Source organism: Schistocerca serialis, chromosome 5 (genome assembly GCF_023864345.2).
Source record: "Schistocerca serialis cubense isolate TAMUIC-IGC-003099 chromosome 5, iqSchSeri2.2, whole genome shotgun sequence".
NCBI lineage: Eukaryota > Metazoa > Arthropoda > Insecta > Orthoptera > Acrididae > Schistocerca > Schistocerca serialis.
Genome location: NC_064642.1, coordinates 10,740,069 through 10,884,247, shown reverse-complemented (window position 1 = coordinate 10,884,247; position 144,179 = coordinate 10,740,069).

Below are 144,179 nucleotides of genomic sequence, written 5' to 3'. Positions count from 1 at the left end.
GTCTCTCCCCGATGTTATTCAATCTGTATATCGAGCAAGCACTGAAGGAAACAAAAGAAAAATTCGGAGTAGGTATTAAAATCCATGGAGAAGAAATAAAAACTTTGAGGTTCGCCGATGACATTGTAATTCTGTCAGAGACAGCAAAGGACTTGGAAGAGCAGTTGAATGGAATGGATAGTCTCTTGAAAGGAGGGTATAAGATGAACATCAACAAAAGCAAAACGAGGACAATGGAATGTAGTCGAATGAAGTCGGGTGATGCTGAGGGAATTAGATTAGGAAATAAGACACATAAAGTAGTAAAAGAGTTTTGCTATTTTGGGAGTAAAATAACGGATGATGGTCGAAGTAGGGAGGATATAAAATGCAGACTGGCAATGGCAAGGAAAGCGTTTCTGAAGAACAGAAATTTGTTAACATCGAGTATAGATGTAAGTGTCAGGAAGTCATTTCTGAAAGTATTTGTATGGAGTGTAGCCATGTATGGAAGTGAAACATGGACGATAAATAGCTTGGACAAGAAGAGAATAGAAGGTTTTGAAATGTGGTGCTACAGAAGAATGCTGAAGATTAGATGGGTAGATCACATAACTAATGAGGAAGTATTGAATAGGATTGGGGAGAAGAGAAGTTTGTGGCACAACTTGACTAGAAGACGGGATCGGTTGGTAGGACATGTTTTGAGGCATCAAGAGATCACCAATTTATTATTGGAGGGCAGCGTGGAGGGTAAAAATCGTAAAGGGAGACCAAGAGATGAATACACTAAGCAGATACAGAAGGATGTAGGTTGCAGTAGGTACTGGGAGATGAAGAAGCTTGCACAGGATAGAGTAGCATGGAGAGCTGCATCAAACCAGTCTCAGGACTGAAGACCACAACAACAACAACCGTTAATGATTTAAATAGTTTACATTTAGAAAAAATTCTTGCACTCTTTTCGCTATTGTCGCATTTTTCGTATCTTATTCTTGTTATTCCTTTGTAATACGGTACTAGTTTTGAAATACTGATCGTAAATTAGCTCTAATTTGGTGAAACGAGCGTGTTGGCTTGCGACCTTCACCCAAAAAAGAGCAACGATGAATGGACACAACAGACGCCAGTTCACGGTGACGGTGTCTTATTTCAGCACACATGTATTTGGTAGTAATCCAGCCGTAAATGTCTGTAGATAAAACACTCAAATGTTCATTGGTAAAACATATTTCTATTAACATTAGGTAATCTGTTAGATATTAAGATTCTCTGCCCAAGAGTGGTGGCGTTATAATGTTCCAGAAGGATGGGTAACATCGAGAATACCAACCTCAGCAGGAAGGGAGCACTAGGATATTAGGAAGGAAGGCTTGGGAGGGCAGAGTGGAAAGTGAATCTGGTCATCAACGTAGTAGTCTCTCCCCTGGCGGTGGGGAGTGTGGTCGGAGATGAAAAGACAATATTGTGGTTGCTGCGTTAATGCATATTTAATGACACGTGCTGCCTGCCCCGTGGCCCAAGCTACGGCGCTGCATTTTGCGAGCTTGTGTTGCCAGAGATTTACGCGGCAGAAACGTGACATTCACAGTGGGACCCTTTGTTGTTGATCTCGTAAGCCGATTTCATACGAAAATCGACAGTGGTGAAACTAATGAAAAGGAGAAATCGTCTCCCTATTCCTTTTCAGAACGTATCTGTAATCTGTCGACAGATCTGTTTTGTACGAGTGTCCATGAAATCCAGGAAAGAGTAATGACTCACAGATTTATAGCTTTCTCAACATCATTCATTAGCACATGGAGATACAGTTGCAAGTGTCATGCTGATAATGTTAATAAGGAAGGAATAGAATCGATAATTAAAGTGCTAAGAACTGTAATGCAGTTAGGAGTATTTAATTCTTCAGACACAATAAAAGAACCAAGACACTTACTGGTAGGTAAAAACTGTGTGGTGGACGAACAGCCGATCTCGAGACCTTTGTTTTTCGTGAGCAACTTCCCTACCAACTCAGCTACCCTAACACGATTCATGCCCGACCTCACAGCTTTACATCTGGCAGTACTTATTCTCGGTACAAAGTTTTAATCTACCGGGAAGTTTCATATCAGCACACACTCCAGTACAGAATGAATAATTCATTATGGGACATTGTACCGGTTTCTAGTACCATATATGCCCGACAATTGTCTAACTCTTTTTGTCTGTTGTACATGAAAGCCTATCATTAGTACATGTATGGAGAGGTAAACGGCTGAGGAGTATCTAGCCTCAAATGATGAAATATAATATTCCAGTTTTGAGTTGCCGTTGCCATTGAAGGAAAGAACTTCTGGGCGATTTGGCTGAGTTAAAATACTCTTCGATTTCTTATCCGAATATGACGTTTCGACACCTCTCCGAGTGTTTTCTTCAAGGGGCTTCTGATGTCTGCTGATTGTTGAACACTGTCGCGTTGACTTACAAAATGGCTCTGAGCACTATGGGACTCAACTTCTGTGGTCATCAGTCCCCTAGAACTTAGAACTAATTAAACCTAACTAACCTAAGGACATCACACACATCCATGCCCGAGGCAGGATTCGAACCTGCGACCGCAGAGGTCTCGCGATTCCAGACTATAGCGCCTAGAACCGCACGGCCACTCCGGCCGGCGCGTTGACTTACAGCTGGATGTGTTCCTGCCCTGGTGTTCGATAAAGTGAAGTGGGAGAGTATGTTCCGAAAAAAATATCGTATCGTCGATGTGGCTTAATGATGTTTGTTTATATTTTTCTCACCCCCATTGCTGATCGAAATGCTAAGTGTGGAGAGGTAGCTGAAGAAATTCATGAGGACAATGACTAATCACTGAGAATATTTGACCAGAAAAAGATATGATGACTTACAGCTGCTGCTCCGTGATGTTGAAATAATGTTATAACTGTGTCGTCATTTTGCAAAATACAACAGTCGCATTGTATCATCGAACAAAACATTAACGTTATTTAAGTAGGAGTTTTTATAGGTACAAAACAGAAAAACTTTTGCGTGACAGTAGCAGAAACTCTGTAGGAGAAACACAATCACAAGTCTTTGTCAAAAGCCATATCGGTTATTGTGTCCTATAACAAAACATTTTATTTCAAGCAGCCTTCCTTAATGAACTTGGTATTTGGGTATTGGAGGTAATATTACTTCTCAAAAGATCAGCTTGACATTTTCTATCCTTGCTTGGTAAACTAGTGGAAATACTACTCCTTCCATCTTCGTGTTCGAGCTTCGAGGATAACAGGTTTTATCAATCCTGTGACTTGTCTTTTGCATTAATAATTTCCTGTTTATTTTGGTAGCAAAGTGCGAAAACCTGTGTTTTCGTACCGATAAAGCTGATTCTGTATAATTCTTGATCTCTAGTTAATTGGAAGTAGTCAGTTCGTGACGCGACGATCGCTCTTCATAAGCATGCTGTCGTCTTCCCATTTCAACATTTGTAAGTCACTCGTACCGCCTAAGTTTTTAGCATAGTCCTATTGTGGTTATTATTGAAATACAAAACTAGCTTTTTGTATTAACGATTAACAATAACACGATTTCGCGTCACTATACTGACTTGAGTGGCTGAAGGCTCCCTAGGAGCACGGCAGTTATAATGGTCAGAAACGTGCAGTTAGTCCCTGAGTCTGACAGTCCCCAGCAGTCGGTGTACGCGTGTATAATTCTATTGTACAGCATACGGCCCTTGCCCCATCATGTTAATGGAACCGGAAAGATGCCGTCAGCATTGTGTGACTGTAGTGATTTAGAGTCTCCTGAGAATGTGCTGTTCCCATGCCCACACCAGGTGGAGGCTTGGAGGCGTGAACGCGTCAGGGCAGAATCATGCTCCTAATTAAGGAAGCTGACACATTCGAGCCACTGAACATAGTCATAAACAGTACAGCCAGGAATGAACTAAACAATTTCAGGGTAGGTATCAGAGAGTAAGATAGACGTACAAGAGATGTTAAACGAAGAGAGGGTGTAAGTGAGAGGGGAATATGCGAATGAGTCAGGGGTATGAAAGGACGATAGTATTGCTGATAGTCAGGAAATGATATGCTCACCAATAGCTTAAAAACACGGTGTCATCGATGAGGTGTAGTGTAATGCCGATTACCAAGAGCTTATGTAACTGTCATTCAGTTTATAAGATTACCTTAGTTATTCGCAGCAGCATGGTACATTTAGTTACAGATAACTGTGATGACTCGAAATTTTGGTCGAGTCATTCAACAATTTCAAATGTTTCAGGTTAGATACATAACTGTAAAATTTTTAGGAAAGGAACAGGTGGCTGAAGTGTAGAATTTTTTACACTCAGGACAGAGAAAACTCGGCCATTTACCGAGGTCACCGTTAATACCTGGTGTGATACAGAAATTTAATTTCTCCAGGGTTTTCTTTCAGTATTACCTCACTTTTATGTTTTTCTAACCAGTTACGTTTTCTCTATCTGTATACTTATCATTAAATTATACTGCATAAATTAGTATCTTAATATTGCATTATTAGAGTTAAGAAATAAAAATGTAATCAAGTATGAAGGAATTTATTAATATGCGGCCTGATTCAGACAGACACAGTATGGTAAGTTGAAAAGCCGGCCAGGGTGGCCGAGCGCTACATTCTGGAAACGGGCGACCGCTACGGTCGCAAGTTCAAATCCTGCCTCGGGCATGGATGTGTGTGATGTCCTTAGGATAGCTAGGTTTAAGCAGTTCTAAGTTCTAGTGGACTGATAACCTCAGAAATTAAGTCCCATAGTGCTCAGAGTCATTTTTTTTTAAGTTGAAAAAGAGAGAGAGAGGATGATAATTATACGACTGTATGATAAATGTTTCCCTCAAAAGCAATTCTCTTCTTCATATCTCCTCTATGTTACGACAGATAATGAGTCACTGATCTCATTTGTACAAAGACTGCAGTACACGTGAGGTGCCTATTCCCTTCCACCACCATGAGTGGAATGCATAACTCCGAATAAATATTCACCAACAGTAGTAGGGAATTGGGGTTACAAGGACACTTTTGTTATCAAATTGATATCTAAATTAATTAAATTGATCAATTAATCATCCCTGCCACCGGCGACCCCCACTCACCCCTACCCACACCGCCCCCGACAACCCCCACCCCCAAACCCGCCTCCACCTACCTCCCCTGCCTCTAGATGATGACAAATGTTTCCCCAGCTTCACATGTGCTCTAGCTCCATGCTGTTCCTCCCACACCACTCCCCCACACCTCCCTCTCCACCAACCTACCCTACTGGTGGGAATTTCAAATTTAGGCCAGAATTTCGAATTTTGGTGATAATTTCGAATTTTTCCACGAATGTCTTTGTCCCAGCGCTGTACTGTCATCCCCAAATTATCAGTGCCCTTTCCAGGACTCAAAGCCTCGTCCTCCTGGGCGGAAAGCCCAAATGTACCCTCCTAACACAGGCTACCAGAGGCACATGGAACTGACAGGAAACTAAAATTAGCAGTACCCTTTCCGGGACTCAGACCCTCGACCTCCGGGGCAGAAAGCCGAAATATACCCTCATAATTCAATGAAACTACCAGAGGTGCTTGGAACTGACGGGAAAGCCCAGGAGCACCGCCATCCCATGGAAACTGTCCAGATGCGGGAGCAGGAGGTTAGGTAGGTGTACTTTACTTATTATGGTTGGGAAACTGACAGGAAGATCCATCCTAATTACATAATTAATCACAAAGATTGGGCCTAATTACACAACCATGTGCATAGTGCTATACAAGGACAGCATAAAACAGCAATACATTGCAAAACTGACGATAACATACAACTGGTGTTATCCTGCAAGGAAAAAGAATTCGCAATACCACTCGAAAGTGGTGACAGACAAACTCAGACTCTACCCTACACCTACAAGCTGACAGGAAAATGGCTGGGGAGTAGAGTACTATTTTTATTCTTTGTGGTGGGAAATATGTTCAACTGACAGGAGTATAGAAAGTGTATTACCTGTAAGAATACAGTATCAATCTTTGTTTGACATCAGAGTTCGGTACAGATGCCTGCTCTAAAACCACCTACAGCACAGGTAACCGAAGCCAATACACGATACCACAACTGATGGAAAACGTGGTCCCAGTTCTAATTACACTTAGAAATTGTTGTGAAAAAACCAGCACTCATAATGAACGGGTCATAATGCAGCACATGTACTGAGGAAAATCGTCGTCCTAAAAGACTGCAGAGGAGGCGATAGTTGAACGTGCAATCTCCTCGATGTACAGGGCACACCTGCAGAGGTGACCTGACGCAGACTAGACAGGATCCCAATGCATTCAATTTGCCCCTCGTTGTGTGATGGAAGACACTTTTATTTAATGTCAACAACTCTTTCTTGCAATCTGTTTAAAGCATTTCTCAGAAAGACAGGAGCCCATAGGAACAACAAAAAAATTCCGGAGAATGTCCTGCTGGCTGGCTGCACTTGGCTTTCCTCCATCTGGCCGCCACCTTGGGCCAATGCTCCTACGTCAGCGCCGGCCGCGGTGGCCGAGCGGTTCTAGGCGCTCAGTCCGGAACCGCGCGACTGCTACGGTCGCAGGTTCGAATCCTGCCTCGGGCATGGATGTGTGTGATGTCCTTAGGTTGGTTAGGATTAGGTAGTTCTAAGTCCTAGGGGACTGATGACCACAGATGTTAAATCCCATAGCGCTCAGAGCCATTTCAACCATTATGAACCTATGTCAGAAAAATAAAGTGCAACTTGTTCGTCTAAAATATAGGAACAGAGACCCCATGCACGGCCTCTTAGGCAGAGAGCGGCTGTGTGTGGCAGCCTCTCACAGCAGACGCACCCCTCGTGCTGCCCCCTTTGTGCCACTTGTGACATGCGGCATGCCTTGAAGCAGCGGTCCTAGACAACTCAAAAGGGAAATTAAGTAGGATAACACCACGAATCTGGAGGATCCTCCAGATGGCTATTTGAAAGGTCAGCTGTTTGCGAAACAGAAAGCCCCTCCACCTAAGGCAAGCACATCCTCACACCACAGTGCCTTCAGTGGAAACCGCAACGGCAGAATCACTCAGAACTGTGATAAATGGCTGCTATCCCGAACGAGGGAGAGCCAAGTCCTCGTAGGGAACTCGCCCGTCATTCTGCGCTGGACTATTTAACATCAATTCGACTCCTACAACAAACCAACTATTAAAGAAGAAAAACACATTCATTTTAAAAATCAGCAAAAACAAGCTGTAATTCAAGAGAACGTAGCTATTTTTTATACTATGACAGGTCCCCTTTTACCAATGCGATGCTGTGTCATACTAGCGTTTACGAAACAAATAGTGAGAACCTGTCTCGCCCTGTGTAGGTGGGAGATTGAAATTTCGTTAAAAGATATCGCCACAGCGAAAAAAAGTGCTTGTCAAAAGTCATTCCGTGGCACCCTAGCCATCTCTTCCACACAACAGGTGGCACGTCATTGATATCAGTTTGATAGGCTAATCAATGAAATTGACCATGAGAGTCACCTTGTGAGGTGAATAGTTTTTTTTTTTTCAGCAGTTGGATTACACAGGCCGAGTAGGACAACTGGGAATCCATGGAGGGAACACGATGATCTTTTCGATGAACACTATTAATAAATCACATCTGAAGCTGACCACAGAGGGATTCTACGGCCCACAACATACATTTCCCGCAAGGACGACGCATTTAAACACACGATCACAACGCCAATGTTACCATCATGCTGCATAAAATGCAGTCTTGAGTCTATATACACACACACAAGTCGCTGATAGTTTTACGTTTTCCAGTAGAAATGCTGTCTGCGATTTGGAATCAAATCTATCCATTCTACCAGGTACTTGCATTGTATCTTGTACAGACGTCTTTTAATGGTTACAGCCACTGGTGAATCATATTAGTGTCATTCTCGTACCTCGAAATGTGGCACAATTTCCTTTTTCGAACCTATCTGCTAAGGATCCCATACACTGCATGGGGGCTTAATTAAATAAAATGCAAATATTTTTTTTTGTTTTTGGTAGCTGTAAGTCCGATTACGCTGCTTCGTAAACGGTGGGCCCTGACTAGTATTATTACGCTATCTGACTGCATAGAACAACAACACAGAATAAAATGAAAATTTTCGTTAACACAATTAATTAATTAAGTCCCCAGCAACTATAAAACCAACGCAACAACAAGCACAAGAGTAACTGTTCTGTGTGTGGGAGTGTGACTCAACGTACACATCTGGCACGGTTCTTCTTCAACAAGACAAGAAATTTTAAATACCATTTATACTGAAGTAACTAAAAAATAGAAATACTATAATTGCGTAAGGAAAGCAGAATTACACTCTAATACAAGAACACAAGCCAGATGCTTTGTTGACTGAACCTGTAATGACGCATTATTTAGGACACTGAAATAATGAGAAAAAAAAAGAAAAGTAGTTTGTTACCTTATTTATATTGATGAAAATCACTCTAATCCTTACAATATATCTCCACACCGACTCTCTACTACCACATCTCAACAAGACTCTTCAGTATCACATCTCAGCAAGCACTGCCTGCTAGCACATCTCAACAAACACTCCTCACTACGACATCTCAGCACAGACTACCCCGAGTCCTCGACAGGCACTGACTACTACGAGCTCTCCCCAAGCACTGTGGAGGCGGCTGAATAATACTCTTTGGAGCAATCTCTGGCGCTGTGGCTCAGTGTAGCCACCTTTCAACACCAGCGCTGTTTTTTAGACAATCGCTCTGCATCTTGTAACAGCTGTTAAGTTTCTTTCTTGCCCTCCCTGCAGCTCAGTCTATGTGGTCGTCCCAATTTAAGTCTGACCTGTACGGAAGTCGGAGAGCGTTACATCTAAGACCCGCAGCATTCTGTGAGGTAGCAGTAAGAACTGATTTAATGATACTGGAGCGTGGTTGGACCACTTGATGGACAACCGTGTACAGTGTCTAAGGTCAACGCCAAACGAAGCTTTCCCCTGCAACACGAGGTAGCCGGCCGCGGTGGTCTAGCGGTTCTGGCGCTGCATTCCGGAACCGCGGGACTACTACGGTCGCAGGTTCGAATCCTGCCTCGGGCATGGGTGTGTGTGATGTCCTTAGGTTAGTTAGGTTTAAGTAGTTCTAAGTTCTAGGGGACTTATGACCTAAGATGTTGAGTCCCATAGTGCTCAGAGCCATTTGAACCATTTTTTTGAACACGAGGTAGTAGAAGAGACAGTAAGGGCACTTACGTTGGTGTTTCTTGTGGGGAAAATTAGGAAGACTACACATCATACATGACATTGATTAAGGATGAAGATTTTGCTACTGCATTGCGACACATCTCCAAACTACATACGGGTAGTCCGATGGAGATCTGTTTCTCTCAGGGTGCATTTGTGTCTGAGATCTGTTTCTCTCGGGATGCATTTATGTCTATCACCCTCACATATTGGCGATCCTATTAAATATATATGTATTGGTTCATTGGATGAGGTGATTCATGATCGAGGTTGCTTCCACAGACCGGTGTAAAGTTTCATCACCTGCACTGTAGGGTCACCATATGCAACAGACTATCAATCACTTGAGACGGTTCCTTTATTGTTCCATCATAAGCAGTTTAATACATTTTTTTCGGTTGTACTACTCCCAATCAGTGTACATCACCATACTGTGTTTTTCTTTTTTCTACCATGACTTACAGATCCGTGTCAGCTGCTGCTAAACAGACTAACACGTTTCGATCCTCTTGTTCTCACAGAAAACTGAACATCGCGTGGCTTAAACCATACAGCTACCACAACACAGACTGGTAGAAATAAAACACGGGGGCGATTTTTGTCACTGACAAAAATATCGAAGACCTCGCAACATATGGAAACTGGAAGAGTTTGTGGTATTGTAGAGTGCTTCCAACAGCTATTAGAAGGTGATGACCTGTACAGTTAATCTCATCTTTCCATCGACAGGGTAGCGCATGTCTCGGTTGTTGCTTCATTCTGCAGTCATATACATGATTACAGTCCCAGTGTTGCCCATCGCCCACAGGTGCTGTTCACAACACGCATGAGGTAGCACAAATAAGAAGAGGTACTGTTGTCTTAGTGGTGAAAAAAACTTAAAAATAAAAACATATGGAGGGCATCACAGCAAATGAGAATAGGTCGAGTGTGTAGCAACGAGCAAGGCTTCCAAACAACTATATTAAGGTGATGACCTCTACATTTAATCCCATGTTCCACAGCAACAAGTTGCAGATATCCAGCATTCCGACAATATTCCCTCCATCTCAACAGACTAGTGTCAGTCAATCATTATGCGGTAATCAACAGCATACCCAGTGGACGTTTGGGATGCGAAAGACGCAATTAATACCGAGCAATGTGCTTTAATACACACCGCAGTTGATAGCGAGATCAATTTTACCCATAAGTCGGAGAGAGCAATATCTACCACAATCTGCAACCTGTGTAGAAACAAAATGAGCAGAGTCAATGCTATAGGACCGTGTTTTGACCACTTGGTGGAAATGGGAATATGTTGTCGTTGCTCCACCACCCATGTACGATGTGTAAAGTCAGCGCCAACTAAGCCTGCCTCTGCAGCAGAACAGCAGTACGAACAGTCACGGTGATGTTCCTTGTTGGGAAAAATAGGAGGACTCAACATCGAAACAGATCTGCATCCAGAATGAGATTTTCACTCTGCAGCGGAGTGTGCGCTGATATGAAACTTCCTGGCAGATTAAAACTGTGTGCCCGACCGAGACTCGAACTCGTTACCTTTGCCTTTCGCGGGCAAGTGCTCTACCAAGCAGAAGTAAAGCTGTGAGTACCGGGCGTGAGTCGTGCTTCGGTAGCTCAGTTGGTAGAGCACTTGTCCGCGAAAGGCAAAGGTCTCGAGTTCGAGTCTCGGTCGGGCACACAGTTTTAATCTACCAGGAAGTTTCAGGTCGGCATCCCTCAGGATCCATTCACATCACCCCAACATTCTATCATTGTTATTCTATACCACCCAACAGAGAAAAATTACGAACTATAATAGCTACGCTAACTTCATCCGTAGATTTTTACATCTATCTCTTCCGATATATCGAAAACGAATACAGTCCACATGCCGGCATCGAGCATATGCGGCGATCCTATTAAATATGCAAGTGTTGAACCACTGATCGCTTGCACAGACCAGTTTAAAGTTTCATCGCCTGTTTAAGTCGCAGGAGAGGGTCCCTATTTCCTTGTTTGAAACACCGCTTTTTCTTCTGTAACATGCTTTGTGCACTGCCATACATTTGATTTTTTTCTGCCACGACTTCGACGTCTGTGTCAGATTCTAAACTGACATTAAGACGTTGTAGTTCGTTGCCTTCCCCAGAAAACTAGACATCACGTAGTGTAAATCATGTTGGTGGTGCTGATCCTACAACAAACCCACGCAGTGGATGGTTGAAATAAAAGACAGTCACAACATATGGAAACTGGAAGCGTTTTGAGGCATTGTGGGGCGTTTCCTATCTCCTGTCCAAATGTGACTGATGACCTCTCCATTTAAATTCATCATTCAGAGTGACGGGACACCTGGTGCCTCTGCGTTCTGTTTCGACTGATTCCTCATTTGCTGCCATTCACGTTATCACTGTTTCCGTGTTAGCCATCCCCGGAAGGTGTTGCCCCTTGCACCAAGACTCTTTCTTCATCTCAAACATGCGATGTCAGTCAGTCATTATGTGGTAAAGAGTGTACCAGTGGACCGTTGGGATGACAAAGACACCATCAATTACTGTAATCATAGTTGATATTGCGATCAATTTTATTAATTTTATCATAATTTCAACACTGACCAATGATGCGGCAGCATGCTTAGCAGTTTCTGTATCATAACTAATCAGCGCATCCACTGCTTCATGAGACCCATCGCGAATATAAATAGACTATGCCGTACGTCCATTCATTGTCCATTCTTAGATATCTTCATCATCAAAGTATATCAGACAGCAACCTTCATATCTCTAGCACTTCGATCATAGAGTGTAATATATAATCTCTCTCTGTTTGGATTAGAGTCACAGAGCATTCACGCATTCTTCGGATGAAGGTAGAGACCGAAAGATCTCCTCGCATTGTCTTTGACCAACGCTCCGTGCAGCTGACCAGAAGCAGACCGCTACATTCCACGTTTCTTGTAGTAACAGTGGGAACCGAGGTGTAACTACTGTCTCGCACCCATCCAAGAGCACAACATTTCACCAGATGTGCGAATGTCGAGGGGGTTAGCACCCCTTATCGGTGTACAGTAGATTTGAAACTGTTGTGATGATATAACAGACGGTTAAGGACAAGGAAGGGTGGTTTTTATGCATGATGGAGCTCCAGATGGATGGAGTTTGCTGCGTTTTACGTAAATCAACTGCGCAAGCAATTATAAGGTATTGTTCTAGTATCATTACCAAGAGGGTATTGGTAAGAGAGAACAAAAACACTTGCTACACAGTTCTGCACATAAAACACGCTATAAAATCAGATCGTTGCGGTTTCCGACCTATTAGTCGTATGGAATGCAACGCTGTTACTATCCCAATGTGAGAAATATATTTCCAGTGCATGACATACATTCTCCATGCAAGTTTCTCTAAACTAAACTGTGGTGATAAACTGTAAAATGAAAAACTACTTCCTTAAAACATCGATACTTTGTGATACACGTCCAATATAGCTTTCCTGACGCGTATAGCCCCCACTATTTACATCCGATCACGGTTCAGAAACTATACTAGGCTTGCATAAGTCCTATATAAAATGATTGTTAGTAACGGAGAATGCCTCTTACAAAGAAAGGGACAAACACATAGCAGCGGTGTTTGACACGTGCAATTACACGTCATTCCGCCACTAACTCCGTAAACAGGACATCTGTCAAGCACATGTATACACGGGCATTGTAATACCTCACAAACACCTGTCGCTGACTTAGAATCACCGTATCCATGAAATTTAACACTCGATTTTATGCCCAAGATGCGGCAGGGGAATGGAGTACGTCCCGTAAATTCGTCTAGAGGAATGTGTCGAATCAGGATGAAAGTCCCCTAATGACCGAGAGGTTTGCTGTTAAGGATTGCAAGTAGACAGTGCTCTAAGTCATACACAGAACACGCAGTTGTATGCGAGTCGAACGCATGTTATGTCACACAACTGATGCGTCTCGACAGAGCAATGGAAAAAAGTGGTCAAATGTCCCTATCTCCCTACAATTCATCATGAGCCTACCACTAAATCCTATCTCGTTACAACTTCATCTCACGCTATAACTCTATCCACTCACTCTCATTCTTTAACGCATATGCAAGTAAGTTTAGAGGCAGATGGTTCTCGTTTTTCTAGGAATGCATCAAAGACAGCAGTCAACTCGCGCATGTCACTATTACCTCAATACATATACAATAGAATGCTCCCTCGACGAAAAATAGAAGATGGTTTCCTCGGTTCCCGGTGCTTCCATTTCAACGTTTTCCCCTATTCCTCTTGCTGTCATATCCCATGTACAAGAATTGTTCTGCACCAATCAGAAGACATGCAAGTACTCCCTCAATTTCCCCGCATTACGGGATATTTTACCTCAATTTATGCGTATTTTCCGTCATTTTATCAATTCTACATCATTTCCGTCCGTGGGAACATGACATCACATTTAGTTCCGTGATCCAAAATTGCTTCTAAATGTAGTACAGCCTATTGAAAATGCAATATTTTTCTAGTCGCACGGCATGGTATAGCACTGTATACGAATGCAGCCCGGCACCTTCGATCGCGTAGCCTTGGACAGAGCATGTAACTGCAGTGTGCAAAAAAGCATCAGCACCTCTTAATGTCCTACAAAAATATAAAAACTCTTCCCTTTCGATCTGAAAAAGAAATTAGTACAAACGCTTACTCTCCCAATCATTGACTACAGCGGTATTATCCTACAAGGCCTCTCTCAGGAAAATGTGGAATGTGATCAAAATGTCGAACGTCACAGATATATCGGATGCAGGCATTCATGACTAGTTCCAGACGTCGCGAATTTTCCTGAGAGAGGCCTTGTAGGATAATATCGCTGTAGTCAATGATTGGGAGTATAAGCGTTTGTACTAATTTCTTCTTCAGGTCGAAAGGGAAGAGTTTTTTATATTTTTGTAGGACATCAATGGATGCTGATGCTTTTTTTCACACTGCAGTTACGTGCTCTGTCCAATTTAGATTTTCATCTATTATTACTCCCAAACTCTTTGCTGAGGGAGAGAAGTTAATATTTGTTCCATTTAGGATAAGAGATGGTACGGATTCCCGATGTTTTGGGCTAATGAGCTTAGAGTGACCAACAAGTACCACTTGGGTCTTAGATTGGTTTAGTTTGACCATTTTGATAGTGCATCGAGATCAGTATTAAAATTTTCTATAGCTTTCTTAAGATTGCTTGGTTTCGCACTTAGATACAACTGAAAGTCATCAGCATACATATGATATTTGCAATAGGTCAGAACCGATGACACATCATTGACATACAGAGAGAAGAGTATGGGGCCTAATACTGAGCCCAGGGGAACGCCTGACCCTACCTGCCGCAATTGTGATTTTATATTCCCAGACAGGACACGTTGCTCACGAGACGTCATGTATGAGCGAAACCATTGCACTGCACTTGATGAGAAATTTTAGCCCGCTAAGTTTGGCTAGTAAGATGTCGAAGTCGACAGTATCAAATGCTTTGCTGAAATCTAAGAAGCAAATGATAGTCGCTTCTTGTCTGTCCACGGCAAGTTTCAGGTCATCCGTCACCTTAATCAGTGCTGATGTTGTGCTTCGATGTTTACGGAAACCTGATTCGTATTCGTCTAGTAGGGTGTTAGTTGTTAGGTAGTTGGTGAGCTGAAACTTCCTGGCAGATTAAAACTGTGTGCCGGACCGAGACTCGAACTCGGGATCTTTGCCTTTCGCGCGCAAGTGCTCTACCGACTGAGCTACACAAGCACGACTCGCGCCCCGTCCTCACAGCTTTAATCCCGCCAGTACCTCGACTCCTACCTTCCAAATCTGCCAGGAAGTTTCATATCAACGCACACTCCACTGTAGAGTGAAATTTTCATTTTAGTTGGTAAGCTGGTCGTTGACTATATATTGTAAGGCCTTTGATAATGCAGGAAGAAGGCAGATGGGGCGGTAGTCAGAGGGTGCTGTGGCGATGTCCTTTTTAGGCAGTGGCTTAATTTGTCCTAGTTTCCAAGCCTCAGGGAAAACACTTGTGATTAATGAATTGTTGAAAATGTCTGTTATAGAGGGCAGTAGTTGATCAATAATAAGTTTCACCGTCTGGATAGTGATGCCATCATGTCCAGTAGATGCTGATATAATCCGCATTATGGTTTTCTTTACAGTATTGCAAGTGACGTGCTGTAGATAGAATTTTTCTTTGCTACAGTCGTTCATCCCCATGAAGTAATCAATGATTCTCTGTTTCTATTCTTCTGCGGTTCAGTTGTGGTTGCAGGTAATGTGAAGAATCAGTTTAGTTCTTCAGCTGGGACCATGGGATTTTCTGCAACTTTTATTTTGCCTAAACCGAGACTACAGAGATTTTTCCACAGGATAGCTGGTCTACATCTATTGTCAGCTAATGTACGGGCATGTCTGAGCTTAGCGTTTCTCACCGCTTGACTGACTTGTTTCGCTTCTGCTTATATACAGCGTGATGTTCAGGTGTAGGGTGTATCTTGTATGCTCGATGTGCAGCGTCTCAGAGATTCATGAGCTGTTTTAGTTCATCAATTAGCCAAGGTGCAGGTTTCCTTTTTACTTTTCTGGTCTTTATTGGAACGTATTTGTCATATAGTTGAGTAATTTTGTTAGTGAAATCTAGGAGTTTGTCGTTTATGTTCTTGAGAGGAGTAGAGGGCATCCCCCAAACTATTGTTTGTGCCTCAGTTTCGAGTTCAAGCACATTTATGCGTTTGAAGTCTCGGTGTGTAGACAGTTTTAGTTTTTGTCCCCCTTTGAGCCTACGAACTTGTCTTACCCACTATTTTTACCCGACATATAGTTTTTGAGATGTTTAGATGGACCACCCTGTAGAATCGCGTTGGTAAAAGGAGACCAGTCATAGTGTACAAAACTGCTACATTCTCTTGAATTATAGTCTGTTGTCAATTTTAAGATCATTGTGTTCTCCTGTTTAATAGTTGCTTTATTATAGGACTCGAGTTGATGTTACACAGTCCAGCGCAGAACGGCGGGCGAGTTCCCTACAAGGTCGTTTCTCTCCCTCGGTCGGTATAGCGATCAGCTATCACGGTTCCGAGTAATGACAGCGTCGTACTTTCTCCTGAAGACACTGCGGTGTGAGGCTATGCTCACTTTAGGTGGGAGGGGCTTTCTGTTTTGCTAACAACTGAATTTTGAAATAGCCTTCTGGACCGTCCTCCAGATGGGCGGGGTTGCACTACTTAATATCCCTTTTGTGTTGTCTAGGACTGCTGCTTCAGAGTCATGCTACATATCACAAGTGGCACAAAGGGGGCAGCCGTAGAGGTGAGTCAGGTGTGAGCGGTAGACGGATACAGCCGCTCCCTGCCTAGGAGGCAGTGCGTGGGGGCTCTGTCAGTATATCTTAGACGAACAAGTTATACATCAACATCTACATCCGTACTCCGCAAGCCACCTGACGGTGAGTGGCGGAGAGTACCTTGAGTACCTCTATCGGTTCTCCCTTCTATTCCAGTCTCGTATTGTTCGTGAAAAGAAAGATTGTTGGTATGCCTCTGTGTGGGCTCTAATCTCTCTGATTTTTTCCTCACGGTCTCGTCCCGAGATATTCGTTGGAGGGAGCAATATACTGCTTGACTCCTCGGAGAAGGTATGTTCTCGAAACGTCAACAAAAGCTTCGTGTCGTGGAGTCAGCAAGTGTATACGAGTGCGCCTTCTGTTCCGAATGCCCATATCGATGATGTTTCTTGAATGTTTCGCATGCTGACGCTTGTTGATGGCCCAGCTTTGAAACCTGTAGCAATTCGCAGAAGGGTTGCACATTTGTTACGTTGAACGATTCTCTTCAGTCGGCTGTTGGTCCCATTCCTGCAGGATCTTTTCCTGGGGTCAGCAATGTCAAAATTTGGTGTTTTACGAATTGCTGATATTCACGTTACATTCGTGAAATGGTCGTACGGGAAAATCCCCACTTATACACTCCTGGAAATTGAAGTAAGAACACTGTGAATTCATTGTTCCAGCAAGGGGAAACTTTATTGACACATTCCTAGGGTCAGATACATCACATGATCACACTGACAGAACCACAGGCACATAGACACAGGCAACAGAGCATGCACAATGTCTACATCTACATCTACATCTATACTCCGCGAGCCACCTTACGGTGTGTGGCGGAGGGTACTTATTGTACCACTATCTGATCCCCCCTTCCCTGTTCCATTCACGAATTGTGCGTGGGAAGAACGACTGCTTGTAAGTCTCCGTATTTGCTCTAATTTCTCGGATCTTTTCGTTGTGATCATTACGCGAGATATATGTGGGCGGTAGTAATATGTTGCCCATCTCTTCCCGGAATGTGCTCTCTCGTAATTTCGATAATAAACCTCTCCGTATTGCGTAACGCCTTTCTTGAAGTGTCCGCCACTGGAGCTTGTTCAGCATCTCCGTAACGCTCTCGCGCTGACTAAATGTCCCCATGACGAATCGCGCTGCTTTTCGCTGGATCATGTCTATCTCTTCTATTAATCCAACCTGGTAAGGGTCCCATACTGATGAGCAATACTCAAGAATTGGACGAACAAGCGTTTTGTAAGCTACTTCTTTCGTCGATGAGTCACATTTTCTTAGAATTCTTCCTATGAATCTCAACCTGGCGCCTGCTTTTCCCACTATTTGTTTTATGTGATCATTCCACTTCAGATCGCTCCGGATAGTAACTCCTAAGTATTTTACGGTCGTTACCGCTTCCAATGATTTTCCACCTATGGCATAATCGTACTGGAATGGATTTCTGCCCCTATGTATGCGCATTATATTACATTTATCTACGTTTAGGGAAAGCTGCCAGCTGTCGCACCATGCATTAATCCTCTGCAGGTCCTCCTGGAGTACGTACGAGTCTTCTGATGTTGCTACTTTCTTGTAGACAACCGTGTCATCTGCAAATAGCCTCACGGAGCTACCGATGTTGTCAACTAAGTCATTTATGTATATTGTAAACAATAAAGGTCCTATCACGCTTCCCTGCGGTACTCCCGAAATTACCTCTACATCTGCAGATTTTGAACCGTTAAGAATGACATGTTGTGTTCTTTCTTCTAGGAAATCCTGAATCCAATCACAAACCTGGTCCGATATTCCGTAAGCTCGTATTTTTTTCACTAAACGTAAGTGCGGAACCGTATCAAATGCCTTCCTGAAGTCCAGGAATACGGCATCAATCTGCTCGCCAGTGTCTACGGCACTGTGAATTTCTTGGGCAAATAGGGCGAGCTGAGTTTCACATGATCTCTGTTTGCGGAATCCATGTTGGTTATGATGAAGGAGATTTGTATTATCTAAGAACGTCATAATACGAGAACACAAAACATGTTCCATTATTCTACAGCAGATTGACGTAAGCGAAATAGGCCTATAATTATTCGCATCTGATTTATGACCCTTCTTGAAAATGGGAACGACCTGCGCTTTCTTCCAGTCGCTAGGTACTTTACGTTCTTCCAGCGATCTACGATAAATTGCTGATAGAAAGGGGGCAAGTTCTTTAGCATAATCACTGTAGAATCTTAAGGGTATCTCGTCTGGTCCGGATGCTTTTCCGCTACTAAGTGATAGCAGTTGTTTTTCAATTCCGATATCGTTTATTTCAATATTTTCCATTTTGGCGTCCGTGCGACGGCTGAAGTCAGGGACCGTGTTACGATTTTCCGCAGTGAAACAGTTTCGGAACACTGAATTCAGTATTTCTGCCTTTCTTCGGTCGTCCTCTGTTTCGGTGCCATCGTGGTCAACGAGTGACTGAATAGGGGATTTAGATCCGCTTACCGATTTTACATATGACCAAAACTTTTTAGGGTTCTTGTTTAGATTGTTTGCCAATGTTTTATGTTCGAATTCGTTGAATGCTTCTCTCATTGCTCTCTTTACGCTCTTTTTCGCTTCGTTCAGCTTTTCCTTATCAGCTATGATTCGACTACTCTTATACCTATGATGAAGCTTTCTTTGTTTCCGTAGTACCTTTCGTACATGATTGTTATACCACGGTGGATCTTTCCCCTCGCTTTGGACCTTAGTCGGTACGAACTTATCTAAGGCGTACTGGACGATGTATCTGAATTTTTTCCATTTTTGTTCCACATCCTCTTCCTCAGAAATGAACGTTTGATGGTGGTCACTCAGATATTCTGCGATTTGTGCCCTATCACTCTTGTTAAGCAAATATATTTTCCTTCCTTTCTTGGCATTTCTTATTACACTTGTAGTCATTGATGCAACCACTGACTTATGATCACTGATACCCTCTTCTACATTCACGGAGTCGAAAAGTTCCGGTCTATTTGTTGCTATGAGGTCTAAAACGTTAGCTTCACGAGTTGGTTCTCTAACTATCTGCTCGAAGTAATTCTCGGACAAGGCAGTCAGGATAATGTCACAAGAGTCTCTGTCCCTGGCTCCAGTTCTGATTGTGTGACTATCCCATTCTATACCTGGTAGATTGAAGTCTCCCCCTATTACAATAGTATGATCACGAAACTTCTTCACGACGTTCTGCAGGTTCTCTCTGAGGCGCTGAACTACTACGGTTGCTGATGCAGGTGGTCTATAGAAGCATCCGACTATCATATCTGACCCACCTTTGATACTTAACTTAACCCAGATTATTTCACATTCGCATTCGCTAATAACTTCACTGGATATTATTGAATTCTTTACTGCTATAAATACTCCTCCACCATTGGCGTTTATCCTATCCTTGCGGTATATATTCCATTCTGTGTCTAGGATTTCGTTACTGTTCACTTCCGGTTTTAACCAACTTTCCGTTCCTAATACTATATGCGCACTATTTCCTTCAATAAGAGATACTAATTCAGGAACCTTGCCCTGGATACTCCTGCAGTTTACCAATATTACGTTAACTTTTCCTGTTTTTGGTCTCTGAGGACGGACGTTCTTTATCAACGATGATAATGTCCTCTCTGGTAAGCCGTCAGGTATTTTATCGTTTCGCCCAAGGGGGGGTCCCTCTAACACTAGTACAGTGTATATCCACCTTTCGCAGCAATGCAGGCTGCTATTCTCCCATGGAGACGATCGTAGAGATGCTGGATGTAGTCCTGTGGAACGGCTTGCCATGCCATTTCCACCTGGCGCCTCAGTTGGACCAGCGTTCGTGCTGGACGTGCAGACCGCGTGAGACGACGCTTCATCCAGTCCCAAACATGCTCAATGGGGGACAGATCCGGAGATCTTGCTGGCCAGGGTAGTTGACTTACACCTTCTAGAGCACGTTGGGTGGCATGGGATACATGCGGACGTGCATTGTCCTGTTGGAACAGCAAGTTCCCTTGCCGGTCTAGGAATGGTAGAACGATGGGTTCGATGACGGTTTGGATGTACCTTGCACTATTCAGTGTCCCCTCGACGATCACCAGTGGTGTACGGCCAGTGTAGGAGATCGCTCCCCACACCATGATGCCGGGTGTTGGCCCTGTGTGCCTCGGTCGTATGCAGTCCTGATTGTGGCGCTCACCTGCACGGCGCCAAACACGCATACGACCATCATTGGCACCAAGGCAGAAGCGACTCTCATCGCTGAAGACGACACGTCTCCATTCGTCCCTCCATTCACGCCTGTCGCGACACCACTGGAGGCGGGCTGCACGATGTTGGGGCGTGAGCGGAAGACGGCCTAACGGCGTGCGGGACCGTAGCCCAGCTTCATGGAGACTGTTGCGAATGGTCTTCGCCGATACCCCAGGAGCAACAGTGTCCCTAATTTGCTGGGAAGTGGCGGTGCGGTCCCCTACGGCACTGCGTAGGATCCTACGGTCTTGGCGTGCATCCGTGCGTCGCTGCGGTCCGGTCCCAGGTCGACGGGCACGTGCACCTTCCGCCGACCACTGGCGACAACATCGATGTACTGTGGAGACCTCACGCCCCACGTGTTGAGCAATTCGGCGGTACGTCCACCCGGCCTCCCGCATGCCCACTATACGCCCTCGCTCAAAGTCCGTCAACTGCACATACGGTTCACGTCCACGCTGTCGCGGCATGCTACCAGTGTTAAAGACTGCGATGGAGCTCTGTGTGCACGGCAAACTGGCTGACACTGACGGCGGCGGTGCACAAATGCTGCGCAGCTAGCGCCATTCGACGGCCAACACCACGGTTCCTGGTGTGTCCACTGTGCCGTGCGTGTGATCATTGCTTGTACAGCCCTCTCGCAGTGTCCGGAGCAAGTATGGTGGGTCTGACACACCGGTGTCAATGTGTTCTTTTTTCCATTTCCAGGAGTGTAGATATCTCAGAGATGCTGTGTCCCATCGTTCGTGTGCCGACCATGACACCATGTTCAAATTCACTTAAATCTTGATAACCTGCCACTGTATCAGCAGTAAAAACTCTAACAAGTGCGCCAGACACTTGTCTTCTTATGTAGGCGTTGCCGACCGCAGCGCCGTATTCTGCCTGCTTACATATCTTTGTAATTGAATACTCATGCCTATACTAGTTTCTTTGGGACCTCAGTTTATGAGGTACGGTGGAGAGTGGACAGTGTTTCAACTATCTTTCCCGGTGAAGAAGAAGAAGGATGCGTAAAATAACCTCCACTTGGCGATATATTAGGCTGTACTGTCTGTGAAGTTATGAGTAACACAAATAAACTTCATTTTGCGAGAACATCCCACCTTTTGCCCTGGGGCACCAGACGTCAGGTCTAACACAGATATTCTGAGAAACGGGATTTGGTTACAAAACGCGCCAGAAAAAAGTAACTCACCAAATATTAACTAGACGACACATTTGAAAACGGCATACTTTAGTTTCATCGAAATAAACATTAGAATTAATTAAAACTGTAAGTCGATTATTCACAATCATTACCCTTTGAATGAGTGTTGTCAAAATGTGCAAGAAATGTTCTGAAATAAAAGAGTCAGTGTGCAGCTGGTGTGCTGTGCAGTCCAGTGCATTGGTGTTGACACGTAGTAAGAATGTAAGAATGGCGCAGCTACACTGGTTGCTGGCTTCCCCCCCCCCCCCCTCTCTTCACACTTGTATCTCCATTCGCAGCCAAGACGGTGCCGCCACCGTGGCTAAGTCGTTAATTGGCTTTTCTGGATAATAATAGCAATGGAGACCATGTGACAGAGGTATTAAAGTTAGCATATCAACTTCCGTGTCTTTTACGAAGGATTTATCACGTACACGGGAGCAAGATCACAGTGAAGTTAGTACAAAAATGGCAATGGTAGTAACGACAACGGAGTACTGTGCCAGACCGCAGTAAAACGTTAAGGAGTTGACTGTCATCTCCCTCTGTGAGCGAATATAATTTTCTCAGACGTTTCACAGCAGATCAGCAGAGAGTCAGGTTCTCTACGTGGCTAATCGCCCTCTGCTGTTTCTACCTGACAAAATTTCTTAGCCGGTGTTAAGTTAATGCAGAAATACCACTACACTCACAGATGTTTTTGATGGGTTCTGTGGTGAACAGCCTGTGACTAAAACTCAGAGCCATACAGGGGGGCCGCACACTTGTGGCAGAATTACCAAAGATGTGTCCCTCCCTGCTCCCGTGCCCCCCGCGACCCTGTGAACCTACTGCATTTTTCCTATGCAAGTTTAGGGTATTTTAAACTTGCGTAAGTAGGTTTAATATGAAATGAAAAATTATTGAAAAATGTTGCTTCAGTGAACTCTATTCATATAAAATACTGCGATAGAGCAATTATATCTAAGCAGATAAATTACAATTGTATAGAATATGTACCAAACTGGAAATTTTTTATGGCAGCTGCTGCGTATTGCTTTTAGTGGGATGCTTAAAAACAACAGATAGAATGCTTAAGATTAGATGGGTAGATCACGTAACTAATGAGGAAGTATTGAACAGGATTGGGGAGAAGAGAAGTTTGTGGCACAACTTGACTAGAAGAAGGGATCGGTTGGTAGGACATGTTCTGAGGCACCAATGGATCACCAATTTAGTGTTGGAGGGCAGCGTGGAGGGTGAAAATCGTAGAGGGAGACCAACAGATGAATACACTAAGTAGATTCAGAAGGATGAAGGTTGCAGTAGGTACTGGGAGATGAAGAGGCTTGTACAGGATAGAGTAGCATGGAGAGCTGCATCAAACCAGTCTCATGACTGAAGACCACAACAACAACAACAATTTGTTTCTCTTTTTTTTGGGTCATCAGTCTACTGACTGGTTTGATGCGACCCGCCACGAATTCCTTTCCTGTGCTAACCTCTTCATCTCAGAGTAGCACTTGCAACCTACGTCCTCAATTATTTGCTTGACGTATACCAATCTCTGTCTTCCTCTACAGCTTTTGCCCTCTACAGCTCCCTCTAGTACCATGGAAGTCATTCCCTCATGTCTTAGCAGATGTCCTATCATCCTGTCCCTTCTCCTTATCAGTGTTTTCCACATATACCTTTCCTCTCCAATTCTGCGTAGAACCTCCTCATTCCATACCTTATCAGTCCACCTAATTTTCAACATTCGTCTATAGCACCACATCTCAAATGCTTCGATTCTCTTCTGTTCCGGTTTTCCCACAGTCCATGTTTCACTACCGTACAATGCTGTACTCCAGACGTACATCCTCAGAAATTTCTTCCTCAAATTAAGGCCAGTATTTGATTAGTAGACTTCTCTTTGCCAGAAATGCCTTTTTTGCCAGAGCGAGTCTGCTTTTGATCTCCTCCTTGCTCCGTCCGTCATTGGTTATTTTACTGCCTAGGTAGCAGAATTCCTTAACTTCATTGACTTCGTGACCATCAATCCTGATGTTAAGTTTCTCGCTGTTCTCATTTCTACTACTTCTCATTACCTTCGACTTTCTCCGATTTACTCTCAAACCATACTGTGTACTCATTAGACTGTTCATTCCGTTTAGCCGATCATTTAATTCTTCTTCACTTTCACTCAGGATAGCAATGTCATCAGCGAATCGTATCATTGATATCCTTTCATCTTGTATTTTAATTCCACTCCAGAACCTTTCTTTTACTTCCATCATTCCTTCCTCGATGTACAGATTGAAGAGTAGGGGCGAAAGGCTACAGCCTTGTCTTACACCCTTCTTAATACGAGCACTTCGTTCTTGATCGTCCACTCTTATTATTCCCTCTTGGTTGTTGTACATTTTGTATATGACCCGTCTCTCCCTATAGCTTACCCCTACTTTTTTCAGAATCTCGAACAGCTTGCACAATTTTATACTGTCGAACGCTTTTTCCAGGTCGACATGTCCTATGAAGGTGTCTTGATTTTTCTTTAGCCTTGCTTCCATTATTAGCCGTAACGTCAGAATTGCCTCTCTCGTCCCTTTACTTTTCCTAAAGCCAAACTGATCGTCACCTAACGCATTCTCAATTTTCTTTTCCATTCTTCTGTGTATTATTCTTGTAAGTAGTTTCGTTGCATGAGCTGTTAAGCTGATTGTGCGATAATTCTCGCACTTGTCAGCTCTTGCCGTCTTCGGAAGTGTGTGGATGATGCTTTTCCGAAAGGCAGATGGTATGTCGCCACACTCATATATTCTACACACCAACGTGAATAGTCATTTTGTAGCCACTTCCCCCAATGATTTTAGAAATTCTGATGGAATGTTATCTATCCCTTCTGCCTTATTTGACCGTAAGTCCTCCAAAGCTCTTTTAAATTCCGATTCTAATACTGGATCCCGATCTCTTCTAAATCGACTCCTGTTTCTTCTACTATCACATCAGACAAATCTTCACCCTCATAGAGGCTTTCAATGTATTCTTTCCACCTATCTGCTCTCTGCTCTGCATTTAACAGTGGAATTCCCGTTGCACTCTTAATGTTACCACCGTTGCTTTTAATGTCACCAAAGGTTGTTTTGACCTTCCTGTATGCTGAGTCTGTCCTTCCGACAATCGTATCTTTTTCGATGTCTTCACATTTTTCCTGCAGCCATTTCGTCTTAACTTCCCTGCACTTCCTATTTATTTCATTCCTCAGCGACTTGTATTTCTGTATTCCTGATTTTCCAGGAACATGTTTGTACTTCCTCCTTTCATCAATCAACTGAAGTATTTCTTCTGTTACCCATGGTTTCTTTGCAGCTACCTTCTTTGTACCTATGGTTTCCTTCCCAACTTCTGTGATGGCCCTTTTTAGAGATGTCCATTCCTCTTCAACTGTACTGCCTACTGCGCTATTCCTTATTGCTGTATCTACAGCTTTAGAGAACTTCAAACGTATCTCGTCATTCCTTAGTACTTCCGTATCCCACTTCATTGCGTATTGATTCTTCCTGACTAATGTCTTGAACTTCAGCCTACTCTTCATCACTACTATATTGTGATCTGAGTCTATATATGCTCCTGGGTACGCCTTACAATCCAGTATGTGATTTCGGAATTTCTGTCTGACCATGATGTAATCTAATTGAAATCTTCCCGTATCTCCCGGCCTTTTCCAAGTATACCTCCTCCTCTTGTGATTCTTGAACAGGGTATTCGCTATTACTAGCTGAAACTTGTTACAGAACTCAATTAGTCTTTCACCTCTTTCATTCCTTGTCCCAAGCCCTTATTGTCCTGTAACCTTTTCTTCTACTCTTTCCCCTACAACTGCATTCCAGTCGCCCATGACTATTAGATTTTCGTCCCCCTTTACATACTGCATTGCCCTTTCAGTATCCTCATACACTTTCTCTATCTGTTCATCTTCAGCTTGCGACGTCGGCATGTATACCTGAACTATCGTTGTCGGTGTTGGTCTGCTGTCGATTCTGATTAGAACAACCCGGTCACTGAACTGTTCACAGTAACACACCCTCTGCCCTCATAAACTATTAATACTGCAGTAATTGCTACTAGATTAACGGAAAACTGTGTATTATTTACGAGCTCAGTAAATATTCCATTCTAGGAAATGTGTTTTATTACAATTCACTTTGCATTTACTTGTGTTAATTGAAGCAAAGTCATTGGTCCAATTAGTGAAGTCATGTTTAGCAGCTGTGTCGTATTCTATCAACAGGATCCCTAAACTTCACAGTCTGATTTCGCCTACCGGAGGCTTCACGTAGATTTCTTTTATCATCTTTAATTTGCTGAATCAACTTTCAAAGGATGGTGTAGTCACTGGCATCGTCGGAAAAATCCTTATAGTCGTTTGCGAGTTTGGATCAGCATTTTCTAACCGGTGCTTTGGAAAAACCTGCAGCTGGGAGGCTGTGTCAATGGCTTGATCAGGTCTTTCACTTGGAATTTTAACTCGCCGGTTCCGTTACCGAGCTGCGCTGTATCAATATCTCTGCCATATTTGGTACCAAAATGAGCTGCACAATTTTCGCGACGACCAGCACAGCTTTCATCCGAGCATTTTCTGACAGGAAATTATAGATGAAATAATGTGGAAGATATGACATAGTTTCCCATTTCACTTACTACTCTATCAAATACTATGAATTACTTTAGTTCAAGAATCTCGCTTCAGTTCTCTGTCGCCAGAAATCGTCAAATATCGGAAGCCTTCGGTCAGACGACATTCTTGCTTCAGCAAACGCTCTCCGACTTTTTAGTTTCTACAACACATGTACATCTATATGTCTACTATGGGGTTCACAATTAAGTTCCTAGCGGAGGGTTCACCGAGGCACTTTCAGACTACTTCGTTGCCGACCCACTCTCGAGCAGCGCACGGGAAAGACGAGCATCTAAATCTCCTTGTGCGATCTCTGCTTTCTGTCATTTTTATTACGACGTTCATTTCTACCTATGTAGTTTGCCGCCAGCAAAAAATTTTCCCATTCTGATGAGAAAATTATTGACTGATATTTCGTGAAAAGATCTTGTCGCAATGAAAGACGCCTTCATTTTAAGGCCTGCCGCATCTACCCGCACATCATATCCGTGACATTCTGTCCCCTATTTCACAGCAACACAAAACGAGCACAACCTCTTTGAACTTTCTGACGTCCTTCGTCAATCCTCTCTGTTACGGATCCCATACCATGCAGCAATACTGCAGGAGCGAACGGACTAGCGTAATTCATGCAGTCTCTCAAGTAGATTTATAGCATCCTGCAAGACCTATGTATTCTGCCACTAAAACGGTCTTTGGCTTGAGTTCCATGCTGTGTTACCCACGTTATTGTTCCAAAGTGAATACACTGAAGAGGCAAAGAAACAAGTACACGTGGCTAATATCGTGAAGGAGCCCCGCGAACACGCAGAAGTGCCTCAACACTACGTGGCATGGACTCGACTAATGTCTGAAGTAGTGCTGGAGGGAACTGTCGCTGTGAATCCTGCAGGGCTGTCCATAAATCAGTAAGAGTGGAAGTGTTTAGGCTCCGTAGAGTGTTCCTGGAGCCACTCTGTAGCAATTCTGGACGTGTGGGATGTCGCATTGTCCTGCTGGAATTGCCCAAGTCCGTCGGAATGCACAGTGGACATGAATGGATGCAGGTGATGTGACGTGCCACCTGTCAGAGTCGTGTCTAGACGTATCAGGGGTTCCATGTCCGGCCCCGGCAGCTGAGTGGTCAGCGTGACAGACTGTCAATCTTAAGGTCCCGGGTTCGATTCCCGGCTGGGTCGGAGATTTTCTCCGCTCAGGGACTGGGTGTTGTGTTGTCCTAATCATCATCATTTTCATCCCCATCGACACGCAGTTCTCCGAAGTGGCGTCAACTCGAAAGACCTGCGCCAGGCGAACGGTCTACCCGACGGGAGGCCCTAGCCACACGAAAAAAGAAAAGGGGTTCCATACCACTCCAGATGCACACGCCCCACAACATTACAGAGCCTCCACCAGCTTGACATGCAGGGTCCGTACGTTCATAAGGCTGTCTCCATACACGCTCGATACAATTTGAAATGAGACTCGTCCGACGAGGCAGCATGTCTGCAGTCATCAACATTCCAATGTCGGTGTTGATGGACCCGTCTTGCTGTCATCAAGGGTACACGAGTGCGCCTTCGGCTCCGAAAGCCCATATCGATGATGTTTCGTTGAATGGTTCGCATGCTGACACTTGTTGATGGCCCAGCACTGAAATCTTCAGCAGTTATTGCGAGATATTTTTCCGGCCGCAGTGATGTCGAGGTCTGATGATTTACAGGTTTTCTGATATTCACGGTTCACTTGCAAAATGGTCGTACGGGAAAAAATCTCCACCTCATAACTACCTCGGAGATGCTGTGTCCCACCACTCGAACGCCGACTATAACACCGCGTTCAAAATCACTTAAATCCTGATAACCAGCCATTGTAGCAGCAGTAACGGATCTAACAACTGCGTCAGACATTTGTTGTCGTATATAGGTGTTGCCGACCGTAGCGCCTTATTCTGTCTGTTTACATATCTCTGTATTTGAGTACGCGTACCTATACCAGTTTCTTTGGCGTTTCAGTCTGGTGCGTAATTGTATTCTCAAAGTATTTAGATGAGGTGACAGCCTATAAATTTGTGTCATTTATCATGTAACCTAAATTTAGAAGATTCCTTATAATACGGTACTTCACACTTTTGATTATTTAGCGTCAGTTGTCAGTTTTCATAACACAAAGATATTATGTCCAATCATTTTGCTATCGGTTCTGAACTTCTGATGACTTTACTACGTAGAACGTAAATGACAGCATAATCTGTAAACAATGTAAGAGGGTTGGTCTCCAAAATTTTTTCTACGGGTTACGAATTGCAGAGAGCCGATAACACCTTCTTGGGGAATGCCAAAACTTGTCTTTTAAACGAAGAAGTTCTTGCGGATTTTAACCTTTCTGACAAGAAATCACGAATACGATAGCACAACTGAGTCGATATTGCATAGGCAGACAATTCTTATAGAAATGTAGAGATACGAATACAATTTGAGATCCCTGTGGATAGCACTGCTTACTGCATGTGAATAAAGAGCTAGTTGCGTTTCACAAAAACGATATTTTCTAAACTCATGCTGAATGTATATTAACAGATCTTTTCATTCGAGTGAGTGCATAATGTACGAATTTAGTACACTTGACAAATTCGTACTTTAAATCGATGTCAGTGATATAGGTCTGAAATTCAGTGCATTACTTGTATTTACTTTCTTGTGTGTTTTGGTTTGACCGGTGCTACTTCCCCGTCTGTAAGTACGGATCTTTAGTTGAACGAGTGGTGGTACAAAATTGTTATAGTATGGAGGTATTACATCATAATTCTGTGAAAGAAACCCAACTGGTATGCAGTCTGGACCGGAAGACTTGCCTTTACTATGTTACTTGAGTTTCTTCGATATCCGAGGATATCTGCTTGTAAGTTACGTATATTGGCAGCTGTTCTTGATTAGAAATGTGCAATATTCGTTCCATCTTCTTTGGTGAAGGATTGGCTCAAATGGCTCTGACCACTACGGGACTTAACTTCTGAGGTTATAAGTCCCCTAGAACATAGAACTACTTAAACCTAACTAACCTAAGGACATCACACACACCGATGCCCGAGGCGGGATTCGAACCTGCGACCGTAGCGGTCGCGCGGTTCCAGACTGTAGCACCTAGAACCACTCGGCCACCCAGGCCGGCGGTGAAGGATTATTGGAATATCGTATTTTGTAGCTCCGCAATATTGCCACTAGCTATCGCAGAATGAATGTATTGATTGTGTTTTGCCGCTGGTGTACTTAACATCTCTTTGGATTTTTTTGCTATATTTCGAAGCCGAAGTAACCGCCAAGAACTCCATTGTCGAATATAAAGAAGCTGGGTAGGCGACACCTGCGTGAACCAAGAACGATGTTGCCGCAGATACAGCGTCAGTAAAAGACTTTGTTCGGTAGTTGTTTCGTTATCATGCTACATGGACGAATTATCACAATGAAAACAAGCAATCCTGTCGGAGGAACATCCGCAGCTCAGCGTTATACCAGAGGTTGAAATTACCGTTACAGCTCTAAGGTTCTTTTGTTTAGAACACGATCGGTTTCTGGTTTTATACGGTCATAATTAGGTGTCGTACTGAAAACAGAAAGAGACGGGAGACATTTTTTACACGTAGCGATAAAGATGAAAAACAAAAAAAAAAGAAAAAAGATCCCATAAAAAAATTAAAACTCGTCAGTCGGGTTAGGGGCTTTAAAACCTAAGTCAGTGCCAAAGTGACACCAGACAGTACTACAGACGACTACCTGGGTAAGAAATATGCAAAGAATACCAGGACACTTACACTTGGTTGTGTGTCTCCGAGCAATGTCGCCAGCTCCCACTCAGTTTTACTACAGTTCTTTACTGCTCTGTTCAACATGTTTCTTCATCGTGCATAATGCACTTTCAACGGTTTTCATGTAACTCAAGACCTGAGTCGAAACAAGGCCGAGGGAGTAGACAACATTCCATTGGAGCTACTGATGGCCTCGGGAGAGCCAGTCATGACAAAACTCTACCATCTGGTGAGCACGATGTATGAGACAGGCGAAATACCCTCAGACTTCAAGAAGAATATAATTCCAATCCCAAAGAAAGCAGGTGTTGACAGATGTGAAAATTACCGAACTATCAGTTTAATAAGTCACAGCTGCAAAATACTAGCGCGAATTCTTTACAGACGAATGGAAAAACTGGTAGAAGCCGACCTCGGGGAAGATCAGTTTGGATTCCGTAGAAATGTTAGAACACGTGAGGCAATACTGACCTTACGACTTATCTTAGAAGAAAGATTAAGAAAAGGCAAACCTACGTTTCTAGCATTTGTAGACTTAGAGAAAGCTTTTGACAATGTTAACTGGAATACTCTCTTTCAAATTCTGAAGGTGGCAGGGGTAAAATACGGGGAGCGAAAGGCTATTTACAATTTGTACAGAAACCAGATGGCAGTTATAAGAGTCGAGGGGCATGAAAGGGAAGCAGTGGTTGGGAATGGAGTGAGACAGGGTTGTAGCCTCTCCCCGATGTTATTCAATCTGTATATTGAGCAAGCAGTAAAGGAAACAAAAGAAAAATTCGGAGTAGGTATTAAAATTCATGGAGAAGAAGTAAAAACTTTGAGGTTCGCCGATGGCATTGTAATTCTGTTAGAGACAGCAAAGGACTTGGAAGAGCAGTTGAACGGAATGGACAGTGTCTTGAAAGGAGGATATAAGATGAACATCAACAAAAGCAAAACGAGGATAATGGAATGTAGTCAAATTAAGTCAGGTGATGCTAAGGGAATTAGATTAGGAAATGAGACACTTGAAGTAGTAAAGGAGTCATGCTATTTAGGGAGTAAAATAACCGATGATGGTCGAAGTAGAGAGGATATAAAATGTAGACTGGCAATGGCAAGGAAAGCGTTTCTCAAGAAGAGAAATTTGTTAACATCGAGTATAGATTGAAGTGTCAGGAAGTCGTTTCTGAAAGTATTTGTATGGAGTGTAGCCAGGTATGGAAGTGAAACATGGACGATAACTAGTTTGGACAAGAAGAGAATAGAAGCTTTCGAAATGTGGTGCTACAGAAGAATGCTGAAGATAAAGTGGGTAGATCATGCAACTTATGAGGAGGTATTGAATAGGATTGGGGAGAAGAGAAGTTTGTGGCACAACTTGACTAGAAGAAGGGATCGGTTGGTAGGACATGTTTTGAGGCATCAAGGGATCACAAATTTAGCATTGGAGGGCACCGTGAAGAGTAAAAATCGTAGAGGGAGACCAAGAGATGAATACACTAAGCAGATTCAGAAGGATGTAGGTTGCAGTAGGTACTGGGAGATGAAGAAGCTTGCACAGGATAGAGTAGCATGGGGAGCTGCATCAAACCAGGCTCAGGACCGAAGACCACAACAACAACAATGTAACTTTCTTTATCATGTTTCATCTGCTTCATTTTTCATTTTAAGAGTAAATCACTAATTCACATTGCGAAACGGCGGGCTAGCGGTCCCGCGTTCTTCTTCCCGTCAACAGACGGTAGTACTTTTGCCACTCTGGTTCACCACTTTGCTTCTTCCTTCGCCTACGCTGGTCCATGCTCCGCACTCGCTGGTAGCACACCGCGCCCTGTACCCTTCCACCGCTGCGCTCAAAGTCTCAGCACCAAGTGTACGTGTCCTGGTATCCTTAGCGTATTTCTTTATACAGGCTGTAGTCCGTAGTACTGTCTGGTGTCACTTTGGCACTGACTTAGGTTTTACAGCACCTAGTCAGAGCCGTGGTTCTTAATTTTTTATGGAATCTTCGTTTTCTTGTTTTTCATGTTTATTGCTGCGCGTAAAAATTATCTCCCATCTCTTGGTATTTTTCAGTACGACACCTGAAGACGGGCGTGTAACAGCCCGAAATCGGTCGTGTTCTATGTAAAAGAACGTTGCAACTGTAGCGGAATTTTAAACCTCTGTTACAGTGACAACAGCGTGCGTTCGCAGGCGCGGGTCGAGGGCAGGTCTTTTTCTCGGAGGCAGAAGACTGAAGACAAGAATATGAGGGAGGTGTAGGAGAATTCTCGTACCAACCAGTTTAAATCCTGAACTGTTCCTCCTTTTCTACCTTTTATCAGTCAGGTTTTGCGCCCCGCCCAGTCCCTGGGCTCTTGGGCCTACCCTCGCCACGCCCTATGTACTGCCCGCTGAAACTGCAGAGGACTCTTATAATGCTCCGCTGTGTTTTCACGTGCATACCGGACGACGGCCGACACCTGTGCCCGGAGCGCCAATTAAGGCGGGTATTAATAACAGAGAGCGTGCCGGCGCGGCCCCAGCGCTGCTGACGTCACGCGCTATGGATTGCGCTCCCCTGGCACAGTAGCCGGCGTGGGCCGCGCCGCTCCCATTGTGCCGTAGCGGCGGCCGACAACTGTTTGCTCTGCGGAACAATGGCCCGCCCGCTCCATTGTTGCATCCCGCACCGAGTGACGGATCCCCTTCACGTCCACTACCCTATTAATCAGATCGGCTCCGGTTATGCTATGATTACTCAAACTGATGGTGCGCGAGTTATGGGCAATTTTTCCACTGGATTTGTTCTGTATACGCTGCTGCCTCCACCCAGTCACGCGTAGATTTTTCAGTAAATTTTTAATAATTCTAGTGACAATCCAGTCTCCTATTAACAAAAAGTGCATTGCAAAGTATTATTTAACATTGCTAGAATATGGAATGTGTGTATAAAATTTTCATTGCTGGTTACTCCACAAATGGCGCTCTTATGCGCACTAGAAGCGCCTGTTGTAAAAATAGGAGCTAAGTCCCTGCTGCATCTAATGGGTACACACCACTGCACTACGACTATCATCCATCCCGATATATCGGGACCTTCACGGTTATGGAGTTTCTTTTCCCGACGTCCCGACAAGACCCAGTTTTGTCCCGATTTTGATCAATACTGTTACAAGCTTGGAACAAATACTGAAGTAACGCCATCTGTTAGCGCCAACATTTAAATGCAACCTCAGTTAATTTTATTTATGTCAACAAGTTTATGTTGGCTAGTTCGTCTCACATACGGCGTTGCATTAATCGACACTCAAAAGATGTCCAAATCAAATGAAGACCGCCAGTTTTATTGTCATGCAAACCAAGACGAATTTGAAAGAGTGAAAAAAGGATGACAAAAATGCTTCAAATGGCTCTGAGCACTATGGGACTTAACATCTGGGGTCACCAGTCCCGTAGAACTTAGAACTACTTAAACCTAACTAACCTAAGGACATTACACACATCTATGCCCGAGGCAGGATTGGAACCTGCGACCGTAGCGGTCGCGCGGTTCCCGACTGAAGCGCCTAGAACCGCTTGGCCACGCCGGGCGGCGAAACAAGGATGACCCTGATCAAGAAGTAATTAATTTGATTTCGAAATCTTAGGATGACCCAATGGCTTTCTATAATATAGCATTTGATTACTCACAGTAATGGGCCACTTCACGTAGTAAATTTCAAGTAACTGAGTCGTTGACGCTATCTCAAACCCCAGACTGGGTGATGTTGCCCACCACGAATTCCTCTCATGTGCCAACTGTGTGGATGATGCTTTTCCGAAAGTCAGATGGTATGTCGCCAGACTCATATATTCTACACACCAACGTGAATAGTCGTTTTGTAGCCACTTCCCCCAATGATTTTAGAAATTCTGATGGAATGTTATCTATCCCTTCTGCCTTATTTGACCGTAAGTCTACTGACTGGTTTGATGCGGCCCGCCACGAATTCCTTTCCTGTGCTAACCTCTTCATCTCAGGGTAGCACTTGCAACCTACGTCCTCAATTACTTGCTGGATGCATTCCGGTCACTGTCTTCCTCTACATTTTTCGCCCTCTACAGCTCCCTCTAGTATCAGGGAAGTCATTCCCTCATGTCTTAATACATGTCTTCTCATCCCGTCATTTCTCGTTTTCACTGTTTTCCACATATTCGTTTCCTCCCCGATTCTCTGCAGAACTTCCTAATTCCTTAGCCTATCAGTCCACCTAATTCTCAACATTCGTCTGTAACACCATATCTCAAACTCTTCGATTCTCATCTGCTCCGGTTTTCTCACAATCCATGTTTCACTACTATACAGTGCCGGGCTCCAAACGTACATTCTCAGAAATTTCTTCCTCAAATTAAGGTCTATATCTGATACTAGTAGACTTCTCTTGTCCAGGAATGCCCTTTTGGACAGTGCTGGACTGCTTTTAATGTGCTTCTGCTCCATCCGTCATTGGTTATTTTACATTCTAGGTTGTAGAGTTCCTGCTTCTTGGCCATCAGTCCTGATGTGAAGTTAATCGCTTTTGGCATTTCTGTTACTTCTCATTACTTTGGCCTTATTCGATTTACGCTTTATACATATTCTGTACTTAGTAGACTGTTCATTCCATTCAGTAGATCATGTAATTCTTCATCACTTTTATTCAAGAGCGCAAGGTCAGCAGCGAATTGTATCGCTGGTATCTTTTTACCTTGAATTTTAACCTTTCTTGTATTTCCAAGATTGCTTCTTCGATATACAGATTGAACAATATGTGCAAAGGACTACATTCCTGTCTCACACCCTTCTTCATCCGAGCACTTTATTCTTGCTTGTCCACTCTTATTTTTCCCCCTTGGCTCTTGTACATATTGTATATTACGCGTCTCACCCTAGAGCTTATTCCTGTTTCTCTCAGAATTTTGAACATCATGCACCATTTTAGATTGTCGCACGCGTTTTTCAGGTCGATAATCTCGTGGACATGTCTAGATAATCTTTTGTCTTGCTTCCATTAACAAACGCAACGCCAGAATTGCAGCAGTGGTGCCTTTACCTTTCCTAAAGCTAACTTGATCGTCATGAAAAATATCCTCAGTTTTCTTTTCCATTCTTCTGATTATTATTCGTGTCAGCAACTTGGATGCATTAACTGTTAAGCTGATTGTCCGATAATTCTTGTGCTTGTCAGTTCTTGCAGTCTTCGGAAATGAGTGGATGATATTTTTCCGAAAGTCAGATGGTATGTCGCCAGACTCATGCGCTCTCTACACACCAACTTGACTAGTCGTTTTGTTGCCATTTCCGTCCAATCATTTTAGAAATTCTGACGGAATGTTGTCATTCCTTCTGCCTTATTTGATCGTAAGTCTTCCAAACCTCTCTTAAATTCTGATTCTAATACTGTATTCCCCATCTCTTGTAAATCAACTCCTGTTTCGTCTTCTACATCATCAGATAAATCTTCCCCATCATAGAGGCCTTCGATGTCTTGTCTTCACCTATCCGATGTTTCCTGTGCAATTATCAGTGCAATTCCCGTTGGACTCTTGGTGTTACGATCCTTGCTTTTAATTTTATCGAAGGTTGTTTAGAAAATCCTACATAGTGAGTCAAATTGTAATGCCGGAAATGCATATCCCCTTATTTCCATCTATTGTACTATAATTTTTTTTCCTTTATTTGTTATCTGAAGATATGACATTTCTGTGTCTTTGTATATTGTAATTGTTTTACTATTTATGCATTTATGTTGATGTATAATTGGTTTGTTTTGTAAATACTGTTTGTATTTTTAGGCTGGGTCTTGCCTATGGAAAACTATGCTATCGAACGATTACATCGATAGGTCGTGTGAAGAATCAAAGTGTGTAGGATCTTTGGTAGTGTTAACGCTGCCGCGTGCAGCGTGAGCAGAGGGGGGTCTGGCTGGAGTAGTGCAGTGGAGCAGGTGTGTTGTGTGACGCTCCCGCGAGTTGCGTTGCTTTCGGGGTTTGGCAGCATGTATTTGCGCTCGACTTGCTATGATAGATTCTGAGACGGTGTCGCGGACGGGAAGCATTAGCTGGCGCACATCAAGAGCCCGTTTCGCCTGGTGACTGTGTCGAGAAGAAGGCGCGCCAACATCCAGCTTCTGCAACAGCGCCGGCCGAAAATGAGTGACTGTCGCCACCTCCTCAACCGACGACTTCAAATCTTCAATCAACCAACAAGGAAGACTGGAAGCATTTAAGGATTTAGAACTGTATGGCAGATCTCAGCTTTTAAAATTGTTGCATCACAAAATTACAGCAACTTAGCATGAACCTTTGTTGCTCATTGTCCCAATTGCATTACCAAACAGGGTCCCTCCTTTCCCGGAATGAACCCGAGTGTCGTTGAAATTCAAACGCCAGCATTAAAGTAATAGCATTCGATTTCACTGCTTTAATTTCAAAGTTCAGTTAAGGTATTCATAGCTGGCTACAATATTTAGATTACACAAGCACAAATTAAGAGTGCGAGTTTTGTTACCGTATTTTAGCTTACCTGTGACTACAGCTCAGCTTGGTACGTACTAAATTTTACTATTGTTAATTGTTCAGAAACAATTAATTCAAGTTCAGAGTTAAATCTCTTATTTCTAAATTGCGTAGATTCAAGTAGCTTTTGAAATGATTGTTGAGGTAGCCCAAGACTAGCCTTATTTTATTGAATTTCGTAGTGCTTCAGAAACAAAAATTCACTATTAACTTCAGTCACTAAATTAACTTTTCAATTTTCCGGTTTTATTAATTCTTTTGATAAATTAAGTCAGAGTGTAGCGAAATTTATTACTTCTGACAAACATTCAGTTTTCACACAACACGTGTCAACCTTCTGTTGCCACGGTTTTAGTGCTAATTATATGTGCATTAATCCTTCATTTTCAGTTATTATAGTAGTTGTCCATAGGACTGGCGACCGTAATTTTCCCCAAATCTCAAATATCTAATTAACGCCAATTAATTGTTAACGTAACGATCGCTCATACACTTTCTTTATTAATTTTACCCTTTTCTCAAAATTAATTCCCACCAATTTCATTTGCATTATTCCTTTCATTTAGATGTAACCCTTTCCTCCCTCTGTACCGGCAAATTAACTGTAATTAAGGTCGATAAGTGAGGGGGAGGTTACGAAACCTTCCGACAATCACTTCTTTTTCGATTTCTTCACGTTTTTCATGCAGCCGTTTTGCCTCAGTTTCCCTTTACTTTCCTTTTATTTCATTCTTCAGTGACTGGTATTTCTATATTCCTGAAGTTCCCACGACATTTTCGTACTTCCTATTTTCATCGATCAACTGAAATATTTCTTGTTACCCATAGCTTCTTCGCAGTTACCTTCTTTGAACCTACGTTTTACTTTGCAACTTCTGTGATTGTTCGTTTTAGAGATAGCCATTCCTCTTCAACTGCACTTCCTTCTGAGATATTCTTAATTGCTGTATGTATAGCGTTAGAGGACTTCAGGCGTATCTCACCATTCCTTAGTGCTTCCGTATCCCATTTCTTTGCTTATTGATTCTTCCTGCCTACTCTTCATCATCTTCTGAGTCTATACCCGCTCCTGGGTATGCATTATAATCGAGGATCTGATTTCGGTATCTTCTGTCTGACCGTGATGTAATCTAACTGAAATTTTCCTGTATCATCCGCCCTCTTCCAAACATACCTTCTGATTCTTGAACAGAGCATTCGCTATTACTATATGAAAGTTATTACAGAACTATATTAGTCTTTCCACTCTCTCACTCCTTGCCCCAAGCCCACACTGTCCTGTAATCTTTCTTCTACTCCTTCCCCTACACCTATATTCAAGTCCGCAATGACTATTAAATTTTCAAATCCGTTTGTGTGCTGTGTATCCTCATATAGTTTCTCTGTCTGTTCATCATCAACTTGCGACGTCGCCGTGTATACCTGAACTATCACTGTCGGTGTTGGTTTGCTGTCGATTCTGACAATTACAACCCTGTCACGGAACTGTTGATAGTAACACACTCTCTGTCCAACCTTCCTATGCATAATGAATCCTTCTCCCGTCATAAATTAAGGATAAATTAAGGATAATGATGGTCATAAATTAATGATAATTGCAGAATGTGGTGCCACACAACGTGGCACTACACAAAATTGGCGCTAATAGCATAGGCACATAGGGAACACAAACGACACAGAAAGTCCGCGGTATTGTTGATAAGTTGAGAAAACCATCCCGAAACACATGTGCTACAAAACGCCACTGTTTCCTGCGCATGTACCCCGACATCAATATGGGACCAATATGACCACGCACACTTACACAGCCCGCAGAACGGGTTGGCATGCTCTAGATCACGTGGTGGAGTGCTGCTGGGATATAGCCACCCATTCTTTCACCAGTCCCTGTCGGAGCTCCTGAAGTGTCGTAGGGGTTTGAAGACGTGCAGCGATACGTCGACCGAGAGCATCCCAGACGTGCTCGGTGGGGTTTAGGTCTGGAGAACAGGCAGGCCACTCCATTCGCCTCATATCTTCTGTTTCAAGGTACTCCTCCACGACGGCAGATCGGTGGGGCCGTGCGTTATCATCCACCAGGAGGAAGGTGGGACCCACTGCACCCCTGAAAAGGCGGAGATACTGGTGCAAAATGGTGTCCGTCCCGATACACCGGACCTGTTACAATTCCCCTGTTAAAGACATGCAAGGGTGTACATGCACCAATCATTATTCCACACCTCACCATCAAAGCACGACCTTTCAAGGACACTAAAGGGTTGGTATCTGATTCTTGGTTCACGCTAAATGAAAATCCGGCGATAATCACTGTTCAGACTATACCTGGACTCGTCCGTGAACACAACATGGGACCATTGTTCCAATGACCATGTACTGTGTTCTTGACACCAGGCTTTATGGGGTCTCCTGTGACCAGGGGCAGTGGAATGCACCTTGCAGGTTTCCGGGCGAATAAACAATATTTGTTCAGTCGTCTGTAGACTGTGTATCTGGAGACAACTGTTTCAGTGGCTGCGGTAAGGTTCCGAGCAAGGCTACCTCCAGTACTCCGTGGCCGTCGGCGGGCACTGATGGGCCGGCCGAAGTGGCCGTGCGGTTAAAGGCGCTGCAGTCTGAAACCGCAAGACCGCTACGGTCGCAGGTTCGAATCCTGCCTCGGGCATGGATGTTTGTGATGTCCTTAGGTTAGTTAGGTTTAACTAGTTCTAAGTTCTAGGGGACTAATGACCTCAGCAGTTGACTCCCATAGTGCTCAGAGCCATTTGAACCATTTTTGAGCACTGATGGTGAGATATCGGTCTTCGTGTGGTGTTGTATACTGCGGACGTCCCGTACTGTAGCGCCTGGACACGTTTCCTAACTGATGGAATCGTTACCATAATCTTGAGATTACACTTTGTGGCACACGGAGGGCCCGTGCTACGACTTACTGTGTTTGACCAGCCTCCAGTCGCCCTAGTATTCTACCCCTCATAATGTCATCAATATTTCTTAGAGCCATTTTCAACACACAGTCACCATTAGCACGTCTGTACACTTACTCGCTGCACCGTACTCTGACATGCACCAATATACCTCTGCGTATGTGAACTGATGCCAGCGCCATCGTGCAACGTCAGCAGGTCAAATGAACAGCATGATCATACTCCGAGGTGATTTAAACCAGCAAACTGCCCAACAGAGCGATGTTTCACCGTGTATCAACATTATCCTTAATTTATGAGAATGAGTGTAGATTGAGCCTTTGGGTTTCCATATTCAAATTGTCTAGCTTCCCTGCCACGTTCAAGCTTCTGACATTCGACGCCCCGAGTGGTTATTCGATCTTTTTCTCATAGTCATCTCCCGCTTGGCAGTCCCCTCACGGTGATCCGAATGGGGGACTATTCCGGAATCTTTTGCCAATGGAGAAATCATCACAACACTTTTTCAAATACAGACCACATGTTATGTATCTTTAATGCAGTGGTTTCCACTGCCTTCTGCAGCCTCATGCTGTCGATCTTTGCTTATTCTTGCGCCTTCAAGGGCACTTTCCTTCCATAAGAACAAGTGTCCTGAACCCCTGTCCGTCCGTTCGTTCGCTTTGACAAGGCCGTTGGCTGAATGAAAGTGACTTCTTACGCCGGACGTTTTCGGCCGCCAACGCTGATTATTAATCACAGACGCTACCCATAGACCGCAGGTACCTAACTAAAAATTTTGTGAAGATTTCAGGCAACAATTGTTTTCAGAAATAAACTGATCTGAGGAGCTTTCTAGGAACTAATAATGACTCGGAAGAATGAAAGTCTAAACAGCCGCTGGAAGGAATGTGGACTCACTTTCTCAAGCAAACCGAAAATCCTGAACGCAAAAGCCGACTGCTAAATTTGTGCGCGTATTTGTTTTCTATTACTGCACACAACACCACTGTGGAAAGAAAAGACTGATGAAAGAAATCGGCTGCTGCCAGGAACTATGGAATCGGTCTTAGAGAGCCAGTTTAATTACAAGCTGACTTGCGTGGTGTTTTATAAATACGTAAAAGAGAAAAGAAGAAATCTTTCGAAAAATGTGGCGTACCAAGCACTCCAGCCGCAACAAGTTCCATGTAATTGTGTTCGAAGTAAAAGGTAACTGCATTAAATAAATATTTTACTTCATTTGTCCATCCCCATCCCGGAGTGCCCGGACGAGGTCCCAGCTATATATGGCAAACCTAAGAAAGAGATATAATAAGTTGTGAGGCTTCAGTGTGGTGGAGCAAATTAGAACAGGAGGTAGCTGCCAAGGAACTTGGCAAGATGCATAGATTGACCTGTTTTGTCATAACAGGCGGAATCAGCAGCACACGCAATACTGGGATCAGTACCACGCTGCACATGCCTGCATTGCACTTTTGGGTTGCAACGAAGGCAGCGACAAGGACATACAGGTTTGACCCTAGAAGAGTACACCAGGGTCACTCTGCCCCTGATGTCTTTGTTCATTACTGTGCATGAGACGCTGCACACACTCAGACTGCTGCCACCAATGTTATTTCAGCATTGAGTGAGATCCAATAGAAGTTGTGTGACATTTATGGTTAATTAATTTTGACAGAAATATTTTTGTGACCTTAGAGTACACATTGTGCAACTATTGTTCTGTCGGTGAATGTGAAGTTCAGTTATGTCAAAACGGCACGTAGGAATGATATTTCAGCAAATGAAGATGCTATACGGGAAGGGCTGTTGGAAGAGCTCAGTCGGGAAAGTGACGTAAGTAAGTGACTTCCGTGATGAGAAACATTCTGAATCTGACGCTCCTGCAGCAGTTATGGTCAAGGGCGAAATTGATCAGTGTACTGAATCTTCAGCCAGCGATGAAGAAAATATTGTTGTACACGGTAAGAATGGTTGTTAGTGGAACACAGCTGACCTTAACAGAACTGGCTTGACAGCTGCCGATAACATTGTAGTCCATAAGAGTGTCGAAATGATGAACGAAAGAATTTATGAATAATTTAGAACACCTCAAAAGATTCGTGGAATATGTCGATTTCATTAAATGAATAGTACCTTCATCTAGTTAAACTGCAAATAACGTCTATCGATCCGATTAATTTTCAAGTTTTTATTTTGAAACCTTCCATGACAATTTTTACTTAGGCTCGAATTTTTGATGCATTAATAGCAATATTGACTGAAAAAGTACATGAGAGACATGAAACGAAATGAGTTCAGCAAATGAGAGCCCATTTTTATCAGAAAGTATTCCATTTTCAGGTCATTTATGCAACAAATAATTGACTTCGAGTCACAATTTCGGAGGTGCACGTTACTAAGATTGAAAATGGAAGAAACAGGAAACCTTTAGGAAATCTGGTGCCCAACACCAATATAGAGAGTGTGTCAGAGGTACGAGGGTCGTTTAATAAGTACCGCCCCACATTTTTAAAAAAAGCCATTAATAGACATAGACAAACGTTCTTGTTGGTGTATAACATTTGATGTTTGTTAAATGCGCCCATGAAGTTTCTAACTGTTCTGGCAGATGACAGAGCCGTAGTACAGCGTCAGAATGGCGTCTACACACGACTCACGGAACAAGCAGCGTGCTCTTATTCAATTCTTGCGTGCAGAAAGAGAAACAGTTGTGAACATCCATAAAAGATTGTTTGCAGTGTACGGCGATGTTGCAGTTGATGGGAGTACAGTTGGGTGATGAGTAAAGAAAGTTACAGCCTCAGGAATTGCAGAAACAGAACTCGTTGATCAGCCACGCTCGGTACGTCCTGTCACAGCCACTGCTCCTGACGTGCTGAATCGTGCAGATGTTGTTATTCGGGCCGACCGGAGCATCACAACTCGACAATTGTCTCTACAGTTGTCGGTCAGCATTGGAAGTGCGTCTGCAATGATCGAGACTCTCGGATATTCAAGCTCACAGCGGACTATAAGATTCAGAGAAAGGCCATTTCACGTGAAATGTTGGAGCTTAAAGACTCTGTACGTGGAACACACTTTTAAGATGACGAGTCATGCAGTGAAAACATGGCTACGCCTACAGGACAAGAGCTTTTACCAGCAGGAAATGCATGCTCTTCCACAACGTTGGCGTACGCCTATGGATGTAATGAGACTACGTAGAAAAATGGGACATGGACAGGACATGTCGATGTGTATTGTTACCAAATTCTGACTCTTAACGAAAATTAAGGTCTGAGAAAACAAAAATGTGGGGCATTGCTTATTGAACGACCCTAGTAGGAGCGATCGTTGAAACGACGGTTGACTGTACAACAATTTCCAACTGCCGCAATAAACGTCCAGAGATAACAATTGGAAGTAGAGAGCAGTGGAAAGACGAATCTCTACGGGGAAGCTGGCCACAGCATTTCAGGCGGAATTGTCTGCTATTATAGTGTGCGGAGATGAGAATATGTGTAGGTGCCACAAGGATCGTGGCATTTACATTCATTCAGACAACCAAGCAGCTGTGAAACCTCTATCAGCCGCTGCAACCATATCGGAGTTCGTGATCAGTCCCATAAAGTACTTGTGACGCTAGGGGATAGGAATAGGATAAACCCACTCTGGCTTCTTGGTCAGTCAGAGATAGCGGCAATGGAAAAGCTGATAGACTGGCCAGGACGAGTGTGATGACTCCATTTGTTGGAATGGAACTTGTGCTAGCCATCACTAAAACTCTGTTAAGAACAAAACTACATAGCTCGAACAGCGGTTACCAAGCGGAATATTGAACTAAGATCCCAAAACAGAAACATTGCAGACTAATGATCCTGAAGCCATGTTTAAAGACAAGTTCTGTAATCCCTGGCTTGAAAAGGAGACAAATGAAACTCATCGTAGGACTGATGACTGGCTAAGGCAACCTTGAGAAACACCTACAGACGATAGGTTTAGAGAAAGATGATACCCAAGTGACACATATGTGTCGAGGGAGATGAAACACAATCACATGTAATCTTCCGATGCGAAAGACATAGAATATTCTGGTCACTAATTCCTGAAAAAGCTGTGTCTAGTAGAACTAGTCAGAGGCCTCATACTACTTGTATAAAGGTACCTACTGGCCTTAGCTGAATTACAGGGGGGATCGCACAATAGGATCGCACAATAAATTCAGCTTCGGTGCAGCCAACAATGGGCTAACACCATTGTCGTTTTACCTCTCTGCGTAAATCAGTCAGTCAAACTTCATAAATGAGAAAAATCAATCTTTACACACTGGGTAAGTGGAAGGTAAGATCGAGGGGTGTGTGGTGTCGAGCAATGGACACAGCTGAATGGCCTCTCCCTTGCCAATCACCATGGCGACCGAAAAACTCCCTCATCCTGAAGACAACTGATCCAGGCAGTTACTACGTAGTATTGTTAAGTTTCGAAAATTATTTGATTCAGTTCCACATCACCGCATACTGAAGATTGTACAATCATATGGGGCATGAAACGAAATTTTTCACTAGACAGGATTTCTTTGTAGGAAGGACATAGCAGCTGGTCTTAGATTGGGAGCCAAGGACAAAACGTAAAAGTTAATCAGGCAAGCCCCAAGGTATTATATGTGGATCGCTGCTTTCCATGTTGCATAATAATCATCTCTTTTTTTCTCTACTTTCTGATGTCATCTGGTGTCAGCACCGGATCGGCATTTTAATTCAGATTTGCCAACATTAGTGGCAGTGGGTGGACGAATGATCCTCCAGACGCCCCCACTGGCCCCTGTAACGGAGTCTGTGCACCGCATACGTCTGCGTATAGTGTTATCACATGCGCAAGTGTGAGAACGTTTTCTACATGTTGGCGAGTCAAAATGAGACAGGGTGTGGGCACTAGTCCTGTATTCTCCTAGCCGCACATTGGAAACCACATGAAAACCAAATCTAGGCTAGCCAACAAACCTTCCCTCGTGGTTAATAGGCAGAAAGAATTCTCAGCTATCCGCGCAGGTATTGCATATTAATCATCTGGCAGGCAAAAACTCAGACATTTAGCGGAAGAGTAGATATCCAAAATGAAAAACTGATTCATGACCCATCGTCACAGTTTTACTTGCATGGCGCTATATGACCCAAAACTTCTTTTAGCTCCTTAATGCATAAATCCGGTGTATGAACTATTTATTTTATGTTATTTCAGGAATGACCGACCACCCCTTAAGGTTACTTTTCCAATACATTTAGTTATCGACACGAGCTTTTATTTTCAAATTATTATGATTAGTGATTTAGTCACAGAAGAATAGGCAAGGCAGAAAGCTACGCTGCAGTAAAGAGAAACAGAAAGACATATTTCCAACGGGTTTTAATTTCGAACTATAACCGTAGCGACAGCGTAACAACTTTAGATGAGAGTCTAGTAAAACTGTTACCGCTTCACTTTCTTCGTGTCATGGAACAGAAAAGAGAGTATTTAATTCGCTTTTGGTTACTATGGAACTTCAGAAAATGTGTGGTACACTGCAATTTTCTTTTAAATTGTTACAAATGACCAGTATACGCCATTATTGTGATGAGGTATTGCCATTGTTCATCATCAGGCTCTGCTGATCTTGCTTTGGCCGTGTTTGCACATAAAAATTATACGCTTGTTATCCAAAGATCTCTTTTTTTTCTTTTTTTTTCAAATAGAACCAAACATTTGTTTCAGCATTTTTGTGTCATCCTCAGTGGGTTTTCTTTATTTAAATCTGTAAAATTTGAACATCACTTAAGTGATTATTAATCTACTCAAATTAAGACCAAAACGGTTTTCGTTTGTTGTTGTCTTCACCATAACATCAAAGTTTAGGTCTATGCGGGTCCCACTGTACATTATTGTGTTCTGAAACCTGACATCTTCACGTAAGTTATGTTAATCTCAATTTGATTCATGTGTTAATTCATCACTTTACATCTAAATGTAATTTTATTGTGCTTCGATATTTCGCCACTGTATTTGCGGTTACTTCTATTTAGTTCTCACAGATTGTTTTCATCTGCTTTTATCTTGAGCTGCTGTGAAACACACACAAACACTACACATACTATATTTTACAGAACTTCGTTTGTAAATAACATCGACGAAACACAGTGTAAATTTTGTTGCGTGTCCATTCTCTGTGTTGACTTGTCCTCAAGTGATTTTGGATGCAAATTTGAATTTTGTTTACTTTCTCTCTCTCTCTCTCTCTCAACGTTTGTGTGTGAGTGTGTTTGTGTGTGTATGTGGCTGTGCATGTGTTTGTGCCTGCGTGTGTACAACCGTTTTTGTCGTCTTTTCTGTGGAGTAGCTTTAATGTATCCGTTAAACTGTATGCCTTCGCATGCAAAGTGCAGTGTAGTCGATTGTAGTCTGCTTTCCGTTTCCTAATGCCTTCAGTATGTGGAAGTTTTCTTCCTCTGTAAATTTATGGTATAGGCTGTGGTTGGATTTTAGTACTTTTAAATCTGTTGCTATTTTAGTTGGTTGATGAGCGTATACTATTAAGCAAAGGCAGACTGTTTAACACATTAAAGGAACTCTACAGAAAATGCGACACGAATAGCTAAAAAACACACACGCACAGAGAAAGAACAACAGAGAAGGGGAGAGAGAGAGAGAGAGGGAGTGAGCGCGCGCGCGAGAGAGAGAGAGAGAGAGAGAGAGAAGCGTGAGGGAGGGTGGAGGTAACTGAAAATAAAAATTTTGCCCCAAACTCACAGGAGAACAAGTGACAGCAAACTGAGCCACGACACGTAACACCAAAATTTTCATGTATTTTGACGAAGTTTCGTCGGTGTTGTGTGCAAATAAAGTTCAACAAAATATGTGTGGTGTTAGTGTGTGCTTCGTAACAACTCAGAGAAAGCAGATGTAAAAATATCGTAGCTCGTACGTTTAGATGTAAAATGATGAGTTTATTCTCCAACCATATTCACATTAAGATATTTTAGTGGAAGATGACAAGCAGCAAGCAGGCAGTACACTATATAACCAACTTTTTTTTTTTTTGAGTCGTTATTCTTGTGACTGGTTTGATACGGCCCACCGCGAATTTCTCTCCTGTGACAAACTCTTCATCTCAGAGTAGCATTTGCAACCTACATCCTCAGTTATCTGCTGGATGCATTCCAATTTCTGTCTTCCTCTACAGTTTTTGCCCTCTACAGCTCCCTCTAATACAGTGGAAGTCGTTTCCTGATGTCTTAACTGACATCCTATCATCCTGTCCCTTCTCCCTGTCGGTGTTTTGCCCATATTCCTTTCCTCTCGGATTCTTCGCAGAACCTCCTCATTCCTTACCTTGTCACTCCACCTAATTTTCCAGATTCACCTGTAGCACCACATCTCAAATGCTTCGATTCTCTTCTGTTCCGGATTTCCCACAGTCCATGTTTCACTACCATACAGTGTTGTGCTCCAAACGTATATTTTCAGAAATTTCTTCCTCAAATTAAGGCTTATGTTTGATATTAGTAAAGCTCTCTAGGCTCGGAATGCCATTTTTGCCAGTTCTAGTCTGCTTTCGATGGCCTCCTTGTTCCATCGTTCGTTATTTTCCTTGATATGTAGCAGATTTCCTTAACTTCATCTACTTCGAGACCATCAATCCTGATGTTAAGTTTCTCGCTGTTCTCATTTCTGCTATTGTTCTTTTCTTTCGTCTTTTCATCGATTTACTCTTAGTCAGTATTCCATACTTTTTAGACTACCCATTCCATTCAGCAGATCATGTAATTCTTTTTTATTATCGCGTAAAGTCAGCGGGTGTGCACCAACCACTTCGATAACAGTTTCAGCGTTAGCCACTTAGTTAGCCGACACATCATAGCCTCTTTATTAACAATCTCTATGTAGCTCAGCTAGAGATCAGCAGTCACTGCAGTTCAGTTGACAGAATTTTGTTAGTAGCGGTCCCTAGGACCAGAAGTGTTACGTTTGTTTGTCTGTTCTGACAAAGACTGATTATTTTGTATGTAGCCCCTTGCTTGCGACACATCTGTGTAATTGTACGTGTGGATGATCATGTATAAAGGACTAAAAGAGTTCGCAGATCAAAGTATTTGTTCTTGCCTTGTTGTGATAAAACTCATTAATATGACTTGTTTTATTATTTGTCTAGAGAATCGATTATGCTGGATTCCTAAACACAACATGGCGACTAGATGTACCAATAACATGGCGCCTACGGTATAGGAGCAATAACATAGAGAGAATCTACGAGGGGCGTTCAGAAAGTAAGCTCCGATCGGTCGCGAAATGGAAACGACTATCAAAATCCGATAAAGCTTTGCACAGATGTGTTGGGTAGTGTCTCTAGTATAACCCCAGTTAGCATCACGTCGCTCTTCTCATTTCTGAGCTCGCAGTGAGTGCGTAAAGATGTCTAGAAAATAGTGTCTGCCGCCAAGTACGAGGGCCTGGTGAGAAATTTCGCCTGAAGCTATGCAGCTAACATTACATAACTGTCGTGCTGTTTCTTCTTCAAGACAATTCTCAGCCGCATTCTGCAGGGGCAATGAAGATGCTCCTGCATCGTTTTCAAATGGAAATGTGAGATTACCCACAATACAGTCCGCAATTGTCTCCTCCTGAGTTTCATCTCTGGTCACATGAACCGCTGTCTTTGAAGACGACATTTTGACACAGACAACGAGGTGTAGGCCAGCGTGGAGAATTGGCGGAAAGCACTGGCGGCTGCCTTCTATGATGAGGCTATTAAAAAGTTGGTACAACGCTATGATAAAAGTGTAAGTCAGAACGCCGACTACGTAGAGAAGTAGCTGAAAGGTGTAGCTAATTGTTACAAGTAAAACATTTCTGATTTTCACTGTGGTTTCAATTTGGTAATCAATCGGAGCTTACTTTCTGAACAGGCCTCGTATTAACGTTTCGAATGCAGAGCCACCAGCTGCCGAGAATTGTCTCTGTTTTGTTTTGTCGTGGGCTTTCGTGTTTTGCTGCTGCCTTAATTCTACCGTGTCTTTTCTTTGTAAGGGCGTGTTTAAATTGTTTTACAATGTGTCTTTTAGAGTTTTTTCTATATAGTGTTTTTACGTGGGCGTTGTAGAAATTTTCTTTGCTTGTGTGCTCATTTTTATTGCTTCCCTTATCTGTTTATTGCATTTGTCTAGTTCAAAATGAGCAACCCACCTCTCCCACATCCTGCTCAGGCGCCTCAGCTGCAAGTGATAGATTCAATGCATCTAACACAGATGTTTCAGTCTCAGACGCACTAGATTGCAACCCTTTTAAACATGGTAGAGCGGTTACTGGCCGACAAAGCAACAAACGCCTTGTGACCACCTGACCAACGTGCAACAACTGTAGGTCCAAGTGCCATACCGCCTTCCGCCAGTCCAACGAAAATGAAGGGGAATGACGCGAGTGGTTGCAACAGTATGAAGCCAACATTATTATTCGCAAAGCATGAGATACGGTGAACCTACTTTACTTTTTGTCAATGGTAGGAAGTGCAGTCTTTCACCTCATTCAGAAATTGTTCCCTATTGCCACAACGAGTGAACTGTCCTATGATCAGGTTGCAGGTTCTCTAACTAACTATTATGACCAACAAGTGAATGAAGTGGCAGCTAGGTACCAATTGTTTCGTCGCAAGAAAAAGTCAGAACAAACTTATCGCGAGTGGATAACAGATTTGCAAGACGTGAAGTTATGGTGCATTATATTCAGATGTTATGTTGTAATCGTGTAAGCCGGCCGGTGTGGCCGAGCGGTTCTAGGCGCTACAGTCTGGAACCGAGCGACCGCTACGGTCACAGGTTCGAATCCTGCATCGGGCATGGATGTGTCTGATGTCCTAAGGCTAGTTGGGTTTAAGTAGTTCTAAGTTCTAGGGGACTCATGACCTCAGATGTTAAGTCCCATAATGCTCAGAACCATTTGAACCATTTTGTAATCGTGTACAATGTAACTGATGTCAAACATAGATAACAGATTTTGCAACAATCGTATCCATCATTTCATCACGTACTGAAATTCTGGATCAGAATGATTCAGGTGCCATAGAGGCCTATCAATTTGAGCAGACACCAATTTGTCAGTTGAGTCGTCAATTGCTCACGACCGGCCCAGTAGGTAACAAAAGCACGTGCTCGCCAAACCACGTAAACAGTTCTGTAAACAGGTGGATATATCAGGGAATAGAATTAAGTCATGGCCTCGGTGTTATTGACAGCACAAATGTCAAGATTGCCCGTCCAGATAAGTACAGGGCTACAGATGTGGCTAGAAAGGTCACATAAAATCCAACAGAACAGACATAAGAATTCTGCTCAGTCTCAAAAATCTAGTCACAAGGCCTGTATAAACAATGTAGTGTATTCAAAGGCTGCTGCAGGCATTAGCAAAACTAACAAGCAAACAGTTTCTTTAGTGATACACGAGTCCCACAACCTTTTTGTTCATTTGAATCTTAGTGGAAAACAAGTGAAATTTCAGCGGGACATGTGTGCCTCCGTTTCATTGCTAAATCGTGACACATATGAACTGTTACGCTCCCCACGCCTGTCTAAAACTAGCACATACCTAACAGCTTATAATGGAGAAGACATTCTCATTCTCGGAAAATGTACTTTGCCTCCCAAGTATCGCTCGCGTAAGCGAACTGTGAATTTCACTGTGCCACGATCACGCAATTGTGAGAAAATATTTGGCCTTGATTCGTTAGATTTGTTTTGCTTGGAAGTTCAGGACAATGTGTTGCCAGTGATTGCATTCAATGCCAAAGACACTGTAGCTAGGTTGCTAAAAGAATTCCCTAAACACTTGTCCAAAGGTTTAGGCAAGGCTAAGAATTCTGTTGCACAGATTACTATGAAAGACATTGCTTAGGTAAAATTTTGCGTTGCCAGAACTGTTCCATTGATTTACGGGACAAAGCGGCAGCTGAATTTAAAGCATTTGAAGACAGTAGAGCTACTGTGCCCATACAAGCTAGTCATTGAGCATGTCCACTGGTTTTGCTCCCCAAACCTTCAGGACGCATTCGCCTGTGTGCAGACTTTAAGTCTACAGTCAACCCACAAACTGTGCTTGACACTTATCCATTGCCACGCCCAGAGGATATCATGGGCAGCTTAGGTGCAGTGGCAACTTTTCAAAAAATTGATTTGCGCGACGCATGTCTTCAAATACCACTAGATGAAAAATGTCAAACCGTGTGTGTTTTGAACACTCATTTGTGTTAGTTCAAATATTTGCCTTAGCCTTTCGGCAGTGCTTCAAAACCCGCCATTTTCGAACGGTACTTGTAACTGCTAACTGCTAAAGTATCAAACTGTTCAAAATAGTTGGACGATATTGTTTTAGCAGGTCGTACACCTGAAGAACACATTGCAAATTTGTGTGGTTTGTTTCGTGTGTTATGTGGTACGGGATTAAAGTGTAGACTGGATAAGTGTGATGTTTTAAACCGGAGTTGCAATATCTTGATCATGTCATAAACAGTCAAGGTGTACGTCCCTTACAGTCACATTTGTTAGCCATACGCGACCTGCCAGTTCCTCGCAATGTCACAGAGTTACGGCCAGTCTCATGGAAAATGAACCGGTTCAGTCGAATGCTGCACAAATCGCAGCTCCATTGCATCACGTGCGTCGCAAGAACGTCCCCTGTGTTTGGACAGATGAAACTTTTTAAAAACTTAAAGATGCATTGCTCAGTGTTCGATGCTTGGTCCACTTTGATCCTGACAAAAAACGGTTCAAATGGCTCTAAGCACTATGGGACTTAACATCTGAGGTCATCAGTCCCCTAGACTTAGAAGTACGTAAACCTAACTAACATAAGGACATCACACACATCCATGCCCGAGGCAGGATTCGAACCTGCGACCGTAGCAGCAGCGCGGTTGCGGGCTGAGGCGCCTAGAACCGCTCGAGCACTGCGCCTGACTTTTGATACTGACAAACCAGTTCTGTTGCAAGTTGACGCTTCCACTTACGGAATATGTGCAGTGCTTTCGCACATATGTAGTAATAAAGACGGATCTGTTGCCTTCACATCAAAAGTGTTGTCCAAAGCCCAGTGTAACTATTCACAAATAGAGAAAGAGGCATTGACTATTTTGTATGATGTCACCAAATTCCGCCACTATTTGTATGGTAGAAAATTCTACTTAGTAACGGATCACAAGCGACTGCATTCCTTTTCCAACCGATGAAGCCGGTTGCAGCACGAACTGCCCAAAAACTGCAAAAATGGGCTTTGTTGGTGTCTCAATATCAGTACAAGATTGCATATCGTCCGACAGCTCAACATGGTAATGCGGACGCGCTTCCACGTACTCCGATTAGCCCTTATACAGTCTTTGACGCTTCTGCTGCATCTTGTTGGTCGCATCGATGTTCAGGATTCTGAATTGCTTGAATCCTTTTCTCTGAACTATGGGAAGATTGCACAGGCCATTGAAGCTGATTCAAACTTGGACATTTTGCTAAAATGCATTTCCGCATCTTGGCCTCGCTCATTGCACAGCGTAAAGAACTCTGTGGTGCGGCGGTACTTTGCACGTCGGCATACCCTCGCTTTACGCTATACTCACCATGGCAACTTGTGCACATGAACTTTACGGTACTTTTTTGGAACATTCGTTGGTCGATTGTGGTGGACTCCTACAGCAAGTTTCCATTTGGTGTTCCAATGAGCTCGATAACTTCACGTAGCACAGTTCAGACATTGTACTCTATATTTTGCCTCAATGGTTTACCTGAAGTTATTTTGTCAGACAACAGCCCTCAGTTCAACTCAAATGAATTTGAAACATTCTGTAAACGCCATGACGTACATCAACTAACTAGTGCACCGTTCCATCCAACGGCGAAGCGGAACAATTTGTCAGAACTTTCTAGCAACAGATGACCAAACTAACCAAGCATTGCAACTGTTCCAGGCCTCCTAGGTTGCAGTGCCGACATCACATTCAAATTCACCGCAGCCATATGCAGAGTGTTTCTTCCGTATCTCTTCCCCCTGATTCGCGGATCTCGAGGCAAGAGCGCACAGCAGCCGTCAGGGTGTGTCATCACGACACCGCGCGACCACCTCATGGAGACGGTGCCTTCGCCTCCTTTCGTCTTAACATTGGAGCTAGACCCGCCCACGCCTCAGCGATCGACGCCTTCTTCTTGATATGGGCCTCTGGTAGGCATTTTCCGGAGCCGTTTCCACCAGAACAGAGGCGAGATGGTGGGGCACGACCGGAAGTCTGACGTCCCCTGCAGTCACAGCTTCCGGTCCATCAGAGCGTCCACGCTCCTCCTCCCAACCCCCCACCACTCTTCCGGTACGACAACGAGCCATCGATTTTGGTGGGTGGGGGGGGGGGGGGGGCAGGAATGTTACGGCATAAAATGAGTTCCAGCACGGCAGTCAGGAATGACAGAGAAGAGAAGGCTGTGAGAAGAGGTCAGCCAGTCACACGGTGCCGATCCCACTCCAAGGGACACCAGCGGCCCCTGAGTGAAGACTACATGAGCTCCACGCCCGACTTGTGGCAGCCCAACAGCTTCAATGCGAGCCACTTCGTTTCTTCTCGCATCACAGCCTCTTCATTAACTATCTCTATGTTGCTCAATTAGAGATCAGCGGTCACTGCAGTTGAGTTGGCGTACTTTTATGAGTATTGGTCGCTAGAGCCAGAAAGGTTACTTGTGTTTGTCTATTCTGACAAAGACTGATAATTTTGTATGATGCCCTTTGCTTGTGACACATCTGTGTAATTGCACTTGTGGATGATGATGTATAAAGGACTACAAGAATTCGCAGATTAAAGTTAAGAATTTGTACTTGTCTCATTCTAACAAAACTCATTAATATGAGTTATTTGATGTTTTGTCTAGCGAACCGGGGATCCTGCATTCCTAGACACAACATTCGCCACTTTCACTCTGGACAGCAATGTCATCATGGAATCGTCATTTTCACCCAGAATTTTAACTCCACTACTGAACCTTTCCTTTATTTCCACCATTGCTTCTTTGACGTACAGTTTGAACAAAAGGGGCGAAAGACTACGTCCCTGTCTTATACCCTTTTTAATTCGAACATTTCGTTCTCGGCCGTCCACTCTTATTATTCCCTCTTGGTTCTTGTACATAGTGTATATTAATCGTCTCTCCTTGTAGCTTACCCCTATTTTTCTCAGAATTTGGAATATCTTCCACCATTTTACATTGTCGAACGCTTTTTGCAGGTCGACACATCCTATGAACATGTCTTGGTTTTTCTTCACTCTCGCTTCCATTGTAAATCGCGATGTTAGAATAGCCTCTCTGGGGCCTTTACCTTTCCTACAGCCAAACTGATCGTCATCTAACACACCCTCAATTTTCTTTTCCATTCTTCTGCATATTATTATTGTCAGCAACTTAGATGCCTGAGCTGTTAAGTTGATTGTGCGATAATTCTCGCACTAGTCAGCTCTTGCAGTCTCCGGAACTGTATGGATGATATTTTTCGAAAGTCAGACGGTATATTGCCAGACTTATACACACTACACACCACCATGAGTAATCGTTTTGTTTGCCACTCCCCCCAATGATTTTAGAAGTTCTGATGAAATGTTAACTATACCTTCTCCCTTATTTGATTTCAAGTTCACCAAAGCTCTTGTGAATTCCGTTTCATATACTGGATCCACTATCTCTACTAAATCGAATCGTGTTTCTTCTTCTATCACATCAGACAAATCTTCCTCCTCATAGAGGCGTTGAATCTACTGTTTCCACCTATCCGCTCTCTCCTCTGCATTTAACAGTGCAATTCATGTTGCACCCTTAATGTTACCGCCCTTGCTTTTAACTTCACCATATGTTGTTTAGACTTTCTCGAAGCTGAATCAGTCCTTCCGACTATCATTTCTGTTTCCATGCCGGCCGCCGTGGCCGAGCGGTTCACGGCGCTTCAGTCTGGAACCGCGCGAGCGCTACGGTCGCAGCTTCGAATCCTGCCTCAGGCATGGATGTGTGTGATGTCCTTAGGTTAGTTAGGTTTAAGTAGTTCTAAGTTCTAGAGGACTGATGACCTCAGATGTTAAGTCCCATACTGCTCAGAGCCATTGGAACCATGTTTGAACCTTTTTCGAATTCTTCACAATTTTCACGCAGCGATTTCGTCTTAGCTTTCCCGCACTATCTATTTATTTAATTCCTCCGTGTCTTGTATTTCTGTTTTGGTGAATTTCCCTCAGCATTTTTGTATTTCCTTCTCTCATGCATCAAGTGAAATATTTCTTCTGTTACCCATGGTTTCTTTGCAATTACCTTTTTCTACCCATGTTTTATTGGGCTTCTATGATTGTCTTTTTAATATGTCCATTCCTCTTCAATTGCCCAGCCTACCTGACTATTCTTCAATGCGGTATCTACAGCCTTAGAGAACTTCAAGCGTATCTCGTCAATCCCTAGTACTTCTGTGTCGCACTTCTTTGCGTATTGCTTCTTCCTGACTTATCTCTTGAACTTCCGCCTGCTCTTCATAGCTACCAAATTGTGATCTGAGTCTATATCTGCCCCTGGGTACGACGTACAATCCAGAATCTGATTTCAGAATCCCAGTCTGACCATGATGTAATCTAATTGAAATCTTTCCCCATCACCCGGCCTTTTCCAAGTATATCTCCCCCTCTTGTGATTCTTAAACAGAGTATTTGCTATTAGTAACTGAGATTTATAACAGATCTCAATTTGTCTTTCTCCTCTCTCATTCCTCGTCCCAAGCCGATATCCTCCCGTAAACTTTTCTTCTATTCCTTCCCCTAGAACTGCGTTCTTCTCCCCCCCCCCCCCCCCCCCATAACTATTACATTTTCATCTCCGTTTTACCTAATGCGTTAATTACCGTTTCTATATTCTCATATACTTTCTCTATCTCTTCGTCTTTAGCTTACGACGTCGGCATGAATACCTGAACTATCGTTGTCGGTGTTGGTTTGCTGTCGATTCTGATAAGAACAACCCAATCACTGAACTGTTCACTAACACACTCTCTGCCCTATCTTACTGTTCCTGACGAATCCTATTTCCGTTATACCATTTCTGCTGTTATTGATATTACTTTATACTCGCGTGACCATAAATCCTTGTCTTTTCTTCATTTCACTTCACTGACCCCAATTCATCTAGAATGAGCCTTCGCATTTCCCTTTTCAGATTTTCTAGCTTCCCTAATACGTTCAAACTTATTACATTCTACATCCTGGCTTGTAGGACGTTACCCTTTCGTTTGTTATTCAGTCTTTTTCTCACTGTCACTTTTCCATCAGTTGTCCCTTCCCAGAGATCCGATTGGTGGACTATTCCGGAATCTTTTACCAATAGAACGATCCTCATAACACTTTTCAATTACAGGTCCCATATCCTGTGGATAACCTTAAAAAGTGAAATTATGGTAATTACAACAACAAATAAAACTTTTCCTAGGCTTAAATTTGGTAGGTTTATTATCACTTAAAACATGTTCAAATTTTACAGATTTAAATAAGGACCACTCATGAGGATGGCACACTTGTGCTTGAACATGCTGGGTCTATATGGAATAAACAGTGTTTTGCATACGAGTAATAGGCGGATCTTATATCCAGTATTAATGACTGCTCTTGTATTAAAACTTCTCATTTCTTGTTTTCAAAACAATGGCAACTCAGGAATTGGCCGAGAAGTACTTTGCCGATGAGCAGCATCTGCATACAACGTCGTAAAGGGAGACTTGACTTGTATACCACAGCACGAGCAGGAAAACAAGTAGCAGTCGACTGCTCAGGTGGCAGAAGGCCAAATGAAACAAACAAAACTAGTTCGTCATTGAAGCTCTTCCGAGGAGATAATTGATTTGTTATAAGTCACACTGGACATTTTGTGATCTTTACCTTAGGGCACAGAGAACACTTAACGAGCGACAGTATAGGACTACAACAAATTTTTAACGTGAAAAAATTGCTCATTTGACGGACAAGAAAACGCAAATACTTTATTATCGTCATTATTCACCTGATTTGGTTAGCCGAGGGCGCTAATGCGCTGGTTCCTAGACTCGGGTGGACGCGCCGGTCCCGGATCGAATCCACCTGGCGGATTACCGAGGAGGACCAGAGTTCCGACCAGCCTGCATGTGGTTTTTAGGTGGCTTTCCACATCCCACTAGGTGAATACTGGTCTGGTCCCCACGTTCCGACTCATTTACACTACTCACAGACATTCGAAAACGTTCGCACTATTTCATGGCTTATACTAGATGCAGACTGCTAGGGTACACTAACTCTGTCCCAGAGGTATGGGATGGCCACAGGAAGGGCATCTGGCCACCCTCTGACACTAACATCGCCAAATCCATAGTAACACGGCCGATCCCGGGTGGATGTGGGACAAAGGCCCAAGGAAATGGCTTGGTTCAAATGGCTCTGACAAGGGAACCTCCCCATCGCACCCGCCTCAGATTTAGTTATAAGTTGGCACAGTGGATAGGCCTTGAAAAACTGAACACAGATCAATCGAGAAAACAGGAAGAAGTTGTGTGGAACTATGAAGAAAATAAGCAAAATATACAAACTTAGTAGTCCATGCGACGGATAAGCAACTTCTAGGACATTGTGAGCTCGGGAGCGCCGTGGTCCCGTGGTTAGCGTGAGCAGCTGCACAACGAGAGGTCCTTGGTTCAAGTCTTCCCTCGAGTGAAAGATTTTAATTTTTTATTTTCAGACAATTATTATCTGTCCGTCCGTCCGTCCGTCCGATGCGAGGTAACTGCACCGTAGTGTGGGGAAGCTACACCTAAACAAACATCGAAACAGACAACGTGAGTCGACTACAGCGCGCGGAAGAGAGAGTATTCTTGCTAACGAGGCTCCCTGGCTGGCAGTCGACTGTTCGCTACTTTGGACGAGAGTGCATTGAATACGTGAGGTGTATTCCGTGGACAGTATGAATCCAGTAAATATAGCTCGCGACTTCAGTAACAAGGTCAATGAACTGCAAGTTTGCGGTGCGGTCGCAAAACACAGACACTAAACTTATTACAGTGAACAGAGACGTCAATGAACGAACGGACAGATAATAATTGTCTGAAAATAAAAAATTAAATTTTTCACTCGAGAGAAGACTTGAACCAAGGACCTTTCATTCTGCAGCTGCTCACGCTAACCACGGGACCACGGCGCTCCTGAGCTGACAATATCCTAGAAGTTGCTTATCTTGCGCGTGGACTACTAAGTTTGTATATTTTGCTTATTTTTTTCATAGTTCCACACAACTTCTTCCGGTTTTCTCGATTGATCTGTATCCAGTTTTTCAAGGCCTATCCACTGAGCCAACTTATAACTAAATCTGAGGGGGGTGCGATGGGGAGGTTCCCTTGTGAGCACTATGGGACTTAACTTCTGAGGTCATCAGTCCCCTAGAACTTAGAACTACTTAAACCTAATTGACCTAAGGACATCACATCCATCCATGCCCGAGGCAGGATTCGAACCTGCGACCGTAGCAGTCGCGCGGTTCCAGACTGTAGCGCCTAGAGCCGCTCGGTCACTCCGGCCGGCCCCAAGGAAATGATTTATCCCCTAACGACCTTGTTTTCCTTTCTAATTCAAACAAGATAAGCATGAACTGTGGTTTTCATCATCTCGATTAGCTGTTGAAGCCCACCAATGTTAATTTCTTGCAACCCCAACATTAGAATGAAAGACTGTGTCCAACACTGGTCCGAGCACACGCAAGAGTTTATCATTTGTAAACGTCGATATTTTGGGAGACAAGAAAGCGTAATGTAGAAAAATGTTCCGAGACATTGTTTTTGTAAAAGTGGAAAAGGCTAGCCTCGTTATTTTGCAACATTGTAAAGCAGAAACTATCACTGGGACTTACAATCAAGAGCTCCTAAATCAGGAACACTACAGTGATGAAATGCAGCATTTTAAGAAAGTTATAACAAAAACTATTTCGTAGCTTACTGAAAGCACATCAGAGAAATAACGATATAAGAAATTCAGAGGCACTCTACACAGAGCTGACGAAAGTCATGCGGTACGAGTATGTACATATACAGATGGAGGTAGTATCGCGTACGCAAGGTATAAAAGAGCAGTAGATTAGCGGAACTGTCATTTGTTCTCAGATCATTCATGTGAAAACGTTTCCGACATGATTACGTCGACACGACGGGAATTAACAGATTTTGAATGCGTAATGATATTAGGAGTTAGATGCACTGCGTATTGTATTTCGAAAATCGTTAGCAAATTCAAAATTTCCTCCGGATCTCTAGTGTCAAGAGTGCGCCGAGAATGTCAGATTTCATCCGTTACCTCTCACCACGCACACACAACATAGTGGCCGACGGATTTCATCTCGAGGAGTGGGGTTTGCGTGGTCAGTGCTAACAGACAAACGACACTGAGTGAAACAACCGCAGAAATCAATGTGGGACGTACGACAAACGTATTTGTAGGGCGGTGCGGTGATATTTGGCGTTAACTGGCTATGGCAGCAGACGACCGACGCGAGCGCCTTTGCTGACAGCACGACATCGCCTGCAGCGACTCTTCCGGGCTCGTAGCAGTATCGGTTGGACCCTAGACGACTGGAAAACCGTTCCTGGCCAGGTGAGTCCAAATTGCAGTTGATAAAAGCTGATGGTAGGGTTAGAGTCTCGCGAAAACCCAACGAAGGCATGCATCCAAGTTGTCAACGAGGTACTGTGCTAGGTGGTGGTGGCTCCATAATACAGGGTGATTCAAAAAGAATACCACAACTTTAGGAATTTAAAACTCTGCAACGACAAAAGGCAGAGCTAAGCACTATCTGTCGGCGAATTAAGGGAGCTATAAAGTTTCATTTAGTTGTACATTTGTTCGCATGAGGGGCTGTTGACTAGGCGTCAGCGTCAGTTGATGCTAAGATGGCGACCGCTCAACAGAAAGCTTTTTGTGTTATTGAGTACGGCAGAAGTGAATCGATGACAGTTGTTCAGCGTGCATTTCGAACGAAGTATGGTGTTAAACCTCCTGATAGGTGGTGTATTAAACGTTGGTATAAACAGTTTACAGAGAATGTTTTCTGTGCCATTTCAGCCAATAAAGTTTTTGGTCCCTTTTTCTTCGAAGGTGCTACTGTAACTGGACTACAGTATCTGGAGATGTTAGAGAATTGGCTGTTCCCTCAGCTCGAACAAGAAGCACAACAATTCATATTTCAGCACGATGGAGCGCCACCACATTGGCACTTATCTGTCCGTAACTGCCTGAACGTCAACTACCCGAGGCGATGGATCGGCCGCCAGGCAGCCCGTGACAGAGCACTTCATCACTGGCCTCCAAGAAGCCCTGATCTTACCCCCTGCGATTTTTTCTTATGGGGGTATGTTAAGGATATGGTGTCTCGGCCACCTCTTCCAGCCACCATTGATGATTTGAAACGAGAAATAACAGCAGCTATCCAAACTGTTACGCCTCATATGCTACAGAGAGTGTGGAACGAGTTGTAGTATCGGGTTGATATTGCTCGAGTCACAGCTGCAAAATACTAACGCGGATTCTTTACAGACGAATGGAAAAACTAGTAGAAGCCAACCTCGGGGAAGATCAGTTTGGATTCAGTAGAAACACTGGAACACGTGAGGCAATACTGACCTTACGACTTATTTTAGAAGAAAGATTAAGGAAAGGCAAACCTACGTTTCTAGCATTTGTAGACTTAGAGAAAGCTTTTGACAATGTTGATTGGAATACTCTCTTTCAAATTCTAAAGGTGGCAGGGGTAAAATATAGGGAGCGAAAGGCTATTTACAATTTGTACATAAACCAGATGGCAGTTATAAGAGTCGAGGGACATGAAAGGGAAGCAGTGGTTGGGAAGGGAGTAAGACAGGGTTGTAGCCTCTCCCCGATGTTGTTCAATCTGTATATTGAGCAAGCAGTAAAGGAAACAAAAGAAAAATTCGGAGTAGGTATTAAAATTCATGGAGAAGAAATAAAAACTTTGAGGATCGCCGATGACATTGTAATTCTGTCAGAGACAGCAAAGGACTTGGAAGAGCAGTTGAATGGAATGGATAGCCTCTTGAAAGGAGGGTATAAGATGAACATCAACAAAAGCAAAACGAGGACAATGGAATGTAGTCGAATGAAGTCGGGTGATGCTGAGGGAATTAGATTAGGAAATGAGGCACTTAAAGTAGTAAAGGAGTTTTGCTATTTGGGGAGCAAAATAACTGATGATGGTCGAAGTAGAGAGGATATATAATGTAGCCTGCCAATGGCAAGGAAAGCGTTTCTGAAGAAGAGAAATTTGTTAACATTCAGTATTGATTTAAGTGTCAGGAAGTCATTTCTGAAAGTATTCGTATGGAGTGTAGCCATGTATGGAAGTGAAACATGGACGATAAATAGTTTGGACAAGAAGAGAATAGAAGCTTTCGAAATGTCGTGCTACAGAAGAATGCTGAAGATTAGATGGGTAGATCACATAACTAATGTGGAAGTATTGAATAGGATTGGGGAGAAGAGAAGTTTGTGGCACAACTTGACCAGAAGAAGGGATCGGTTGGTAGGACATGTTCTGAGGCATCAAGGGATCACCAATTTAGTATTGGAGGGCAGCGTGGAGGGTAAAAATCGTAGAGGGAGACCAAGAGATGAATACACTAAGCAGATTCAGAAGGATGTAGGTTGCAGTAGGTACTGGGAGATGAAAAAGCTTGCACAGGATAGAGTAGCATGGAGAGCTGCATCAAACCAGTCTCAGCACTGAAGACCACAACAACATTGCTCGAGTGTCTGGAGGGGGCCATATTGAACATCTCTGAACTTGTTTTTGAGTGAAAAAAAAACCTTTTTAGATACTCTTTGTAATGATGTACAACAGAAGGTTATATTATGTTTCTTTCATTAAATACACATTTTTAAAGTTGTGGTATTCTTTTTGAATCACCCTGTAGTTTAGGCTGTGTTCCATGGAATGGACTGGTTCCTCTGGTCCAACTGAACCCACCATTGGTTGGAAATGGTAATGCTCAGCTGCTTAGAGACCGTTCGTAGCCGTTCATGCACTTCATGTCCCCAAACATGTCACCCACTTACAATTGTTCACGATTTGTTCGATGAACATTCTGGACAATTCTATCGACTGATTGGGCCACCCAGATCGTCCAATATGAATACCATCGACCATTTATGGGTCATAATCAAAATGTTCAAATGTGTGTGAAATCTTATGGGACTTAACTGCTAAGGTCATCAGTCCCTAAGCTTACACACTACTTATCCTAAGGACAAACACACACACCCATCCCCGAGGGAGGACTCGAACCTCCGCCGGGACCAGCCGCACAGTCCATGACTGCAGCGCCTTAGACTGGGACATAATCAAGAGGTCCGTTCGTGCACATAACCCTGCACCGGCAACACTTTGGCAATTATCGACGGCTACAGTTGCAGCATGGCTCCATATTTCTGTAGGGGACTTCCAACAACTTGTTGAGTTCATGTCACGTCGAGTGGTACACTACTTGACTCTTGTCACCTCAGGCGTACTTTCCCATCTTTGATAAACAACGGAAGTGTTTCACTGGTTCTTACCTTCAGGCAAAAAGGACTTCTTTTGCGTCAAAAAAATAAATAAATAAAATCGTATAGGTAAATTAAAACACTTCGAGAACTTTGAGTTGTTTTCGTCACAATTCGTAAAATGTTTGTGGAAAATGAAGAGGGGCGTAGCAGTATTTTAATTGTTGAGATTGTGCTTGACGGGAGATGGTTTCAGATACTAGTTTTGACATACTAATTCAAGTACACTTTTATGAGTGAATGTAATACTTATTTAAAGGACAAGTAAGCTTCGCTCCTATCATGTCTTACACTTAGAAACTTCTTGATTTAAATGAGTGGGGCTGTACTCAAATTGTTGAATGACTGAGGCCCACAACATCCTAGCGCAACGCAATCTGACTGCTGAAGATAAGGATAACCTGACTTCAAATAATTAATTCAAAAGAATGTCTGTGACTAAAAAGAAATCCTAACAAAAACCTATACATTTCATTAAGCACTTACCTCACAAAAATCTTCGTTACGCGAACTACTGCAATACAACGAGCGTCAATACGTCCAGCCAAATAAAGAGTAGTTAGAATGTAACTACTAAGGCTACTAACAACTAATACACACGTGGTTAGCAAAAGAAAGATGTAGTTGCAAACCAAATAACGTATTTTTTACCTTAATAATGTGACATCCAGTTCAGACACGAATATAAATCGTCATTGACATCTAGGACAAAGATATATAATCATGAATAATATTCAATCTCAAAGTCGAACATGTACAGATCGTTACCCTACGCTGACACTTCATACCTCTACCCTCCATCAATGCTAACTTCTCACATTTAACATCCATCACTGCTGCCTGTTCATCTCCAACTGCTCAACAGTACTTCCATCACTGCTGGCGACTAACTTCCAGCTGCCTAACACTACTGGCGATTAACTTCCAACCACGAGTATAACCAGCCACAGAGTCTCTTACAGAGAAAGGGCAGTCAGAGATCCAATGCAAAGTGCTACACAGTGCTGTTAACACAGAAGCAGCCCACTTTCAACGTCAACAATATTTGCTTCGTCTCATAGCTCTGCTCTGTATGTCTGACGTTAACCAAACAGCTGGAAAAGCTATTCTGAGTGAAAAGCTCGAAGGGAAGATGTACTAATCTTTCACCTACAGCACAACTGTGAAAATTTATGTTTCTCCTCCCTATTTTGTTCCTGGCGTATGTCAAGTAATGTTGAAAAAAGAAATCAAAGTTACCGCTATAACATCACGTCTTCATCTCGTTGGTGAGATTGTGCCAGGCGATAAAACAGCGTAGCAGTTTCCGTCGTAAAGGCATGCCTCCCCTTTGTTCCGGCGTCACATGGGACTAGGGGAGTAAATCACATTTCCCCCGCCGTCTCTTGCAGGTACAGAAAGTAACGTCGACGCAACGCGACGCAGCATTCGCCATCTTAAACCAACTGCTAGAACTGAGTTTGACTGCTTTCCCTTCCAAATACCTTCAGCGATGAAAATAACAATGACATCTCTTAATATTCGTAATATTAGCCATTGTATTCACTTTTATTACAACTTCCAACGGAAAAATAAGTTTCCTTAGTGCCATATTGTAAGAAGTTTTAATTGTTTGTCGGCTTTATGTTTTCCAGTGGCCGTTCTCGAACTTATAGTTCGTGCTTTTACATCTACCGGATACTGAATGAGATTTGAACAATGACAAAATTAAAAACTGAGTTTTTGAAACCAGTTCTCATTTTATTTGTTGTAAGAAGCAGCGACCAGCATATACCTACAGAGTTGCATCATATGCCACGGCACAAACTGATCAATACTCTTCGTTGCTCTCTACAGATCTACTGGAAATTAGTGCAGATTTTGTGTGATGGTTATTTTAAAATAGTTTAGTTGTGATAAACTGCGAGAGAGATTTAATAACTTATGTTTGTAAAATTTAATGGTATTAATGAAGGTAAACACGGCGTTTGAAATACTTTTCTTGAGATGGCATCAGATGTATGCATTTGCAGTTGCTTATTGGTAATCAGCTGAGCCTGCCAGTGTGGCCGAGCGGTTCTAGAAGCTTCATTCCGGAACAGCGCGGCTGGTACGGTCGCAGGTTCGAATTCTGCCTAGGGCATGGATGTGTGTGATGTCCTTAGGTTAGTTAGGTTTAAGTAGTTCTAAGTTCTAGGGAACTGATGACCTCAGATGTTAAGTCCCATAGTGCTCAGAGCCACTTGAACCATTTAATGAGCTGAAGGAAACGGCGGCAGCCCTGCAGAAGTGGTATTAAAGCTGGACTGATAAGTGTTAGTAAATGAAGTAGGTTGTCCAGTATGGTGTCAAGATTGCTAATATATTACTTACAGTCAATGCAGAAGAATATTTCTGCCTTGGATGCCGCATTTTATAAGCAGCATCGGCAGGTCATGTTGTATTGTGAAATATCTAGTGGTTTGTAACATTACTTACTTTCTTCATAGTATGAATACGTTTTGACCTTGGCTTGTCAAGTGCATATGTACATTGACGGGAAAAAAGGAATACCAAGACATTTACAATGAAGAGCAATGAAATTTAGAGACTACGTCTGCCTGTATAACATTTGCAAGTAATTAATACTTCAAAACCACACGTTAATGTAAGTGGGAGATATGCCAAATGTGAAACGCTGGTACATTAACAATAAGTGTAACCGCTAGAATGTTGCATGCAAGCTAGCGAACGTGTATCCATTGTGTTACGCAGGTGTTGGGTGTCAGTTCGTGGGATGGAGTTCCATGCTTGTTGCACATGGTCGATTAATACAGGGACGCGTAATGCTGTTCGTGGATGATGCTGGAATTGTCGTCCAATGATGTTCCATATATGCTCGACTGGAGGCAGATCTGGTGATCGAGCAGATGAAGGCAACGTGTCGGTATTCTGTAGGACATGCTGGGTTACAGCAGCGATATGCAGGAGAGTGTTATCCTGTTAGGAAACGCCCTCTGAAATGCTGTTCATGAATGGCGGCACAACAGGTCGAATCACCAGACTTCGTCCGAATTTGCAGTCAGGGTACGTAGTATATCCACGAGAGTACTCCAAGTGTCATACGAAATCGCACCCCAAACCATAGTTCCACGTGCATGTCAATTTTGTCTAGCTTGCAGACAGGTTGGATTTAAGCCCTCAACTGGCCTACGTCTAACCAACACACGTCATCACTATTACCGAGACAGATCCAGTTTTCATCCAAAAACACAATACATCTCTGCCCTGCCCTCCACTGAGCTCTCACTTGACCCCATTGCAGTCGCAAATGGCGGTGGTTTGGTGTTAGCGAAATGCACACTCCAGGGCGGCTGTCCTGTGGTGCAAACTGTCTCTCAAATAGCTGCTGCAGATGGACTGTGATGCGACATAGCCATACATCGAACACAGTTGTCATCCCTCTCTGTAGTGCCATGTGGCCGTCCGCAGCCCGGTCTCCTTGTGACCATACATTCCCGTTACTACAGTTGCCAAATATCATGTACAGTGGCTACATTCCTGTCAAGTCGTTCTGCAGTGTCGCAGAAGGACCATAAAGTTCCTCGTAGCCCCATTGCACGACCTCGTTCAAACTCGGTGAGATGTCGATAATGGCGTCTTTCTCTCCTTAAGGGCATTCTTGACTAACATCAACTCACCACTTCCAAACTCATAGGTAACTGACGCCCACGACCGTTAAGCGTGTATTTGAAGCAGACCTGATTTGCATCCTCATAGTGGCGCCACTAGCTGCACTCTTATGCGATTGGGACGAAATCTGAGTAGACTTCATCTTTCAGATGTAGAAACACGTCTATCAACTTTCTTTTATGTCGCAAAACTCCTTCAGGATTTGCAAGTTTTTGTTAGTATTGCTGTTGTTGTTGTTGTGGTCTTTAGCCCGAACACTTATTTGATGCAGCATGTATCATCCAATTTGGATACTTTGCTCCACTATTAACTTTACAAAATAGGCACGGAATATAACCTACAAAAACACCCACTAGTGAACCAGGTAGCACAAGTACATCCCGCTATGACAACACCTCAAGCTAACACAGACACACGAAACAGGCAACGTACACACACACAACAGTGACACAAAACCAAGTGCCTTGTGCTAAAAGCAGCCCATACGCAGTGTTCACAGTCCAAGACTGCACTGATATACGGCGTCCACGTTAACCACTCCGTCACTAGCCTGCACTGTTGAGCCTAATCGACTACTACTACTACTACTACTACTACTACTACAACCTACAACTCAACTACTACAACCTACTACAGTTTTCACTCACGGATTCCTACTCCCATCTTGTTCTGCTCAATCCGGCTGCCTCACCCAATGGCTACAGCCGCAGCACGGCCTCAGTGTACTTGAGACAGTGGCCACATTGGCAACTCTTTGGGTCATCCATGCTAACAAAAAGCATGATCGGTGGGGAGACCACGCGGGGCCCGTGGCACTGCACAGAACACCTGTCTACCGTAGAACATGACCACCAGGCACAGATTCCAAGATGCTATCCACCCCGGTCTCCCGACTGCCCATTGCTACAGCTACCTTCGGGGTGGTGCGTCGTCCACCTGTTTTGGCCGCACGTTTGCCCCAGAGAAAGCAGAGATAGAAAAGCCATACTTGTTTCGGCGTTAGGTAATAGGGGAAAACAATTGTACTGTGAATTGATAATTCACGGCACAAACTAGACTACAGGGTGTACACAATTAATGATCCAGTTTCAAAACAGTGTAGAAAGAGAACCACTGTTCAGAATGACGTTAAATGTGAACAGCACATTATTCATGTACGGGGAAACGTCTAGGAATAAAAAGAATTAAAGAACTTTTGAGCAGTAGGTGGCTCTGTAAACGTCACAGTATGCGCATCAACAGGCGCGCGGCTCACGGCTGTTTCTCACTTTTTGCCTGTCACGTCCAAAATGACTGTCATCGTGAAGGATCACGCGCTGCTGGTATAGCTCTTTTACAAGAACGGTGATTTTGCGCCACTAGTTCTGCAGGTGTTCGGAGACTAATTGGTGTGGAAAAAGGCACTACCCTGACGTCTGCTAAAGTCCTGAAGAAAACGATTACAATACTCGAACAGACAGGTTCTTTTGAAGTACAATGTGGCAGAGGGAAGAAAGCAGCTGATACGATATCTATCGAAGATGTGACCACAGCATTGCAGGAGAGATTGAGCGGTGGTGTGCAAACGTGGAGTGTATGGAGAACTGCTCGAAAGTTGGACCCGCCTGCCAGCACGGTGCATAAGACCCTACAAAACATCCCACATTGCTATCCATACAAAATCATGAATGTTCAAGAGTCGCTTACTGCTGATCTGCCAGCAAGACAAAATGCGCTCTGGAGTTTCTTGCTCGCATGGAAGTGAACAACGAATGGCCATGGAACATTCTGTAGACAGACGAAGCCCATTTCCAATGGCACGTCAGTACGCAGAACTGCAGACTACGGGCAACGGAAAATCCGCACTCACATCAACCGGTACTATTTCCGTCTTCAAAGTTGATTGTGTGGTGCAAGTTTATCATAGGGCCGTATTTTTCTGAAGAGATGAATCCTGCTGGTCCTCTTACCTGGACCGTCACTGTTAAACGCTATGAGGATCTTTTACGCACCAGCGTCTTTCCAGCCCTTCAAAATTGCGTGGGTGCATTGGTAGAGTCATTTTGACGCAAGATGGCAACTCCTTCCTGAACTGCACAGCCAGTGAAGTGCCAGCTGCAAGGGCATTCCGACATTTCCCTTCAGCTTGACCCTTCAGATTGCTCCGTCTTAATCCATGTCACTTCTGGCTGTGGGTTTATGTGAAACGTGTTGTATTCAGTGCTCCACTTATGAACGTAGCTCAACTGAAGGCAAGCTTTGTGCCAATTTGAAAGTAAGCACTGAGACACTTCGATCTGTTGTGGCATGTGCTGAATCTCAATTTCAGTGTGTGGCAGAAAACGGTGGACAGTATGTGCAACATTGTAGCACAAGTCTCATAACAATTAGAAACCGTTGTAATTTTCATTGTTATGCAGTTTCTGGCTCCAGGGTAATTAAAAACCAGTGTCATTTCGAGTTTTGTGCGGTTTTTAGCCTCAGGACCATTAAAAATCGATTTTCGCATCAGATCTGGTACGACAGTCCCTTGATGGATGGGGTTACCTTCAGAGGTGGCACACTCTCACTTTAACGACATTGTTAGATTAACGTTCACATTTTAGGACATATTCTCAGTGTTTCCTGGTACTACATTTCTATGTGTGGGTAATGATTTTTCTGCATGAAAAATTTGTGGGCAGAATGCTCTTGTACCTGCATGTGTAGCCTGTAGAAAGAGTGTACCTGAGGGGCTGTGGTGGAGACGACTGAGAACAGGGAACGAGATGAACTGAGGGCCACCAGGGCTGAGCACAGCGACCTGGCTGTGTGAGTGATTCTGGAAAACAGTGTTCAGTGGGTCCTACCTGCAGAGGGACTTTTGGTGAAACCTCTTTCCTCCTTACGCTTAGGGTCGGACAAAGGGCGCCAGTTTGCAAAACATTTTAGCTGGGCCAAGCGCCAGTGTGTTGCAGAAGACAGCCAATTGGCTGAAAGTGGGTGGAGGAAGCCATTTGAGAGAGACTGCTGCAAACTGAGATTTTCTGCAAATGGTGGGAAGGTCATAGAACTCTATGCAGTCTCATGTTAGAAGATATGAAAATACAGGCAGAGCGGCTGGTGTACATCTTCAGGGAAGATGTACACCGCCATGATGCCAGGAAGTCTCCAGGTTGTTTTAGTGAGTGACAAAAACATATATTTCGCAGGCAGGACTGCCTGGGAAGCATAACAGCCTTCTTTCAGAAACTGGAAATGATTGGCTTGGAAAGATTAGATCACTCCATAAATGAGGAACTCTGGTCCCCAAAACATGGCCATGCTTCCGTGAGAACGACACCTCCCCAGTTTAAAACATTCTTTTCTCAGCCAAGAGAGATTTGGGGTCACTGATTGGCTTCTCTTAAGATAGCAAAGTATAGCGTTGGTCCTCCAGCTTGGGAATCCTGGTGCTTTGTCTGTATTGGCTACCAGGCCAACAGAACAGTCAAGAGGAAAGATTTAATGAGTAGAGGATAGTTCATATGGTTTCTGAAATGTGGGGGCGGTATAGGTTTGCTAATTCATCTCCCGTACCAAGGCTAGTTGGAATGTGGTTTTGATTCTTCGGTTGACTCGTCTACTGGTCCTTCTCTGGTGGAGAACTTCAGGTCTTTCCCTAGTGGGTGGGACTCGTGGTCTATATTTTTGGGTGGTCTACGAGCCTGTGGCAACTGTACCAACAGTGGAGCTCCATATCAGCTTGGACATATTGTGTGTCATGAGGGTGACCTTATTCGTCCTGAGTAGGCTGTCTGACGTTTGACAATTCCAGCACAGGCCGTCGTACTTTTGAGTCAAATTGGTTTGGCCAGCCCACCGAACGAGTGCACCTCACATCGAAATCTGTCGGTATTTCAGTGCTCTGATAGGGAAGTTCCCAGCATTGTGATAATCAGAACGCCACACGGCATAGTCTGAACATTTTGACGGGCAAGCCACAACATTACAGCTGCCGCAGCGCACTGCTGCTCGCACACAGCGGGCCGTTTTCTGCTGCCGCCTGAATCAAAGTGAAAGGGTAAAGTACTGCGGCATTTGTGTAGGATAATTAAATGATGTCCATAGCACCTTGTTCTCAGGTGAACCATAGTTTGTGGTGTAGTTGATCATAGTAGATTCCATCTGAATAGAGTTACGCCTCACAGTGCATTCATTTAAACAAAGTGAGACTGTGTTGTAAACAAGAGTAACTCAGGGGAGAATTTGTATATCTTCCACCTCAAAATATGCACTGCCTATCAAACACCATTCCGTATCTGATTTGTGTTTGTCATTTGGGAGTAAGGTCTATCATTTAGTTACTAAAGGTTTAATAATAAAATTCGTCATCGTTTTGTGAACATGAATACGTCACAGTTCCTATTCATACTCCCTCTCCTACTTACTTTTTTATTTTATTGTGGTCGTACACGAGTAGCTTCAGTCAGAAATACATTTATGGTTAAAGGGGGCGACGGCTTGCAACCTAACTAAGTTCGACAACCGTTGACTGCCGAAATTGTGCAGTCATGCACACTGAACAGTACGGATGATGTAAAGTGCAGCTCAGACCATTGCTATTAATCTGTCATCGGTAGCCGACCCCATTTACGTTAAGACGCTTACAGTACCATGAACGTTTCCCCTTGCGTCAATAATATGCCGTTCAAATTTGACGTCATTTAGCACAGTTGTTACACTTCAAGAACTTTCTACAACTGGAAGTTTAAATATTGACACACTGCATAAGAGATATAAAGAGAGTTGTTATATTTACGTATAGAAGGCACATAACGTGCTAAAACAATGGGCACGTGATTTACATCAATTTGCCTGTGGGTAGCTTCAGTAGAGTTTGGGGAAATTTTAGAACTGCATTAACATCACCATAAAGTGAACTACAATAAACAGTATTAGATGTTAGTGAAGCATTCCACGTTTCTCCAGCACTTAAATCGTGTGTGTGTGTGTGTGTGTGTGTGTGTGTGTTTGAGAGAAAGAGAGATTTGAATGTAATTACAGTTGACAGGAGAGCCTCTTGTTCCTCCTTTTCTGTTGCAAGGATAGGGCCTGAATGTGATCTGAATATTCAAAGCGAATTTTCTTGATCAGAAGATACAATTCTGATTTTGCTACAGGTATTAAGACAAGTAAAATTAAAATTAGACTGGACTGCATTTTATCACCTGCATTATTTTCCACGCTATATTACAACTGTTATGAAACACACTAGCATGTTACCACATCTCTTTTATCGTGATAAGATGGTTCAAATGGCTCTGAGCACTATGGGACTCAACTGCTGAGGTCATTAGTCCCCTAGAACGTAGAACTAGTTAAACCTAACTAACCTAAGGACATCACAAACATCCATGCCCGAGGCCGGATTCGAACCTGCGACCGTAGCGGTCTTGCGGTTCCAGACTGCAGCGCCTTTAACCGCACGGCCACTTCGGTCGGCTTATCGTGGTAAAGACATAACAGTTCCTGCTGTTGTTCAATGCAGTCGCGCCTCAGGAATAACTTTTAACAGATCGATGACGGCAGAGGTATACAGAACTGGCGACTTTTCATCGTCAATCAAAGGAATGTAGCCATCTCTTGTCTAAGGTTTTGAGTGACGTTTATACTTACAGCTGCTCCTGAGAACTTCTAATTTCAGTTATTCTATACTGTTGATGATGCTTTTTAATTACTGATTTTCTCGTAAGTTAATAGTTTAGCTACAGCGGCTCAGGGCCAAGAACCAGTACTGACATAATTATCAGTTAAAAAGAAACTTCTGTATAATTTCCTCTACGATCGCCACTGCAATACTATAGCACACTTTTAGATTGCCGTGTCCGACGAATCTCCGAATGATTCACCACGAATGTGGAGTATATTATAAGCATATGAGGTCCTTCGGAACAGGCAACTGAACCACCACAGAAGCGTTGTGTTAGAAAAGGACACACGAACCCTTTCAGTTTTAGGGTTCTGTACCTCAGTCGCCAAAAACGGAATCCTTAGAGGATCACTTTTCAGTCCGTCCGCCCGCCTATCTGTCTGTTAAGAACCCTTTTACGCAGAAAAGGGTGGTCATATCAAGCTGAAATTTGTGTCACACGGTAAAGCCCACGATCTCTTACTGGTGTACAAAATTGAAGCTCCTAAGTCAATGCAAACGAAAGCTACGGCCATTTACGTCACGTCTTTCGGTACTCGCAAACTCACTCGCCAAAATTTATAGGGTACTTACCGCTGACGCAGAATCATGAAATTTGGCAAGAAGCAGTTTTTCACATTACAAGTAAAGAAACAAAATCTGAAAATTGTTAATTTGTAATCATGTCTGAAGAAAAAACATTTATACTGTCATTTCATATCCAACGACACACTTGAAATTAAAATATTCAGTAATTCTTTCATTGCTCATACGACGCGTTTCAGAATTTCTCCATAATCATATATCATCGTCATATATCTAGCAGAGGTCACAGGGTGTCTGATGACGGATAAATTCTGAAACATGCCATATGAGCAATAAAGTCATTCCTTGCCTCATGTTTGACATTTACCATTGCGACTCAGGCAGCCTGAAGACAGAAGTAGTAATTATTATAATAATTACCCGGATGAGATCTCATTTTGGAAACATCCCCCAGGCTGTTGCAAAGCCATTTCAACGCAATATCCTTTCTTCCAGGAGCGCTAGTTCTTCAAGTTTCGTCGGAGAGCTTCTGTGACGTGCGGAAGGTAGGAGACGAGGTACTAGCAGAAGTGAAGCTTTGGGGAGGGTGCATCAGTCGTGCTTGGGGATCTCAGATGGTAGAGCACTTTCCTTCGAGAAGCAAGGGTCCCGAGTTCGAGTGTCGGTCGGGCGCACAGTTTTAATCTGCCAGGAAGCTTTATTATAATAATGCTCATCTGCTTTCTCCATGACTTTATGTCCCATTTACATTACTGAAATGAAAACATTCTCTAAAATCTTATAATCCCTGGGACCAATATCTTGCTAATATCAGTGTCGATAATATGCAGAAACGGTAGAGATTCTAGATTTCTGGAAAGCATGAACCCTCCATATACATGATTAAGTTTGTACAGAATCTTCAGTGCTCGAGCCCTAATCCAATATTTGTTTCCTTCTTTCCTTCACCAGTCTTCTATTTGAAGTGCTTTTGAGAAAATTTAAATACTCACTCCCTCTTCACGAAAATAAAATTTAATTAAATGTAGATAAGGTTTTCTGTTTTGTTTTTCTTTTACTTTGAGTAAGGGGACTGAGTTTTCTCGTATTGTGAAACAAACAAACAAACAGGGGATGAAAGGCTTTCTGAAAATATGTCGCTGTTAAGGCAATTTTGTAGCTAAAAATACGAGAACTGGTATCCGGTTTCTTAGTCAAAAATAAAACATACATGTCGACTATTTCTAGAAATTCAACCGCTAAGGGAGTAAAGTAGTGGGTGATAGTTTTTTAAAAAAATAAATCATGTTGAATAAATCACTAAAGCATTTCAAGCTAGATGTGTAAAAACTGGTATTTGACTTCTCGGTTGGAAATGAAAAAAAATTCGTGTTTGAGTGTTTTTGGAAATTCAGTTCCATAAAGGTGTGAAATAGGGGAGATGAGCTTCACGAAATTATACTCTTATGAAAGCACTGTGAGAGTATCCGTTAAAAAGTTTTAATACTCGTATAATTGTGAAGTCAGGTCTTAAAATACGGAAAGGTGAGTAATTGAGAAATGATGACTGAAGATATCTTACACTGATTTCTCATGGAAATACGTCAAGCTTACCCTACACGACTTGAAATCGAGAGTAACCAGTCGATCAAACAATACGACTGCGAGAAAAAAATCTTTTCTCATGAGACTAACGTATATCATCTGACTCTGTAAAAAAAATGACTTTGTATTAAATCTCGGCCCTGAATGTTGTGATTCTTAAGTTTATGAAAACCGCCACAAGTCGCACTTCGTATTTTTTACTCAACGGTTTTGTTCTTCAAATGAACAACAACATCATCAGAATATACGCAGTAAAAGATACAAATTCAGAGAACACAGTAAACTTACATTGACGTTGCGTGAAGTACATAATCCATTTCCAGTATGATGACTTACGTTTAAAGTTGGATGACAGCCTTAAAGATTGATTTTAAAGTTGTCTAGTAGCTCTAAAAAGTAAACTCGCTGTACTACAGTACCTAAACTTATGCTCTTATGTTTAAAGTACAGCAGAAAATGATAACTTTGTCAGATCCAAAGATGAAACTGACTGCACAATAGAACTTACAACGTTTATGGTATAGTATAGCAAAAGATAATTTACATCTACAGAAAACGAAATTTATATTTTAATCGCCATTTTAAATGCCTGTGTGTACATTTCTACATATCTTTCAAAAAATACTAGTACTCCAGTCAAAGATTAAATATGTTTCAAAATACATTATAAAATACATATTTAAAAATGTCTTTACAAAAATACATTCGTAACTACTTAATCATAGCTAACACTTGGTTCAAGAATCATGAAAGAAGGTTGTATACATGGAAGAAGCCTGGAGATACTGACAGGTTTCAGATAGATTATACACTCCTGGAAATTGAAATAAGAACACCGTGAATTCATTGTCCCAGGAAGGGGAAACTTTATTGACACATTCCTGGGGTCAGATACATCACATGATCACACTGACAGAACCACAGGCACATAGACACAGGCAACAGAGCATGCACAATGTCGGCACTAGTACAGTGTATATCCACCTTTCGCAGCAATGCAGGCTGCTATTCTCCCATGGAGACGATCGTAGAGATGCTGGATGTAGTCCTGTGGAACGGCTTGCCATGCCATTTCCACCTGGTGCCTTAGTTGGACCAGCGTTCGTGCTGGACGTGCAGACCGCGTGAGACGACGCTTCATCCAGTCCCAAACATGCTCAATGGGGGACAGATCCAGAGATCTTGCTGGCCAGGGTAGTTGACTTACACCTTCTGGAGCACGTTGGGTGGCACGGGATACATGCGGACGTGCATTGTCCTGTTGGAACAGCAAGTTCCCTTGCCGGTCTAGGAATGGTAGAACGATGGGTTCGATGACGGTTTGGTTGTACCGTGCACTATTCAGTGTCCCCTCGACGATCACCAGTGGTGTACGGCCAGTGTAGGAGTTCGCTCCCCACACCATGATGCCGGGTGTTGGCCCTGTGTGCCTCAGTCGTATGCAGTCCTGATTGTGGCGCTCACCTGCACGGCGCCAAACACGCATACGACCATCATTGGCACCAAGGCAGAAGCGACTCTCATCGCTGAAGACGACACGTCTCCATTCGTCCCTCCATTCACGCCTGTCGCGACACCACTGGAGGCGGGCTGCACGATGTTGGGGCGTGAGCGGAAGACGGCCTAACGGTGTGCGGGACCGTAGCCCAGCTTCATGGAGACGGTTGCGAATGGTCCTCGCCGATACCCTAGGAGCAACAGTGTCCCTAATTTGCTGGGAAGTGGCGGTGCGGTCCCCTACGGCACTGCGTAGGATCCTACGGTCTTGGCGTGCATCCTTGCGTCGCTGCAGTCCGGTCCCAGGTCGACGGGCACGTGCACCTTCCGCTGACCACTGGCGACAACATCGATGTACTGTGGAGACCTCACGCCCCACGTGTTGAGCAATTCCGCGGTACGTCCACCCGGCCTCCCGCATGCCCACTATACGCCCTCGCTCAAAGTCCGTCAACTGCACATACGGTTCACGTCCACGCTGTCGCGGCATGCTACCAGTGTTAAAGACTGCGATGGAGCTCCGTATGCCACGGCAAACTGGCTGACACTGACGGCGGCGGTGCACAAATGCTGCTCAGCTAGCGCCATTCGACGGCCAACACCGCGGTTCCTGGTGTATCCGCTGTGCCGTGCGTGTGATCATTGCTTGTACAGCCCTCTCGCAGTGTCCAGAGCAAGTATGGTGGGTCTGACACACCGGTGTCAATGTGTTCTTTTTTCCATTTCCAGGAGTGTATAATGGTAAGACAAAGATTTAGGAACCAGGTTTTAAATTGTAAGACATTTCCAGGGGCAGATGTGGATTCTGACCACAATCTATTGGTTATGAACTGCAGATTAAAACTGAAGAAACTGCAAAAAGGTGGGAATTTAAGGAGATGGGACCTGGATAAACTGAAAAAACCAGAGGTTGTGCAGAGTTTCAGGTAGAGCATAAGGGGACAAATGACAGGAATGGGGGAAAGAAGTACAGGAGAAGAAGAATGGGTAGCTTTGAGGGATGAAGTAGTGAAGGCAGCAGAGGATAAAGTAGGTAAAAAGACGAGGGCTAGTAGAAATCCTTGGGTGACAGACGAAATACTGAATTTAATTGATGAAAGGAGAAAATATAAAAGTGCAGTAAATGAAGCAGACAAAAAGGAGTACAAACGTCTCAAAAATGACATCGACAGGAAGTACAAAATCGCTAAACAGGGATGGCTAGAGGACAAATGTAAGGATGTCGAGGCTTATCTTACGAGGGGTAAGATAGATACAGCCTACAGCAAAATTAAAGAGACCTTCAGAGAAAAGAGAACCACTTGTATGAATATCAAAAGCTCAGATGGAAACCAAGTTCTAAGCAAAGAAGGGAAAGCAGAAAGGTGGAAGGAGTATATAGAGGGTCTATACAAGGGCGATGTACTTGAGGACAATATTATGGAAATGGAAGAGGATGTAAATGAAGATAAAATGGGAGATATAAAACTTCGTGAAGAGTTGGACACAGAACTGAAAGACCTGAGTCGAAACAAGGCCCCCGGATTAGAAAACATTCCATTAGAACTACTGACAGCCTTGGGAGAGCCAATCCTGATGAAACTCTACCATCTGGTGAGCAAGATGTATGAAACAGGCGAAATACTCTCGGACTTCAAGAAGAATATAATAATTCCAATCCCAAAGAAAGCAGGTGTTGACAAATGTGAAAATTACCGAACTATCAGTTTAATAAGTCTCGGATTCAAAATACTAACGCGGATTCTTTACAGACGAATGGAAAAACTAGTAGAAGCCGACCTCGGGGAAGATCAGTTTGTACTCCGTAGAAATTTTGAAATACGTGAGGCAATACTGACCCTACGACTTACCTTAGAAGCTAGATTAAGGAAAGGCAAACCTACGTTTCTAGCATTTGTAGACTTAGAGAAAGCTGTTGACAATGTTGACTGGAATACGCTCTTTCAATTTCTGAAGGTGGCAGGGGTAAAATACAGGGAGCGAAAGGCTATTTGCAATTTGTACGTAAACCAGATGGCAGTTATAAGAGTCGAGGGACATGAAAGAGAAGCAGTGGTTTGGAAGGGATTGAGACAGGGTTGTAGTCTCTCCCCGATGTTATTCAATCTGTATATTGAACAAGCAGTGAAGGAAACAAAAGAATAATTCGGAGTAGGTATTAAAAGCCACGGAGAAAAAATAAAAACTTTGGGGCTCGCCGATGAAATTGTAATTCTGTCAGAGACAGCATAGGACTTGGAAGAGCAGTTGAATGGAATGGACAGCGTCTTGAAAGGAGGGTATAAGATGAACATCAACAAAAGCAAAACGAGGATAATGGAGTGTAGTCGAATTAAGTCGGGTGATGCTGAGGGAATTAGATTAGGAAATGAGACACTTAAAGTAGTAAAAGTGTTTTGCTATTTGGCGAGCAAAATAACTGTTGATGGTCGATGTAGAGGGGATATAAAATTTAGGCTGGCAATGGCAAGGAAAGCGTTTCAGAAGAAGAGAAATTTGTTAACATCGAGTATATAGATTTATGTGTCAAGAAGTCATTTCTGATAGTATTTGCATGGAGTGTAGCCATGTATGGAAGTGAAACATGGACGATAAATAGTTTGGACAGGAAGAGAATAGAAGCTTTTGAAATGTTTTGCTACAGAAGAATGCTGAAGATTAGATGGGTAGATCACATAACTAATGAGTAAGTATTGAATAGGATTTGGGAGAAAAGGAGTTTGTGGCACAACTTGACTAGAAGAAGGGATCGGTTAGTAGGACACGTTCTGCGGCATTAAGGGATCACCAATTTAGTATTGGAGGTCAGCGTGGAGGGTAAGAATCGTAGAGGGAGACCAAGAGATGAATACACTAAACAGATTCAGGAGGATGTAGGTTGCAGCAGGTACTGGGAGACGAAGAAGCTTGCACAGGGTAGAGTATCATGGAGAGCTGCATCAAACCAGTCTCGGGACTGAAGACCACAACAACAACAACAAAAGCTACTACTACTACTCTTTTTAGAAATATTTTTGTTAGGTTATTACTGTTAGGATAACAAGGCAGATATTACATTTTGGTCCCATATCTACAGCACTTCATCAAGTAACTGGAAGAAATCATGTGAATTAAATTCGCTTTGTTCGTTTAAGAAATGTTTGGGGTTTTTCTTCTTTGCTGCGAAAATTTTCAGTTCTTCCAAAACATTTAACAGAAGACCTTTATCTGCTGTCCGGATAATTTTCATACCATCTTGAATCTCACCTAATGTGTGTTTAGTTGTTCTCAAATGTTCACTCATTGCAGTCAGATATGAATTTAAATTGCAATGTTCCTTGTAACGTACTTTAAACGCTCTTCTAATTTGGCCAATGTGCGTGCTCTGACAATTTTGGCAGATCATTTTATATACTCCTGAATTACTGTATTGGTCCTTATGTACATTCTCTTTGTCTATTATTGCGTGTTCGAGGGAGGTGCTATTTCGAAATGCAGCCATGGACATTACAAGTACTGTTGTACAGTCAATTTTATCTTTGGCGCTATCAATGTCATCATTAAGTACTGTTCTTTAACTTTAGACGTAATTACTGTAGTACCGCCAGTTTAATCTTTAGAGGTGTCAGCCATCTTGAAACGAAATCTGTTATGATGTCAGTATACTTTTTATATATTGCTGTAAAGTCAACAAAAGAAATCAGAAACTCACACATCGAAAACTTTACGCATAAATGGCATAAATGCAGAGAAATACACACATGAAAGTGGGAATCATTTCCCTAAATGCTTCGTGTAAAACACAAATAGAAGAAAGTCGTGACTGTAACCAGGCAGTTATTTATAAAGAAATCCACTATCTTTTACCGTATATATTCTGATGATTCTATTGTTGATTTGAAGAGCGAACCCGGTAAAGAAATAATAGCGAGTCCAACTTGTTGCTATTTCAGAAGCTTAGTTTTAACAATCACTCCCCCTGCAGGCAATGCCAGTTCTTGGTAAATTTGAGAATCTTTGTTGTTTTAGAAAACATTTCCTGCACCAGAACTACTATTGTAATTATACAACAAAGATTACAGAATAAAAATCATTGACTTTATCTGTTAAATCCGTTTGAAATCACAATGTAGCACTTTTAAAAGTATTTCACTCGTATTAAACCTCTGAACTATACTGTTATTATTTTCGTAAATGCGCTTTGATCATCACTGCGCTTGACTCTAAATATGAACTACAATGATAATAAACATTATGGCTTATCTGTGCGCAATGGAGAGCTCGTTTGCTCTACAACCTTGCTTATTATAAAACAGTGGCCTAAACGTCAGAATTAAATTTCAGTCGCTATACTAGGGTTGTGCAATGCGAGAGGGGACTTCATCAGTTCTCAAAAACGTCACTCAGCACATAACTCGCTATGCACAATGCGAGTGTGCAGTCAAGTAAAAATATCTGTGTAAATGAAAAATCGGATACTAATCTCACCGACAAAGAAATAACTGAATCGACACTTTAAGAGTTAACTGGGCTATATTAAGTCATAACAATAATGCAAAAATTTCACACGTGACATAATTCGTAAAATGTCTCTTTAGCATTTCTCACAGCAGTGAAATATATCTCGACTACAGAAACCTTACAGATTACCTAACCGTACGCACTGTTATGTTGTTGTTGTTGTGGTCTTCACTCCTGAGACTGGTTTGATGCAGCTCTCCATGCTACTCTATCGTGTGCAAGCTTCTTCATCTCCCAGTACCTACTGCAACCTACATCCTCCTGAATCTGTTTAGTGTATTCATCTCTTGGTCTCCCTCTACGATTTTTACCCTCCACGCTCACCTCCAACACTAAATTGGTGATCCCTCAATGTCTCAGAACATGTCCTACCAACCGATCCCTTCTTCTGTTCAAGTTGTGTCACAAATTCCTCTTCTCTCCAATTCTATTCAATACCTCCTCATTAGTTATGTGATCAACCCATCTAATCTTCAGCATTCTTCTGTAGCACCACATTTTGAAAGCTTCTATTCTCTTCTTCTCTAAGCTATTTATCGTCCACGTTTCACTTCCATACATGGCTACACTCCATACAAATACTTTCAGAAACGACTTCCTGACACTTAAATCTATACTCGATGTTAACAAATTTCTCTTCTTCAGAAACGCTTTCCTTGCCATTGCCAGTCTACATTTTATATCCTCTCTACTTCGACCATCAACAGTTATTTTGCTCCCCAAATAGCAAAACTCCTTTACTACTTTAAGTGTCTCATTTCTTAATCTAATTCCCTCAGCATCACCCGACTTAATTCGACTACATCCCATGATCCTCGTTTTGCTTTTGTTGAAGTTCATCTTATACCCTCCTTTCAAGACACTGTCCATTCCGTTCAGGTGCTCTTCGAAGGCCATTGCGGTCTCTGACAGGATTACAATGTCATCGGCGAACCTCAAAGTTTTTATTTCTTCTCCATGGGTTTTAATACCTACTACGAATTTTTCTTTTGTTTCCTTTACTGCTTGCTCAATATAGAGATTGAATAACATTGGGGATACGCTACAGCCCTGTCTCACTCCCTTCCCAACCACTGTTTCCCTTTCATACCCCTCGACTCTTATAACTGCCATCTGGTTTATGTACAAATTGTAAATAGCCTTTCGCTCTCTGCATTTTACCCCTGCCACCTTCAGAATTTGAAAGAGTGTATTCCAATCAACATTGTCAAAAGCTTTCACTAAGTCTACGCACTGTTATAGCATTCAGCATACTAAGTAATTACAAATATAACAGACGAAGTTACCTTTAAATGTGACATTTTGCCAATCACACAAAATTATAATCCTTCTGCTTATTATCTCTCTTTAAACATCAAATTTAAAAAAATATGCTCCAAAGAATGCTGCCTCCACTCCAGGGCAGGCCACCTGCCCTTTTTCAAACCACGTGCTTTACCACACCGTTGCTACTGGCACACTCCTGGTAGAGTAAAAGTAACCTCTGTGACCAACGTCACTCATCTCGAAAATAGCTCCAAAGCATACCGGTACAGTTACAAACGCAATGTTGAAGCGATATTAGAAGGCTTGAGAACAATTACCAAATTTGCAAATTAACTCATGTTTGTGGCCCATGAGATACTTACAATTAGCAAGCAAACAGGACAAATCCGCCTTTCAACTTTCAAAGATAAATCTATGGAAATTTGTTTTTTGCTTCTCTTTTAAAAGTAAGAAAAAAATATTTCAATGGTTTTGGAAATAAAACCCCTAAGGGGGGTGAAATAGGGGGTGAACATTTTTAAGAGAATATTTATCTATATTAAGATAACTTTTAAAGCTAAATCTATGAAAATTGGCATTTCACTTTCTGGTTAGGTATAAAGGGAAATTTCTCCACAAGAACGGAAAAGGTATGAAGATCAAAAACTTTGCATATCATCATTCAACATTCAAAGCTAACACTATCGAAATTTGTAATTGGCTTCTCTGTAAGAAGTAAAAAAAAAAAAGTTTCCATGGCCTTGGAAATTAAACATCCTAAGGGAGTGAAATAATGTATGAAAATTTTTAAGAGAATATTTATTTTCATTAAAAAGTTTTTTAAGCTAAATCTATGAAAATTGGTATTTCACTTCTCGCTTAGATACCAGAAACGGGAATTTCTCCACATGAACGCAAAAGGAATGTTGATCAAAAACTTTCTGCTCTAGCTACTAGAATTTGGAAAAGACCATGTTTCTGTGATCTTACTTAGAGAGACAAGTTTACAAGCTGTTGCAGTTTCTGAACAACAAAACAACATATAAATTGGATATAAGAAAAACAAAAAAATTGTGAAGTCTATACAGCTTACGCGAGAGATGCAGTACCACTATATAAAAACAAATCGTTGTTTAACAATGTTGCCAAAACTCGAAATGTTCTTGACCGACATACTTCAGATTTTTACACTATAGTATAATAAAAGGTCAGACAGCTATGTTATTTTTAGGCAACTGTGTACAGGCTTTCTGTTAAGATTGACTCTTAGGAAGAAAACAGTATGCCATACTATGCGGAAAAAGAGCGTTTTTAATTTTTATCTGAAAACAACGTGCTATACTGTGCTGAAAAAGGTGCGATTTTTTATTCTTATTTATATATTTATTTATTTCTCGCAGTCAGTTGTAATTACGATAGCAGCGCATTTCAACCATTAGGCAAACTGTTTCTCTCACATATTCTTTTTCCATATGTATAATGTCTTTAAAAGATTGTATACGCAACAATATACCATTTCGATTTCTTCTTCGTAATCTCTTTCAACAGAAAACAGGAAAGTTGCATTTATGGCTTGTCGATTTGTGATAAGAATACTACTACGGAATCTGAATCGTCCAAAACTTTGTAATACAATCAATTTCGGGGTAAAACTATGCGAAATACTTTGATTGAAGATACCACCCCATAGATTCAGCAGATGGATTGCTCTCCTATATCACTTAGGCCAATGATCTCAACCAGTTTACCCATTCACTTCAAGCGACTTCAGTTTCCAATCCAGGTTTCAATGGAAAAAACAATAAACAAGGTTCAAGGTGATTGAAAGGGAGGAAGGTGAGGTGGACAGAGAAGGGATGGAAAGAGAGGGGAGAGAGGGGGGAGGAGAAAATGGATAGGGGGAGGGGGGAAGGACATTAGGACATATAGCTGACCCCCACACATATTTTCCAATGGCAAAACATTTCCGGGGTCACCAGTGATACATAAAAATCAAAGTAACGCAGATCTCATGTGGAGTATATCATTTTTTTTAGTCGAATTGTTGTCTAGACATGCAGAATCTGTAAAACAGTAAGTTACTTTTTCCAGTATTTCTGATTTTCTTCTCATAATAAACTGTTTTGGATGATTTCATACATTGAACTCCCCCAGGAATTTGTTAGGCAGAAGTTAAAAAATTGTGAGTAAATTTACGATTTTAATAATTACTTATTCAAAGTTTTGCTATTCCACACAGACACGACCATTGGCAAAATATTTGGCTTACACTGCGAGCGAAAATTTATCGTCTCTGTTTAAAACTTGTTGTTGTTGTGGTCTTCAGTCCTGAGACTGGTTTGATGCAGCTCTCCATGCTACCCTACCCTGTGCAAGCTTCTTCGTCTCCCAGTACTTACTGAAACCCACATCCTTCTGAATCTGCTTAGTGTATTCATCTCTTGGTCTCCCTCTACGATTTTTACCCTCCACGCAGCCCTCCAATGCTAAATTTGTGATCCCTTTTAAAACTTATGCCTTCAAAATGTTAATAGATAGCTGATGCTTCTGTATCCCTCACAGTAATTGCATTCATCGTGTGGATTTCACTGCAGTATTCAAAGAACGCGCTTCTGTCGATTGCTAGCGTTTTTCAGTGCATCCATTTCATGGACTGTCATACAAAGGAACAAAAAAATAATTCACTTTTGTTAAACATTTTATACTGCCCATCTCAAACGAATCTACTGATTCCTATATTACTCCGCTAATGTTTAAGTACGTTCATCCGTAGCTTATTCCCAAAAGACACCCGAAGATTAACGTTACTTCTATAAAATAAATAAACTCCTTTTGGCTGACAGTACAACGTGTCCTTGTGAACTCATACCTCCCAATACTATGGGTACAGTTCTTTAATGTGTTGTCAAAATGTTCAGTATATGTTCGGATGCAAGTAGTTGCTTACGTAACTCTTCTTTCACGTTTATAATGTTACCTTGTTTGTAGGCGCCATTTGAATTCGTCATCGATTATTGTCTATAAAATAATGACAATTTTTATCGTTCCTTTAATCTTATTATGAAATTTCTCTTCTGTATCTGCATATATTTTTAAACTTCCACATTCCGCTTTCAGAGTACTCTGTCTAATAGGAAACTGAAATTTTCAACGAAGATAACTTATTGTTGTATACAGTATGAATTTGCATGACTGATGCTCACTTACTCTCTTTCTTAGAACAATTTTCGTGCCATGGTTTTCAGATATATCTCTGTACGTGGTGAAACAAAGACCGATAATGCAGAAAAAAATGTGCACTTACTACTAAGCACAGGTTTGGAAAGGTAGATGACCTGCCGCGTTGGAACATTGAAAACAAATAATTCTTTAACTAAAATCTGGAAATGTTGATTTGTAGCAAAGTGAGGTTTGGCTTACTTGGTTTTGTACTAGACTAACTCTCTATATTCATATTTCATCCGCTCATTGTATTTTGCTTCATTTTGTGAACTGATGTTGAATTTTTGTAACAGATTAGTAACTTGTTTGTTATAATGTTTGCGTAAGGCAAGAGATTTATATCTTCAGGGATGTATAAACTGAGAGTATATTGTGCTTACTTTTGTATGGGCTCTTATATCTGAGAGTTCTAGTCTGTCATAATCTGGAAGAGTGTTGGCTTGCTTCTAAGGGAAGAGCTAAATCAGATTTTACTCTTCAGCTTTAAGTATTAACCGAAAAGAGACTCCTTGACCTGCATTTCGGTGTTTCTTGTGTACATGTTACCGGAATGCAGACTATGGTTGCTGCCTAACTGCTACCGTTCCCTACGAATGAAAGTTTTTCTTTTGTGTTGCTATGTACATATTACCGCCTGAAAATATCCTTACCCGGCGTCACCGGACAAAGAAAATGGAAACATGGGCGTAATTCATTTCTCGTGGTTCGCGACCAGATTTAAGAGAAGGTGGAGCAGCTCATACTTCTTTCCTAAAGACAAGTTGTCATAAATTTTCGATAATGGTTCCATAAGTCTCGTCGTTTCCTCATTTTAGCAGCAGGTGGCAGCGGCCGCGTGATCTACTGTGTGGATGTAACCAGGCGAACCGGAACATTGTGTTATCTTCCCCTCCACAGCACACTTTCCCCTCTTCTTTGCGAGGGACTGCGAAAACAGTTGTCAGTGAACAGGTACGTTTTACAGAGTAACGATACTATTAATCCAGAAAGATTATTCAAATTAATGTTTGTGTATACAGACTGTAATTGTTTCTTACCAGTAGCATGTTTTATTCGTGGAATCTTATGAAGAAAAGATGTAGTTTTTCTTTGCGTTTGCTGTGTACCTGGGAGCTCTGTATTCACTATGTGCGCTCAGTACATTATGTTGCTCTGCCAAACACCTACCTGTACTTATAGCTATATCATACAAATTAAGAATTTCTGTCAATAGGAATATTTCCTGTTCAGTTTTGACTGTAGTGCTATGTGCACTATTTACGTGCAGTATGATGGCAACATCACTGTGTCGATCACTGACAACATTTGAAGGGCTTATTTCAATAGTGGTACAAGTCCATTTTGGTTCATTCTGAGATACAGGGTCCTTAAGTTAAAAGAGCGCTGAAAAATCTGCAGTTGAGGTACCAGAAAAATTCAAGTACATATACTTGAATATGTCTGGTATCTTAACTGCAGATTTTTCAGCGCTCTTTTAACTTTAGGACCCTGTATCTCAGAATGAACAAGAATGGACTTGTACCACTATTGTAATAAGCCCTTCGTTTAAATGCTGGAAAAGTTCCCACGTCTAACACAGAGTTATAATCAGACTAACACAAAGTTTTAACTAAAAGGTGTCTTACGAGTAGTTGTGTTACATAGCTGTAAAGCAATTGGGTATTAAAAAGTCTGAGGTTCATTTGTTAAATCTCAGGCAGTGTATTGTGATCTTAGTTAAATAATGTTTCCCGTTAGCACTCAAACAATGACCAGCGTTGTAATATTTGGGCGACTGTCACTTGATCTGTTTGTCGGATTCTTACATTCCTTAACATTTAAAATGTCGTTATCCTGTCAATAGACGAATGATAGTTCGTCCATCTTATGCTCTGTAACGCAGACTCTGTCACACGTCTCACAGCAAGTAATGAGTACATGTGAGAATTTCTAGTTTGTAAAACATAATAATCCGCAATTTATCATCTCTGGTGGTTATTTTCTCCCACGAACATCATTGTTCAGCAGTCCAGCAGCCAATGGCACTTTAATAAGGCCGATGCGAAACAGTTTTATATTTCCAGAATTAGATTTTCACTCTGCAGCGGAGTGTGCGCTGATATGAAACTTCCTGGCAGATTAAAACTGTGTGCCGGACCGAGACTCGAACTCGGGACCTTTGCCTTTCGCGGGCAAGTGCTCTACCAACAGAGCTACCCGAGCACGACGCACGACCCGTCCTCACAGCTCTACTTCTGCCAGTATCTCGTCTCCTACCTTCCAAACTTTACGGAAGCTCTCCTGCGAAACTTGCAGAACTAGCACTTCTGAAAGAAAGGATATTGCGGAGACATGGCTTAGACGCAGCCTGGGGGATGTTTCCAGAATGACGTTTTCACTCTGCAGCGGAGTGTGCGCAGCATTGAAACTTCCTGGCAGATTAAAACTGTGTGCCGTACCGAGACTCGAACTCGGGACTTTTGTCTTTCGCGGGCAAGTGCTCTACCACTTGCCCGCGAAAGGCAAAGGTCCCGAGTTCGAGTCTCGGTTCGGCACACAGTTTTAATCCTCCAGGAAGTTTCAGTTTTATATTTGTTTGTCCCGTTTTTGCTAGCTATATTAATAAAAGCTCGAAGAAAATGGAGGGTGGCTGTTACGGAGAACAGTGGTAAACGATAATATAAAATGTTCAAGTGTTTATTACTGATCTTAACTCCGTTTTCGGCATGATCTAAGGCCTTTTTGGCAACACAAATGTGGCGAAAATAAACATTCCTTCATGTTATTTGACTGAATATATTTACTGTTCAGCTGCTAGACATATATGGAAGACAATGATTTCAGGCTCGTTTTAGTGTGGAAGATAATAAAGATCTGAATGTGGGTATCACGATAACTGCCAGAAACAATCCGTATCTACATCTACATCTACATCCACAAACAGCAAGCCACTGTGACGAGCACGCCAGTGAGTGATACGCGTCTGTCCATTGCTGGACTGGCGCGTCTTATTTTACATTCACGGTGATTGAAATAGATCTTGCCTCAGTTCTGTCCGTATCTGTTAATAAAACTTAACTTCTCTTTTAAGTATCTCCAGTGAATGCCTGGATTAAGCCGTTATTTTTGTATTAATTCCTCTTCTTTTGTAGTGGAAGTTTTGCGTGTGACACATTCTGTAGTTTAGCTGGGGCCATGATAAGCCACTGCTGCCAGAGAGGCACTGTGTGGTGACGCCGAGCTTGTTCGAGGTACCGCTGGAAGTTTCGGCTCGCCTTCCACAGGTGAAAGCGGGGGCTTAGGGGGAAGTTTCCACTCGCTCCAGGTACAAGACTACGGACCAAGTTCTGTTTACCTAGGGCGGCTGGAGTCGTGTTCTTGCAGTTTTTTCACGGTGCACAATGTCCAGTATGAGTACAGGACTCTGTCGATAAATGTTGTACCAAGTGCCATTATGAGTACACAGGCCTGTGCACAGCCTTGGATTTTACGAGGTGTGACATCTGGGCAAAACATATTTCATTTTTTTCACCAATTGGTAGCCTTCTAGAACGCTGTGGAGGGGGAAGTCAGCCACAGATGCATATCCCCCTCTTCTGTTACAAGTAGTGGGCGAATATTCTGATACAAGTTCATGTTGGGTGAACACGTTCCTGTCTAAAAAGTTGTAAGATGGCACCTCATCGGTTAATCTGAAAAAATAGCACAGGAGGTGAAGTCTGGGCGGCACTTTCTGAGAAATTCGGATGTGGGGATGTGTGTATACTTAAATGAAGAGTGGAAGAGCAACAAAGCATTTTTTGAGAACCGCATACGTGTGAGTTGGATGCTTCGTTAGCATTCTAAAACTATTGACAGGTGAGGTTTTAGCTATTCTGTAGTAAAAACATCATTGTCCAGCATTTTTCAGAGTCTTTTTCCTTGGCGCCAGGGAATTGTGCGGTCTGGTACAGACGAGAGAGACGTCTGCTTTGTAAGGGACACTTGGTCTGGGGACTCGGAAGAGAGATTCTGAAGAGAACGTGTCGTCTGGAGACCTTTGTCCTCATTGCACACAAATCATATTTCGATCGCGGATGTGTACTAGGACTTCCCCGCAATCAACAGCTGACATGTCCCAGATAGAGCAGATTATGATGCAGATTAAGCTGAGAAACCTACATCTACGTCTATGTCTACATCTACATATATACTCCGCAAGCCACTGTACGGTGCGTGGCGGCGGGTACCCTGCACCACAACTAGTCGTTTCCTTTCCTGTTCCACTCGCAGACAGAGCGAGGGAAAAACGACTATCTATATGCCGCCGTATGAGCCCCAATTTCCCGTCTCTTATCTTCGTGGTCCCTACACCAAATATATGCTGACGGCAGTGGGATCGTTCTGCAGTCAGCTTCTCTAACCTTCCTCAGCAGTGTTCTGCGAAACGAATGACTTCTTCCCTCCAGAGATTTCCACTTACGCTCCCAAAGCATATCTGTAACACTCACGTGCTGATCGAACCTACCGGTAACAAATGTTGCAGCTCGCTGCTGAATTGCTTCGATATCTTCTTTCAGTCCGACGTGGTGCAGAGCCCGAAAACTCGAACAGTACTCAATAATAGGTCGGGGTAGCGTCCTATATACGGTCTCCTTTACAGATGAATCACACTTTCCTAAAATTATCCTATAAACCGAAGTCGACCATTTGCCTTCGATACCACAGTCCTAACACCCTCGTTCCATTTCATACCGCTCCGCAACGTTACGTCCAGATATTAGAACGACTTGATTGTGTCTAGCAGGGCACTACTAATGCTGTATCCCAACATTACAGCTTTATAATTCCTACGCGTAGTTAGCTACAGCTTTATAATTCCTACGCGTACCCAGCTACAGCTTTATAATTCCTACGCGTACGCAGCTAAGGGAAACGAGATGCCAGACTTTCTCAGCGTTCGTTGATGCGTTGTTAGGGTCAACTAGATTCCTTGTGTCTTATACTTTTGTCGAATGATAGGTGTTAAGTCATGCCTCGATCAGTTACGTTATTTGCACATCGTCATCAGGCAATAACTTTGTGTCCACGGCGGATCTGCTTTTCCGTGACTGAATTATTGGATGCCGGCTCTTTCCCATTCAGCTAATCAACTCAAACTCTGCCACGTCATTTAAGTTCGATGTTATTAATTTGAATTTTCGAGTTTTTTGCATTTTTCAATGTCGGAGCGATCCTGTGATTAATTCTTGTTCACGGGTGTGTTTCCAGCGAACTTTACAATAAATATGGGGTAAGTTGTACCAGTGTTTAATTTCACAGTTAAATTATCGCCCAGTTTATTATCTTTTCTGAGACCTCATGTTTGATAGGGCCAGCCATATCCTACTAGTAATCCATTGCGCTGCATTCTTAATACAGCATACAGCCATCACGCAGAACCTTATGACCACCGAACTACTATCGGTATAAATCCGTCCAGGCGACATCACCGTCACCAGGCAAGGATTGACTGCTAGTCAGACACACGCACGGTGCTTGTAGTATCAGTGGCGGTGTTGTCATTGTGTACAATGGGGAAGGTGCGCGAGGGCAGATTGTGATGGCCCGGAGGCTCGGCACGAGCATTTTGGGGACTCCACCACTTGTCGGGTGTTCGAGGAGTGCTGTGGTGAATGTCTCGAGCACGTGGCGAAACCAAGGTGAAGCCACGTCTAGACATAGTGCGGTTGGGTGACCACCCCTCATTACAGATGTCGGACGTGGTAGGCCGGGCAGACTTGCAAAACAGGACAGGAGGCGAACTGCGGCGGGGCTAACAACAGACTTTATTGTTGGACAGAGTACAGGTGTGTCTCAAAACACAGTGCACCGAACACTCCTGCAGATGGGCCCCCCGCAGCCGACGCCCCATGTTAACACCGCTACATCGGGAACTACGACTGAAATACGAGGTGCGGCTAGAAAAAAACCGGACTGATGCTGGAAAAAACATTTATTTACAATTATTTACAATTTCATGTTATCTCCTTCAATGTACTCTCCTCCTCGGTCTCTACACCGCTCCATACGAATTTTCCACTGTTCATAGCAATGCTGCAGATCATTTTCGGTAAGTCCATACGTTACTTCCGTCGCTTTTTCTTTTACTGCTTCAACAGTCTCAAATCTAGTTCCTTTCAAAGCTGACTTGACTTTAGGGAAAAGAAAAAAGTCACAGGGGGCCAAATCAGGTGAGTAGGGTGGATGATCTAAGATGGGAATGTTATGTTTGGCCAAAAACGTCTTCATTGACAACGCACTGTGAGCTGGGGCATTGTCTTGGTGAAGGATCCATGACTTTTTTCTCCACAAATCGTTCCGTTTTCTCCGTACTCGCTCACGTAGGGTAGCCAGGACGCTAATGTAGTAATGCTGATTCACTGTTTGTCCCTCTGGTACCCAATCAATGTGCACAATCCCTTTGATGTCAATAAAACAATCATCATTGCCTTGAATTTCGATTTTGACATTCGTGCTTTTTTTTGTCGTGGAGAACCAGGATTTTTCCAATGCATCGATTGGCGTTTAGTTTCGTCAACTCCTGTTAACTCAGACACTGCTCTGATTGTTAAACGGCGATCTTGTCGAACAAGTTTACCGATTATTTCAATTTTTGCATCAGTTTTTGCTGACAATGGTCTTCCAGTGCGAGTGTCATCACTGGTGTCTTCGCGGCCATCTTTAAATCGTTTAAACCGCTCAAACACTTGTGTTCGCGAGAAACAATCATCGCCGTACACTTGTTGTAACATTACAAACGTTTCACTTGCAGATTTTCCTAGTTTGAAACAAAATTTAATGTTAACACACTGTTCTTTCTGTACACTCAACATTTTCCGACGCACAGACAAAACGTCAACTACTTAAAACAGACGCCACGGGCAGACTGAGTGCAGGAGGCAGATGAAACTCGAGCAGTAGGCGGAGCGAGAGTCAGTGACAGGCCACGCGACTTTCAGTCTTATTGCATTCGTTTTATTGTTTCACCAGTACTAGTCCGGTTTTTTTCTAGCCACACCTCGTAAGCACATAACTGTCGGCACTGGACGTTGGCGCAGTGGCAGGGCATTGCGTGGTCTGATGAATTATGACACCTTCTTTGTGGGGTCCTGCCCACTCGTCTCGTATAGGGACTAAGGCATGCTGCGTTCTCGGAATGCTAAACAACAGTTCAAGCAAATAAGATTGATGGTTTTATTTCAATAAAGCAGATTTGACAATACTTAACTTTGAATTTACAACGGTGTTGCAACCGACGGGCGACATGCAGATAATCAATGTCCTTAGCTGTATACAAGAGCCATGTCAGGAATTGGTATGGATCACAAGTCAAAGCTGTCGTAGGGCTCTCTCCTAGTACTGTGCTCGTAATACTAGCCGGCCGAGGTTGGCAGGAGCGGCGCTTGAATCTACATCTACATCCGTACTCCGCAAGCCACCTGACGGTGTGTGGCGGAGGGTACCTTGAGTACCTCTATCGGTTCTCCCTTCTATTCCAGTCTCGTACTGTTCGCGGAAAGAAGGATTCTCGGTATGCCTCTGTGTGGGCTCTAATCTCTCTGACTTTATCCTCATGGTCTCTTCGTGAGATATACGTAGGAGGGAGCAATATACGCCGGCCGGTGTGGCCCAGCGGTTCTAGGCGCTACAGTCTGGAACCGCGCGACAACTACGGTCGCAGGTTCGAATCCTGCCTTGGGCATGGGTGTGTGTGATGTCCTTAGGTTACTTAGGTTAAAGTATTTTTAGGTTCTAGGGGACTGCTGACCTCAGAAGTTAAATCTCATAGTGCTCAGAGCCATTTGAACCATTTGAACAATATACTGCTTGCCTCCTCGGTGAAGGTATGTTCTCGAAACTTCAACAAAAGACCGTACCGAGCTACTGAGCGTCTCTCCTGCAGAGTTTTCCACTGGAGTTTATCTATCATCTCCGTAACGCTTTCGCGATTACTAAATGATCCTGTAACGAAGCGCGCTGCCCTCCGTTGGATTTTCTATATCATTTCTATGAACCCTATCTGGTACGGATCACACGCTGGTGAGCAGTATTCAAGCAGTGGGCGAACAAGTGTACTGTAACCTACTTCCTTTGTTTTCGGATTGCATTTCCTTAGAATTCTTCCAATGACATGTGCTTTACCGACGATCAACTTTACATGATCATTCCATTTTAAATCACTCCTAATGCCTACTCCCAGATAATTTATGGAATTAACTGCTTCCAGTTGCTGACCTGCTATTTTGTAGCTAAATGTTAAGGGATCTTTCTTTCTATGTATTCGCAGCATATTACACTTGTCTACATTGAGATTCAATTGCCATTCCCTGCACCATGCGTCAATTCGCTGCAGATCCTCCTGCATTTCAGTACAATTTTCCATTGTCACAACCTCTCGATATACCACAGCATCATCCGCAAAAAGCCTCAGTGAACTTCTGATGTTATCCACAAGGTCATTTATGTATATTGCGAATAGCAACGGTCCTACGACACTCCCCTGCGGCACACCTGAAATCCCTCTTACTTCGGAAGACTTCTCTCCATTGAGAATGACATGCTGCGTTCTGTTATATAGGAATTCTTCAATTCGATCACACAATTGGGCTGATAGTCCATATGGTCTTACTTCATTAAACGACTGTGGTGAACTGTATCGAACGCCTTGAGGAAGTCAAGAAACACGGCATCTACCTGTGAACCCGTGTCTATGGCTCGGAGTCTCGTGGACGAATAGCGCGAGCTGGGTTTCACACGATCGCCTTTTTCGAAACCCATGCTGATTCCTTCAGAGTAGATTTCTAGTCTCCAAAAAAGTCATTATACTCGAACATAATACGTGTTCTAAAATTCTACAACTGATCGACGTTAGAGATATAGGTCTATAGTTGTGCACATCTGTTCGACGTCCTGTGGGGCGGCGGATGTGTTTGTTAAGAGTCTAATTAATATCTGATTGCTGTATAAACGCTTGCGTGTTGAATCAGTTTCTAGCTTTTAGAATGTTGTTATTGCTGTCTTTTGCCGTTCTCAACACTTCATTTTGCTTATTGCTAGACCAATATTCATTAATAAAAGCTGTTTTAAATTCCGCTAATGTTTTACATTTCAACATAACATCAGCTGACCAACGCATGGCATCACCTGCTAAATGGCTTCTAATAAATGAGATTTTCTCTCGCTCAGACCAAGTTGGTGGAATTACATCTTCAAAATCGTTCCAGAAATCTAGCGGGTGGATATTTTTATCTGGATCGAACCGCAAGAACTGCCGACACCCGATAAAAGCGGCGTTTGCAGCTACAACTTGTAGTACATTACCATTACCAGAAGTTACTGAAGCTACTTTACTCTCAATGTTAGCAATGTTAGTACTTATATTTTCTACTTTCATTTCAACATTATCTACTCTTTGCACAATATGAGTAGTGTCAGTTTTGATTGCTTCTACTTCTGCTTGACATATGTTTACTTTTATATTAACATCTTTAAATCTATCTGAGCACAGTTCAGATTCCGCCTCGATCTTTTCTGTTAACTTGTGCTCCAGCTTTGCATCTTCCATTTGGAAGTCTTTGCGAACCTCAGAAACTTCGGATTTAACTGTTTTATACATTTCAGAAAACTGTTGAGCAACCTTTTTCTTAATATCCTCATGATTGCAATCAATTTTACAATTCAAACTATCTAGATCCTCTTTCAACTTATTGCAACCAGCCTTGAAGGTATCGTCCATTACCTCCAATCGTTTATTAAAATTAGTTTGACTGGCCACAATCCTGTTATTTACCTCAATTATATCCGATTTTAATTCAGCATTATTGGATTCTAATTTATTGTTCATTGCCTCAATTATATCAGATTTTAAATCAGCTGTCATTTTTGCATTACTGGCAGCTATTGCTTGTAATATAACATTTAAGTCAACAGCCCCAGCATCTTTGGGTTGCTCACTAGCTGGCTTTTTCTCATACTCAGGTGACGAAAAACTAGCTCCAACACCAGAATCATCAAAACTAAATAAAACTTCTGATTGATTAGTCATATCTAACTTCTCCTTCTTAAACTCTACCATCTCTGATGACTGTTTCATTTTTAATTCATCAGAGAAACTATCATCCCATAAATTTACAATTTCTACTTTCCGCTTTACTACAGGGGTCTCTATTATTGAATCATTGCCCCTTCCCACATTACTGTCAGGAGACAATACTTCATTTTTCACTTTAACATTACTACTTTCATGCATATTTACACTTGAACCGTTGTCTGGATTTACAGTTCCCTCAACAGACATAGGTTTTAATTTACGTTTAAACTCCGTTTCTTTTGGCGGTTCCATCGCCGACAGTCTTTTAGTACAGGTTAGTAAAATTTTTAACAGCTGTTCACTTAACTTAGTTCCTTCTGCACGACGTATGGCGTTGCCGGCTCGGCGTACCAGGATTCCTGATGCGACGTGGCACGTTGAACTGCAGACGGCTCTCCGATGGCTGTTGTGTGTTTGCGTGGCCCGCAATTGCAGGCTCTGCGCCGGCTGCTCCAGCGAACGACTGCGGTGCGGCGAGACTGGCTTCTCGCGATGCCGGCAGCACCGCTAGACTCAGTGCCAGCTCCGTCAATCCAGATGCGTTGTTAATCCAATTGCGTCGTCCATATGCACACGTAACACATTCACTGTTCTATACTCAGTTGCGTGTCGCATTTCACTCGCGGATCCGAAAAGTTAAAATCACTTTCACTTAGTTGATTTCCCGGCCGATGCACCATATGTGGGGCGGCGGATGAGTAAGTTTGTAATAATAGTAAATCTATTGCTGTATAAACGCTTGCGTGTTGAATCAGTTTCTAGCTTTCTGAATGTTGTTATTGCTGTCTTTTGCCGTTCTCAACACTGGCTCTCTATTTACTCCGTGACCCCCAGAAAGTGATTTAATAAAACTTGGAGCCAGTAAATAGATATCCTAGTGCCCACTTTACCTGAGAATGTTCTTATAGCTGCAGCTTATAGCTCTGAGGAATTAGGAGATTGTCCGGGATTTCTAATCAAAAACGGTTTTCCAAAATAGCTGAGTATATTCTGAAATTCACTAATAAAAACCACAAGTATCCCTACAACCTAACTAACAAAACAGTTCAGAGTCTAATGCGCTGATGCAACTATAAATGTCCGAATCAAATGTTAAAAAGAATGCTCGCCATAATTTGATGGAAATATTTCATCAAACGCCACGCAAAATTTTTGGTAGAATGTCTGTCCCGCGACGGCACGTGAAAAATACGACAATACGCAAACTGAAGCTAGATAATGAAAATCATTCCAGAATTAACACTTCACATGAAATGTTTTCATGGTTCCGCGTATCTCTAGTAACTTAATACGGCACCCGAGGCTGTTTGTAGCAGATACACTGATGCGACGCGACTACCGACACAGATGGCGTGTCATTCAGCGTCTGGAGAGAACTGGGGCCTTGCTTCCTCGCGTAGCGTCCTTATATATAAAGCCGCGGTGCGGACGGCTGAGGGAACGCCTGATCAAATCCGCTATCCCGACTAGCCGCTGGGCTAGTAACGCACCACTTCAAGTTACATAATAATTTATAGCTTCTTTGGCTGATGGCCGAAGAAGCTCTTAATTTAAACGTGCATTCAGCACGCAGGTAAGTATTGATAATAAAATTTTGACGTGGCTAAGTTAAATACTTTGAGCGAGAGAATTAATCTAATTACCCTGCACGCAGCAGATGAGCTCTGAACTGTCCCTTTTGAGATCCGCTATCGCTATAATTTTATAGGTATTAAAAATAAACTTTACACATCTTCATAATCATAGCGGACCTCCAACCTATTTAAATCTAAACATCCTAGCCTTATTTATTAACCTACTTAATCTATCTTGCTTCCTTCAGTTTTGAGACGAAAACCAGAAAATCATGAATTTCCACTAAAGTCTTAATTTGTGAAATCCAAAGTACTGTTTTTATTAAATCATTATGAAAGATGAATCTAAATATAAATTTTGAAGTCTCTAGCTCTGTTCTGTTGCGCCAATGATTTTTCCAGAAAAACGTCCAAATCTCGGAAATGGCTGAAGTTATCGAACTGATTTTTAACACACATTAATTTAGTATTATTTCTGACCTGCTAGAAAAGTTTTAGTTCATTTGCTTGATTTTTAAGGTATTGCGCAACATTTATGACGTCAGAGCTAGTTACAGCAGACTGGCTGGCTCACAACGGAAACTGATGTGAATTTATTACAGCGTGAGTAGGCTGCTTCCCTACAGTCCCTTCTTGAAAACGGGGATGACCTGTGCCCTTTTTCAATCCTTTGGAACCCTACGCTCTTCTAGACACCTACGGTACACCGCTGCAAGAAGGGGGGCAAGTTCCTTCGCGTATTCTGTGTAAAATCGAACTGGTATCCCATCAGGTCCAGCGGTCTTTCCTCTTCTGAGTGATTTTAATTGTTTCTCTATCCCTCTGTCGTCTCTTTCGATGCCTACCATTTTGTCATCTGTGCGAGAAGGAACTACAGTGCAGTCTTCCTCTGTGAAACAGCTTTGGAAAAAGACATTTAGTCTTTCGGTCTTTAATCTGTCATCCACTATTTCAGTACCATTTTGGTCACAGAGTGACTGGACATTTTGTTTTGATCCACTTACCGCTTTGACATAAGACCAAAATTTCTTAGGATTTTCTGTCAAGTCAGTACATAGAACATTACTTCCGCCTCTCGCATAGCCCTCCTCACACTACATTTCGCTTCGCGTAATTTTTGTTTGTCTGCAAGGCGTTGGCTATGTTTATGTTTGCTTTGAAGTTCCCTTAGCTTCCGCAGCAGTGTTCTAACTCGGTTGTTGTACCATGCTGGCTCTTTTCCATCTCTTACGATCTTGCTTGGCACATACTTTAGCCGTGGCGGCTCATATCGAGAGTGCCACTCTGGTTGTTTATCTTTCCTGCCACGGTCAGGGCGGTAAGCAGCGCCCTCTTGGGCCTACGCGAGGAGTAACGAGGTGAGGTCCTGTGGGGGGTGTGCTCCGGGACGTCGTGGAAGACGGTTATCGGGTTGACGCAGCGTGTGTGGGACCGGACCTACCGCAGGGAGATATACAAGTTGGCTCTGAACGGAAAGCGCCGTAGCAAGCAGCGGGAAGCGGGCGTCCTGTAATTTGTGTGAAGGAGTATTGATTTTTGCATTGGATCCCCCTGTGGTTCCCGAGAGTTGCGGTGGCTGCTTTCGGAGAAGAGAATTGGTAAGAGCGTGTGTATACGCTCTTTTCCGTACAATGTTGCTGCCTGCCGTTATAAACGGGTGAAAATCAGACGCTTGTATTGACTATACGGGAACTGGTGATGTAAAATTACATTTGTGATTCTTACTTGTACTGTGACGATTTAGAGGCGAAAATTGTGGTGGTTTCATTAGGCCTGGTTCTCTGCTGTGCAACTAAGGGAGTCAGTTATTTGGGGTAACTGAGGGAGCACCATTATGTTGGTCTAAGTGATACGTTCTCCACGTTTTGTCTGTGGCTTTGCGAATCGAAATCGTGGGGGAGTACACGTGTGAGTAATTTGCTATTGTATTGATGGTTATGTTGTAAAGACTGTTCTCTGGTGTGTTAAATTACGCGCTGATTTGTAGCCAATCTAGGCAGAAGTTACCACTGCTACTTGCTTATGTGCTACTGTCCTTATGATTGGCGTTGTTTGTCTTTTGATTGTGCGTGCGCTCACGTTTAAAAAAAATAATTGTCTAGTAAGCAAATTGCTTAAGCTTTTATCATATGCTGGTCTGTTTGCCTATCACATTGGCTTTCTATGCAGTAACTGAAGGAAGGTGTATGGTAGTTCAAGATTGTAGGTTGACTAGTATTTGAACTGGTGTTGAGCTTAAGGGCGAGATCAGCATCCCGCGAACCCGCACGCTGCGCGTGGTTAAATGTTCCGCTATTGGGGAGCCGGCTCGCTGTTTTTGGATTTTGTAAGGCTACGGGATGAGTGCATCGCTGTAGTTTTACGCGTGCTAAATTGCGGGGTGTCGGTGCCGTCCTAGGGCTAGACTTGTGATGTATGTTATGTTGAAAGGATTTAACTGTATCACACTTAAGAGAGCTTTTAGTTTGTTTTAGGTCTGTACATGGAATGATGTTGATATTTTGTCGATTGCGGCAATAACGTCCTGTGTGGGGAGATCCTCTGAGGGACTTGTATTGTACTGTTGCAGTGCAGTCCATCTGAAACGTGCTGCTTAAAACTTGGGACTGCAGCTGTCTGATGTTATATATTATTGTTTAATCTCAAATGTCTTGGATGTAATATGATTGTTGAGGATTATGTATTTAATTTTGATCGCTGGTTCCTTAAAGGAAGTATTTCGTTTTAAAATATGTGCTCGGTCAGAGCCTACTTAAATATGATTTTAACTCATCACTCAAATTTTCTAGTCTTGCTTTCTCAAAAGGCCCTTCAGTTAAATGATTGCTACTTGCCTGTTTAGGTGTTTGAGTGACTTAAAGGAAAAGAATATTATTTTGTAATTTGTACTCATTGTTCCTTTTGGGTAATACCTGACTTAGGTGTTCAATAAATAAGTGTCTAGGCATAGGTGATGCACTGTTCAATTGCTAGCCTACCCCTTCCACTCCACAGCCCATTGAGCTGCTCTGTGTCGAATTTGTGTTCAGAACACCCGTCTGACATGACACCTCAATACTCATCTAAGACATATTGTACGATGGTTTTGAACTTTGTCCACTGATCCTCAACACTATCCGTACTTGAGACAAAACTTTTGTGTTGAGCCGTCAGGTACTCTGAAATCTGCTTTTCGTCACTTTCGCTAAACAGAAAAATCTTCCTACGTTTTTTACTATTTCTATTTACGGCTGAAATCATCGATGCAGTAACCGCTTTATGATCACTGATTCCCTGTTCTGCGTTAAATGTTTAAAAAATAATTCGGGTCTGTTTGTCACCAGAAGGTCTAATATGTTATCGCCACGAGTCGGTTCTCTGTTTAACTGCTCAATGTAGTTTTCAGATAATGCACTTAAAAATTCTCTTCTTGCAGAGACCGCTCCTGTCGTGGTGTGGTCCTGGTCAGCGGGCTATTGGTTGAAGTCGTCTCACCACCTTCTTTGATACGCCGGAACATTCTTCATCACGCCAATGGGAGGAGGTGAGTCAGTCGTCTTCCAAGGGAATAGCTCCTTGACACCTATACCAGACGACTGACACAAGCTGCCGGCTGCTACGTTATGCTCTGGAGAACATTCACATGCCCATCCATGGGTCCAGTGGAGCATGTACACGGTACCATGACGGCCAAGGCGTATGGTACATTGGTTGCAGTGCACGCACACACCTTCATGACGATCATTTTTCCCGACGACAATGACACTATTCAGCAAGATTATGCAACAAGGCCAGGAGTGTGATGGAGTGTTTCGAAGGACATAGTTCAAATTGATGTACTGGCCTCCCAACTCACCAGATCTGAACCCGATTGAACACATGCAGGATGAGATTCAACGTGGCGTCAGAACTCATCCCTCACTCCTCGGAATTTCCGGGAATTTGGCGACTTGTTCAGATGTGGTGCAAACTCCCTCCAGAGACCTGCCAAGGCCTCACTGCTTCCACGTCAGGACGCGTCGCCTCTGATATCCGTGCCGTAGGTGGACTGTTAAATGTAGAGGAGAGAGCAGATAGGTGGAAAGAATACATTGAAAACCTCTATGAGGGTGCCGATTTGTCTGATGTGATAGAAGAAGAAACAGGAGTCGATTTAGAAGAGATAGGGGATCCAGTATTAGAGTCGGAATTTAAAAGAGCTTTGGAGGACTTACGGTCAAATAAGGCAGAAGGGATAGATAAGATTCCATCGAAATTTCTAAAATCATTGGGGGAAGTGGCAACAAAACGACTATTCACGTTGGTGTGTAGAATATACGAGTCTAGCGATATGCCATCTGACTTTCGGAAAAGCATCATCCACACAATTCCGAAGACGGCAAGAGCTGACAAGTGCGAGAATTATCGCACAATCAGCTTAACAGCTCATGCATCGAAGCTGCTTACAAGAATAATATACGGAAGAATGGAAAAGAAAATTGAGAATGCGCTAGGTGACGATCAGTTTGGCTGTAGGAAAAGTAAAGGGACGAGAGAGGCAATTTGACGTTACGGCTAATAATGGAAGCATGGCTAAAGGAAAATCAAGACACTTTCATAAGATTTGTCGACCTGGAAAAAGCGTTCGACAATATAAAATGGTGCAAGCTGTTCGAGATTCTGAAAAAAGTAGGGGTAAGCTATAGGGAGAGACGGGTCATATACAATATGTACAACAACAAAGAGGGAATAATAAGAGTGGACGATCAAGAACGAAGTGCTCGTATTAAGAAGGGTGTAAGACAAGGCTGTAGCCTTTCGCCCCTACTCTTCAATCTGTACATCGAGGAAGCAATGACGGAAATAAAAGAAAGGTTCAGGAGTGGATTTAAAATACGAGGTGAAAGGATATCGATGATACGATTCGCTGATGACATTGCTACCCTGAGTGAAAGTGAAGAAGAATTAAATGATCTGCTGAACGGAATGAACAGTCTAATGAGTACACAGTATGGTTTGAGAGTAAATCGGAGAAACACGAAGGTAATGAGAAGTAGTAGAAATGAGAACAGCGAGAAACTTAACATCAGGATTGATGGTTACGAAGTCAATGAAGTCAAGGAATTCTGCTACCTAGGCAGTAAAATAACCAATGACTGACGGAGCAAGGAGGACATCAAAAGCAGACTCGCTATGGCAAAAAAGGCATCTCTGGCCAAGAGAAGTCTACTCATATCAAATACCGGCCTTAATTTGAGGAAGAAATTTCTGAGGATGTACGTCTGGAGTACAGCATTGTACGGTAGTGAAACATGGACTGTGGGAAAACCGGAACAGCAGAGAATCGAAGCATTTGAGATGTGGTGCTATAGACGAATGTTGAAAATTAGGTGGACTGATAAGGTAAGGAATGAGGAGGTTCTACGCAGAATCGGAGAGGAAAGGAATATGTGTAATACACTGATAAGGAGAAGGGACAGGATGATAGGACATCTGCTAAGACACGAGGGAAAGACTTCCATGGTACTAGAGGGAGCTGTAGAGGGCAAAAACTGTAGAGGAAGACAGAGATGGAATACGTCAAGCAAATAATTGAGGATGTAGGTTGCAAGTGCTACTCTGAGATGAAGAGGTTAGCACAAGAAAGGAATTCGTGGCGGGCCACATCAAACCAGTCAGTAGACTGATGACCAAAAAAACAAAGGTGTACATACCGGCTATTAGGTAGGTGGTCATAGCGCTCAGACGTATCAGTGTATGTGCTCACGGGAAGGGATCTGATAAGCGGTTGGCCCAACCGCTGCAAATCATTCGGACATCCAAAGGGATATGTCAAAAGGCAAGTCGATCCCTGACAAGAGGTATTAGTAGCATTATACCACTTAACAGCTTTTCTTCCCATTCCAACTGCATAGGGAGTGTGGGAAAAACATTCAGATAAATACAGAGGCTGGGCAGATATATGGAAAGACGACGAGAAATGCATGGTTGTGCGTACACCCAGATGCTAGGTAAGTCAGCAGGTTGCGGTGTTTAATTTCACCATGAATGGCACGTGTGCAATATCATCATTATGTTAGAAGTACCAGTCGTGATCATATCAGTGTTCTGAGTACTTGTGAGTGCACTGTATCAGACCTAAGAGGATTCGGAGACGGACAAACTGTTGGTGCTCGGATGGTGTGTGTTTTTGAAACCAAGTTAGCTGAAATGTTTGGTGTTGCAAGAGGCGTATCAGAGATTTGTACCGCATAAAGGGAAACCTGAAAAACGACATCTGATAAGTCACAACGTGAACAAAAGTGTGTATTGAGTGAATTACGACGGACTGTTCTCGAAGAAGATGTTACGAAATTTAACAGACCGACGACTCCAAAAGTCGCTGGAGAACTGGATGTCGGAACTCGCGAACCGTGTCAACACCAAAACGGGAAGTAAGTTCCATAAGCAGGTAAGCGCAGGGCGAGCTGGAATTCGATAACATTCATCAGTGATGCAGATACGTTGTATAAGGAAAACATGGAGCTGAAGCCTTAAAATCTGGACTGTGGTGCAGTGGAGGTTTTAAAAACAGGTAAGGGCTTGGTTTCTGCTAATGAAAGGTGATGCAGAACGCGTAGATAATTACTGACATATTTCTTTGCTGTGACCATTCTCAAAGGTAACATAACAGATTGTGTAAGAGCCTTCACTGTGAACGCAGTTTTGCATAAAAAATAATTTCACTTAGATGCTTCGCTGTTTCACTCGCGACCAGCACTTGTGGAGGAACACAGTTTAAATGTCTGGAAATGTACACACAAAAATCGATTTCTTCGGACTCAGTCTTTATTTGCGCGAATACAACTCTACATGGTTTAATGAAATCAGTTCGATGTAATTCCTGGTGTCTGCCAAATTCCTTTAACAGCTCTTCACCGAGCAGATTATAGACAATAATGTTGGTGGAACAGCCCGCACCACGATTTTCTTCCGCTAGTGTTTCTAAGTGCCAGCCGGATTAAATTCTATTAGCTGCCATGCAGCAGTTTTTTACTTTCTTCTTTGTGTCTTCCAGTTCCTGATCTTCCGATTCGAAAATGGAGTATTGCAGCCATTACTTCTCTACTGACACAATTTTTCCTTGTTCGTATATACTTTTGTCATGAGTTGTTTTTCTTTACTGCAATATCCATTAAAACTTATTTCACTGTTTCCTCAGTGTAATTTACTTGGGCCTGTATTTTAGTAACATCTGCTTTGTTCTGCTGAAACCTGTCATAACCTCACACCGAATTCCGAATGTTGCAATTTGAACAATTTGCTACATTCTTCTTCTTCTTCTTCTTCTTCTTCTCCTTCTTCTTCCTCTTCTCCCTTCACGGATTAGGCGATTTCACCTGTTCGGATCAGCAAGGTTTCGCCATCTTTTTAGTGGTCTTCCCGCCCATCTTCTTCCTCATTTTTAGTAGTCCAATTTCTTTCAGGCATTCTGTCTACGTGTTCACATCATCTGTTTCTAATAATATGTACGTATTCTCTTACTGCATTCACTGTGAAAATTTGTTGATCCATTACTTTTTTATCCGAGATATTTTTTAATGTGTTTTCGCAATTTTCAATTATCTGCCTTTAGTTCTTGAGTGAATCTTTCGTTATCTGCCATCAAATCTGTTAATAATTTTTCATTGTTATTTACTTTTGTGTTAATATCATATAGTTTTTCGTTCAAATCTGAGCTCAGTTTTCAATTGCCTGCACCCATTGTTCAAAAACTGCGTTACAATTTTTTTGCCTTCGTACAACATCAACACGATTGGTGTGTGTGTCTGCCTCAATGTGTACGTTCAAATTTTAGCTTTCATTAATTGAGAATGGAGCCCTTCACGGTGAAGCTCGGTGATTCAATCTTCTCGGGTCGACAGCCGAGTGAATGCGTCGATCTCAGGCGAAGTGCCTGAAGATGGCAAGTAAGAAAATTGCTGAAACGTTGCCTCAGAACGACGCATTGACTCGGCTGTCAACCCGAGAAGAGTTTATCATTGATCTTTAAGTTTCGGTTGCCACTACTGTGTGAATTTTGTTAATTTGTCCCGACTCATAAATAACATGAGAGTCAAAGTTTTTATGATCGGCACTCTCCTGCTCATAAGTCACTCCACGAGTCTCATTTTTACCTGTCCTCCCCATCAATCATTTCATGGTTCTCATTTTTACCAGCCATTGTTATTCACATGTGTATTGGAAACCTGGAAATTGTAACGAAAATAACACTTCTGTCTATAGAAAGATTGCTGCAAGATGTGACGTCCTTCTCACAAGTCTCCATTTTTAACACAAGTTAATAAAGTATTGTAGCGATTGATGCTTCTTACTCCCTTTCACTTTAAGGATCAAATTTCATACTTTCTTTTGGTGGAAATTTGTAGGTAATGTACAATGAAAGATTCGTTTGGTAATTATTATTGAGGGATCACGGACTTCACGATTTGTTACTAAACTTATTACTCCCGTCAAACCAATTGAAATACATTATCAGGAAGTCCTCTACGTTACAATACCTCATTAATCACTTCATATTGAAACCTTAAGGCTGTTAGAACGAGGCACGAATAATTAGCCCGAGTACTTAACGAGGCTCACAATCGTTGGCGAATCTCTGCCGCACTTGTTCACTCTCTCGTTCTCCGCTATGGCAAATGCACGGATGACGCGAAGTCACACATTGAGAAAGCAATGTTAGCGGGCGAACTCAGAGTAAAATGATGGACCTGCATAAAGGAGCGGTAACTGCAGTAATACAACACACACTCTGCTGCGGTGCGAATCGGTGAATCTAAGTCACAAAACACAAGAAATAAACTGACATTGCAGGATGTAGGATCCTTCCCCATTCCACAGCACAGAGATATTTATATACAGGTGCCCTCATGTTTTTGTAAGGTAGCAATGTTCACTCTGTTTCTCTATTCCCCTAACGATCTTACTTAAACCCAGTGTAAAATGGTTCTCAGTACTAAATACAGTGTGTCTAGTACACATTCTTCGTTTTTAACTTTTCTGGATTTTTAGGCAGTAGGCCTACATCTGCAAATATTCTCTCTGCTAATGTTGCTACACATATAAAATACATACTCTTTATTTCTCTATTTTACATTTCATATTCCTTAGGACCAAATTTAGAAGCAAGTGTCCATGGTGGTGGAACGAATCAGTATGTGAAATTATAACAGGAGAGTAACAACAGAAAAGCGAAACGTATATGTATCATAAGTAGACCACAAATCCTGAGTCTAAAGAAACATGATCAACAACTTAACACAGGAAGTAGCTTGTTTTCTTTAATTTTTCCAGAAGTTCCTCAGCAAAACAGAAGGAGTTAGCCATTAGGAAACTCTTCAGTTTTGACTTGAAAGTGTGATGATTACTGCGAAGGTTTCTGAATTCTTGTGGCAGCTTATTGAAGATGGATGTAGCAGAGAACTGCATGGCTTACTGCTCAAGAGTCAAGGAGGTGCGTTCCAAGAGCAGATTGTATTTCTGCCGAGTGATGAGTGAGTGAAAGGGAGTAATCTGATATTGTTAACTACAAACAACATTAAAGAAAACATACGTTGAGAGGCCAACGCCAGATTTCACAGATTACTTAAAAGGGGTCGACAAGATGTTTTTCACCAAATACTGCTCGAACCACCAGTTTATGAGCGAAAAACACATTTTTTGAATCAGAAGAGCTGCCCCAGAAAACAATACCTTACTTCATTAGCGAATGAAAATAAGCAAAGTAGACAACTTTTCGCGTTGAACTACCACTTATTTCAGATACTGTTCTTATGGTACATAAAGCAGCATTTAGTTTTTGAACAAGACCCTGAAAATGGGCTTTCCAAGGCAGCATCCTTTCTATCTGAACGCATAGGAATTAGAACCGTTCAGTCTCACTAATGATAGACCAGTTCTATTTAGTCAAAATGTCAGTTTTTGTTGACGTGTATGCTATAAACTATAAAACCTGAGCCCTGCTGTGATTTGGCATGAAATTATTTTCTACAACGATGAACTTATGTGTTGAACTGCATTTTTTGATACCATGTCATTAATGCACACAACATCCTTCACTATCAAGCTGATGGCATCAGCAAACAGAAACAATTCAGAATCACACGTAATACTAGAAGATATATCATTTATGTAAATAAGAAACTGCAGGGGCCACAGCACCTACCCCTGGTGTACTCACCACTTAACGGTGACCCATTGGGACTAAACGTTGCACCCATTCTCAGTATTGCAGAGAATGACCTCCTGCTTTCTGTTGTGAAAAACATGTGAACCAATTGTGAATTACTCCCCTTATTCTGTAATATTAAAACTTCAGCAGTAATATTCTATAACAACCAAAAACGACATAGTCAAATCAAATAAGACACTTAGTGTTGGCAACCTTTTTTTAATTCAATCAAAACCTCAAAGAGAAAAGACATTATAGCATTTCCAGTTGGTAAACCACTTCTAAACAGAAACTATGTATTTCAGAGCAGATGTGTAATCAGATGCTCAATTACCCTTGTGTATACAATTTTTTCAGTAGATTTAGCAAATACTGCTTACATAGAAATAGGTCTAAAATTGTCTGCATTATCCATTTCTCCTTTTTATAACGTGGATTCACTACTGAGTACTTTAACGGTCAAGAAACTGATCATTCCGAAAGGAAAAGTTAGGCAGATGTAACAAAGTACATGGCCTATTATATGCAGAACAGTACTTTAGTACTCTGCTAGATACTCTCTCACATACATGAGAGTCCTTAGCCTTCAGTGATTTATATATTGACTCAATCTTCCCTGTGGAGTACTGTTTCAGATAACAATTATGGAAAATTATTTACTATGTTAGCTATGCAGGAACTAACCGTCTACTTACTTTATCTGCTATATTCAGAAAGTCCCCCCCATGAACCATGGACCTTGCCGTTGGTGGGGAGGCTTGCGTGCCTCAGCGATACAGATAGCCGTACCGTAGGTGCAACCACAACGGAGGGGTATCTGTTGAGAGGCCAGACAAACGTGTGGTTCCTGAAGAGGGGCAGCAGCCTTTTCAGTAGTTGCAAGGGCAACAGTCTGGATGATTGACTGATCTGGCCTTGTAACAATAACCAAAACGGCCTAGCTGTGCTGGTACTGCGAGCGGCTGAAAGCAAGGGGAAACTACAGCCGTAATTTTTCCCGAGGGCATGCAGCTTTACTGTATGATTACATGATGATGGCGTCCTCTTGGGTAAAATATTCCGGAGGTAAAATAGTCCCCCATTCGGATCTCCGGGCGGGGACTACTCAGGAGGATGTCGTTATCAGGAGAAAGAAAACTGGCGTTCTACGGATCGGAGTGTGGAATGTCAGATCCCTTAATCGGGCAGGTAGGTTAGAAAATTTAAAAAGGGAAATGGATAGGTTGAAGTTAGATATAGTGGGAATTAGTGAAGTTCGATGGCAGGAGGAACAAGACTTCTGGTCAGGTGACTACAGGGTTATAAACACAAAATCAAATAGGGGTAATGCAGGAGTAGGTTTAATAATGAATAGGAAAATAGGAATGCGGGTAAGCTACTACAAACAGCATAGTGAACGCATTATTGTGGCCAAGATAGATACGAAGCCCACGCCTACTACAGTAGTACAAGTTTATATGCCAACTAGCTCTGCAGATGACGAAGAAATTGAAGAAATGTATGATGAAATAAAAGAAATTATTCAGATTGTGAAGGGAGACGAAAATTTAATAGTCATGGGTGACTGGAATTCGAGTGTCGGAAAAGGGAGAGAAGGAAACATAGTAGGTGAATATGGATTGGGGGACAGAAATGAAAGAGGAAGCCGCCTGGTCGAATTTTGCACAGAGCACAACATAATCATAACAAACACTTGGTTTAAGAATCATGAAAGAAGGTTGTATTCATGGAAGAACCCTGGAGATACTAAAAGGTATCAGATAGATTATATAATGGTAAGACAGAGATTTAGGAACCAGGTTATAAATTGTAAGACATTTCCAGGGGCAGATGTGGACTCTGACCACAATCTATTGGTTATGACCTGTAGATTAAAACTGAAGAAACTGCAAAAAGGTGAGAATTTAAGGAGATGGGACCTGGATAAACTAAAAGAACCAGAGGTTGTACAGAGATTCAGGGAGAGCATAAGGGAGCAATTGACAGGAATGGGGGAAATAAATACAGTAGAAGAAGAATGGGTAGCTTTGAGGGATGAAGTAGTGAAGGCAGCAGAGGATCAAGTAGGTAAAAAGACGAGGGCTAGTAGAAATCCTTGGGTAACAGAAGAAATATTGAATTTAATTGATGAAAGGAGAAAATATAAAAATGCAGTATGTGAAACAGGCAAAAAGGAATACAAACGTCTCAAAAATGAGATCGACAGGAAGTGCAAAATGGCTAAGCAGGGATGGCTAGAGGACAAATGTAAGGATGTAGAGGCCTATCTCACTAGGGGTAAGATAGATACCGCCTACAGGAAAATTAAAGAGACCTTTGGAGATAAGAGAACGACTTGTATGAATATCAAGAGCTCAGATGGAAACCCAGTTCTAAGCAAAGAAGGGAAAGCAGAAAGGTGGAAGGAGTATATAGAGGGTCTATACAAGGGCGATGTACTTGAGGACAATATTATGGAAATGGAAGAGGATGTAGATGACGATGAAATGGGAGATATGATACTGCGTGAAGAGTTTGACAGAGCACTGAAAGACCTGAGTCGAAACAAGGCCCCCGGAGTAGACAATATTCCATTGGAACTACTGACGGACTTGGGAGAGCCAGTCCTGACAAAACTCTACCATCTGGTGAGCAAGATGTATGAAACAGGCGAAATACCCTCAGACTTCAAGAAGAATATAATAATTCCAATCCCAAAGAAAGCAGGTGTTGACAGATGTGAAAATTACCGTTCTATCAGCTTAATAAGTCACAGCTGCAAGATACTAACACGAATTCTTTACAGACGAATGGAAAAACTAGTAGAAGCCAACCTCGGGGAAGATCAGTTTGGATTCCGTAGAAACACTGGAACACGTGAGGCAATACTGACCTTACGACTTATCTTAGAGGAAAGATTAAGGAAAGGCAAACCTATGTTTCTAGCATTTGTAGACTTAGAGAAAGCTTTTCACAATGTTGACTGGAATACTCTCTTTCAAATTCTAAAGGTGGCAGGGGTAAAATACAGGGAGCGAAAGGCTATTTACAATTTGTACAGAAACCAGATGGCAGTTATAAGAGTCGAGGGACATGAAAGGGAAGCAGTGGTTGGGAAGGGAGTAAGACAGGGTTGTAGCCTCTCCCCGATGTTGTTCAATCTGTATATCGAGCAAGCAGTAAAGGAAACAAAAGAAAAATTCGGAGTAGGTATTAAAATTCATGGAGAAGAAATAAAAACTTTGAGGTTCGCCGATGACATTGTAATTCTGTCAGAGACAGCAAAGGACTTGGAAGAGCAGTTGAATGGAATGGACAGTGTCTTGAAAGGAGGATATAAGATGAACATCAACAAAAGCAAAACAATGATAATGGAATGTAGTCCAATTAAGTCTGGTGATGCTGAGGGAATTAGATTAGGAAATGAGGCACTTAAAGTAGTAAAGGAGTTTTGCTATTTGGGGAGCAAAATAACTGATGATGGTCGAAGTAGAGAGGATATAAAATGTAGGCTGGCAATGGCAATGAAAGCGTTTCTGAAGAAGAGAAATTTGTTAACATCCAGTATTGATTTAAGTGTCAGGAAGTCATTTCTGAAAGTATTCGTATGGAGTGTAGCCATGTATGGAAGTGAAACATGGACGATAAATAGTTTGGACAAGAAGAGAATAGAAGCTTTCGAAATGTGGTGCTACAGAAGAATGCTGAAGATTAGATGGGTAGATCACATAACTAATGAGGAAGTATTGAATAGGATTGGGGAGAAGAGAAGTTTGTGGCACAACTTGACCAGAAGAAGGGATCGGTTGGTAGGACATGTTCTGAGGCATCAAGGGATCACCAATTTAGTATTGGAGGGCAGCGTGGAGGGTAAAAATCGTAGAGGGAGACCAAGAGATGAATACACTAAGCAGATTCAGAAGGATGTAGGTTGCAGTAGGTACTGGGAGATGAAGAGGCTTGCACAGGATAGAGTAGCATGGAGAGCTGCATCAAACCAGTCTCAGGACTGAAGACCACAACAACAACAACATTCAGGAAGTGAAAATGCTGTACATACATTCGACTTATCAGTAACTGAAACATTTCTGCAATGCAATGACTTTGTATCTTCAGCTTAGTGCTGCTGACCAGACACTTCCTTCACGACTGATCACATAGTTTTAATTTGATCCTGAGAATTAGCCACTCTATTTGCGTACCACACACTTCTTGCCCTCGTAATAACAATTTAAGTATCTTAGAATACAGTTTCTAATGGACTGCTGCATGTCGAATGTGACTCCTTGTAATATATTGATATAATTCCCACCTACATTATTTTTCTAGTCAGCCACCCAAGCTGTCTGTTAGTGCTAGTGCCCTGTTTTGAAGGTGCTAATGATAAACAGCTTCCAAAGAGCATGAGAAATTTGTTGAGTAAATCATTATATTTATTGGCAAGGTTATCAGCACTGTCAACATCCTGTCACGCTTTAGTCTTAGTGAGTTTTAAAAAGGTCTCTATTGTAACTGGTTTAGCTTTACTAAGTAGTCTGTCATTAAATTTAACCAGTGATTCAACACAAAACTTTTAGTGTTAAAATTTGTGCGTCATGGTCTGGAAGACCATTCATATTTTTAGTGACAGAATGCCCTGATAGTAATGAAGAATGAACAAAAATGTTGTCTATTTCCGTGCAACTGTTCCCTAGAACTCTCTCTCGAAAGAATACAGTTGGCATCAAATGATATTAATTTAGGAGATACATGACTATCGTCTTTATTGCACACTCACTTATTCAATTAATATTGAAGTAATCACATACAACTAATTTTTGTACTTACTAGAAAATGAACCAAGAACCCTCTCAACCTTCAGAAGAAATGTTCTGAAATAAGAGTCAGCGGACATATAAATAACAACAATTAGAAATTCAGTTCAACCACATATGTACAGCATTCAAATACCTGTACCGTTCAGTGCTTTGAAACATCAGTGGACTCAAATGGAATTCCGTTTTCCACATACATGTCCACTCCCCCATACCGTATGGAACTCCTAGAAAAATAGCCATGTAACCTCTATTCTTGTAAAGGAGAAACCTCTGAATTATCATCTTACGTAAGAAGTGCTCTGGTGTATCAATAATGTGAGAGTCAACATCTATAAGCAGATCACTAAATCTATCTCCAGCACCTCGTATTTTTGCATAAAATATGCTAATTCCCTTATTATTTGGGTACATAATCTTCGCCGACAGTGGTTCCTTTGATAGACTTACTTTATGCAGGAATATCTATCAGCAGAATTTAGCCTGAAAAAGGAGCAGCTCTAACACCAATTACTAACAAGAATTTTCCCATGAGTGATCCCACCAGCACCCACTACGACGTCGACTACAAGCTCTGCTATCCTCGCCTTCCCATAACTACTGAGGTGCAGGCCACGCCTAGTGAAACATTAATGCGCATATTTATATTTCTTTTTCTCCCTTACTTAATCTTTATTATTATTGTCATTATTAATACTGTTACTATTATTATGCTGAGACATAATTTTCTAATCAATAGAAACATGTAACAAGTTTTAAAAAACCATAAATAGAATATGTCGGAAAGAAGCAATAATACTTACACATTATAAATTGTTGTACATGTGTGTGGATATATGTATGTATGTACGTATGTCTGTACAGGGCTATTACAAATGACTGAAGCGATTTCATAAATTCACTGTAGCTCCATTCATTGACATAAGGTCACGACACACTACAGATACGTAGAAAAGCTCATAAAGTTTTGTTCGGCTGAAGCCGCACTTCAGGTTTCCGCCGCTAGAGCGCTCGAGAGCGCAGTGAGACAAAATGGCGACAGGAGCCGAGAAAGCGTATGTCGTGCTTGAAATGCACTCACATCAGTCAGTCATAACAGTGCAACGACACTTCGGGACGAAGTTCAACAGAGATCCACCAACTGCTAACTCCATTCGGCGATGGTATGCGCAGTTTAAAGCTTCTGGATGCCTCTGTAAAGAGAAATCAACGGGTCGGCCTTCAGTGAGCGAAGAAACGGTTGAACGCGTGCGGGCAAGTTTCGCGCGTAGCCCGCGGAAGTCGACGAATAAAGCGAGCAGGGAGCTAAACGTACCACAGCCGACGGTTTGGAAAATCTTACGGAAAAGGCTAAAGCAGAAGCCTTACCGTTTACAACTGCTACAAGCCCTGACACCCGATGACAAAGTCAAACGCTTTGAATTTTCGGCGCGGTTGCAACAGCTCATGGAAGAGGATGCGTTCAGTGCGAAACTTGTTTTCAGTGATGAAGCAACATTTTTTCTTAATGGTGAAGTGAACAGACACAATGTGCGAATCTGGGCGGTATAGAATCCTCACGCATTCGTGCAGCAAATTCGTAATTCACCAAAAGTTAACGTGTTTTGTGCAATCTCACGGTTTAAAGTTTACGGCCCCTTTTTCTTTTGCGAAAAAAACGTTACAGGACACGTGTATCTGGACATGCTGGAAAATTGGCTCATGCCACAACTGGAGACCGACAGCGCCGACTTCATCTTTCAACAGGATGGTGCTCCACCGCACTTCCATCATGATGTTCGGCATTTCTTAAACAGGAGATTGGAAAACCGATGGATCGGTCGTGGTGGAGATCGTGATCAGCAATTCATGTCATGGCCTCCACGCTCTCCCGGCTTAACCCCATGCGATTTCTTTCTGTGGGGTTATGTGAAAGATTGAGTGTTTAAACCTCCTCTAATAAGAAACGTGCCAGAACTGCGACCTCGCATCAACGATGCTTTCGAACTCATTGATGGGGACAAGCTGCGCCGAGTGTGGGAGGACCTTTATTATCGGCTTGATGTCTGCCGAATCACTAAAGGGGCACATATCGAAAATTTGTGAATGCCTAAAAAACTTTTTGAGTTTTTGTATGTGTGTGCAAAGCATTGTGAAAATATCTCAAATAATAAAGTTATTGTAGAGCTGTGAAATCGCTTCAATCATTTGTAATAACCCTGTATATAAGTTTCAAATCTCCTAATAAAGCACTGGACTAATTTCAACCAAACGTGGTACACATATCGCTTACTGTCTGGAAAGAGTGTCTGTTGGGGTACGAACAACATGCCTGTTATAGGGGTGCGTGTCACAAAGCAGTTTAACCCAGCACGCCCAAATATTCATACTTATTCCTCCAGTATTTGAGAGTGAGAACACTTGATGACTTGCGACAAACACTATACATAATTCCAGACCCTAACGAAACTTTTTCTCGCTGACAACCCCCACACTCTGATGAAAGGAAAAGTTTGTCTCTGTTAATGAACTAAGAGTGCCACTTGATGCACGACGTTTTCCTTTAGTACCTCTTTACTACTAACTTTATTCGCAATCAATTTTCCAGACAGTATTCACGTATAACACCGAATCTACCAGCAAAATTATATCACTGTACGACATAGATATGATGCTATAAACACTGTTATGCGTAAAGAAGTACAACTTCAAGCATAACGTTTTAATTTATTGTTTCTTTACTACAAACCCTAAGCACAACATATTTCGCGGGCAGTAGACGTATATAGCGCTGGATGTACCTGCAAAATTATATGACTGTACGAATCATAGTCCAGTAGGTACGACGTCATAGACAATGAGGTGTGTGAAAATAAACTGCAGGGCACAATACGCTGCAGATGCAGGTGAAATGTGTATTCGAATATATCATCATCGTCACCATATGCAGTTTTGATTGAGACGTCCTTGCGTGTTCCAATTTCAAGTAGAATGCAGCAATTCTTCCATTCCTTCTTAGGACACCCGGCATTCTTTTCCCCTTGAGATGTATGTATTAATTTAGGTATTCATTCCTCTGGCATCCTATAATTGTTTTAATGCCATTTCTTACTGTACTCTGCTATTTTCTAACGTATACTTTTGACACCCACTTCATTCCCCTTTGCAGTACCTTTCATCTGATCTGTAACTCTGTAACAAGCTATAGGTCTTAGGAAGCTCATCTCTGGTGCCTCAGGCATCCTCCTTTGACTGGCTGTTAGAGTTCAAGTCTCTGACCCATACATTAGAGCTGGTACTGCCATAGTATTATAAAACTCTGGGACTGTCTCTTTTTTAATTTTTTTGGACGAGGGCGACTTACAGTATAGTACAGTGTTATAGTTTTTGCAGTTTGTATTCTTGGTCATTGTGGTGATATATAGGACCCCACATCCCAAGTATTTAAAAGTGTTTATTTGTTCTACCTATTTATCATCAATTACTGTTTTTTCTCGTAAATGATCCTTATCATGGAATAATATTATCTTAGTTTTCCCTTTATATATTGCCATATTATAATCATAAGCTACCTTGTGCAAGGACCAACTTGGTCTCTGTTATTTATCTTCTGAGTTCGCTAAGATTATTTGATCATTTGCAAACATAAATGTACTTATAAATTTATCATTAAGCTTATAGTGGTGTAACACTTCATTCTGCCATGTCTTTATGATGTCGTTTATGTATGTATTAAATAAGGTGGGTGATCAAAGATAGCTTTGTGTCACACCTTGAGAGATCTTACTCGCAGGAGAACTTCGTTTCTGCACTTTGATTTTGTTGTGTATATACATACTTTGACCTGCGAATTGGATTATGGGGTACACCATTCTTTTGTAAAATTTCCCATAATTTAACCCCATGAACTTTATCAAAAGCTTTCTCATAGTCAATAAAGGCTATGTGATAGGGATGATTGTATTATGTGTATTTTTCAGCAATTTGATAGACTGGAAAAACACCGTCTAAGCAAGATCTTCCCATCTTCAACCCATTCTGTTCCTCAACAAGAAACGTTTCCAAAAGTACTTTTTGTTTATTTGTTATTAGTTTCGCATGTATCGTGTGTCCTGAGTTCAGAAGACTAATACCTCGATAACTGTTCCACTTTCTACGATCCCCTTTTTTAAAATACTGCGGTAACAACTGCCGTTTGCCAATCCTTTGGTATGTTGCTGCATTTCCAGTAAATATTGACAAAATTCAGTAGTTTTGTGAGTAAAGATCCTGATGTATATTTAAATAATTTCACAATGAAGTTTTATTTCTACAGATTTTCTGTTGTTAGAGGTTTTTCACACAACCTTTAGTTCTTCCATTGATATAAGATCAACACGGTCGTCATTAATTGCAGCTTTCAAATTTTCCTCATCACCTGTCCATACGATTTGGAAATAATCGTACCACTCATTTCCTGATAAGAGATTAATTTGAACCACATTTCTTTCATCTGTATTACGTTGTTTCAGCAACTTATAGGCTTCCGTTTGTTTTTCCTACACACCACGCTCAATCATTAAAATATAATTCCGATTTTGTATTTGATTTTTGAGAGTAATGTAATTTTTCTCATTACTATATACCGTCCTGTAGCCAGGATAGCTAAGTGATGGTGCTGCTCCTTTAGGTATTCCAGCACATCTGTTTTCCTTTGTGAGTTGTCTCCCCTTACATGTTTACCTTCACTGCTGCTATGGGCCCATCTCTCCCAGTTTTGAAGGACGTTTTGCCCTGTTTTTAATTAAGGCTATCTCCTCTACGAGGGTCGACCTAAGAGCCCTTCGCCCCCCCGCCCCCACCGCTCCCCCGTCCACCACCTACGTTGTGAACTGCTCATAGTCTGTACAGACACTGTGAAACAATATTTTTTAAAAGAATGAAACATATTCGATGTGGTGTCACCGCCAGACACCACACTTGCTAGGTGGTAGCCTTTAAATCGGCCGCGGTCCGTTAGTATACTTCGGACCCGCGTGTCGCCACTATCAGTGATTGCAGACCGAGCGTCGCCACACGGCGGGTCTAGAGACACTTCCTAGCACTCGCCCCAGTTGTACAGCCGACTTTGCTAGCGATGGTTCACTGACAAATTATGCTCTCATTGGCCGAGACGATAGTTAGCATAGCCTTCAGCTACGTCATTTGCTACGACCTAGCAAGGCGCCATTATCATTTGCTATTTATCTTGTGATGCATGTACCGTCAGACCGATGTTCACCAATTATGGATTAAAGTTAAGTATTCCAGAAGCTACGTTCCTTTTTTGCTAGTCTCTATTCCTTTAACTGTTCCAGACCTCACGCCAGCCTGCGTGAGCTTAAACGCGTGCCTTACGGCTACCTCATAGTGGCTTGGATGTCTTGCCAAGTCACAACATTCGACATGTCCACATACTAGTAAAACCATGGATAGACAACTCATCCTAAGCCAATGGAACGATTTCAGCCATATGTGCTACACATATTAGTTACGATCTGGAAGGAAATGGTGTGGGGATAAGAATGAAGGGTAGAAGATGAGAAGGGAAGGAGGGGAGGTGGAGATGAGAGAGGGATGTAGGAAATTGACAGAGATATGGGAGTGGAGGAGATGAGCATAGAAAGGAAAGAGGACATGAGAGAGACAGTGGCAGGAAAAGAAGGGCAGAGAGAGGATGGAGGAGGAAACTGAGAGAGGTAAGAGGAATGGACGAGAAAGTGAAGAGGAGGAGATGGACAGAGAGGGGAGGAGATAGACAGACAGGGTGGAGGGTGACAAGGTGAACAGTGAGAGAGGGCAGAACGAGAAGGGCAGGGAGAGGGGGAAGCAGTAGGTGACAGAGGGGGAAGGAGGGGATTGTCAGATGGGAAAGGAGTGTATGAATAGGGTACTAGCAGACAGACAGAGTGAGTGGTAGGAGCAGATGCACAGAGAGAGAGGGACACGAGAAGATGAACAGAGTGAGGTGCAAGAAGAGATGGACAGAGATTAGGGTGGTGGAGGAGATGGAAAGAGAGAGGGGGAAGGAGATGTGCAGATGGGCAGGGGGGGGGGGGGGGCTTGGGGATAGCGACTGAGAGAGGGAAGAGGAGGAGATGGACTAATGGAGGGTTGGAATAGACACGTACCCAAACAATGACAGGTACTTAACTACTATAAAATCTACAGCATATTTCAAAAGATTTCACCAGATATCACAAGGCAGACAACTCATGAAGGACGAGATAAATTTTAACTTACGCACTACAGCTAGTAGTATATATTACCAGTTGGTGCTGTTGTGGTTAATGGTCTCCCTGGTGGAGACAGTTCGCTCTTTTGCTCGTTTATCACCCGATGTGTGTCGATTCGAGATAGCGACTAGCAGTAACCAAAGGGGCTTTGCGATTCCAACAGCTGCAGCTCAGTTACGGTAGTGCGGTGTGGTTTTGCTTTGAAAGCACGGCATTGCCGCGCCTGCAGGTCAGAACATTCGACCATGGCTCCATAAGGGTCGAGAAACTTGTTGTTTATATATGGGACTATCTGCATATCACTCCCGTGTGCTCGTCCAGAGGTGGAGCGCCTCCAACAGAGGTTTCCATGCTGTCGACAGGGGGCTACTCGTGCCATTCGAGAGTCAGCCAGTCCCCATGTGCTTGTCCATCGTGTTTTGTGGCTACATCTCTGCTTCAGATTATACTGGATTTGTTGTTACCAGGCGTTCTTAACGGCGTTTTATTTATTTATTTATTTATTTAGAGAATGGGTAGCATACATCACACAATGAAACGTTTTTTCTTCCGCAGTACATAAACATATATATTAATTAACACATAGAACCGCAGTCATAATTTAATTATATTTACAGTATTTACAAAGAGCAGAAAGTTGGACTGATGTCTGGGCAGGAACGGATTTTTTCTGGCTTGTGCGTATTGTGTGCAAAACATTTTGTCGTTCTACAACAGAGCAACATATGTGTGATGTTGTTAATCCCCATTTGTACATTGTGTCAGCACATCTTCCACTGTTAGTCCCTATTCCGTTAAGTGTAGATCAGATCTTGCGGTGCTCTTCAAAACCTTGTAGCGTGGTCGAGATGCAGGCCATCTTCAGCTCTTCTGGAAAAAGGTATTGTTGTTCTTCCATATTTCTATTCATCGGTCTTCTGTTGTTGTTCCATTGTCCCCCAGAACGCTTGCATCTTGTGAGCTGAATGACGGGAGCACAGTCTGTTTTACTGAATGTAGAAATGTCATAATGTGCAGGGAGGGAAAGGTTGGCAGCTATTTTTGTAAACTCCTACTTCAGAGCAGTTTCTGGCCTCATAAATGGGCGATCTATACGGCTGACAGTAGGCAACCACAAATCTGGAGTGCTTCTGAATAGTCGTGTGATGATGTGCATAGTCTGGCTGTGCTGCGTATCGACGAGAGTGCCGAATGGAATACTGATTCAGTCAGCAGCGCAGTATTCTGCCACAGGGTGGACCAGTCCAAGAGCAGATATCCTCGGTGTTGACGTTGATGATCCCCATGTGGTCCACAAAGTCTCTGCAAGATGTTGTCTCTTGTCTTCATCTTAGCGGCAGTCTTCAGCAAGTGCTGTTCGAAACACAGTGGCCTGTCAAGAGCGACCACTAGATGAAGTGAGCTTTTGTTATGGCTCAGCTGTTTCCCTTCGAAGTATATCCTTATTTCCTTTACTTGCGAGCTTGTTGTTGAGGTGGAAGTTGCTGATTTCTGTTCTGGCAGCACTTGGGTGTAATCTGCAGTTGCAGAAGAATTTGCGAACGATTTGTAGATCTTCACTCAAGAAAGATTCTGTAACGTACAGGTCTTTGAAGCTGACAAGAGAAATGCTACTTTCAATTTCCCTGATATTGTCTTAGGTAATCTGCTATCGGCTGGTAAAATAGAAGAGTGTTTGGCATTGATCGTTGTGGAAGACCATTACTAACCTTCATGACAGGGCTCATCTTATTATCCTTCTATACCCTAACGTCAAACTGATGACGTTACAAAGTTTAAGACATGCTGTGAGTCGTGAGAACTTGAATACTACCTCTTGCCTCCACGAGGTATCCTAATCCACTGTTATGTGTACACAGTGCACTCGCGTTAATGTGACTACCGACTATGTTCTACATCAAGGTGCAAAATAATTTGGCTACAAACTAAAGCGTGCACACAATTTATTCAACATGTAAACGTTACCACAGATATTCAGATTTAGTTTATGACATGTTCACCATTTGAAGGTGAAGACACTTCTCGTTCGCGAAATGCGGGATCTCAGACCCCCAAGTGCACCAATTTTGCTTACTGACGATCCCACCCAAATGAAAATTGGAATCGTCGCTAAACCGTGCGCATGCGCACACTAATTTCCATCATGCCCTGCAGCCAACGGCGCAGTTTGAACGTCCTAACATAAAGCGTTCAGGAGTTATGACGATTTTATTTCATAAAGTTCAGGAACTGCCACCGTGTTCAAAGCGTGTTGCGGAGACACGGGAAGCACTGCAGCTGCTACCGTAATGCGGAAACGGAGCGACTTATCTGACGTCGAAAACGGCATGATCATTTCGTCACATGAGTGGAAGAATTCCGAAACGGCTAAGTTTGTAAACTGTTGGAATGTTGTGAATAAAGGATGGCGTGCATGGCAAAACGGCGCTATCCAAATCCCCTGGAGAGGAAACAGTGGCGCTCCAAGGGCCACAGATGAAAGTGGTCAACGACGGCTGCAAAGATGTATACGGGCGAATAGACGCGCAACTATTGACCAGCTGCCCGTCCAGGTGAACCAAGGCGCTGGCAGCAGTCTCTCCTCAAAGACCATTCAGCGAACTTTGCTGAGAATGGGTCACCGTTGCAAGCCTCTTCCTCATGCACCCACGCTCACTGCTGTTCTTCGGCGACTATGTGTGGAATTTTCACACCAGTACCGCTAGTGTTCGCCCTTTGGTAGGACGGCAGCCACTTAACATAGTCGGCCACGAGAAGTATTATTCATAGCGGCTTTTGTTTACGCCATTTTCCGAGAAAACATTAGCAGAGAAGACGGCCACAGGACCCACGTACCAGGGTATGTTGAACGTGTGACTTTTCTTTCACAGCTTCGAGGGTATACAGAAAATTTTGTTTTTTGGAGACTATGGAACACTGTCGCACTGGCTCTTGTACGCAGAAGCATCTGTTAAGAACGAAAGGTGTCAGAGATTGACCAGCTATAAGTAGCATTCGCACCTCGCACGGCATCATGCGGCTGCTAAGGCCACCTCACTTCACGATATATGAGTTTTATATCTTTTCCGATGTGTGTGTGTGTGTGTGTGTGTGTGTGTGTGTGTGTGTGTGTGTGTGTGTGTGTGTGTGTGCGTGCCGCCGTTGGGGGGCGGGGAGAGGGGGAGGGTGCTTTGTGAAGTTACGAAAGACTTCGTCGGGGTGCCTCTTATTCCAACAAGTACTGAGTGAATTGCGGTGCAGTATAGCAATAGCAACAAACGCACTCAAGTCCACATGTGCTCACAGAAACTAGTGCGAGTTTGACTATTGCCTGTATATGGGGCCACACTAAATATTTCTTACAGATAAATGAAAGCCTTTATCCTCAATACACTTATATCTCCCAAAACATTGTATCTAGGCACATAAGCAAGATATACTCTAGTAAAATATTTATGCTCTTCTATGTAAGCTAGGATTCATGCCAAGTTTCTAAGCCCATTGGTGTACAATAGTGACCCCAAACATTATGACCACCGGCCTAACAGATTGTTTGTCCGTCTTTGGAACGAAATACATCACTGATTCTGCGTACCATGGATCCGACATTGTGTTGTAGGTTTGTTGAGGTATGTAGCATTAGATGTCTGCGCACAGGTCATGTAATTCACTTAAATGATGGGCCACTGATTTGCTGATTTGCATACGTGGAGATGACGCCTGATAACACCCCAGATGGGATTCGTAGAATTTACATACGGCGAATCTGGTCGCCGAGACGGCAAAGTGAGTTCACTATAATCCTCCTCAAACCACTGTAGCACGGTTCTGGGTGCAAGGCACGGACCATTATACTGCTGAAAAATGGCATCACCTTCGCGGAAGACACGAAACATTAAGGGGTGCAAGTGGTTCCCACCTGTCAGCTTGTTTTCGATTACTACCACAGGTCCCATGCAAGCGCCAGGGAGTGTCTTCCGTTCCATGACAATGCTCCCACCAGCCTACATCCTTGGCACGCTGCACATTCCGAGCCGCCGTTCACCTAGATGACGGCATTTGTGGAGACGACCAGCGATCTAGTGTTGTATAAATGAGATTCACCCGAAGAGCTGACGCGTTTTCATTGATCGACGATCGATTCTCGATGGTCCAATTCCCAGTGCAATCATAGTTAACGATGTCGTTGGGTCAACATGTGAACATGTAGGGGTGGTCTCCTGCGAAGCTCCGTGTTAACAATGTACGATGAACGGTGTGCTCCGAAATACTTACACGCGCGCCAGCATTGTGCTCTTTTTAGCAGATGCCGCAGATCGCCATCTGTCCTATATTACAGAGCAGACAAGCCTCCGAACCCTACGTCCTGTGAAGAGTCGTGGACGTTTATGCATTTATGGCCTAATGGTAGTTTCATCGTCCATCTACCTCTTTCCGTAGATGCTCGCGACGTAGCACGTGACTACTAGACGAGCTTCGCCATTTTCGAGATACCCGTTCACAGACTCTGTGTAATAATAACCTTCCCTTTGACAAAATACCGAGCGAGGTGGGGCAGTGGTTACAACACTGGACGCGCATTCGGGAGGACGACGGTTCAATCCCGAGTCCGGCCATTCTGTGTTAGGTCTTGCTTGATTTTCCTAAATCGCTCCAGGTAAATACTGGGATGGTTCCTGCGAAATGGCACGGCCGACTTCCTTCCCTATCCTTCCCTAATCCGATGAAATCGATGACCTCTCTGTTTGGTCTCCTCCTCCAAACTGTCAACCCCTTGTCAAAGTCAGTTATCTCAATGGATTTCCTCGTTTTCAGTCAATATCTTCGTCAGTGTCTGCTCCGCTTGCATACTTGTTTTAGTTGTTACGTGACCGAAACACCACTAGGCATCATCCAACGCTGCGGTCGACAGTGATCATCATGTTTTAGCTGGTCAGTGTATGAGAGATACTATTCTCAGTGTAGCTGAACCTTTTCATACATACTGTACTATCCGAATGCGTATTTTCGTTTCATCACCTTGCAGGAGATCTGCTCCTTTAGTAAGAGAATGTAGCACACAGTATTTCCTGAACTGATGGATCCAGTTCTGTTAAGTCTTCACAGGTCATCGTTCGGGGCTGCATCGGTCATTTATCGGAAAGACACACCAGAACATCCTGTGTATCACGGATTGCATATCAACGACACCCCATTGCCACAATCTGGACGAATGTGAATGTAACACATTGTTAGGTGGCCGTCCCTAAATACGTTTATCTATAATGTTAGACTGTAACATTCTTCCGAACCATTTACAGATGTAAAAGTGGATATATGTACACTCCTGGAAATGGAAAAAAGAACACATTGACACCGGTGTGTCAGACCCACCATACTTGCTCCGGACACTGCGAGAGGGCTGTACAAGCAATGATCACACGCACGGCACAGCGGACACACCAGGAACCGCGGTGTTGGCCGTCGAATGGCGCTAGCTGCGCAGCATTTGTGCACCGCCGCCGTCAGTGTCAGCCAGTTTGCCGTGGCATACGGAGCTCCATCGCAGTCTTTAACACTGGTAGCATGCCGCGACAGTGTGGACGTGAACCGTATGTGCAGTTGACGGACTTTGAGCGAGGGCGTATAGTGGGCATGCGGGAGGCCGGGTGGACGTACCGCCGAATTGCTCAACACGTGGGGCGTGAGGTCTCCACAGTACATCGATGTTGTCGCCAGTGGTCGGCGGAAGGTGCACGTGCCCGTCGACCTGGGACCGGACCGCAGCGACGCACGGATGCACGCCAAGACCGTAGGATCCTACGCAGTGCCGTAGGGGACCGCACCGCCACTTCCCAGCAAATTAGGGACACTGTTGCTCCTGGGGTATCGGCGAGGACCATTCGCAACCGTCTCCATGAAGCTGGGCTACGGTCCCGCACACCGTTAGGCCGTCTTCCACTCACGCCCCAACATCGTGCAGCCCGCCTCCAGTGGTGTCGCAACAGCGTGAATGGAGGGACGAATGGAGACGTGTCGTCTTCAGCGATGAGAGTCGCTTCTGCTTTGGTGCCAATGATGGTCGTATGCGTGTTTGGCGCCGTGCAGGTGAGCGCCACAATCAGGACTGCATACGACCGAGGCACACAGGGCCAACACCCGGCATCATGGTGTGGGGAGCGATCTCCTACACTGGCCGTACACCACTGGTGATCGTCGAGGGGCACTGAATAGTGCACGGTACATCCAAACCGTCATCGAACCCATCGTTCTACCATTCCTAGACCGGCAAGGGAACTTGCTGTTCCAACAGGACAATGCACGTCCGCATGTATCCCGTGCCACCCAACGTGCTCTAGAAGGTGTAAGTCAACTACCCTGGCCAGCAAGATCTCCTGATCTGTCCCCCATTGAGCATGTTTGGGACTGGATGAAGCGTCGTCTCATGCGGTCTGCACGTCCAGCACGAACGCTGGTCCAACTGAGGCGCCAGGTGGAAATGGCATGGCAAGCCGTTCCACAGGACTACATCCAGCATCTCTACGATCGTCTCCATGGGAGAATAGCAGCCTGCATTGCTGCGAAAGGTGGATATACACTGTACTAGTGCCGACGTTGTGCATGCTCTGTTGCCTGTGTCTATGTGCCTGTGGTTCTGTCAGTGTGATCATGTGGTGTATCTGACCCCAGGAATTTGTCAATAAAGTGTCCCCTTCCTGGGACAATGAATTCACGGTGTTCTTATTTCAATTTCCAGGAGTGTATATGTGTATGTATGGTCCACACCTCGTCCTAAGCAAATGGATCGATTTCAAATACAATTACATATTATTACTTATTACCTAGGTATAACGATGCAGGGATAAGAACCACTTAACTCCCATACGGCTCCTTGTTGGCTTGTAATCATTAGGTAATCGCTACCATCTAGGCTGCCCTGGATGACAAGTACGTTATGCAGTTAGTATCAACTGCAATATAGAGGGTGTTTTTGGGATGGACATGGTTTTGGTGAGAGAAAAGGTAGAAGTTTATGGATAGTGGACTGAGAAAATGGGGAACAGAAGACATAGACATAGGAAACGGAGAGAGGAGAGTGGGAGACGCTGTTCATGGAAGTGGAGGGAGGCGGAGATGAACAGAGAGGGGAAGGAGAAGATTGACGGAGAGGGGGGGGGGGGGGCAAACGAGAAGATGGAAATAGATATTGGCGACGGGAAGATGGATGGAGAGAGAGGAGGAGGATATTGACAGAGAAGGGGGAAAAAGAGACGTGTGCAATTGCTCCTTGCATCTGCGGGTGATGCAGCAGTTAACAGACCAGTTAATAATAAATGTGTAAGGCATGTTAAGGATATTTTTTGAAGTGGACATCAAAACAATTATTGCTTGATTTGACTGATACGACATTTGGAATGAATGCAAAAGAATATAAGTCGTAATAAAACGTTTCTTCAGTGAAGTGAAATCTGATCGTCTATTACCACAGACTTTCACGTTCTCTGAAGGAGAGTACCTCAGTGACGTTTGTTGGAAGAAGCAACGCCACTGCACAAACTGATTGTTATTATATGTTATGTAAGAGGAACAGTGTCTTTCCTCGCTGCTTTCATTCGGCCCATTCTACCAAACTCCCTGCTCTCAGGCAAGGAGACTTTCTGAGGAAACAGTACAAATACCCAACAATGGAGGCAGTGTCGTAACTGGATCAGCCGTCTGCCGGAGCAGTCGGTGTGGCGGCTTATAAAGCGAGGCAAGGCCGCCGGATTGTATATCCCAGCTTCATTACGGACAGAAACGCCGTTGCCATGGCAGCGCGGACAAAGCGCGCAGCCAGGCCGCGGATAACGAGGCCCGCCGCACAGTAGTCGCGGGGCGCATAGCAGGCTCCCGCGCGTCCTTAGCGACCCAACCCTCCTTCAGCTCCAGCTCCGGCTCCAGTCGACGTCTTCCGAGGGCCTCACGGGCGCGCGCTCACCAGACAGAGCGGACGTGCCATATTGAAATCTGCCACAGTACTTGCTCTGGAGAGAGGCTTTCTAACAATGGTATCAGGTACGGAAAAAAGCGAACGGGCAGCGTAAAAATACTAGAGAAGCTTTTGCCGTCGAAATGTCTACACGTGTCTACAAATGTGAAACGGAATAAAGTTCTACTTTAGGAGGCTACCGTTATTAGAGCTATGCTGCAATAAACGAATTGTTGAGTTTGTCATTATAATCCTCCGGAAGCATAATAACTAGAATCCTAGTCATCGCTTTCGTAGGATCTCCGTACTTACGCCTCATCTTAACTCTCAACGTTCATTTCGCACAGACGACACATATTTACTAGCTAAGTCGTCAGTATTCGTCAGTTTCAAAGCTCCATTCGTGTCTTCACTCGTTGTTTTGAGTTTTTCATGTCTCCACTCAACCTCCTCCATCATGGGTTTTCTATCAACTTTGTTTACTCCTACAATTCTCCAGGTTATCCTTCCCTCTCCAAGTTAACAATTCCTGGATCCAGAAGCAGATGCCTCATTAACGGGTTCCTGCTTTGGTAGACGTTTCCATTGGACCTGTACTATAGTTAAACAATTCTCTAGTAATTTCCAAAATAAACTGTCATAGGTCCATTATCACTGCAATTTAATACGGTAACTGGGTCAATCATTAAAAAAAATGGTTTACTCAATTACTTTTTCAAAGTACATTATACTATATTTTGAAAACATTAGGGATTGTACAACAGTACGTAATGTGCGTAATACCAGGTAATAGTAGGTCACAAAACACCATGTCTAGTTGGGTTTGTGGCAAATGTGTATTTTGTTTATTTTAAAGAATATAGATGCTCTCATAAATACCACAATAGTCTGTTCCAGACGGATATAACAGAGAGACAAAACACCGCTCGACACGTCTGATGACATTATTTAATTTTCCATCCAATAAAGTTTATGTAATGCACAATATTTGTTGACTCTCAAGCAACACGATTCACTTTGAAAACAGGTTTCTTATGTGAACTCGTTATGCTTTGATTTTATATAAGTCATCATGACAGCCGCGTCGTGTAAGATATTATGTGCTGTGGAAATGGAAATGAGCGTTTGGCGTCATTGGCCGGGAGGCCCTTTACGGGGAAGGTCCGGCCGCCTTGGTGCAGGTCTTGTTACATTCGACGCCGGATGGGGATGCAATGATGATGAAGACAACACAACATCCAGTCCCTGAGCGGAGAAAATCACCGAGCCAGCCGGAAGTCGAACCCAGGCGCGTAGGACGGCAATCCGTCACGCTGACCACTCAGCTATCGGGGCGGACATTAATGTGCTGTAATCATTCGCCAAAGCAGCCAGCCCTTACACGGTGGTGAATGCTGGTCGACTAACACCAGATATTACGGTTTACTCAACTACTGTAAAACCCGTACCACTTCCAGAGGATAATACGGTACCACTTTGTGCTCAATACGAAGAACTTCATGTTTCGCCATGCATTAGCGGCGACTAGACCAACTGCATACACCTGGTAGTTGCGTTCAACGAGCGAATAGTTAAGTATTTTGGCAGCTCTACCTGGCCCAGAAGTGTGCCGTAAATTCACATGAGCCTTCATAAATTTCCTGTCGCATTCCGAACCCAAACACTTCGAAATGTTACTGTTCACTAAAGAACTCGATGACCTGTACATCATAGCTGTAACGTTGCGTGAAGCTCATCCCCGGCAACGTTATAGATGGGCTTTCCTTACGAACATTCGACAGTCACTGTTGAAAGGTGAGGAATGAACCAGTTACCTTGATGTTCTGGCTCAAACATCGCATCACATCTTCCAAATATATCCGACTAGGGTTTTCTCTGCCGTATCTGTGACGACGGAGGTATTGTAATTTTGTAGTGAAAAATCGATGCATTATTCTTTTTATCTCTATCTTGCGACATCTTCAGATCTCTCTTCAACTTTCATGTCTGTCCTCATGTGGTAGCTTCAGACGTCTTCTCCAGTTTAATCCATCATTATAATTTTTCCACATCTTTCTACTATCACTATTATTCAAAACATAAAAACATATAATCCTGTTCTAATGTCATTGTTGCCTATGATCTCCGTCCTACAGTATCATCTGACACTTCTTACAGATTTATCTCTATGTATCCATAGCACCGGTCGTTGTACTTTACTTTTATAATAGATTTCTTCCTACCTCCCATAGAACTCTAACCACCTCTCATCCCCATATAACGCCGTTCCTCTACGCCACTCACATATCTGCTAAAACCATAACACATCTTTTCTAGTTTCTCTCCTACTCCCTCCCTCACTCTCCCTGCCACATATATCTGCCTGCCCAATCCTCTCTCTCTCTCTCTCTCTCTCTCTCTCTCTCACACACACACACACACACACACACACGCACACTATACCTTACCACCAGCAGGCGACAATCGCTGTGGGAGTAAGAACTGCCTACTTTCAGAGGGAGGAATCGGGGTGAGGATGAAAGTGAAGTGTAGCCTATGAAGCTTGATTCATCCACTATTTGAGGATGAGAGCACTTAGTGACTTGCAACAAACTTTGCACATAATTATAAAGCCTTACGAAATTTTCTCTCTTTGACAACTTCTTAAAAATGATGAAAGGAAAAATGTTTGTTGCTTACTACTTTACCATTGTTCTCGTAGTCAAAGTACTGCTTTAGGCATAACGTTATAATTTATAACATCTTTACTACTAACTGTACTCGTGGCACATTTTGCTGACATTATGTACATATACCACTGAACCTCCAGGAAGAGGTGCGTAAAAAACTGCCAAATCGACATGGCGTTTAAATTTATTACTTTTTTGCTGCTAACTCCGTTCACAGTTAATATCTACGGAAGTATCCACATATGCCGCTGAATGTGCCCACAGTATTATGTCACAGTACGATACACAGTTTAGTAGATGTGACGTCACAAACCGTGAGATGTGCGAAAAACTGCCGCATAGTGCACGTCGTTTAATTTTATTACTTCGTTGCTAATAAATCCACTGAGAACATATTTTACAGACAGTATCCACATCTGCCAGTGAGTGTATCTACAAAATTATACCATTTTACGGCACATATTTCAGGAGATATGGTTTTATAACCATTAAGCACATAGCCAGTCGCTGCGTCGTACGGGCGTGGACGCATGCATATGTCACGTGTGTCGCATACACTTCCTCATCTCCCCTCTCTCTACCTGTCTCCTCTATTTCCTTCTCCCTGTGCAACTGCTATCGATACCATCTTTTTCTCCTGCGTATGTCCATTTCTTTCTCTCCCTCTCTTGGTTCATTCTCTGCTGCCTCTTCTCAGTCTGTCCATTCCCTTCTCTCTCCCTCCATGTCCTCTTACCCTCTTTTTCTTTGGATCTCTTCTCTCTGTCTCTCTCACCCCCGTCTTTCTATCAGTTTCCTCCTTTCACCTCTGTCTGTCCATCTCCTCCTCAACCTCCCTCTGCCCCCTCCCGCCGGAGGATCGAGTCCTCCCTCGAGCATGGGTGTGTGTGTTGTTCTTAGCATAAGTTAAAGTAGTGTGTAAGTTTAGGGACAGATGGCGCTTGCAGTTTAGCCCCTTAGGAATTCACACACATTTGAACTCCCTGTGTCAGTTTCCTCCTCGACCTGCCTCCGTCCAGCCCCTCCTCACCTCTTCTATCTGCCCACCTCCTATATCACACTGACCCCACTGGCACCTAAATATACACAAACTACTACGAAAGAGTTCTAGAAACTGTGTACTCTCAACGTTTCCAGTATTTACAAAATACAATAAAGCTAATACAAAACACAAAAACTTTGTGCTGAATGAATAAGACCTGAAAGTACTAGTAGATACATTTTGTGAAGCTTTATAAGAGTAAAGTGAAGGGAAAACAGTTGAAATGGGGCGCAAGAAAAAGCGAGTTCCTAACTGCTGAAAAATTGGTGAGGGTGAAAGTACAAGCAAGGTTTTAAGACGTCAGCTGAAATGTTAGCAATCCACGGAGCAAGGCGGGAAGACCAGGCAACAAAACATAAAGTTATCTCGCAAACTTGTCTGTTAGCCCCAGACATATTAAAAAAGGAAATTTGTCACAGTTAAAAAGACAGTCTTTACATAAATTTAAAAGGAATCTGTAGCTTTCAAGCGAGGTGTACGAAACTCAGAAAGGCAATCTTCACGGAAAATTCACCATAGTTAGTAAAAACAGTCTTCAATTAAACTTGAAAATTAATAAAGTACTCTTCATTTAAATTAACAGACAAAATAAAAAGATCATTGAGTTAAACGAATGAAAATATTGTAATCAGTTTCTCTCTAGTAATCCTTAGCGAATGAAAACGTCAGTCAAGGTCGACTTCTTAAAAGTGACCGTGTAGCGTACAAAGGAGGAAAGCAAGTTGCTCTAAACGCCCACTTTACCGTAACAGAGCTGAATTATAGACGTGCTATAATTACACACACCCAGCGAAATGGGTGCCAGAAATAATTAGAAGCTAAGCAGTACTGGGCACACAACTGGACATGAAAATCATGCTATACATATATTACCAATTCCTGTATAGAAAGAGGTCATTTGATACCAAAACCAAGACTTTGTGCCGGCCGGTGTGGCCGAGCGGTTCTAGGCGCTTCAGTCGGGGGCCGCGCGACCGCTACGGTCGCAGGTTCGAATCCTGACTCGGGCATGGATGTGTGTGATGTCCTTGTTAGTTCGGTTTAAGTAGTTCTAAGTACTAAGGAACTGATGACCTCAGATGTTAGGTCCCATAGTGCTCAGAGCCAAACTAAACAAGACTTGGTACGTGGCCTTAAAACTAACGAGTTTCTGGTCAATTCCACGTTGATGGCCTCTAACACCGTTACTCTTATTTTATCTCTCCGAAACATCGTCAGGAACATAGCAATAGAATGGTACTTGTATGAATCAAAATCAGTGGTTCCGGTTTGCAAAATCAATGCTCGCCAGATTCAACATAATGCAGTTGCGTAGATGAAATTCGAATAAATCATCTTTGCCATTGCGCCAGAGACTGGCAGCCATGAGTTTGAGGTTCGCTCGGCGGTAACTTTCCGCTCACTGCGGCGCACCACACACACACACACACACACACACACGGACTACTATGCCACACTCCATCAAGGTGCGCCACACCCTATCCCAAATGCGTTGTAAACTGTGGGTTCCGTCCACCCGCCAGCGCACAGAGAGAGAGACAGCGCGACCACACGCGTGGCGGACGCCCACTTCCCTTAGCCGCCTTTTCACATTCTTCTTATAGGGACGCCGCGAAATCGGACGCAGAGAGACGAAATAGTAAAGTCGACGGCCGCATTCGCAACTCGTCGATACGAGTTGGCGCGCTACTCATGAACCTCTGCCAATAACAAGGAAAACATCTGCAGGCTTCAGAACACGTAAAAGAGAGCGACAAACGCCTTAAGTGTTACGTTGTTCTTCTTCTTCTTTCGATTTCGGCCATCTTTGGACCACGTTCAACAATTCATTTGCCCGGCTTTTTGATCTTTTTTTCTCTCTTCCCAATATTTCCTCATCATTTTCGAGTGGTTCCTCCTCCGCTCTTCCGACCATTTCCTGTTATTATTCTTTAGTTTCGTTTCTTCTGGAAAACACTTAATTTCGTTCACTATTTGTCTAAACTTTTCCCTGTCCCTGATTGACTCACGGGTGACATTAAAATAGGCCAAATCCTTTTTCACCATCTGTATCCATTTATTGATGGTTTTTTCGTTCCTGTTACTATGTTCAAACACTTTTCTTGTTAGTCTGTTTCCATCCATCCTCGACAGGTGACCATAAAACGTTAGTCTGCGTTTACGCATTGCCTCACTCACTTTCTCAATAGTTTTGTATATTTCCTTATTACTCTTTAGCTTATACTCTTCTCCAAACTTTCTCGGTCCTAATATTTTTCTCAAAATTTTCCTTTCTTTCTTTTCCATGTTTTCTATTTCCCCCTTTTTGTTAAGAGTTAGGCACTCCGATGCATACAGGCATTCTGGTCTAATGACAGTTTTATAATGTCTTAATTTAGCTTGAATCGAAATGTTTTTTTTGTTATATATGTCTTTGGTTTTTTGAAAAGCAAATTCCATTTTCCTTGCTCTCGCCTGGTTTGCACTCTTGTCTAAACCATTCACTTGAATTATTTCACCTAAATACTTAAATTTTTCTACTCTCTTAATATTGCCGTATTTAGTAATAAGATTTTTCTTGTTATTTCTATGATTAGACATATACACGGTTTTTTCAAATGAAATCTGCAGTCCAGCTCTGGCCGAAACTTCTTGTAGTTTCTCCAGGTAGTTCTGAGCTATTTCTTCGTTTTCTGTAACTATTGCCAGATCGTCTGCAAAAGCTAAACAGTCCACTTCTATTTTTTCTTTTTTTGTTCCAATTCTGATGTCATTCTTGGTGCCTTTGAGTTCTTCTTTCCATATTCTCAATATCTTTTCCAGTACGCAGTTGAAGAGGATTGGGGATAAACCATCACCTTGTCTAACACCTGTTTTAATTTCGAACTTCCTTGAAATTTCACCCATAAATTTAACTTTGGCCTTACTGTTTGTTAGCGTCTGTTTGATAATTTGAATTGTTTTCTTATCGACCCCAAATTCTTCCAATACTTTCAGTAATGTTTCTCTATCTACCGAGTCGTATGCTTTTTTGAAATCTACAAATACTATTGCAAATCTCTGGCCTCTTGAGATTCTGTAACGAATTAGTGTTTTCAGGTTAAATATTTGTTCAACACAGGATCTACCTTGTCTAAAACCTGCTTGATATTCACCTATTTTTTTATCCAGAACTGGCTCCACGATTTGAAGTAATTTCCTTGACAAAATTTTGTATCCTACTGGTAGTAGCGAGATCCCTCTATAATTATTAACATTCATCTTATCCCCCTTTTTGTGTAGTGGGTGTATCAGGGCACACTGCCAGTCTTCAGGAATTCTTTCTTCGTCCCAGATCTTCTTAAACATATGTTCCAAAACTTGTGGGAGGTTGGTATCCATTATTTTTAGGATTTCTGGTACTATGGAGTCTTCACCTGGGGCTTTATTGTTTTTTAGACTGTGTATTATGTGTTTTATTTCTTCAGCGTCTGGAGGTTTTGACTCGGTATTAGTATTTCGGTGGTTTTCAAAACTCATTTTATCTTTGGGTGGTTCACAATTTAGTAGATTCTCGAAATATTTTGCTAATATTTCACAATTAGTCTTGTTTGTCAAACCTAGCTTGTTACGTTGTTATTATTATCAAAAACTGTAAATTTCGGTTAAAATTAAAGTTCAGCTACTATCGGAAGTCCAGTGTGGGTTGTAACTACCGTATTGTAGCGAAACTTGGCAGATGTGCTAATGCACTAAAGAGAAACCAGTTAACCCTAAAAAAATTTAATTCCTTTTTGGCCAGTAGATGCAAATATGGTGCGGTAAAGCTTCTCGTCAACGTCTCTGGTGCTCATACTGAGCGAAATGTGTAATCGGTGGTTAATTATAATACCACCGAATGCCTTTCTCAGTTGTTTGACTTTTTTCTGCCCACCTCCCGCTCCTAGTCCCTGTGTAAACATTTTTATACGTCTTTCTTGCATTCGCGGCACAAGATTTGCACCTAGTGGTCATAGTTGGAAGTATTTTTGTTTTCAGTATTAATCGGTTCCGTGTCAAAGTAATAGCCTATCTATCAGGATTCGCCGCCATACGATAACTTCGCGGCGTCCCTGTAAGAAGAATGTGAAGAGGCGGCTAAGGAAAGTGGGCGTCCACCACGCGTGTGGTCGCGCTGAAGAAATTGAAGAAATGTATGATGAAATAAAAGAAATTATTCAGATAGTGAAGGGAGATGAAAATTTAATAGTCATGGGTGACTGGAATTCGTCGGTAGGAAAAGGGACAGATGGAAACGTAGTAGGTGAATATGGATTGGGGGTAAGAAACGAAAGAGGAAGCCGCCTGGTAGAACTTTGCACAGAACACAACCTAATCATAGCTAACACTTGGTTCAAGAATCATAAAAGAAGAAGCCTGGAGATACTGACAGGTTTGAGATAGATTATATAATGGTAAGACAGAGATTTAGGAACCAGGTTTTAAATTGTAAGCCATTTCCAGGGCCAGATGTGGACTCTGACCACAATCTATTGGTTATGAACTGTAGGTTAAAACTGAAGAAACTGCAAAAAGGCGGGAATTTAAGGAGATGGGACCTGGATAAACTGAAAGAACCAGAGGTTGTACAAAGTTACAGGGAGAGCATAAGGGAACAATTGACAGGAATGGGGGAAAGAAATACAGTTGAAGAAGAATGGGTAGCTTTGAGAGATGAAGTGGTGAAGGCAGCAGAGGAGCAAGTAGGTAAAAAGACGAGGGCTACTAGAAATCCTTGGGTGACAGACGAAATATTGAATTTAATTGATGAAAGGAGAAAATATAAAAATGCAGTAAATGAAGCAAGGCAAAAAGGAATACAAACGTCTCAAAAATGAGATCGACAGGAAGAGCAAAATGGCTAAGCAGGGATGGCTAGAGGACAAATGTAAGGATGTAGAGGCTTATCTCACTGGGGGTAAAATAATTACTGCCTACAGGAAAATTAAAGAGACCCTTGGAGAAAAGAGAGCCACTTGTATGAATATCAAGAGCTGAGATGGAAACCCAGTTCTAACCAAAGAAGGTCTATACAAGGTCTATACAAGGGCGATGTACTTGAGGACAATATTATGGAAATGGAGGAGGATGTAGATGAAGATGAAATGGGGGATATTGTACTGCGTGAAAGTTTGACAGAGCACTGAAAAACCTGAGTCGCAACAAAGCTCCGGGAGTAGACCACATTCCATTAGAACTACTGACTGCCTTGGGAGAGCCAGTCCTGACAAGACTCTACCATCTGGTAAGCAAGATGTATGAAACAGGCGAAATACCCTCAGACTTCAAGAAAAATATAATAATTCCAATCCCAAAGAAAGCAGGTGTTGACACATGTGAAAATTACCGAACCATCAGTTTAATAAGTCACAGCTGCAAAATACTAACACGAATTCTTTACAGACGAATGGAAAAACTAGTAGAAGCCGACCTCGGGGAAGATCAGTTTGGATTCCGCAGTAATATTGGAACACGTGAGGCAATAATGACCCTACGACTTATCTTAGAAGCTAGATTAAGGAAAGGCAAACCTACATTCCTAGCATTTGTTGACTTAGAGAAAGCTTTTGACAATGTTGACTGGAATACTCTCTTTCAAATTCTGAAGGTGGCAGGGTCGAGGGACATCAAAGGGAAGCAGTGGTTGGGAAGGGAGTGAGACAGGGTTTTAGCCTCTCCCCGACGTTGTTCAATCTGTATATTGAGTAAGCAGTAAAGGAAACAAAAGAAAAATTCGGAGTAGGTATTAAAATCCATGGAGAAGAAATAAAAACTTTAAGGTTCGCCAATGACATTGTAATTCTGTCAGAGAGAGCGAAGGACTTGGAAGAGCAGTTGAACGGGATGGATAGTATCTTGAAAGGAGGATATAAGGTGAACATCAACAAAAGCAAAACAAAGATAATGGAATGTAGTCGAATTAAGTCGGGTGATGCTGAGGGAATTAGATTAGGAAATGAGACAAAGTAGTAAAGGAGTTCTGCTATTTGGGGAGCAAAATAACTGCTGATGGTCGAAGTAGAGAGGATATAAAACGTAGACTGGCAATGGCAAGGAAAGCATTTCTGAAGAAGAGAAATTTGTTAACATCGAGTATAGATTTAAGTGTCAGGAAGTCGTTTCTGAAAGTGTTTGTATGAAGTGTAGCCATGTATGGAAGTGAATCATGGACGATGAATAGTTTGCACAAGAAGGGGATAGAAGCTTTCGAAATGTGGTGCTACAGAAGAATGCTGAAGATTAGATGGGTAGATCACATAACTAATGAGGAAGTATTGAATAGGATTTGGGAGAAAAGGAGTTTGTGGCACAACTTGACTAGAAGAAGGGATCGGTTAATAGGACACGTTCTGAGGCATCAAGGGATCACCAATTTAGTGTTGGAGGTCAGCGTGGAGGGTAAAAATCGTAGAGGGAGACCAAGAGATGAATACACTAAACAGATTCTGGAGGATGTAGGTTGCAGTAGGTACTGGGAAATGAAGAAGCTTGCACAGGATAGAGTAGCGTGGAGAGTTGCATCAAACCAGTCTCAGGACTGAAGACCACAACAACAACAACGATAATTTCAGCTCAAACCTGATCTCTGTGAGTAGCTGTACTTTAGCCTTAACTGGACGGTGTATTACACACCAAATTCATGAGGAAAAACTGATTTAATGCATAAATAGCAAAATGTAGAAATGCATTAGACACATTATACGAGGCCTGTTCAGAAAGTAAGCTCCGATTGATCGCCAAATTGAAACCACAGTGAACATCAGAAATGTTTTACTTGTAACAATTAGCTACACCTTTCAGCTACTTCTCTACGTAGTCGCCGTTCTGACTTAGACTTTTGTCATAGCGTTGTACCAACTTTTCAATAGCCTCATCACAGAAGGCAGCCGCCAGTGCTTTCCGCCAGTTCTCCACGCTGGCCTACACCTCGTTGTCTGTGTCAAAATGTTGTCTTCAAAGACAGCGGTTCATGTGACCAGAGATGAAACTCAGGGGGAGACAATTGCGGACTGTATCGTGGGTAATCTAACATTTCCATTTGAAAACGATGCAGGAGCATCTTCATTGCCCCTGCAGAATGCGGCTGAGAATTGTCGTGAAGACGAAACAGCACGACAGTTATGTAATGTTAGCTGCATAGCTTCCGGCGAAATTTCTCACCAGGCCCTCGTACTTGGCGGCAGACACTATTTTCTAGACATCTTTACGCACTCACTGCGAGCTCAGAAATGAGAAGAGCGACGTGATGCTAACTGGGGTTATACTAGAGACACTACCCAACACATCTGTGCAAAGCTTTATCGGATTTTCATAGTCGTTTCCATTTCGCGACCGATCGGAGCTTACTTTCTGAACGCCCCTCGTATTAATAGAACGACCACTGGAGTTGCTTTGTACATAAAGGCGAAACGGACGCCCTATAAAATACACTTAAACAGCAATACGCTTAAGAAGAAGAATTATCCATTTTAATATGTATCTTCCCTCATCACGTTATTCAGATGTCTGATAATAGTCCCACACATATTTTCTACGTTTTCTTTTTTTTTCATTTATTTCCACATCTCAGTCCTTGCTCTAACTTGTGACAATACCTAAGTAGCAAAATTGGGCGTTTGCTTCACTGATGTACCACAGGTGACTGTGTCTGGTCGGACCGGTGTTGAACTTAGAAATCCATCGTTTTCGATTCTGAACTGATATTTGTAGGTTCTACTTTTGCCACCTGTTTCAGTATTTAATTATACAGTTGGAAGTCCTCTTATGCTTTCTTTTTTTCCCTTTTTTATATAGTCGTAATCTCTATTTCGTATAGAATAGTTTCTTTTTTATTTTAATCTATGATTTAGTTCTACTCAAGCTTTTACCTCTTTCTACCATTCTTTTACGATATCCTCTATGTCTGTGTTTAATCAAATGCATGATGTACTGCATTCTTGCCATATCTGTGTGTCATTTTAAATTTAATGCCCTTAGCCTTTCGTACGTTACAATCTCTTATACAGTTTTCAATACTTACTTTAAGACCTCAATGTGCCGGTGATGCTATCTGCTGATATTAATTATATCTCATACTGCGGTTTTGTTGAGTTCATCAAATCCATTTTAATACTTACAAATGGTATATATGATTGTAAATTGTATCAATACCATTCATCTGTGATTAATTCAATGGTAATATGCTATATGTAGTGGACTGATTGTACATATTGCTTTTAATCTGGCGTCTGTTACTACAGGGTGACACAAGGGAGACAGATGGTTTTGAACTGCGTAGTACTGAGGGCGCGGTGGTGGGAGGTGGTCGTGGTGGGGAGAGTTCTGATCCACGCAAGACGCCATTTCATTTACTCAGTCACTATGGAGCAGTGGGACTTGCAGCGTCGAGTGTTTGTCTATGACAGTTCCGTGAAAAGAGGTGAGTCTATTATTCCTACGCAGCGATTGTTTCGCGCGCGCTTTAATGTCGGTCGACATGGAGCTGTTCCGAGCCCTAACACAATCCTCAGATGGGTGGAAAAGTTCAGATCAACTGGAAACATACTGGATAAGAAGGATTCTGACCCGAGACGCAGAGTAACGACACCAGAAAATGTTGAAAGGGTAAGGCAAGAGGCAGTCAGAAGCCCAGGACGGTCAGCTGGACGTCATGCTAGTGAGTTACGAATCAATTGTCAATCGGTTGTACGAATTTTGCATAAAGAATTAAAATTCGACCCCTACAAAATGCTCATTATCCAACAACTTAAGGAAACTGATTTTGCTGTACGAGAAGACTTCGCTTACAGAATGCAAGTGATTTTGGGATTGAATAAAAACGAAATTTTATTGATGAGCGATGAAGCTCATTTTCATTTAAACGGGACCGTGAATAAGCAAAACCTACGTTACTAGGCTCCAGAGTATCCACACCTTATTCACCAGCGTCCTGTACACTCAGAAAAAGTAACTCTGGTGTGCTCTTGGCTCTGGACCTTTTTTTTTTTTAAGAGAACGGGGCCACAGTTACTGTTAATTCGGTTCGTTACATTCGTATACTTGAAACATTCGTGAAACCAGAACTAAGAAGACGGCGAATCCCTTAAAAACGCGTTTGGTTCCAGCAGGATGGGGCAACATCGCTCATCACAAACACTTCAATGACGGTTCTTAGACGCATGTTTCCTGGCCGGATTATCTCACGTTTTGGCAATGTTCCTTGGCCTCCCAGGTCTCCCGACTTGTCAGTTCAAAAAATGGCTCTGAGCACTATGCAACTTCTGAGGGTATCAGTCGCCTAGAACTTAGAACTAATTAAACCTAACTAACCTAAGGACATCACACACATCCATGCCCGAGGCAGGATTCGAACCTGCGACCGTAGTGGTCGCTCGGCTCCATACTGTAGCGCCTAGAACCGCACGGCCATTCCGGCAGGCCGACTTGTCAATATGTGACTTTTTTTCTGTGGGGGTACCTTAAGAACTGTGTCTATAACCACAAACCACGAAATCTGGACGAGTTGAAGAATGCATTCATTCAAGAAATTGCTGCTATCCCTGCAGAGATTTTAGTCCGTATGATGGAGGATTTTGAGAGGAGACTTGAGTCCTACATTCGAAATGATGTACATCGCCTTGACGACATTATTTTTCACAAATAACTTTGTTAACTAAACTGGCAGATAATGAGCTTTGATTTTGCGTAAATAAACATGCATTAATTTTAAAGTTGGCTGAGTATTGTTTCATTAAAAACCGTCCGTCTCCCGAGTGTCACCCTGTATTTAGTAAATTTTGTAGACCGAATTAGGGAAATTTTCCTCGATGATTCTCATATTTTTGTTAGTCATCTTTTTTAAATAGGAATATTGTTTTCAGCTATTCACCGTATGAATAAAGCAGCACATACCTTTCAACGTGCATTTGCTAAATGAAGACGTTTTAGCTCTATGGTGAGGACTTAATGTCTTAGCAGATATGTGATCAGAGTAACCATTCCTAAAACCCAGACCTCTGTATGTGGCGTCCCTCATTGAGCTTCGTAGTAACGATGTTCGATAAATAGAATTCGATTCGGTCACCATCTGTCCGATAAGGTGTCACAAGAAATTTGCAGCATACAATAGCTACTGTCGCCCTCAACGTCACACATCGGGTAGTCGTCATGAGAGAGGCAACTAGTCCGGTTCATACCAGGGATGACGTAACGTCAATCATTCCTTTCCACCTCCGTCGTTCAAGATCGATGACGGTTGTTAGCCGCTAAAAATTTGTTAACCACGAAGGCCTTCTATCTAGTCATATTATCTGCTAACTTTAATATTTGTTGTAAATTAATGTAGCAATTCACCATTGTCTCTAAATTCTACCCGATCACTGTAAATGAACCACTGTTTTATTGACTTCTGTCAGAAGTATATGACCGAACGAGGTGGCGCATTGGTTAGACACTGGACTCTCATTCGCGAGGACGACGGTTCAACCCCGCGTCCGGCCATCCTGATTTAGGTTTTTCGTGATTTCCCTAAATCGCTCCAGGCAGATGCCGGGATGGTTCCTTTCAAAGGGCACGGCCGACTTCCTTCCCCGTCCTCCGCTTATCCGGTGAGACCGATGACCTCGCTGTCTGGTCTCCTTCCCCAAAACAACCAACCAACCAATCAGAAGTATGGCGCCGAGTCCTCGATGATTCTGTGTGTAAATTCCTAAGGGACCAAACTGCTGAGGCCATCGGTCCCTAGACTTACACACTACTTAAACTAACCTATGCTAAGAACAACACACACACACACACACACACACACACACACACACACACACAAACATGCCCTAGGGAGGACTGGAACCTCTGGCGGGAGAGGCTGCACAATTCGTGACATGGCGACTCAAAAAATGGTTCAAATGGCTCTGACCACTATGGGACTTAATATCTGAGGTCATCAATCCCCTAGAACTTAGAACTACTTAAACCTAACTAACGTAAGGACATCACACACATCCATGCCCGAGGCAGGATTCGAACCTGCGACCGTAGCGGTCGCGCGGTTCCAGACTGTAGCGCCTAGAACCACTCGGTCACACCGGCCGGCATGGCGACTCAAACCGGGCGGCCACTCCACGCGGCCTTGAATGATTACATGCCGAAGCTTGCTGAGTTGGAACACTAGCGCTATTTTGAGGGCGGTAGCAACTATCTACATCTACATCTATACCCCGCAAGCCATTTTACAGTACGTGGCAGGGAGTGTTTTGTGTGCCAATGTCACTCCCCTCTTTCCTGTTCCAGTCGCGTGTGTTTCGCGAGAAGAACGGTTGCTGGTAATGGTCTCTGTGGGCTCGAATCTCTCTGATTTTATCTACATGGACTTTTCTCGAGGCATACGCGGGAGGATGCCATATAGTGGTTGACTCTTCTAAGAAGTTTCGTAAGAACAGTAGACCGTACCATGATTTGGAACGCCTCCGTTGCATCGTCAGCCACTGGAGATGACCCAGTTTCTCTGTGACGCTTTCGCACTTACTAAATGAACCTCGTTGTTTTTCGCTCTGCTCGAGAGTAGAACTTAAAAGGAAGTGGCTAATAATGGGTCGAGGTTCCATCCGCCATGCACCAAACGGTGGCGTGCGAAGTGCGTATGTAGATGTGCGTGTAGAGTATGTTACAAAACGTGCCGCTCTTCTTTGGATTTTGTCTGTTTCCTCTATCAATCGCACACGTTGCTTATTCCAGACTCTCGGACAATATACAAGTACCAGTCGAACGAGTGTAATGTACGTTACTTCTTTTGTGGTGGACTACATATGCTGGGTATTATTCTAATGAATCTTAGTCTGACATCGGCCCTACCCGCAATCATTTTTATGTTTTCGTTCCACTTCAAATCTCTTCGTATGCATACTCCTGGATATTTTTCTCAAGTAGCCGTTTGCTGAGCCTCATCGTCAGATCCGTAGCAGTTTGCTACGAGGCGAAACGAAAGGAGGAGGTAAGCACCGCCGTACTGAACAACTGTACATTGCGGCGTTACCTGTAACTGATATTTTAACAACACCGGTTATTATCTATGGTTAGTTACGTGATCATCAATTAAACACCGCATTGAGACCATGAAAATACGAGAATTTTCGCAAGACGTTCATGGTAACTCACTTCAAAGAAGTGGCTTAAAAGGTTTAGTCCTGAAAAATATGATTTTTTGTACTAAATTGTTGTAGTAGAACTCAAAAGTGAGAAAGAGGTGGAGTGTATCCCTATCTCTATTCACGCAGTCTCAAGCGTTCTGCGTGTCTAGACGAGAGAGAGAAAAATGAAAGGCAACATAAGAAAGATCACGAGACAAAAGTGTGAAATCTTAATAGTGCATTTACAAATTGAAGAGGTTTGAACTTTCACTTAAAGCATAAAATACAGCCGCCCGGGTTTGCCGCGTGGTTTGGGGTGCCTTGCCACGATTCTCGTGGCTTGCTCCCGTCGGAGGTTCGAGTCCTCCCTCGGGCATGTGTGTGTGTGTGTGTGTGTGTGTGTGTGTGTGTGTGTGTGTGTGTGTGTGTTGTTCTTAGCATAAGTCAGTTTACGTTAGATTAAGTAGTGTGTAAGCCTAGGGACCGACGACCTCACCAGTTTGGTCCCATAGAAACTTACCCACCATAAAGTACATTTTAGAGCTAGAATAACAGAAGTTCTACAACAGTCATAGGCTCCTGCCAGTCTTTCCTTTTATTTAAACAGCAAGCCTGACAGAAACGTATGCGACTGTGTTGCAGCGTTTTCACACAGCCACGCGGAATGCATTTTGCGTGGCCTTAGGCCATTTATGAAAGGGAATACAAACAGATGCACAACGTCTCAATACCACAGATGTGTTTGCAGACAGAATTACTCAACGGTTGGAATTTGACAAGCTGAGTGAGGACTGTAAGAGACCATGTGTTCGAACGTTGCATCAGGCGGACTTCGCAAGAATTACTTCATTTTGTACACTGGTGGCAGTGTCTTTGTGGAATAAACGCTTCCCTAAATTATTAAATACAATAATTATCCGTGACAAGCTATAGCCACCGAATTCTGACGTTAGCTTTAAGAACCATTTGTTAAACACTCTCGGTCAACTTTACCAGTCTCGAAGTTTCTACACTGACATAATTATTCCAATATTTTAGTTTCAAAAAATGTGGTATTTGTTGTGCTGGAATCTGATGTCAATTGCTGCTCACAGAATCTTCGTATCGTAAAAATAATATTCTGGCAACCGTTATAAAGTTTTCTGTTAAGGCTGCCAGTTTTGACTTCTCAATACACTCATCCTCAAGCCCTGATCAGTAAAAATTACAAGTCATCAGACAAATAAATAGAAAGATGTCATACACAGTTTGAGATAAACGAAACTTTATACATAAGGAAACCAGTAATTAAATAATATATTCAGGATACAGTATAGTGCAAGACACAAGTCACCTATCAGAAATAATGGAACTAACTCATAAATGCAGTAGACCTAGTGCTATTGCAGTGCCAACATTAATCATGTAGGTTCATTGTCCATAAACGTGGAAGGATCTAAGTGACAAGGCTCCTATTTTTTAATGGAATAAAACGAGGAATAACATCAGATAACTAACGTAAAATTGTAAGAAACGACAAAAGTGTGTAAAAATGTAAAATAATAAATAGTGCTATGGGAAAAATAACTATGACAATTATCCTACGAAAGTTGTAAGGTAAAGGTGTCAGTACCACCTAAAGCGAATAATTCAATGAAACAGGCAACGGTGTTGTTAACCATCAGAATAGTTCCAGAGCAAGGAAGATAAAAAATGTTACACTATTACAAATGAAAGAGAAGTCGGACGGGTTTGAGCATGCATCTTGTAGCGGGACTTTGAATTTCGCCGCGCTACACTCGTTCCCTCAGATAAAAAATATCCCGTCGCAGCGGTATGAGCGCTCGACGGCAGAGGAAATACTAAAATTGTAACTCTTTCTTTTGTTTTCTTTCCGTTTCAATTGTCTCTTGATAGCCGAAGCTTAAGGCAGACGTGATCTGATTAAGACGAAAAAACTTATTAATGTGTAGACATTGTGGAAGTTGTTATGAAATTCGGAGGATGGAGAGAAGCAACTAAAAAAAATTGCACTTAATAGCAAGACGGTTTTGTGTACATTAGAAATTCCTGGACAATGAAACTTACTGCAAGATTTCGGAGCCGACTTTTCACACAGAAATGAAGGAGATTTTTGAAGACCTGGACGCCGCACGAAAGAAGACACGTTAACCTGGTAAAGGATGATTTATCTACGCCACTTCCCCATGTCAGTTACATTTTGTTATTCTCTGTTTCTTTTCAGTAAGTTTTGTAGTGGAAATTGGTTTAACTTTTGCTCAAAAACGCCACAAGGACCACCCCAATTACAGCTTTTCTGTAATACCAATTCCGATTTGCTTTTCATTCTTTCCCTTTTTCACGGTCTCTCTTCTCCATTTATTTTTTTATTAACTACTACAACTGGCGACCGTGACAGGACGAATCGTCAGGTATATCCTGACTACAATCTATATGCATCTGAGCTGACGTATCACAGAAGAAGTTTCGTTGGTTCAGAATTATAATCATCATACTCGTACAGTATTATGCAAATGGCGGCTATACGTATTCAGCGAACTGTGGGTGAAGCCCGATCAACAGGGACTCATATGCTTTGAGTGAAAATAATGGTGGTGTGTAATATACAAACCATATAAGTTAAGCCATTACTTGTAACTTTTTATGACATCATCTGACTATGTACTTCTTGTATTCTTAGCATTGAGAATGGCTAGCTTCCAGCCGAATTCTAGATCAGCATAATAATATTTAGAAAGGACGACTGATAGCTGCAATCTCTAATTTACAAAATAATAAGACTTATTGCTAACTCTTCTATCAGTTACTTACATGGTGGTTAGTTTTTCATGAGATGCATACGGGCTGTAAATTTGACTCGACAGTATTTTCTAGTAAAGCCTAAAAAATCTAGAGAGAACTGGAAAAGCTATCTAGTCTTTACCTCATACTCTCAATACTTTCATTTAAATCTCTCGGCACCTCGTACGTGGTGTAAAATCGCAGGTTATCAGAAGATAATTCAGTCGTTTATCTTCATCATCTATTCATGGCCAGCGAGTTAACTCTGCTTACTGAATCTATTCCAGTACGATCAAACGCAACTATTAGCAAACAGTTAAATATTAAAAAACCCAAGTGTCTCTAGGAATAAAAAGTTAGTTGCCTGTGGACTGAGCGTCTCGTGCTTCAAGCAACATCGCTTGAATTTCTATGGAAGCTGCTTCAAACGTATGTCGTAGAATAGTGGA